The sequence below is a fragment of the Pongo abelii genome, chromosome 16, assembly GCF_028885655.2.
Source record: "Pongo abelii isolate AG06213 chromosome 16, NHGRI_mPonAbe1-v2.0_pri, whole genome shotgun sequence".
NCBI lineage: Eukaryota > Metazoa > Chordata > Mammalia > Primates > Hominidae > Pongo > Pongo abelii.
In genome coordinates, this window is record NC_072001.2 from 34,618,391 (window position 1) to 34,762,569 (window position 144,179).

At 42.7% G+C, this 144,179-nt stretch overlaps 3 protein-coding genes and 1 non-coding gene across 13 annotated transcripts; 1 reads left to right on the top strand and 3 right to left on the bottom strand.

Moving 5' to 3' along the window:
• Positions 1 to 9,973: 9,973 nt before the first annotated feature.
• LOC112129164 (U8 small nucleolar RNA) lies at positions 9,974 to 10,105 on the bottom strand. Its single transcript, XR_002911583.1, has one exon. It is a non-coding gene; the product is annotated as a U8 small nucleolar RNA (small nucleolar RNA).
• Positions 10,106 to 18,065: 7,960 nt separating this feature from the next.
• LOC129050445 (uncharacterized) lies at positions 18,066 to 23,547 on the top strand. Its single transcript, XM_054532507.1, has 4 exons — positions 18,066 to 18,873; positions 19,618 to 19,670; positions 20,032 to 20,169; positions 20,949 to 23,547. The coding sequence occupies exons 1-4, from the start codon at positions 18,143 to 18,145 to the stop codon at positions 21,047 to 21,049; spliced, it is 1,023 nt and encodes a 340-aa protein (XP_054388482.1). The 5' UTR covers positions 18,066 to 18,142; the 3' UTR covers positions 21,050 to 23,547.
• Positions 23,548 to 24,683: 1,136 nt separating this feature from the next.
• On the bottom strand, positions 24,684 to 36,236 carry LOC100449919 (golgin subfamily A member 8B). 10 transcript variants are annotated; one of them, XM_063716131.1, is made up of 17 exons: positions 36,220 to 36,236; positions 33,415 to 33,534; positions 32,462 to 32,521; positions 32,198 to 32,278; positions 31,314 to 31,352; positions 31,001 to 31,048; positions 30,832 to 30,916; positions 30,630 to 30,736; positions 29,540 to 29,626; positions 29,325 to 29,432; positions 29,032 to 29,119; positions 28,393 to 28,649; positions 27,942 to 28,163; positions 27,758 to 27,858; positions 27,575 to 27,675; positions 27,314 to 27,469; positions 24,684 to 27,227 (listed from the first exon to the last, which is right to left on the bottom strand). In XM_063716131.1, the coding sequence occupies exons 9-17, from the start codon at positions 29,600 to 29,602 to the stop codon at positions 27,025 to 27,027; spliced, it is 1,299 nt and encodes a 432-aa protein (XP_063572201.1). In that variant the 5' UTR covers positions 29,603 to 29,626; positions 30,630 to 30,736; positions 30,832 to 30,916; positions 31,001 to 31,048; positions 31,314 to 31,352; positions 32,198 to 32,278; positions 32,462 to 32,521; positions 33,415 to 33,534; positions 36,220 to 36,236; the 3' UTR covers positions 24,684 to 27,024. The 10 variants fall into 10 exon arrangements, with proteins under 10 accessions (XP_063572201.1, XP_054388467.1, XP_054388468.1 ...); XM_054532492.2 differs by lacking the exon at positions 36,220 to 36,236 and adding an exon at positions 35,232 to 35,423 and having other exon boundaries at positions 27,942 to 28,136; XM_054532493.2 differs by lacking the exon at positions 36,220 to 36,236 and adding an exon at positions 35,232 to 35,395 and having other exon boundaries at positions 27,942 to 28,133.
• A 9,995-nt stretch (positions 36,237 to 46,231) lies between these two features.
• LOC129050035 (amyloid-beta A4 precursor protein-binding family A member 2-like) lies at positions 46,232 to 90,470 on the bottom strand. The gene is made up of 6 exons (XM_054531315.2): positions 89,986 to 90,470; positions 66,882 to 67,124; positions 65,064 to 66,097; positions 50,447 to 50,585; positions 47,512 to 47,601; positions 46,232 to 46,289 (listed from the first exon to the last, which is right to left on the bottom strand). The coding sequence occupies exons 3-4, from the start codon at positions 66,009 to 66,011 to the stop codon at positions 50,451 to 50,453; spliced, it is 1,083 nt and encodes a 360-aa protein (XP_054387290.2). The 5' UTR covers positions 66,012 to 66,097; positions 66,882 to 67,124; positions 89,986 to 90,470; the 3' UTR covers positions 46,232 to 46,289; positions 47,512 to 47,601; positions 50,447 to 50,450.
• Positions 90,471 to 144,179: the final 53,709 nt, after the last annotated feature.

Sequence of the window (144,179 nt, forward strand, 5' to 3'; positions counted from 1 at the left end):
AGTTACCATTTTATCCAGCAATCTCACTACTGCAGGAGAAATAAAATTGTATATGTTCACAGAAAACCTTGTGGACAAATGTTCAGAGCGCCATTATTCATAATAGCCAAATGTGGAAACAACCCCAAATGTCCATCAAGACCACATAAGCAAAATGTGGAACAGCCATACAAAGATTATTCAGGTAGAAAAAGAATGAAGTACTCACACATTCCACAATATGGAGGAACCTTGAAAACATTATGCTAAGTGACAGAAGCTAGACACAAAAGGCCACATACTGTATGATTCCATTTATATGAAATATGAAGAATAGGCAAATCAGCCAACAGGAAGCAGATTAGTTGTTGCCAGGGGTTGGAGAAGAATGGGTACTGGGTTTCACTGGGTGAGAAAACTGTTCTGAATTTAGATAGTGGCAATGGTTGAACAACTTTCAGTATACTGACACCTACTGAACTGCACACATTAAAATGGTGAATTTTATGGTATGTGAATTATATCTCAATAAACAAGAGAAAGTGAGAAAGCAAAAGAAAATTTGAAAAAAGAGTCAAGAGACACAAACCCGCACACCCATCCTGTAGGGGTTTCAGGAACAGAAAAAGGATGAAATAAGAGAGGAAGAAATCTAAGAAGTAATATAAAAGCTAAAGGAGGAGTGAAGAGGATAGGCATTGTGGCTTACACCTATAATCTCAGCACTTTGGGAGGCCAAGGCAAGTGGATCACTTGAGGTCAGGGGTTCGAGACCAGCCTGGCCAACATGGTGAAAACCAATCTCTACTGAAAACACAAAAATTAACTGGGCATGGTGGCACACACCTGTAATCCCAGCTACTCAGGAGGCTGAGGCAGGAGAATCACTTGAACCTGGGAGGTGGAGGTTGCAGTGAGCCAAGATTACCTCACTGCACTCCAGCCTGGGTGACAGAGCAATACTCTATCTCAATATAAATGGAAAGAAAAGAAGGGAAGGAAGGGATGGGAGAGGGGAAGGAAGGCATGGGAGAAGGGAAGGAAGGGGAAGAAGGGGAGAGAGGAAGGGAGAGAGGGAGGGAGGGAGGGAGGGAGGGAGGCAGGAAGGCAGGCAGGCAGAAGCAAATTAGTAAAAAGAGATGGCAGGAAGGCAGGCTGAAGCAAATTAGTAAAAGAGATTCCTAGAGACAATCTAGTAAAATCTACAGGCCTGGAATAAAAAGAAATGCTAACTCAAACAAGACACACAAAAGCGGGGGAAAAAAAGGTAAGGTTGACCCCCAAGTCCTACAGAGCTACAGTTAGTACAGGGAAGAGAGCTCAAACACCAAAGCATGGCAAAGAGGTAAGCCACTGAGAGGTCTTCTTCAAAAGAAAGCAAAACAAAAAATCTACCAGCCGGGCATGGTGGCTCAGGCCTATAATCCCAGCACTTTGGGAGGCCGAAGCGGGTGGATCACCTGAGGTCAGGAGTTCAAGACCATCTGGTCAACACGGTGAAACCCCGTCTCTACAAAAATACAAAAATTGCCAGGCATGATGGCAGGTGCCTGTAATCCCAGCTACTCAGCAGGCAGACACAGAAGAATCGCTTGAACCTAGGAAGCAGAGATTGCCGTGAGCTGAGATTGCGCCCCTGCACTCCAGCCTTGGCGACAGAGCGAGACTCCATCTCAAACAACAAAAAAACCCTATCCAATGATAAAATATAATCAACGAAGAGGAGAACTACAGCAAAGAAACAGGAAAACTGTGTTTTTATTAAAAAATTAATGATGGATGAGCATTTACTTTACCTTATTCAAGTATAAAACTCTTATTTAAAAAATAGAAAAATTCTTCCTAAATTCATATCTCAAAAAGGCACTTGCCACAGTAAAAAGCAACCAGTGTAATGAGAGAATATATTTGCAATCACTTATCTGACACGGGGTTAATATCTAGAATATATAAAAAATACCTACAACTCAACAACATAAAACTCAATATAAAAATTGGCAAATGACTTGATTAGACCTTTCTCCAAATAGCCAACAATCAAACAAAAAGATGTTCAACATCACTAGTCACAAAATACAAATCAAAACCATGAGATACTACTTCACACCCATAGGGATAGCTGTCAGCAAAAAACAAAAACAGAAAACACTAATGTTCATAGCAGCATTGTTCACAATAGCCAAAAGATATAAACAAGCCAGTGCCCAACAACAGATGAAAAAATAAACAAACTGTGGTGTATACATACAAAGGGATATGATTCAGCCTTAAAAAGGAATGAAATGCTGACACGTTAGTTGCAACATGGATGAAACTTGTAAATGAATGCAGCCCAATTGTCCTATAGAACTGATGCTTACAGTCTTTTAAAATAAAGATAGAAATTGAGCCTCCCAGTCTTAAAACTTGAGAAAGTTACATTTGTCTTATCTGAATTCCTTTGTTGGGAAACCAACCATCAGGCCTCCCAGATAGTTATCAAGGAACTGAAACTTACCAGATCACCACATCTGGACCATAAGACACCAGACCACCTCACTCATCACAATTGCCTAACCAACTACCTGCTTCCTGTCGACCAACTTCTCTTCCCCACCCTTCCCTAACTCCTGTTTTCCCATACATGGTTACATTTCTTCCCTGCTAAATAAACCTCTGGTTTTAGTCAGTTGAGGTGACAAATTTGAGATTGATCTCCCATCTCCTTAGCTGCAGCACCCAGTTGAAGCCTTCTTCCCTAGCAACACTCATCGTCTCCGTGATTGGCTTTCTGTGCTGTGAGCAACAGGACCTAGACCAAACTCCTTGATGTTTTGGCAGCAATATGAGGTACCCACCATAAGCAAATTCACCAAGATAGAATAAGTAGAGTACAGGTCACCAGGACTGGGGAAGGGAAAGGGAAAGTTACCGTTTAATGGGTAAAGAGCTTCTGTTTAAGATGGTGAAAAAGTTCTGGAAATGAATAGTGGTGATGGTTATACAACAATGGGAATGAACTAAATGCCACTGTACACATAAAAATGGCTAAAATGGAACATTTTAAATTATGCATAATTTACAATGAACACATTTTAAAAATTACAGTATTACACTATTACTATATATGAATTATACCTCACAAAGTTGATTGGCAAGGATAGAAGGATATACAATTTGATAAATACTCAATGTTGGAAGTTCTAACAAAAGGCATTTTAAACACATTGACTGGGATTATATATTGACACAATTTATTTGAGCACTTCAGCAATTTTTCAGAAGTCACAATGATATTTACTGCCTTCTACCCATTTGTTCTAATTTGTTCTAATTCTATGAATCTTCCCTAAAGGGAAAAAGAAAAAGCGGGCAAAAAGATTTAATCTCAAAAATGTTCATCGCAATGTTGTTTCCAACATTATAATACTATCCAAAATTAGTAAGCAAAATGATCAGATATTCACAACATATAAAAAGTTTACCTTAATTATTATGTATTTTATTTTTAAATGTTAATAACATTAAAAATACATAATATGTGTGTTATGGGGGAAAACAAACATAAAATTATATCATGTGATTCTAATTTTTATAGGAAAAACAAAACTAAGAAATAAATATACCTACTTCAATAATAATTATCTCCCAGACTAAGTTAAGGACCCTTTATCATATGCTATGAAGGTACCTGAGATCAGAGAAAACCTCACTAGAAGTGGCTTTGAATGAAGGAGAATAAAAGAAGATTCCTACCAGAGAAATTGTCTACCTCAGTATCATTTTATTCAAATTAAAACAGTTTTACAATCAAACTTCATTAAAAGCAGAGGAAAAATAGTATGTGTGAATTTTGGTATCCAAGGGGATACTAGAACCAGTCTCCGGGCTGATACAGAGGGATAACTGTACTTGGAAATGATTTGGGATATCTGTTTGAAAGTGTTAGCAGGGGGCACCCCATTCAAAGATATAACACGTTTTAAATAAAAGTGTTTAAATAAATATTTCATTGATTCATTTTTAATGAGCATACCATAAGCCTTCTCAAAGTATTAAATGCTCAAAGTATTAAATCCTACTTTCTATTACCAGATTTTACTTTGGGAGAGTAACATTACAAGATGTATAATAAGAATTACCCTTATTATTAAGCATTTTCTAAACTCCTATTGTTTCACCCATATTTTACCAGCATAGAAGAATAATTATTATACTACTGCCACAATTCACAAAATCCTTTCACCTCCGATTTTTCATGTGCTTGTCCTAACAATCATGAGATAAGCAAGCTTCATGATAATAACTGCAACTTCTACAACCCCAACCCCACTGTAAATGAAATACCCACTAAGAATCAGGCACTATATAAAGTACCTCATATATTTATCTCATTCAAAGTGGAATAATTACCAAAAATCTATGAAGTAGTTATCTCATCCCCATCCCAATTTTATAGATGAGGAAACTGCGGCTCAGCAATTAAAGTAATTGGCCCAGAAAGCAGATCTTTGATCCACACCCAGGTCTGTCTGAATCCTAAACCTATGCCATTTCCTTGTTCCACCCACCCTCCCCAGGAAACAGAGAATGAGAAAAAGATAATCATTTGTCCGAGTCTTATAGGCAACCGGAACCCAGAGCCTTCTAACACTTGATCTATGGTGCTTTCTACCTGGTATGTCACTTCTATAAAAATCAAGGACACTTCCTTCCATTGGGAGTTTATAAATCATCTCATTAGATTATAAATAACATCATAGGGAAGCTATGTGCTACATGAGGGACAGATAAGCATGGCCAAGGGAAATTTTGAGGAAGTATAACTAAATTAATACACAGGGATCAGGGTTGAAGTATTTTATAACCAATACTCAAAACAGTTAACAGCCTGGCGCAGTGGCTCACACCTGTAATCCTAACACTTTGGGAGTCAGAGATGGGAGAATCACTTGAGCCCAGGAGTTCAAAACCAACTTGGGCAACATAGTGAGAGACCTTGTCTCTATGAAAATAAAAAAACAAGAACACTTAATAAAGTTTCCAGGAGTAGCTTAGATAATCCCAGCATTGTATATTAGGAGAAGGGCTATTTTTAAATATTCTAGAATTTATAATTGGAATGCCCATAAAAATTGCCTATGAGTAGAGTCGTCATTATGTCAGAAAAATTTATGATAATTATTTGGGACTCTGCTTTTGATAAGTATGTATGCTGTAACTACTTAATAAAGTCATGAAAAAAAATTTTAAAATATAAATGTTACTTACATATCGCAGTTTAGAGCTATCTGCGAATGCTGGATTAGCAATTGGAACTAGAATAAAAAATGTAAGTGTAAAAAAAGAAAAAATTAAAATATTTAAGTCACGAAACACAGAAAGTGACAGCAAAGTTAACAGCTCAGATCTTCATAAAAAGGAAATTTATACTGTACACCAAAAGTGATATTTACGAAATTACAAAGGCACTTGTATATGAATAAGATTAAAATAAAAACGAAGAACAGTACTTTTAGTTTCTCCTAACACTTTATATTCTCTAAATGACTGCCCTTACCTGATAGACACACACCAACTATAGAAAAAAGTAAACTTAATAATATCCGGGAAGCAAATGAACTTAAATTCTTTCAAGCCAATTCCCAAATGAGGGCCCACTACAGAAAACACCTCTGAACCACCATAATTCCTTTCTGAGGATGACTCCAAACACTCTGCCAACCGATGCTAAACATGAGCCAAAAGAAACAAAAAACAAAAAAAAACTCTGACAAATTCCCATGAGCTTACCAATGGACCAAGATAGTCCAAAAAGTAATATTCCCAGAGGATAGGAAAAAAATGTCTTAGAGGATTGATGTCTTCCTTCAAGGTCACAGCAGAAACCTTGCAGGTTACCAGATGACCCAGTAAAGGAACCAACACCCACAACCCATTCCACATGGGCAGTTCATTCCAGTCACTGATGAGAAGGGAAAAAGGTCTTATGATATCACGTGTTTTTTTTTTTTTTTTTTTTTTTTGTGATGGAGCTTTGCTCTTTTTGCCCAGGCTGGAGTGCAATGGCGCAATCTCAGCTCACTGCAACCTCTGGCTCCCAGGTTCAAGTGTTTCTCCTGCCTCAGCCTCCCCAGTAGCTGGGATTAGAGGAGTGCACCACCATGCCAGGCTAATTTTGTATTTTTCGTAGAGACGGGGTTTCACCATGTTGGCCAGGCTGGTTTCAAACTGCTGACCTCAGGTGATCCACCCACCTCAGCCTCCCAAAGTGCTGGGATTACAGGCATGAGCCACTGCACCTGGCCCAATTTCATATATATATATATATTTTTTTTTTTTTTTTAAGACGGAGTCTCGCTGTCGCCCAGGCTGGAGTGCAGTGGCACAATCTTGGCTCACTGCAGGCTCAGCCCCCCACCGGGGTTCACGCCATTTTCCTGCCTCAGCCTATATATTTTTTTAAAATCTTACAAGTTAACATAAAATGGAAATCTGAGTATTACAAGCAACAACAACAACAACAACAGAAAGTTCAAAATCACCATCTACTCTCATCTACTGTAAGACCTAAGGATTAAGCAGAGGATAATTTCCATAAACCTAAAATCATGATAAATCAGTTTTTTCATGGTAGTTAAATCAAATTGCTATTTTAGCACTTGTTTGAGCCTCTAAAAAACATAAATTTAAATGCATAAGTCACATCACAGAGGCCTACCAGTGGGGAAAGGAGGAGCCTGGTGGCCACCTCCTGGTGACCAGCCACCACGCACAAACAGCAAAGGAGATTAAGCTTGGCTCAGGAGGTCCTCGAGCTCTTCGCAATGGAGTCGATCTGTGAGCACACTTGTTGCAAAAAAGTCATTCCAATCTTGGTCTTTCAGAAATTATAACTTATCCACTGCCAAGGAAAGAAAATAACAGAAGTATGAATGATGAGAAAGACAACTACTGGAAACACTACATGAGAAATAAACACAGAATTATGACAGCTAAGATGAGGACAAAGAAAACACGACACTGTCAAAACCAAAAATACTCCAAAGATGACACTACTTCTATTTGTCCTTCTATATTTCCCATCTCTTTATCTATCCATGGAAACTTTTTAACCACTTCAATGGAAAACTATGCTTTCAAACCAAGCAGATGTCTAAAGCAGAATTGTCACACAACCTAGACTATAACAAAATGCAAAGTTGAATACAACTGGAGTAAAAGACAAAAGAGCCTTTGTATAAATAAATCAACCCGCAAATATTGCAAAAAGCACAAATCCCACAGTTATTAAAAAGTTCCAATAAAATTACTGTAAAAAATGATGAGGAAAACATGATAGCTAAAATCACCTGAAATGCCTACCTCCAAATCCGTATACAAAAAAAGGGCAAAATCTAGGAAATGTGATACCCCCTAAAATTAACATATTTTTGGCTGATCTCAATCTTTAGACAAAACATATTATAAATATAATTTCCCAAATAACTCAAAGAAGAAAAAGGAAATAGTATTTCCCGGTAATAATTCTCCAGGTTTGCATAAATAGACCTACTTGGCAATGAAAGCACTATTATTAATATTTGGCTTCACTTTGGTCTTTAAACGTCCTTCTCCACAGGTTTTTCTGGTTGTTTTTATCGGTAATTAAGTTGACTGATATAAACCCTTAGCTGGTTTATTGAAACCTAAATATATTTTAAATTTACTTCAAATCATAGATTCTACTCTAGCCACAATGAATAATTTTCCCCAAATTGAGTTCAACAGCTTAAAATATAATTTGTTAAACAAACAAACAAAAAAAAAGTTTAAGGTATGTAAAAATTTCTGACTTTCACCCTAAATAAGATTTTCATTAGCTCAACAGAAATGTAATAATTATCCCTTAAGTATCTCCACTCCCACACCATCTCCACAGTCATGAACCACCTAGTCCCATTCTCAAATGTTCTGGTCCCACCAATAGAATCCCAATCCTTCCTTGTTGTCCCCAACCCTGTGCACCTACACCTGCCATAAATGGTGGAAATTCAACCAGCTCTATGAAGGGAAGGGAGGAGACCCTCCCCCAACCCACTCTACAGGAAAACTTGCCCAGATCTATAGGAACCTCCCCACACACAAGAGGACAGGACAGCCCAGACTCAGCTGAGAAATGTCCACAGCTGGCACAAATGAATTACAGATTATTTACAATTCACATTAACACTGCTCCAAGAATATAACCAACTGTCAAGACAAAAAAATTTAGTTATTCACATACAAATATTCCATTTCTGAATAAATTTCACATTCGTATCTGTATACAAAGAGTCTACATGTTCGATAACTCCTTTATGATCCTACCTGAAAATGCTGGTAGATGGAATATTTTTGAATCAAATTTAACTAATGGTGGTTGTTTCATTACCTGTGGTTAAAAAAAAAAAAAACCTTTTGAGACAATTTTTAAGATGGATATCTGTCTCCTTGTATGTCCCTTATATCAGATAATAAATCAATGAGGACAAAAAAAGAATGTGTAAAATTTGTTACCAAAAAGAATAAGAACGATGCCTTTTCAGATTAAAACATACATATATAGATAATAATTTATTTTTTAAAATAATTTCCATTGATATCTGTAATAAAATACAGCCTCAAAGAAAAAATTCACCCCTATCTTGGCTTACTCTTTAGATAATTTACCTCTAATTAGAAATTCAGTCTTTCAACAAATATCTATTGGGTACCTGCCAAGGTAAGGCTCTATGTCAAGTGTTAAGGGGGATACAAAAATATAAAACACACAATCCTATTTTCAGAGAGCTGACATTCTGGTTGGGAAGATGAGACAAACATTTGATAAACAACAAAATATTTCACAATTGAAAAGAGGTAGGACATAACTACAGACAAAACCCTGGACAGAAAGAATTTTTTTGTAAATAGTAGTTTAGAGAATACAGCAAGCACTTTACTTGATATAGTTGAGACCGGGTTTACAGAAGAGGTAGGGGGTGGGTTGAGGTCTTGAAGAGTGGTTAGAACTTTATGGTTATATCAGAGAAGACACCATTCAAGGAAGCCATAATAGCATGAACTGGAAAGTGCACAATTTATTTGAGAAATGTGAAGAAACCATGTAGTTGGATCCATGAGCTTAGGATGGCCGGATACTGCATCTTGAGACTTTTAGTTAAAAATTCAACCATCATTTCTATACCTAACTCCTGCAAAATTTCTATATGTCGTATTTTTAAAACCTTTACCAATTAAGTAACCAGCATTACCGTATTTACGGTAGTATTCTTACTAAAATGCATATTCTCATTCTAATCTCATAATCCAAATTCATAATCTCATTCTAATCATGAGAAACCCTTAGATAAGCCTAAATTAAGGGACATTCTTCAAAACACTGAACCAGTTACTCTTCAAAGTGTCAAGGACTTGAGTCATACGTTTTATAACCTGTATTACAAAAACATACAAAGGCCAGGTGCGGTGGCTCACATCTGTAATCCCAGAACTTTGGGAGGCCTAGGCAGGTGAATCATGAGGTCAGGAGTTCAAGACCAGCATGGCCAACATGGTAAAATCCCATCTCTACTAAAACTACAAAACTTAGCCATGCGCAGTGGCAGGAACCTGTAATCCTAGCTACTCAGGAGGCTGAGGCAGGAGAATAGCTTGAACCCGGTCGGCAGAGGTTGCAGGGAGCTGAGATCACACCACGACACTCCAGCCTGGGTGACAGAGTGAGACTTCATCTCAAAAAAAAAAAAAAAAAAAAAAAAAGACAAACTGTCAAGGTCATGAAAGGCAAGAAAAGTCTGAGAAATTCTGACAAAACCATGAAAGACTACGACAGACTATACGAGACTAGGGAGGCATAACAACTAACTGTAATGTGGGATCCTGAACAACAACAAAAAAAGGACATCAGAGGCAACTGGTAGAATTCAAATAAATTTGGTAGTTTAGTTAACAGCACTATACTCATGTTTTATTTTTCCTTTTTCAGAAAGAATTCAAAAGGAGCAATCAGGGTATTGCATGACATCATTATACAGAGATATGAATCAAGTATCATGCAACTCCAACTACCACATTCTACTGCCCTCCAAAAGGAGGAACAGGTAAGGATTATCCTGCCTGACTAGCACTATACCAATGCTAATTCCCAGGTGTTGTTAACTATACTATAGACCTATAAGATGTGAACATTAAGAGCAGCTGGGCAAAACGTATACAGGAACTCTCAACTATTTTTTAACCTTCTCTCTAAGACTAAAAGTAGTTTAAAATTAAAAGTTAAACACAAAAATGTCCACTGACTAAGGCTTCCCATAAACTATCAAATATGGTTATAAGAGGAAAAAAAGAAACAAAGAATATCGTCTAAGGCAAGCTTGTGCAACCCACAGCCCATGGGCTTCATGCGGCCCAAGGCGGCTTTGAATGTGGCCCAACACAAATTCCTAAACTTTCTTAAAACATTGTAAGATGTTTTTTGCAATTTTGTTTGTTTGTGTTTTAGTTTATCAGCTATCGTTAGTGTATTTTATGTGTGACCCAAGACAATTCTTCTTCCAGTGCCGCCCAGGAAAGCCAAAAGACTGGACACCCCTGGGAAAGATATCACAAATTGTTCTAGAAAACCCACTTTGAAAATGCACCAATGCACATCAAACTTAGCATAATAAAGTTACTCTGCCACACATATGAACTCACAAAAAGGATTAGCTCCATTATGAAAAATAGCTAAATAATCTATATAAAATGCTGTCTGTCTAGAAAATAAACATGAATCCAAGAACCCTTTGGTATAAACCACAGTATTGTTCCCAATGAGATACGAAAAGACAGTCATGAATTAATACAGAAAAAGAGATTTAAAAAAGAAAAAGAAGGCTGGGCGTGGTGGCTTACACCTGTGATCCCAGCACTTTGGGAGGTGGAGGCGGGCGGATCACGAGGTCAGGAGATCAAGACCATCCTGGCTAACATGGTGAAACCCTGTCTCTACTAAAAATACAAAAAATTAGCTGGGTGTGGTGGTGGGTGCCTGTAGTCCCAGCTACTCTGGAGGCTGAGGCAGGAGAATGGTGTGAACCCAGGAGGCGGAGCTTGCAGTGAGCCAAAATCACACCACTGCATTCCAGCCTGGGTGACAGAGGGAGACTCTATCTCAAAAAAAAAAAGTAACAGAAGCAGGAAAATTAAAATAGAGAGTAAGTAGTGGAATGTATGTTGTGGAGTTGGAAGTCAAGACAAAACACAGGGACTTAGAAATACATCTGTTTTTTAAAGTAAATACTCATTTTCCCCTAGCAATAAAGTATTATATTCCAAAAGGCAAGAAGCAAAAAAACTCACAGTGGTTTAGAAGTACATTGTGAACCGTGACTCCTCCAGCTCCCATAGTGTCTCCTCACCATCTCCCATGCAGTCTTAACAACCTGTGAGAGGGCAGGGCTTCCGTGTGATCTGCCTGCCCAGCCCAGCCTGGTGAGCAGTGCCCTCTGACTGCTTCTGCCTTCAAAATACATCAGAGACTAGAATACTTAGAGTGATTCACATTAGTGCAGATGGAGAAACGATGGGACTGAGAGCTAAGGTCTGAGGTCAAGAGGCTGGCAACCCCTCTGTGGCATGTGGAAGAAAGCAGTAGTGAGAGGCAGAGCTGACTCATTCAAAACAGAGGGGAGAAAACTTAGAATTCCAGTGAAGTGGAAGTGAAGGCAGAGGAAAGCATTGCAGACAGAGCGGGACCTGGAAATGCAGATATGCAGCACAAATGAAACAGAAGCAGACAAGAGAAAAGGAAAGATTAGACAGTAAATAATATTCTGAATGAAAATCTCATGCAGATTTCAGATCTCAGTAAAGTCTACAACTCAGTTGTTAGAGTGCTTTCTGTACCCTTGGATTGTCATTAATGGGGGTGACAACAAGATCTGAGTCCATGTAGATAAGCTCTCTCTCATCTGGGATTCCAGGTCCTGCTGACTCAGGTGTCCACTTGTAATCTGAAATGAGAACAAAAGAACAAAAATTAGACTTTGTTTCTGTGACTAATATAGAGCTTTAAAACACTGAACTAACAAGATGCTGAGGAAGACACCACTGTAAAATGTCACCTATATCAATGTACTTCAACTGCTATTCAAGACAGTTGCAGTCTCACTTAATTTTCACAAAAATCCTAAACTGTACATACCATCATTTCCATTTTACAGATAAAAATATAAAACTCTGAGAAAGTAACTGAATTGCTCATGTTACCATTAAGCCTGGCCAGGACTAGAAAAAAGATCTTTACAATTCAATGTTCTAAACTGTGATGAGGCAAACTGGTTTTTTGATTATCAGCATGGGTTTTTTTTGTTTTGTTTTGTTTTGTTTTTTTAGGGATGGAGTCTCACTCTGTCACATAGGCTGGAAGGCAGTGGTGCAACCCTGGCTCACTGCAACCTCTGTCTCCCGGGTTCAAGTGATTCTCCTGCCTCAGCCTCCTAAGTAGTGGAATTATGGGTGCACGCCACCGTGCCCAGCTAATTTTTTTTTTTTTTGAGACAGAGTCTTGCTCTGTCACCAGGCTAGAGTGCAGTGGCACGATCTTGGCTCACCAGAACCACCGTCTCCTGGGTTCAAGTCATTCTCCTGGCTCTGCCTCTTGAGTAGCTGGGACGAGGTTTCACCACGTTGGCCAGGCTGGTCTCAAACTCCTGGCCTTAGGTGATCCGCCTGCCTCGGCCTCCCAAAGTGCTGGGATTATAGGTGTGAGCCACTGCACCCGACCCATGGCTTTATTTTTCATTCATAGAATGCTAATCAATTTATTTCTGCTTTACAGAATATTCAATGTGAAGTTGAAACTGTAACATAAAAAAATTTTCAGACTTAAATACAGAACGGTTACCTAAGTGTTAAACCTCAATTATTTATTAAGCCTCGTAAGAGTTGATACATAATAAAATGAATCACCATTCACCATCAGTTATTCCTTTGAGATGGTACTTTGTGCTCTATTTAAACATAATTTGTATTCCTAGGGCTATGCCCCAGTATTTCCCATCAGAAAAAAAAAAAAAAGAGGATTTATGCTTAAGAACCTTAAAAGATAAAGGAACAGAGTTAGCTAAGAAAATTCCTGGAAACCCAATGTGCCCCTTGCAACTCAGATGAAAGATATACGAAAACACACAAACAGGCTGGGCACGGTGGCTGAAGCCTGTAATCCCAGAACTTTGGGAGGCTGAGGCGGGCGGATCACAATGTCAGGAGTTCAAGACCAGCCTGACCAACATGGTGAAACACTATCTCTACTAAAAATACAAAAATTAGCTGAGTGTGGTGGCATGCGCCTGTATTCCCAGCTATTCAGGAGGCTGCGACAGGAGAATCACTTGAACCCAGGAGGCGGAGGTTGCAGTGAGTTGAGATTGTGCCACTGCACCAATTAAAAAAATTATATGCAAAAATTAATTTCCTGTAGGTAAATTGAATGTAGGCACAAATGCCAAGTTATAAGAAATATCCCACTCACAACAGCAAAAATATATATAACAAAATGTTCAAGAATAAACTAAATGATCAATAATTGCAATGAGATCATGATCATTAAATGAAAATAATCATTATAAAATTATACTCTCTTCTTTCAAAGTGAACACATTATGTATAAAACCAGAAGTAGTGATATCAAAATGTATGAGATGTATGAGGTTACAGTGAAGTATGATCATGCCACTGCACTCTAGCCTGAGCAACAGGCTCTTAAAAAAAAAAATGTAATCGGTGTTTACCTGAGAATTTCATCGTAAATAATTTTTCTATTGTCTTTGTCCTCTTTTATATTTTACAAGTTTTTTACAATTATATATGTTTTGTAATAGAATAAAAAGTATCATTTAAAAATTATAAAACATAAGGCCAACAGAGTGGCTCACACCTGTAATCCCAGCTCTTTGGGAGGCCAAGGCGGGCAGATCACGTGAGTCCAGGAGTCTGAGACTAGCCTGGGCAACATGGGGAAACCTCTATGAAAAATACAAAAAATTAGCCATGCATGGTGGCGCACACCTGTAGTCGCAGCTACTGAGGAGGCTGAGATGAGAGACTCACCTAAGCCCAAGAAGTTCAGGCTGCAATGAGCCATGATCATGCCACTCCACTCCACCCTGGGTGACAGGAGTGACGCTCTGTCTCAAAAATAAATAAATACTGAGATATATATGTAAAATAAACTACCTTAGGTATTCATATTATTGATTATATTTTCTCAATAGAATGATTATATATATATATTCCTCTTTATAACCATCTGCCAGAAGAGCTTCAACATCTATCGCATTTCAGAATGAAATATTTTTTTTTTTTTTTTTTTGAGATGCAGTCTAACTCTGTTGCCCAGGCTGGAGTGCAGTGGCGTGATCTCGCCTCACTGCAACCTCCGCCTCCCAGGTTCACACCATTCTCCTGCCTCAGCCTCTTGTGTAGCTGGAACTACAGGCACCCACCACCACACCCAGCTAATTTTTTGTATTTTTAGTAGAGATGGGGTTTCACTGTGTTAGCCAGGATGGTCTCGATCTCCTGACCTTGTGATCTGCCCTCCTCAGGCTCCTTCAGTGCTTGGATTACAGGTGTGAGCCACCGCGCCCGGCCCAGAATAAATTTTTAAATTTACACTGATTTTCTATTTCACATAACCAAAAAATTAACACAGTGAGATTTTATTATAACCTATTTATACTAAATTTCAAAGCAGAAATAAGCTTCACATGGTCCAAATACACTTCACATTACATCAAAACTAGTTAAAAACTAAAAGCAATTATATTTGTCAAGCAATAAGTAGCATAAAAATAACTTAGAATTAATTCAAAGTAGGTCTGCATTCAACACAACTATGATTGAAAGAAATTAAAGTAAGACCTAAATAAGTACAAATACATCCTGTGTTCACGGAGGAAAACTTAATATTGTTAAAATGGCAGTACTTCCTAAGTTCATCTACATATTCAATGCAACTCTGATTAAAATCCCAGCTGGCTCCTTTGCAGAAACTGACAAGCTGATCTTAAAATTCATATGGAAATGCAAGTGAGCCAGAACAGCCAAACTCACCTTAAAAAACTTTCTGGAGGATTCATACTTTCTGATGTTAAAGCTTACTAAACAGCTACAGTAATCAAGAGTGTGCTACTGGTATAAGGACAGATGAACAGATGAAAGAATAGAATCCAGAAATAAACTTTCACATATACAGTCAATTGATCTTCAGTAAGGGTTCCAAGACAATTCAATGGGGAAAGAATAAGCTTTTCAACAGATAGTTCTGAGATAACTGGATGTCTAGGTGCAAACAATGAAGCTATACCCCCTACTTCACGCCACATGCAAAAATTAACTCAAATGGATAAAAGAGCTCAATATAAGAGATATTGACAAAACTATAAAACTCATAGAAAAAAACATAGACAGAAACCTTTGTGACCTTGGTGTAGCAATGTTTTTTTAGATATTACACCAAAAGCACAAGGAGCAAAAAAACACAAATGAAGAAAGATAAATTGGACTATATCAAAATTTAAAATCTTTGTGCTTCAAAGGACACCATCAAGAAAGAAAAAAAGACAATCCAGAAAAAGGGAGAAAATTGTTATAACTCCTATCTAGAATATGTAAAAAATTCTTACAACTAAATAATAAAGAGATACATAACCCACTTAAAAATAGGTTAAATTTTGGAATAAATATTTCCCCAAAGAAAATAGACAAATGGCCAATAAACACATAAAAAGATACTCAACATCATTAGCCATCACGTAAATGCAAATCAAAACCACTAAGACATAGAAATTCACACCTACTAGCTGGGCACAGTGACTCACACCTGTAATCCAAATACTTTGGGAGGCGGAGACAAGTGGATCATTTGAGGTCAGGAGTTCGAGACCAGCATGGCCAACATGGTGAAACCCCGTCTCTACTAAAAATACAAAAATTAGCCAGCTGGTAGTGGTGCATGCCTATAATCCCAGCTACTCGGAAGGCTGAGGCTGAGGCAGAAGAATTGCTTGAGCCTGGGAGATGGAGGTTGCAGTGAGCCAAGATCATGCCACTGCACACCAGACTGGGCAACAGTCAGACCCTGTCTCAATCAATCAATCAATCAATGGAATTTCACACCTGCTAGATGTGAAATAGGATGGCGATCATGACAAAGACAGGCAATGCAAAACTATTCACAATAGCAAACAGGTGGCTGCAACCCAAGCATTCATCAACAGATGAAAAGATAACAAGGCGTATTAAATACATACAAGGGAATATTATTCAGCCTTAAAAACAAATGAAATTCTGGCACATGCTACAACATGGATGAACGTTAAAGACATTATGCTAAGTGAAATAAGCCAGGCACAAAAGGACAAATACTATATGAGACCACTTATGCCAGCAGTCCCCAAACTTTTTGGCATCAGGAACCAGTTTTGCAGAAGACAATTTTTCCACAGACAAGGTTGGGGGAGATGATTTTGGGATGATTCAAGGACATTGCATTTATTGTGCATTTTATTTATATTATTATTACGTTGTAACATATAAGGAAATAATTGTACAACTCACTATAATATAGAATCAGGGCTGGGCACGGTGGCTGACGCCTGTAATCCCAGCATTTTGGGAGGCCAAGGTGGGCAGATCATGAGGTCAGGAGATCGAGACCATCCTGGCTAACACGGTGAAACCCCGTCTCTACTAAAAAATACAAAAAATTGTCGGGGCGTGGTGGCTGGCCCCTGTAGTCCCAGCTACTCAGGAGGCTGAGGCAGGAGAATGCCGTGAACCTGGGAGGCGGAGCTTGCAGTGAGCCCAGATTGCGCCACTGCACTCCAGCCTGGGTGACAGAGCAAGACTCCCTCTCAAAAAAAAAAAAAAAAAAAAAAAAAAAAAAAAGACTACAAATGATAAGCAACAAAGAATAGATATTTAAGGAAAGGCTTTGAAAAGGAAAATAAGATCAAAATAAACTAAGAAAAAATTATTACAGAACAAAGAGATTCTAGGGAGAAGACAAAAGAGTATCAAAATCCCTTTGTAAAGATACTTGTGAATACATTACATGTATAAAACAAAACAGAGGCCGGGCGCGGTGGCTCACGCCTGTAATCCCAGCACTTTGGGAGGCTAAGGCGGGCGGATCATGAGGTCAGAAGATCAAGACCATTCTGACTAACATGGTGAAACCGCGTCTCTACTAAAAAATCCGTCTCTATTAAAACCACAAAAGTTAGCTAGGCGTGGTGGCGGGCGCCTGTAATCTCAGCTACTCTGGAGGCTGAGGCAGGAGAATCGCTTTAACCAGTGGACTGTCAAGAGAGGTAGGCTGTAGCAAGCCGAGATCGCGCCACTGCACTCCAGCCTGGGCGACAGAGTAAGTGAGACTCTGTCTCAACAAAAAGAAAAAAAGAAAGAAAACTTTTTTTTGAGAGAGAGAGAGAGAAGTCTCGCTCTTCTCCCCCGGGTTTGAGTGCAACGGCTCGATCTCAGCTCACTGCAACCTCCGCCTCCTGGGTTGAAACCATTCTCCTGCCTCTGCCTCCCAAATAGCTGGGATTAAGTCGCCTGCCAACACGACCGGCTAATTTTTCTATTTTTTAGTAGAGACGGGTTTCAGCATGTTGGCCAGGCTGGTCTCCAGCTCCTGACCTCAAGTGATCAGCCCGGTTGGCCTCCCAAAGTGCTGGGATTACAGGCGTGAGCCACTACGCCCCGCCAAAAAACCGAAAATCTTAAAGGTCTTTCCCCTTCCCCGCCTGGGATCCAACAACTCGGGAGTCGCCCTGCCCCGCCCTGTCGCGGTCCCCAGAGCAGGTGGGCTCACTGAGGGCGACCATGGGTCCCAAGAGGGCTCCGGCAGCCGCGGGCTCCCACCTCGAAGGGCAGCGACAGGGGCCGAGAGGGGCCAGCAGTCCCCAAGCCAGCCCCGCGCTAGGAGTTGGAGAGACGCGCCCTCCGCCTTCTCCCACCCAAGCCTGGCGCAGTGCCCGCGGGCTAGTTGCGGGAGAAAGGGGCGGGGAACCGGGGCCTCCCTGGGGCAGGTTCCCCTTTGTCCTGGGACTCTGGGCACCCCCTTTCCGCCCTCGCCCTGCCCCGCGAGGCCGCCACCCGGCGACTCACCTTGATGTTGCGGTGCAGCGTGAGCCGCGGCTGTGGCTCCTGGTTCTCGTGGAAGATAGAGGCCGGCAACTTCAGTTTGGCCTTGAACGCTGACAGGGACATCTTCCCCTCATCTCAGGCGGGAGGGGCGCGGAAAAGGAACCTGTCCCGAGCCGCTGTCATGGCCGCGACCACCCGGCGGGGCCCCCGGCCGAGCTCTCGCGGCTCCACCTCTCCCCGCCGCGGTGACCCTCGTGGGAGCGCGGCTGGAAAATGGCAAGGGACACCGAGGACTTGGCGGGAGCTGTGTGGCGGCCTGGGGGGCTGCTCCCTTTATAACCGACTCCACCGACAGGAGGCGCGGCTCCCGTCAAGCCGCAGCTTAAAAGGGCAACAGCACCAGCGCCCCCGCTACCGCCTGGGAAAGGGCTGCCCCTACCCCGCCCTGGTCCTCGTGGCCCCTCACCTCTTACCCCTCACCCTTCACCCCTCAACCCGGCGCACCCTGCGTGTGCGCGCTCCCGGCTGCCCCTCCTCTCTTGACCCAGCACCTTTCTGCCCGACCCATCTGGTCCCTTCTTCACACTCGCGACTGGGCGCCACAACCGCTAAATCTGTGTGTGTGTGTGTGTGTGTGTGTGTGTGTGTGTGTCCCTGTCCCAAGGGGGCGTGGCTCACGCCTGTAATCCCACCACTTTGGGAGGCTAAGGCAGGCGGATCAGGAGGTCAGGAGAGAAGACCATCCTGGCTAACACGGTAAAACCCCGTCTCTACCAAAAAAAATACAAAAAAATTAGCCGGGTGTGCTGACAGACGCCTGTAGTCCCAGCTACTTGGGAGGCTGAGGCAGGAGAATGGCATGAACCCGGGAGGTGGAGCTTGCAGTGAGCTGAGATCGCGCCACTGCACTCCCGCCTGGGCGACAGAGCAAGACTCCATATCCAAAAAAAAAAAAAAAAAAGAAAGAAAAAAAGAAAAATAAACCTCAAAGGATCACTAGTGGTCAGCAATTATATGCAAATAAATAGGAAAACATACTAAAAATGGATAAATTTCCAGACACATCTAACCTACCAAGATTGAACCATGATGAAACCCAAAACCTGAACAAACCAATAACAAATAATGGGATCAAAGTGGTAATAAAAAGTCTCCCAGCAAAGAAAAGCCTGGGACCTGATGATTCACTGCTGAATTCTAGCAAACATTTAAACAAGAACTAATACCAACCTTACCCAAATGATTCCAAAAATAGAGAAGGAGGGAATACTTGCAAACTCATTCTACAAGGCTAACATTACCCTGATACCAAAATCAAAGATACAAACCAAAAAAGAAAACTACAGGCCAATATCACTGATGAATACTGATGCAAAACTTCTCAATAAAATATTAGCTAACAGAATTCCACAACGCATTAAAGTTGGGCTGCAGTGTCCCAGGTTCACTCAACCCTACCCGTTTTCATCTCTGTGTGTGTCTACTTTGCCGTGTTCCCAGGTGGCAGCGACGGTGGCAGTGTTGGTGCATGGGCCTCCCAGGACAAGGGGAAAGTGAGTATGCCCTTTTCTTGCCCCTTGCCGGGTGTCTGCAGCCTGGCACAAGCTCTGGCCAGGTCTCCAGGCAAGGGACCTGGAGATGTTCTTTTCCAATTTCTGGATTTGTAACTTGAGGCAAATTCTGGGCACTAGAGTCAGAACTAAGATGAGACTGAATCAGGGGAGTCTGGGGTCCTAAGAGGCAGAGACCTGAAACCGTCTAGAGCGTGTGGGGAGCTGGGTGCATGTTCAGGCCAGTTGCTTCTCTCTGTGCCTCAATGTTCCAGGTACCCTTGGAGGGGCTGAGATCCTAGGGATTCCTGGAGCCTGGCTGCATGGCCTGGCCACTTTGATGCCCTTGTGTTCTCCATGACAGGACAACAAGGCCGAGGAGAATGGCTCCGACAGCTTCATGCACTCCATGGACCCACAGCTGGAGCGGCAAATGGAAACCACCCAGAACCTGGTGGACTCCTACATGGCCATTGTCAACAAGACCATGTGGGACCTCATGGTTGGTGTCACGCCCAAGACCATCATGCACGTCATGATCAACAACGTGCATGCACCGCCTCATAGGGGCAGGCGGCTCCTGTGGCACTGGAGATGCAGGTGGCCATGTTGGCCTGGGGGAGATGCTGACCAGCCCTATGGGACCAGGTCCAGGGAGGGATGCACGGTCCACAGCAGAGCTGTCTCATAGAAATATAACATGGGACTGGGGACAGTGGCCCATGCCTGTAATCCCAGCACTTTGGGAGGCCAAGGCAGGAGGATAGCTTGAGCCCAGGAGTTCGAGACCAGCCTTGGCAACATAGTGAGACCTGGTCTCTACACAAATATTTTTAAAATAGCTGGGCTTGGTGGTGGCATGTGCCTATAGTCCTAGCTACTTGACAGGCTGACATTGGAGGGTCACTTTGAGCCCAAGAGTTTGAGACTGCAGTGAGTGGTGATCTCACCCACTGTACTCCAGCCTAGCGACACAGTGAGATCCTATCTCCAAAAACTTTTTTTTAAAAACACTGAGTAGGCAGGTGTCCTGGTGGCATGATAGGTCCTGGGTCCCCTCCCAGATCTGTGACCTTGGACAGGTGACTTTTCCTCTGGACCTCAGTGTCCATATCTGAGTGAGAAAAGGGCGGTGGGGAGGCATATCTTGGAGTCTAAGTGGTGTAGAAGCAGCGTGTGAAAAGCCATACTCAGGGCTCCAAGTCCAGCACACTCCAGCACAGGCATCAGGGCAGCACAGGCATCAGGTCCCAACCTCCTTCCCTCTTTGCCCTCTCTCAGACCAAGGAGTTCATGTGATCAGAGTTGCTGTCCAACCTGTACCTGCATGGGAACCAGAACACGCTGATGGAGGAGTTGGCAGAGCAGGCACAGTGGCGTGATGAGATGCTGCACATGCACCACGTACTGAAGGAGGTGCTCAGCATCATCGGTGACATCAGCACAACCACCATCAGCATGCACACAGGGACCCGTGGACAACTCCTGGCTGCAGGTGCAGAGCGTCCTTGCCAGACGCAGGTAGCAGGGCTGGCCCCCATGGCCTCAAATCTCCCCAGCCCCCATGGCTGAGCCTGGGGCCTCTTGGAACAGGCTCCGTGCCCAAGCTGGCAGTTGTGGGTGCTCTCTGGAGCTGTCAGGGAGCTCGTGGTTTATGGTGTAAGGGCTGAGAGCTTGGAGGGGGTTGTGTGTGGGGCTGTACTCTGAGGTGGCCAGAGGCCCAGGAATGTCATCCTGGGCATGTCGTACCTGTTGTGCTGTCTGAGCCATGCTGCCAGGGTGGGGCATCCAGCTCCCAGCCTGGATGCCTTGGAGTGCTGAGAGCCAAATCCACTGCAGAGCAGGGGTGATAGGGTCCCACCTCCTCTATCTGTCAGCAAAACAGTGGTGATCTAGGAGAAAACCTCGAGAGCCCCATACACACGGTCAACCCAAAACACACCTCACAGGTCACGTAGGGGCACACAGCCCCCTTCCCTCCCTCCCACGTACCATCATAGCTGCTAGCATGGCACTGAAGGCAGGGTCCCTGGGCCCTGCTGAAGCACTACCACCAGCCAGCAGGCTCACGCACCTTGGCTTGTTGCGCCTAGAGGTCGGCCCTGCTCTTCAGCCAAGGGGACCACAGTGCCTGCTGGCCCAGCTGAGCTCTGCCCAGCAAGCCCACCCACCTCCCTTGCCATGGTCTCCCTCGTCTTTTCCTAGGAGGAAGGACCCAGCCTCACCTATGGGACCTGCAAGCCCCAAGAAGCTGAGGCTCCCCTCTTAGACTTATAAGTCTATAGCCAGTGGCACCCGGCTGTCTGACCACCCTGCCTCCCCCAGGGTCCCTTCAGAGGGTCCTGAGCTTTCTGACCACCCAGAGGGGGCTCCGGCGATCACTCCAACCATCCATCCCATTTAGCTTCATCATCCTTGTTCGAGCAATGTTCCTTCTGTTAGGCCTGGTGGCTGTTGCGTTGGGCTCCCCAAGGTGAGAGGTGGCCCTGGACCAGTTGGTTGGAAGACAACTTGGAAGACAAGTTGGTTGGTGGCCAGAGAAGAGGGAAGCCCAAGGGGGCTGAGCATTGGTCTGACCTGTGGGTATACTGCCTGGGTGCAATGGAAGAGTCCAGCATGTGTGGGGTGGGGAGGGCCGCCACAGTCCCCAGGCACTACCTGTGAAGCTCTGGCTCCTCCCTCCATCTTCCTCCCCTTTCCCTTCCAGCCCCTCTTTTCCAGGAACCTTGCCACACCTGCACCTGCGCCCTCCCCTCCCTGGCCCTCCCACAGCTGCTGTGGCACACCTGTGCTCTGCACTTGCCTCACCAGCTCTCTGCTCGCTTTTCTCTCCCCTGTTTTCTCTCTGCTTTCTCTCCAACTGCCAGCCGATCGGGTCAGGCAAGTCCATCCCGTCCTGAGAGCCCCAGGCCCCCCTTTGACCTCTAAACAGATCCCTCCTCTTCTCAGAGGCCTCCCTTTCCAAGCCTGCCTGGGCGGCTGTTCTGTGACTTGGCAGTGGCTCCCCCAGCCCCAAAGCCAGCCCCCTTCATCTGTGACTTAGTCTGTTGTAGTGGTGAGCTGAGACATCCAGGTGTGACCGTTGTGAAAACTTGTGCCCCCCTCTGTGGTATGCCCCTGCATTGTTCTATAAATATCTATAAATACCCATACACACACACACACACACACACACACACACACCTCTACACCTACACGTGGCCAACCGTCTCACCTCTAGTGCTGGGAATCCATCACCGTGTTGTCCTCTTGGAGTTTTGTGGCCCAACAAGAGAAAGCTGTCCCGACATTGCCCCTCCGAAGTGCACGACCTCCAGTGAGCCTCCCTGTCACGCCCGGCCTATGGAGAGTCAGCCCCCGCCATCCCTCCCATCCCCCCACCAAGCATGGGAGTGCTGTGAAGGCAGCTGTGTGTCCTGACAGTCTCTACCAGTCCTACTGTCCCTTGGCTGAGAATCAAACCCATTTCTGGATGACGGGGAAGTGTGTCCTCTGCTGGCTCTGTTCTCTGTGGAGCTCAGGGGAGGGGAAAGGCCAAGCCATTTTTAGGGTGCTGTTTGGAGGGGTGAAAAGGCCATAGCCTTTCCAAGGGACACTTCCTGGAAAGCCCCTGGAACTTAGCTGGCTCTTGTCCTGTGAAGCCGGCTCTGGCCACCAGGGGGCAGGGCCACGAACTCAGCCTGAAGGGAGCCTGCGGGGCAGCCCAGCACTCTGGAGGGACAGACAGAACAGGCCATCAGGTGCAGACAGGGGAGGGAGGCAAGGGGACGGAAGGGAAGACGCCTTGGATGGGTGGAAGTCAGTGCCCTTAGGTGCTGGTACCTGTCTTCCCGGCCACCGCTACATCAGGCTTCTGAGCCTGTTGGCTGTCAGGGCTGGACTGTGCCCCATAGGCGACATGGCAGTCCCCATGGAATTCCCCAGGCGCCACTAGGCAGCATACAGGTAACACACCTGGAAGGTCCCTAACAGCCTAGCTGGACATACTCAAGACACTCTAGGGCTCCTCGTTTGGTGGCACAAACTCCAGGACCCAGTGAGGGAAATGGGAACACACCAGGACGGGCAGTATGGCTAAATCCATATATTCCAAAATAAAAAGCAAAATAAACAGGAGTCGCATCACCAGGGAGCCACGACTCCATCCCCGCCTCCTTCCTCTGTCCTTTGCTAGCAATAAATAAGTTTCCCAGCCACAAATAATTATTAGAACCTCCTCCCCATGTGCCAGCTCCAACCTCAGCTAGGTATGATACAGGGGCGGCCCTACCCTCTGGAATATACAAAACCTTACACAGACACAATATGTACACTGGGGAAGGGGGGCCACCCCAGCAGCCGGTGCCCTCGCCTGGTCCACAGTTAGCCCCACTGTCCTGCCTCTCTGAATAAGAAGGGAGCCCCCCGAGGGAAAAGTTGCTACGGTGAGAGTAAGGGGGCCATCAGGCCTCCTCCAAACAAACCACCTCCACCAGCCTCTGGCTGTTAAATAACAATCATCACCATCCAGAAATTTAAGGACTCAGCCCTGATCAAGGTGGCAAAGGGTCTCTTTGTCTTTCCCCATTAGACAGAGGTCTTGTCTTGCTACCCTAATTGTAAAGGGGTGACTCGGAAGGGGTGGTAGGGACATGGTGGCAGTGGAGACTCCAGCCCCACTTCTCCAGGCTTTGCTGACAGTGGTCTGCTTTTTCCCATGACTTTTTTTTTTTTTTAAATCCCATAACTTCTTTTTCATAACTTTTTTTTGGTAACTTTTCAGAAAGCTTTTTTCTACTTTTTTGCCACATTTTTACAATTTTTATCCGATAACTTTTTCACCCCATAACTTTTTAAATCCCATACCTTTTTTATTTTGTGTTCTTTTAATAAACACTTGCATAGTTATACTACAATTTTGTGAAAATGAAAGAGATTATCTCATGCCAAGCATGCCCAGTATTTGCACAGTATCAATACCTTTAATACTATAGTTTTCAAGACACACAAAATAAAATTTTAAGGCAAAAACAGCACTTTGCAACAATTTAATAATTTATTACATTACAGTAGCATCACGCCAGCAGTCAATAATGCCACTTTAGGCAAAAGTTTTCAGTATTTCCGTTACACATTCTGTTAACAAGAACTCATACATTGGTAAAATTCCTTCTAAGAAAACTTGGCAAATAAAGCTTTGGACTGGAATTGGCATTTCTTTCTCTACTTTTCCTTCCCACCATTTCTTTCTTTTAAACTACAGGATTCATATTTTAAAATGTTTTAACATTTCATAGCATAATCATAGCAGTTACATTTTAAAATATTTATATTATTTTAAAATGACTCTTTAAGATACAGTTTTAAACCCACGGGCTAGAAATCATACCACTGTTAATTAGCCACATTATTTGGTCTAATATTTTTTCTTTATCATTCTGAAACTGGGTTTATCTAATACATTGATAAATTCATACAATTTGGAAGAGTCAGTTGAAGTCACAAGGACCCAATATGTGCCCTCTTTCATTGAATGCCGGCAAATCTGTTATTCCATTGGCAAAATCATATTGCTGCTCTCCTGTTCATCTCATATTTATAAAAGGATCATGAGGATGCCAAGTGCTAAAAATGGAGATGGTCTAGTGAGTAGAAAATCCCCACCCCAGCGAGCACACATACATCTCTCCCTACAACCTAATAATGTGATGTGTTTTGGAACACAGACATTAGAACTTCATGAAGTTTTAACTGTTGATTCTTTCCCAAGCACCATCAAGTTATGATTTAGGCAACGTATGACTGAAATGCGTTCATTCATCACTCATAGGCACAATCACATAAATATTGCACAAAATATGTCCCTGACTGAAACTGAGGTACAAAAACATATTTCACTCTTCGTAAAGAAGTTTGTGAGGAACTACAACTCTGCGATTGTATAAACACGTTTCCTGATAATACACTGACATTCACAAACAGTAGATTGCACCACAGTGTGTAAACATTTTAAGTTGCATAAACTTCTCCTTGATTTTCAAAGATAACATAATACTGTCTACTAAAATTCCTTTTTGTTTCAACTAAGTACTCTCACATATATTAGTTTATAATAATGTTTGTTACTAAAGTGTTTTCCACTCAAGGAAAAGAAGTAAATTCCTATGTCAGAGTAACCAAGGTGGTTGAAGAATAGGTATTAGCCAGAGACGTCTAGATGGTAAAATCAATCTTCAAGCCTCAAAGAAGCTCCATGAACAGAGAGGAACGCCAGGTGTCACACAGCTTTCCTTCACTCTAATTCATTCTTGACCAGAGCCTGTATGCCTGTTCCAGGGACATTTAAACTCTTAAAGGATTTCTTATGATCGTCACTAAATACATTAAGAAGAACGCCAACCAGCGCCCTTTTGTGAACTGGGACAGGAAGTCATGTGATTAAAACAGGGAACATGAACTCTGACTTTAAAATGTATTATAGATACAAATGCTCTAAGCTAGGAAAGGTTTTCCACATCCACAGCCAATGATGGGAGCCTTTCATTCCTCGGAAATAAGCCCTTTTTAGGTCATTGGAAAAGAGTACAACTGCTGCAGCTCACGATGCAATATCTTCACGATCCCAGAGCATATACAAATCCTAAGGGAACTGCCACAGTACAGTGCTCATTCTCGGCACCGGAACAAATGAAACACACTTTATCCTGCACATACCTGCCAGAGCAGGCCACTTTCCTCTTCTGTGAGATTTAAAAAGCTCCCCCAAAAGGTTATTACTCCCATCACCAATACACAGAAAATGAAGGAAAGGCTGTTTACAGTTCTCAGCCTTTAAACAGCTCTAAATGTCAGTACTCATAGTGGCATATTACAAAGTAATAAACAGTGCACACTTGAGGGCAAAGCACATATTGAGCTCTTGAAGAGCTCACTGTGATTAAGATGAGATCAAGCATAATAGCAGAACATAAGCAAATTTTATCTGAATTCTGTAATGAATATGCACACTGCAATAACATTAAAAAAGCACGGGAGCCTATTTCAAACCAGCGAGAAGAGTTTTGTGCGACGACTGGGTCTTTGTGTGTTTGAACTCCCACCATGTGAGGGCAAACTCGATATGCATGCTAATGCCCTACAATTATGAAATTAAAAAAGAAAAATGCTAAAGGATGCCAGAGTGAACATCCGTGAGAGCCACAGAGACCCACTCTCCTTTAATTTTCTACAAATAAACTTAAACTATAAATTAGAAACACAAATAATCATGAGTGGCTGTAACATTCAAATGAAGTAAATGAATTGTGTAGGAGATTAACCCCGTAACTTTGTTTCGTTTTTAACAATGTCTTGAGCAGCTCTTTGATGATGGTGGTATTTATCTCCTTCTTCTGGGCAGCCAAGCCCAGCAAAAGCATGGCACACAGGGGTTGCTGCCCAAGCCTGGGTGCTCTTGGTGGTCCTGCATCTCACCAAGGAGCTGCACGATTGGCTGTGCAGTAGGGTTGTCCTGGGAAGAACCCTCCCTGGCTTCTCCTTGTGCAGGCTCCACGCTGTTGGTGAGGCTCACCTCACAAAGATCTTTGGAGAGAGGGAGGCGGGGATCTGAGTGGAGTGCTAGCCCCCCATGCTCCTGCCTGCTCACCCCGCCTGGGGGCTCTACTCACCACCATGCATGTCGGCAGCCCCAAGCTCCTGGGGGGCTGGGGCTCCTGGACCGGGTTCAGCAGCAGGGTTCCGGGCAGTGGCCAGGAATTTGCCGTGCCCCTCGTTATAGTTGGCACAAGCCACAACACCATCTCCTGCAGCTCCAGCAGCTTCACCTGAAGGGAGGGGTGCTCAGCTGTCAGGCCGCTGCTGGTGCTCACCCTCATGCCCACCCCCCCGCAACCCCACCCCTACCCCCACAGGGATGTTGCACACCCTACCTTCCCCTCCTCCTTGTCCTGGGCCAGCCTGGTGATGTCCTCCTCCAGGTGCCGCGTCTTTGGCACTGCCCCCTGGCTCTGTTAGAAGGCGATGCACTTTCCTGCGGGAGGAAAGGGCTCAGACGCTGGGGCCCCTCCCACAGCCCTGCAGCTCCGCCTGCCGTGCCCTGGTCTCCCACTCACTGATGGCATCTCTCTCTCCAGTACTGGATGAATCGAACTTCCAGTTTCTCCACATGCTCCCTCAGGTCCGCCTTCTCCTCCAGGAGGTCCATAAGGCCGCTCTGGAGCCAAAATTATGGGGTCACATCTCAGCAGCGACCTGCCTCACCCCTGCCCTTCTTGGCCCATGCTAGGACTCACTCACCTCTAGCTTCTCCATGACTTCCCGCAGGGCCCGGAGGGTCTCCCCACTCACAGACTCGCCCCCAGCCCCCGAGGCTGGGGCTGCTGCCTCTGGCTCCTTCTGGGCTGAGGTGACCATCTCCGTCACCTGGCCCAGCTTCTCCTGCAGCTCCTTTACTTGCTGCTCCAACTGCAGGGCGCTCTTGTCCTCGTTCTTCTGGACAGAGAGAAGCAAGTTCTGCAGCTGGAGACCCCAGAACTTGGTGTCTGCCTCCCATGGCACCGGGAAGGGTGGAGGCAGGTTAGAAAAATACTCTCCTCTCTCCCACAGCCACCAGAGCAAAGCTCTGACTCACGGGTGCCTTTGGAAGTAATATTTCATGTGAGGGCTGCACTGCCCCATTTTACAGGTGGGGAAACAAAGGCCTGGAGGGCTAGGGAGGAGGGCAGGCTCCCCAGGTGAGGCAACCCACCAGCTCCTTGTAGTCACTCTGTGGCTCGGCCAGCTGCTGAAGCCTCTTCTCCTGTTCCCGAAGCCTCTCCTGCTGCTCCTGAAGCCTCTCCTCCTGCTCGCGAAGCCTCTCCTTTTGCCCATGGTTCAGGAGATTGATGCGCCGATTGTTTTCCACCTGAGCCTGGAGCTCTCCTGCCACTCTCTCCAGCTCCTTCCTCAGATCTTGCAGCTCCACCTCAGAGGGCACTGCTGGGGGATCCGGGGGCAGTGGTTCAGCTGAGAAAGGAAGCAGACCATAAGGGCCTCTGGATTCTCAAAACAAAAAAACAAAAAACAACAAAACACCTTCCTCTTGGCGCACAGCTCCTCTCAGGCCCCCCAAACTTGGCCTCACTGCTAATGATTCCTCGCACCCGGATGGTAGCCAATCTTCCAAACCACTTTCAGATAGAGAGCACTGTGGGTGGCTGACAATGGGCCCTCTTTGCTCATTAGGACACTGAGGCTCATGGAGATGACAAGACTTGTCTCCTGGCACAGATCTCTTTCCCTCTGCCTCAAAGCCTTGCCATCCACCCACCTTCCTGGGGCATTCTAAGCCACCCCCACAGCCCTCTGATGCCAGTCCTGCTGCCAGGTCATGCCAGTCACATCTTACCCGTCTGGTTTTTGAGTTTGGACAAACTCCTCTCCAGCTCTTCTACCCGATGTGTATCATGCTTCTTCGCCTCCTTCAATGTGCAAACCTGCCCAAAGCACAGGGGGAAAGGGCCCTGGAGAGAGGGGCTGGTGGCTGGACAGGCTGCCATCTCCCTCTCTGCCCCCACTTCCACAAAGCCCAGACCCAGGACCACCTCTGGCTGCACTATTCCCATTTTAAAGATACCCAGAAAGATCCAGTGACCTATCTAAGTTGTTGGGGGGGCGGGAGGCTGAAGGGTCAGATCTCACCTCCTGTGACATTTTCCTCATCCTCTGCTGCCACTGGGCCCTCTCTCCTTTTATTTGTAGTGCATATTGATCTCTCTCCAGCTGGACTTCTTTAAGCAACTCCTTCAACTGCAAGAATGGGCACAGAAGTTAGGAAAGGCTGTCACTGGTCCTCACCTGCTCCTGGCCACCTGGGGTCATCTTCCTTCCACATCCCTCCCTCTGCAAAACCTCACCTGTGTCACGTGTCGTTTCAGCAGTATCTGCTCCCTTATGGACTGCTCTAACTGCATCTTCATAAGTGCTTTACTGCGGCTCAAGAACTGGATGGTGAAGAGTGAGAAGTTTCGATCTGGGGAGCCTGGGCCATTCCACACAGTGCCCCTTAAAAGGGCTAGGGCTAGACCCAATATACAACTTGGCCAGTAAAGATCAAGGCATTTCCAAGCCCGTGGTCTGGTTTTGAAAAAAACTCAGTGAAGTTCGAAGGGACGAGGAGAGAGATTAGATAACATTGCTATTGTTATGACTATCACTGTTGGAACCTTTATGGAGTGCTTCAGCAGGTACCTCGCTAGCAATCCCATTGAATCCTCGCAACCACCAGAGGAGACAGTTACTATGATTACCTCTCTTGGGTAGATGAAAAAACATGGAGTATTTGAGGTTAAGTGCTTGCCTAAGATCACTTAGGCAGAGCTAGGATTTGAACACCCAGGTCTATCAGATTCTCTAAGCCCATTTTTCTTGCTGGGGGTGGGGGCAGAGTCAGGAAGGGGAAAATTAATCTTTTATTCACTTTTTGAAAGGATGATACATTCACATAGTCCAAAACTCAGAAGGTATAAAAGGGAAGTATCTCCTAGCCACCCCGTTGCTCTCTTCTGAGTTGTTTATGAACACTTGCAGACATGTTTTATGTATATTATCATAGTGTGTACACACACACACACACACACACACACGTTTCCTTTCTCTACAGAAATGGTAATATACTAAAGGTACCCTTCTGTACCTTCACAGTATAAGTACCCAATACCCCACACCCCACCTAGGACTTGGCCAAGACCACAGCCAGGTAAGGGCAGGACAGCCACTTAGCCTCCAAGCTCTGCATCCAGTGCTCGCTCCCCACCGTGCCCCCCAACTCACCCACAGCAGCTGATTCAGCCTCAGGCTGCCTCTAACAACCATACACAAAAGCAGTGAGAAATGGCCATGCTGCCTTCTGGGCAGGACACTCCATCCTGCAGAAGGGACCTTTAGGCTCACTCCTCCATCTGTGAAGCCGGGTTCCCAGGGGACAGCGCAGGTGGTTAGACTCACCCCATCCGGCTTCTTCTGCGTGGCGGCGACAGCACAGAGAGCCCGCTCTAACTCTCCTGTACGCTGTGATGAACGTTGCAGGCGGCCGGCCAGATCCCTGGACTCGTCTGTAATGACAGAGTTGAGATGGGGCTCAAAGGACTCCCCCTACAGACCTGTCAAAGTGCCAGGTTGAAGGATGACAGGGTGCCCAGATTCCCACCTTCAAAGTATCTGAGAGAACGTTTCGTGCGATACAGGTCCGTATTTAGTTTCTTGTTCTCTATGTTCAATCTCTGGATTTGAACCTTTGGGAGAAAAGCCAAGCAAGTGCTGAAATGGAAAGAAACACTCTCCGGAGGACAGGAGGAAACTTCACACCCTCCACTCACCTCTAGCTCCGTTTGGGCTTTCTGTTTCTCACTGTTTGCTTCCTTTTCCTATAAGACGAGGAAGACAGAGCTCTTACCACGGAGAGGCAGAGATGGCACAGCAAGAGACATGCCCCCAGAATGCCACCAATGCCCCAGGACAGACCCACCCATGGGACCAGGTTATCAGGGGCCCTGTGGGGATGGGGTGGAATCTGAGGAGTGAGCCTTCTTCCCCAGGCTGGGAGTAGGCGAGACGAGACTGGGGCCTCTATGTCTGAGTGCCCCCCAAACCCTGCAGTCATCTCGTGAGCAAACAAAGAAATCACGTTACTTCTTCCAGCTGATGTTCCACTTGTTTCTTCTGTTGTTTCTGTGGGGAGAATCAAATTAAGGTGATGGAGGGTGGCCCCCTCAACTCTATTCCCCAGACAGGAAGCGGTAGGCAGGGGCCAGGAATGTATTTTAAAGGCAAAGTTCTCAGACCCAATGGGAACAGGAACTGTTCCTAAGCTCCCAAGGACAGAGGATTTGGGTCTTTGTTGGTTTTCAGCCACAGCCACAGAACTCCAAGTCTGAATCAGGAATCTCTAGAGAAGACAGTAACATAAACCTCTAGAGATGGAGTTTGAGAAAGGCTCCCCCTGCTGCCAGCTTGTGATTTAGAAAAGTGCGTTCATTCAGTAAACATTTACTGAGCACATACAGGCCAGGTACGGTTCTTCACAGCAGATATAGGATGAAAAGGACAGACAGGAGCCCTTGGCCCTGAGGTTTCCATTCTAGGGGGCCTTTAAATCTCAGACTCTCAGAGCTAACAGAGACCTTTGATACTCACTACCTCCTCTGGAAACACGAGCCCAAAAAGGAGAGGTGGCTTGTTGAGAATCAAAGATCAAATTAGGGACTGAGTCGTGGCAGAAATACAGGGCCCCTGACAAGCAGTCAGGCCAGCACTTCCCCAAGAGGCAACAACGCCAGGGCGTGTGTAGTACGGACTCGAGTAGGGGCGTCTGGAGGGGAGAGAGTCGGCAAAGAGGGCAGCAAAAGAAGAGCCATGCTGCATGCCCTGGGGTCCCTCCAGGTGAGTCCTGGGTGCCCCAGCTCCCTATCTGCCCTTGATGCCAGGGGCCCCCAGCCCCCTTCTTCAGGGCCCCAAGGGGAAACCGGAGCCTAGGATTGGCAGTGTGGAAACAGGGGACCCCACTGGACTCTTACCAAAGATTTGATGGTGTTATTCAGTCGACTGATTTTTACGGACCTCGAGTCCAGGACTGCTGCTTGTTCTTGGCGTGGGCTCTGAGGCGCATGCAGAGAGGAGGAGGTGGAGGAGGAGTTGGGGGAGAGGTAGAGAGAACAATCATTAGGGCTGGGGTGTGTGTGCGCTGTCTCAGCTGGCAGAGAGGCACCCAGTCCCCGCGGTGGGAGAAGGTTGGAGGGCTGGCCTGTGGGGTCACTGCACCTCCGCCCAGAGCCTCCTACCTCCAGATCCTTCAGGGTAGCAGATGATGTAGGGCCCTCCCCGTGGATACCTGTTGCTGACTACAAGAGATGAGAATGCACATGGAGATGTTCTGTCCCCCTCAGTGTCTGAGCCCTCCGACTTCCTTTCTTCCCCATCAACTGGCAACATTTTCTTTTCTGCCTATCTTGGACCCTTTGTCCCATAACTCCTTTGTGCCACCTTCTCTCCTGGTTCTTATCTCCGCACCATCCCACCCTGGGGCCCTTTCAGTGACTCCTGATGGCAAGTGGCTGTTCTCATTGTCCTGGCTTCCCCTTGAGACTGGGGATGAGGAAAATCAAACAGCAAAGACCATATCCTGGGTGTCCTGGGTGTTGACAGCAGGCCATGTACTAGGGATTAACATAAAATCGACAATAATAAATCTCATTTAAACTGCACAAATACAAGTCAAACAATACCACCTCTATTATACATATGTGAAAAGAGAGGCCCAAAGAGCTCAAGCAACTTGCCATAAATCATATCCCTAGCAGACGGAGAGGCAGGATTCAAACCCAGAATTCTTTTCTTTTTTGAAACAGAGTATCTCTCTGTCTTCCAGGCTGGAGTGCAGTGGCGTGATCTCGGCTCACTGCAAGCTCCGCCTCCTAGGTTCACGCCATTCTCCTCCCTCAGACTCCGCAGAAGCTGGGACTACAGGCGCCCGCCACCACGCCTGGCTTATTGTTTGGTATTTTTTAGTAGAGACGGGCTTTCACCGTGTTAGTCTGGATGGTCTCGATCTCCTGACCTTGGGATCCACCTGTCTCGGTCTCCCAAAGTGTTGGGATTACAGGCGTGAGCCACCGTGCCCGGCCAAATCCAGAATCCTTAAGCACTACCCAACAGTCCATCCACAGTCTTAACAATTGCCCTCTACTGCCCCTTGGGCCCCCTGTCCCCAGGAGCCTGTCCAGGCAAGACTCACAGCCTCAGATGAGTGGCAACCACCAGAAGCGGCTGTCCCAGGGCTACTGCCATTTGCTTTCCTGTTCCTCTTCGCTGCTGCTGGAACACCAGGGCTGTTTCTCTGCCAATATTCTTTTAACTGTGGGAAAGAAGAGCAGTAATACTCATGAGAACTATCAGCCCCTACAGCCACATCCTCCTTTATAGTTTTTATAAAAGACTCTTATATACCATCTGATTTAATGACACCAACAACTCTATAAGGTGTCACAATCATTTAGGGACTGAGAGGGATTGATATCATGGCTAGAAACACAAAAAAAGAAAAAGAAAAAGGTGATACTGGAACTTGGAAACCCAGTCTTCTGACTCTAAGCTCTGGGGTTTTGCCAAGAATCAGCAGCTGCCAGGGACCAAACCCAGAGGCAGAGGTAGAAAAGGAAACATTAAGTAGGCAGGAGCTGTATGTCATGTGGTTTAGAGTCATACATCCTCACACGTCTGTTAGTGGGAAGAAGTGCACCAGTACCTCCCAAACTTTTATATCAATGTGTCCTCATGGCAGAAGGCAGCCTTTCAGTGAAATCTGGGAATTTATCAGAAAGAGGACAAACCAAGCCTCATTTCAGAGAGAAGTCTGGCATACTCTTAGACACCTATGGGACTGCCATCCCTAAGTACATTCATGTTTTTTCTCTTGATCTCAAGAGAATTAAAGGAAACTGATGCTTCACAAAGATGTCCCACATTTACCCTGTGGTACTCAAAGCACCCCAGGTTGAGACAATATGAGGAAGATTCAAACTGTCAAGTTCAGTTTCCCAAGGTCTATTCCACAGAAGATGAGGAAATCTCACTTCAGAGACCACTGACTGAAGGGCAGTCTGGTCCCAGAACCATGGAGAATGAGAATATGAGGTGGAGAACTCGGAAAAAAATGTTAAAATCTCTCTGGAAAGTAGAAGCCTGGGAGAAAACCAAACCAAACCAAACCCATTCTCCAATTGCCATCCAGAGATACTGTCAACGTTTTGAGTTCACGGGGGAAGTGTAGGCTTTTCCCACCATCAACATCTGTAAGGGAGTGAGGCAGCCTGAAACCTCTTGCTCCTGGGTCCCATAGTCTCCATTCCCCTTCCAGCTGGAAATTTCTGCTGTGACCAGAAGAACCAGAAATGGGGTGACAATGTTTAGGGGACTGGGTCATAAGACCAAGGCCAGTCTTGCAGTAATGACAGTTAGTAGGCAGACTGTGACATCACTACATTCCACTCCTCCTAGTGCGGGGGAGGGACCACATCAGCACGATGTCCGAGTCGCCGCTCCACGATGCGGGAGGGAAACACAGGGTTGTGACCCAGGTCCTTGGAGATGCCAGCGCAAAGAGCCCAGGGAGGTCGACCTTGAGGCAGCAGGAGGGGAGGGCAGAGTCTGCAGCAGGGAGCCCCAGGAGTCACCAGCCCAATGTCACCCAGGGACAACTGGTGAGGGCGGGGCCTGGGGCTGGGGGGGCCCAGGTCCTTGGAGACGCGAGCCCAAAGAGCCCAGGGAGGTCCAACTTGGGGTGGCAAGAGGTGAGGGCCCAGTAACGGAGCAGGGAGCTCCAGGAGTCACCCGCCCAAAGTCACCCTGGGGTGATTGGCGAGGGCAGGGACTGAGCTGTTTGCTGAAGGGGCAGGACTGACTGACAAGATTTTTGTAGGGGGAGCCCAGAAGTGCTGGGGTTGGGGGGCAAAGTCCAGTGTGCCTCAGGAGTAGTATGGACTCTGGCAGCGGTCTTGTCATCAGAGGGGATCTGTGGCTGAGTTGGGGAGCCATGACCTGGTACGTCCTTACCTTTTTCTTGGCTGCAGCTAATTTGCTCTGTCGAGTTTCTTCTGCCATTGTGGGGTGGGGAGGGAGGCGGGGTTGGGGCCACGTCAGCAAAATCCCAGCGAGCACCGATCAAGGCCTCCAGTCACCTAGCAGGCAGCTGCGTAACTGAGCCAGAGGAGGCGTAACCAGGGCCCCAGTAGAATGCGGAATAGGGGTGTGGCCTTAATGCTCCAAGCCCATTGGTCAATGAGAAAGATGAAAGGGAAAGGGGGCGTGGCCAGGCAGCAGTGTATCCAGAGGGACCTGTGGCTCATCAGGAAAGCTGCCCATGCAACCGCTGTCCCCACCCACTCTGAGAGAGGGGAGGGGCTGGCTTTTGCTTTAAAACCTTTAAGACTTTAAAAAACATATGTGTGTATACTTTATATATATATATGTGTGTCTCTCTGTGTGTATCTATGTGTTCCTCCAGAGCTGTCTTCATCAACCAGCTTCTATGCAAGGTCTATGATTTTGGCCTATACCTTTCATCTTCAAATAGTGTACAAAAATTACCAGTATTACCTGAACTGAGATACAGATCCTACAAAAGTGGGAAATCCATAGCATGCTTGATGATTAATGAAGCAGACTATATTATCCAACATTCCAATAACATAAAATAATCAAAATGATTCCTTTTTTGGAAAAATGTTTCTCTTATTCTCCTACATTATTATTAAGCTTTTTTTTTTTAAACAGGAAAGACGGTTAATATCCGTAAAAACACAAAGCTTTTGGGCTGGGTGCGGTGGCTCACACCTGTAATCCCAGCACTTTGGGAGCCCGAGGTGGGTGGATCACCTGAGGTCAGGCAGTAGAAGTGTGAGCCATCACACCTGGCCAGCTTCATTTTAGAACTCTTTCCCCAGCACTCCATATGTTATGAATAATTCTTTTCTTCTTTTTTGGATAGCATTTTAGTCATATCTCTATTACCCCACTTGTCACATGATAATCAGTGGCTCACCCATCCATCTCCCTTGATTGCTCATGGGCTCCTTGAGAAGAGTCTGATTTTCAGCACCTTGAACAGTGTGCGACACATACATGCTTCATATGAAGAGAAGGAAATGATTTCACTACAGCGTAATTATTCCCAGAATTCAATGTCTGTATTTCTAAATTGTTCTAGATACTCTGCCAACAATCTGAGAATGTTATGTTTTTTCCCCAAAACTTCCATCCATTACCGTGTGTCTATGGTCATAGTTAACTCGATTGTGATGTCACCTTTGGCCAAACCCATTAATAGGTTTTTTTTTTAGGTGATTTTTAATTTTAATTTTTGATTTTGATCGTTTCTTTTCTGTTTTTTAAAGGTAGCAGTGTTTGATAAACTTCAACATCTCTATATCCCTGTGTCTTTGCCCCTGCTGGTCTCTGCTTGGAATAGTGTCTCAAGGTTTTAGTCACTTGGAAAAAATTTCTACTCACCCTTAAAGAATCAGCATAAATAGGCTGGGCATGGTGGCTCATGCCTATAATCCCAGCACTTTGGGAGGCGAAAGTGGGCAGATCACCTGAGGTCAGTAGTTCCAAGACTAGCCTGCCCAACATGGTGAAACCTCGTCTCTATTAAAAATACAAAAAATAGCTGGGCATGGTGGCAGAGGCCTGTCATCTCAGCTACTCGGGAGGCTGAGGCAGGATAATTGCTTGAACCTGAGAGGCAGAGGTTGCAGTGAGCTGAGATCGTGCCATTGCACTCCATCTTGGGTGACAGACTGAGACATCATCTCAAAAATAAAAGCTTAAATAATACCTTCTCTGAGAAGCCTTTATATTTTCCTATTCTTTCAGGAAGTGTTGAAAATTCCTCAACTTTTGAAACATTTATGCCTCTATTACTATGTATCAGGCAGTGAACTGAGTGCCTAGGATAGAAAGATGAAACTGTAGATCCTGCCCTTATGGAGCTCATGGTCTAGTATGGAAAACAGCCATATGAACAAATAACCACACTACAGGTCTTCAGAGCTCAAGTCCTATCCTAAATACTGCGAAATTAATGTTCTGTGAGGTTTTGAAAGTACTAGGGCCAGAGACAATATGGCTGCTTGGATGACTTTCCATCCAAGTTAACATTCGGCCCTCATCACAAAGGGAATACATGTGTGCCTCTTCCTTGCAACCCACCAGTGCCTAACACATCATATCACCACTTTTGAAATTAGGAAACAGGCTCAGAAGTCCAAGAGCTTGACCAAAGTAACTCAGCTGGTAGGTAGCAGAGTCAGGTCAGTATGATTCTTCTTCAATATCCTGCCAGCTACATGGGCAAGTGGCCTCAAAATCAACAAAAGTAAAGGTGGACATGCATCAATGGAGAGAGGCTCAAAAGGAGGATTTTATACACAAGAATAGAACAGAAATATTCTGGAAGTATATCTGTGGATGTGAAGCAGGAGGGGGCACACCAGGTTTCACCCTGGCCAAGTGAATCTATAATTCCAACCTAGGCCTCGCCCCCCGAGCTCCAGACTTAGCTATCTGTCTTTCTTACTCTAATATAAAATCCACAGGGCAGGACCTTAATCTCTAGCTTGTTCACACAGATTAAAGCAGAGTCTTGCTTATAGTAAGTACTTAATAAATACATGAATGAATAAGTAAATGATCAAAGAAGCTAAAGAAACATTCCACACTCTTGGGGGAAGGGATTATCATGAAACACACCCTAGCAGTCACTTACAAATACAGTTGACCCTCATTATTTGTGTATCCCATATTTGCAAATTAGCTTACTTGCTAAAATGTCTTTGTACTCCCCAAATTAATACTTGTGGCACTTTCAAGGTGGCTCCTGGATAGACACACAGTAGTGAAAACTCTGTCACTCTTTGCACACGTCCCAAGCTAAGGTCAAATAAAGTGACCTTGGTCTGCTTGTTTCAACTCTCATACAAAGATGACCTGAGGACAGAGACAGTAGAGGACACTGCAGGGTAGTGCAAGAAGCTGTGGCTCTGGGGCCAGTTGGATGGGATCTGAATCATAACACTGGCACCTGTTAGTGGAGCGGCCTCAGACAAATCACTTACAATTCTGTACTTCCTTTATTCTTTTTGAAATAAAGAAAATTCAATCTACCAGTATGAGTATGAGTTGTTTTTAGGAATTAAGATGATAACCTACATGACATATGTATTTATGTACATATTTACACTGGAAACGAGGGTTTGCTATTTGGTTAATTCAGTGTTCCGGGCAACTTTATAGAATATAACTACTGCAAATAATAAGAATTGGCTGCAATTATTTATAAAGAAATAACAGAGATGTAGACAAAACAATTATTTGGATGAGCCAGAGGCAGGCTTCAAGAAGCTTCTGAAGAAACAGAACTTCCGCAGGCACTTAAGGTGTAGAAAAGGTTTGCAAGGAGATAGAACGGCACCTACAGAGAGAGGTCCAGGTAGGGTCAGGAAACGGCATTTCAGGAAGTCTAGAGCAGTAGAAGATGAGGCCAGAACATGGTGCCACAGTGCTTCTCTGCACCCTGTACACACCCTGTACTGCAGAACCTCACTCTCTGCATTTAATTCTTGGTTTCCAGTTCTCTCTTCCATTAAACTGTGAGCCCCTCAAGGTCAAGGTCTCTAAGAAGAAACCATAGCTACAGTCCTCTAAATTTGAAAACAAGTTATTAAACACAGATACACCCAAGAAGACTGTACAAAACTAATGTTGGATTTCAATTGCAGTCATAGAAATTCACAACTGGTATACATTTGCAATCTGTCCAGGATTTTTCTCTGATGACTGCTGTAACTCTGTCATAAACCCTTTTCATTGTTTTAGACACCGACACATTTGTTAGAATGTTTGGGAAAGACATTCTAAAAGAGCAAGAAAGATCTTGATCTTTTTTGTGTAACTGATTGATTGGTTGACTGACTGAGATGGGATCTCATTATGTAGCCCAGGCTGGTCTAAAACTCCTAGATTCAAGCGATCCTCCTGCCTCAGCCTCCCAAGTGGCTGAGATTACAGGTGCATGCCACCATGCTGGGCTCTAGTGTGATGTATTTATAAGGCTTAAACATATGGTTCATTATACAAGGCTGCCACCTCAGAGTAAAGATTTTTTTAAATTCACCCTAATAGACTTATTTCTCTATATGCAAGATACAATTTTACCATAGTAAAACACAAGGAAACATACTGATATACATATATGTTACAAAGAGGATAAAAAAAGCAATATAATTTTCTCCACAAAAGCTTGCAAAATCCTGGCCAAAACACAGTAAACAGGATGTTAAACTCACAGCTTACATTTCTCCACTGAGACCTATGAAAAACAATGCCAGTTTTTGTACAGTCACAAAGCTAAGCACTGTGAGAATTTACAAGATTTGGTTAACTTGTATATTCTCCCCACCCTGACAGACAAGTCCCAAAGGAGCCTAGCAGTTTTACCCCAACATTTCAATCTCCTCCAACCTCCAAAATAAAACCCTCACAGTCCAATATCTGAATTTATATTTTCAAACATCCAAAATCTTAATCAAAACAAAGAGCAGTGCATTAGCTTTGCCGCCATAGAATTCTTGGTATAATTTTACTTAGGCACATCACAGATGGTACTATTACCTAAAAACATATGGGTAGAACCAACATTACTAGAAACCAAATCGAACATATTATGCAGGTGAAAGGGAATAGGGAGTGTTGTTTTTAAACAGATTCAACGCTGTGATTCTCCACTCATAGGTTAGGTGTGATCAAATCACATAGTGCTGTCCAGCTAAGTACGTCCTATATTGTATGACAAAGTAGGGTAACCAATTATTTATTGAGGATGCGGTGGGTACACAGAGGCATGCCAGAAGCTGTAAAAGACTTCATTCTTGCCCTCAACAAACTTCCAAGTTTGTAGACAGCCTGATAGAAGGTAGTCGAAAGCAAATACTTCAAGCACTATCCATCACAATTGCCTTAGATATTTACTCTACCCTTCTACAAGCCTGAATATTTCGAGGCCCCCTTTCCTATCTCCCATGGACTCTATGGCTCAACATTCTTTACAGCCACAGGCTTTCCTGGACTTCATGTTATTATTGAATCAACATGTCTCACTATCTGCCTCCTTCGCCAACTAAAATTCCACTTTACATCCAACCACCACTTTGGCTTTGAAGCCACTGCCTGATACTGACACTTTGTCGATGTAGAATGACTTTTCTTATACGTCTCTGTCTACTGATTAGGATCCTACTTTTAGTAGAAACAGTGCCATTGACTTCCAATCAACTAGTTTCAATAATATCCGAAATACTGGATAATATTTGACAATACTCCCAAAACAAATAATGAGTGATGTTCTCTCAAATACATGTATAATCAAATGTGAAATTGAGAAGATGGGGGCACCTTAGACTCAGAGATTGTATTCAGGCCTTTGTAGATGATGCATTTATTTGACATAATTATGCATTTAAAACATAAGTTAAATTGTCATCAGCCTGAAATTTATAGAGGCTTTTGTTGGTGAGAAACCTATTTTATATATAATCGTTTACCCATAGAAATGTTTTTGATTAATGTTATCTGTTAAAGACTTCAGTTCACAGTATTTCCCCTGTTAATAGTATATATGTTTTTGGAGCTGATCTGGAGAATTCGAGGACCACGTTCTAATTGCTATCTGATGCTATTCTGGAAGGACAATTCATTGGCTTTGGGTTGCTGGGGGTTGGAACTTGAAGGCGCATCTGAGTCTAGAGATCTTGCCACTGACTTTTGGAAAGTCTGTTGATTCTACCTTTGGAAGTGCCTTTACATGCCTTATGGAAGGCCGGACATGGTGGCTCACACCTGTAATCCCAGCATCTTGGGGTTATTGATGAATAAATCAATTTGGGAAATGCTTGGTAAATTCAACGGGACCTCTCAGAACAATGAATTTATATGGCCACGATGTTTTTTTTTTTTTTTTTTTTCCCAAAGAGCATTCGGAAGACTTTCTAGTACACCAGTTTGGAAACTGTTGGTGGAGGAATCAGGGTAATTAGGATTTGGACTATTCCAGGTACAGGTTGTCACCATATTCAAGGAATTGTTCTTAGTCTTTGTATATATCCGAATTAACTATAGCAAATTAACAAGCAGAAATATAAGAATTGGGCCTTGGAGGGAGGGAGAGGGCGAGAGAGTGGTAGACAGAAGTTTCCTATTTTAACTATGGTTCAATTCTAAGCATTCTACAATTTCATTGGATTTTTTAAACTAGGAATTACAAGGGTGTTTAACTTCCAAATTCATGTAGCTTTTGGTTAATCTCTTCATTATTAACTTCTAACCTTAATTGCTTCATATTTAAATTATAAGTTTTATGGTGTGGATGGTATGAATTGTTTTTCAATCTTCTGACTTGCTTAATGGGTTAATATATAATTAATGTTTCTCCCACAGTCCACATATGCTTGAGAAGAATATAGAATATCTGATTATTGGGTACAGAGGTCTATATTTGTCCATTATATCATGTCCATTCAGGGGTTATTCAAATCTATATATGGGCATTCTGTGTAACTTACTTATGGTAAGCAGGGTATGTTGAAATCTCCAAATAAAATGGCAGACCTGTCAGTTTCTCCCTGTGGTAATATCAGTTTTTCCTCTGTATTTTGAGTCTATTTTGATAGGTACACAAAATATGAAAATTGCTACATCCTAATTAATAGTCATTTAGCATCAAGTTGTTACTAATGCTTTGTGTTCCAAAATCCTATCTTGTTTGAAACTGAAGCTCCATCACTTGTTTTTGTTTAATGTATACTGGCATATCTTTATCACTCTCTCTCCTTTATACAAACTTTCAATCTTTTCACATCCTCATATTTTCAATAAGATGGATTAAAACAGCTGGATATTGTTTTATTAGTTCCATCTGTCTAAGTGGTAACATTAGTCCATTTACATTTGTTGTGACTGATTAATGTGGACTTCCTTCTGTCACCTTTAGAACTTCCATTTCTCTCACTTTCCAATATAATTTTAATATCTCCTCCCGGGATTCCACCAAGACATATTTTAGACCTCATTCTGATCTCCCTCTCCCCGCCAACCCCACCAACTTCTGCCCTATCATTTATCCTCATGTCTGTCTGTGTAACATACAGACTTACTTTTTGGAGATAATGGTCTAACCAATTAATCCTTTCTTCTGGTGTCTAATCCACCCACTCAGTTTCTTATTTCAACAATTCCATTGTATATTTCCTTATTCCATTTTATTCTGAGACAGAGTCTCACTCTGTCATCCAGGCTGGACTACAGTGGCACGCACCTGCAGCCTTGGCCTCCTGGGCTCAAGTGATCCTCCCACCTCAGCCTCCTGAGTAGCTGGGACTATAGGCAGGTAGGTGCCCCACACACAGCTAACTTTTTTCTTTTTATTTATTTATTTTTGTTTTGGTGGTGGTGGGGTATTTTTTGGAGAAATGAGTTCTCACCATGCTGCCCAGGCTTGTCTGCTACTCCTGGGCTCATGCCATCCTCCCGCCTCAGCCTTGCAAAAAGTGCTGGGATTACAGGTGTGAGCCACCATACCCAGCTATATATTTTATTTCTGTAAGTTCTATTTCATCCATTTTCCTTTCAGGTCTTCCTCATCATTCCTGGTGGTCTTACTGCTCGCTCAATTTTATGAGTCCATCTTTTTTTATATAATAGATTTATTTCACATGTAACTATTTTTTCACAATTCTAATATTTGAAGTCTGTATTCTGTATCTGATAATTCCAAAACCTACAGTCTTTGGGAAACATATTATTCATTGTTTCTGATAATTCTGAAATATATTGGGTTAACTACTTGAATGCTATGATTTCACTGAATTCATAGTTGCCTGCCTTTAGTCTTTGGGAATCCTACAGGCTTAAGTTAGAGATGCTTTCCTACAAAAAGTAACTGTGTCTGCTTCTGATGAGAGCTGTGGAGACAACTAACATGAGACCACTTTACCACCGTACGTAATCCTGACATTCTCTTGGATTCTCTTGGAGAATGTCAGGATTACACAAGGTTCTCAAATTTGGCTCCTCAACCTTGCTCATTTATACACACAAGACTAGACTGGTTAGTATAGGTGGTGACTCACTTCCTCCTACCCTGGAAAAAACAAAACAGATCTCTCATCTGAATGTGATCACAGACTAGGGAATTCCGAAGGTGAATAACTGGAGGCTGTAGGCAGCAGGGAAAGACAGGTGTCCTTCCTGACCATAGAAATAGGTCAGAAGCTGCCCTAAAGGCTGTGTGCTCCAGGATTTCACTATTTAGCTCAACTACCAGTCCCTCCGTAAGAGTGAACGGAAGCTTCTTAGAGCACCATGTTGCCTTTAAACCACAAATTCTTGCTAAAAGTCACGGTCATGGTAAAAAACCTATGGCTTTGGAAGGCTTTCTTGGTCATGTCCTAGAATTAAGGTTAAGCCTGCGTTTCATGGTAACTGAACAGGAAACCAGCCCGACCAACATCCTTCTCCCCCGTGGCTTGCTCTCAGCTCCTCTTGGTCGGGCCTTGGGCAGCCAGACGGTCTGGTTTTAACCCTTGCTCTGCCACCTGTAACCCTGGACAAGTTACCTACCTTCAGTTACCTCATCCACAAGATGCAGATATTAGTAATACCCTCTTTTTAAGTTATTAAGAAGACTGAAAGAGTTAATAAAAAGCAAAAAATAAAAAGACTTGGTAAGCATAGGCACAGAGGGGAGAAAAAGCAATAATAAAGAAATGATACTTCTATATTTTCTATAGATCATCTGTATAACAAGAAGAAAACAAACCAAATGAAAATGAAACAAATTCTCTCAAAAAGAATTAAGTCAAGACAGGCAGAAGGCTCACAAAGTAATATAAAATATATCTTATGGTTTATGTAAAATTCTTAATAAAATACCTTCTTTGCTCCAAGCTGCACTCTGGCTTTGCCTTTGAGTCAGGTGGCATTTCTTTGTATGATGACTGGTTCTGTCGAGTAGGCACTGCTTCAGCCCTACAGAAAGAAGAAAACATCTCTAGAAAACAGCAGCATTCCTGATTCCCACTTGGGAAGGCCTAACAAAATGGCATATGCCTCAACAGCAGCACATCAGTGTTAAAAAGTCTGGAGTCAAGGGGAAAAAGTAAAATTGGACCATTTTCAGAATCTCACCAAAAACAACAAACTGACGTTCCAAGTGGCCTACATGAGCAAATTAGAACCTTAAATAAAGGTCACTCTTAATGCCTATTTTAACATAGATTCAGCACCAAGTACAATCTCATTTTACTGGTTTACCTTTTTCATTCTTGAAAGTAGGAGCTATGAAAAAAAAACACTAAAATTTCTTTAAGAGAACCTTCTACTTACAACCTAACTTACGTAATCAAAACACTCTATTGAAGGTGAAAATTGAGTATTATAAGAAAATAATCACCTGTTTCGTCAGAAGTTCAATACATAATGCTCCTCCACCCAATACATACCTTAAAAAGAAAAAAGGAAACACACAAAATTATCTCGAGAATTATTCCTGCTTAAACAATTTCTACATGCCATTACTAAGAAAGCAAGTACACAGTAAACATGAGAAGAGAACATGCAAGCGCAAGCATGAACATACTTTTTAGGGATATAGGACTATGTGAAACTTAAAACCTCTATTGGTATTACTCTCATGTAATTGCTCTGAAATTCTAGTCAATTGTTTGAAATGGCTCTTAGAACAGAATACTTTGAATTTTTATGATATCAAAAACTAAGAACTTAGCCAAGTATTCCAAAGAATAGGAATAGTAAGTATATTTAGTAAGTATTCCAAAGAATAGGGGCAGAAGAACGCATTTCCTTAAAGTACTACCTCAGAATTCAATTCAGTAATTCCGATGTTGCCTGTAACATCAGAAAACAACTTCCTTAAAAGCATAGCAAGTTGGATTTCCCAAGTTGCTGACCAGGTCGCATTCCCTCCTGCCCTCAATCCCATCTTTGTGTTATACTTTATCTCCAGTTCCATTTTGCTTAGTATTCATGGTGCTCAAGTTTTCACTGTGGACATCAGAGCCTATAAATATATATTGTTCCGGCTCATTCCTGTACATCTTTCCAAGTCATACCTGCTATTCTCCAAAGTCTGTGAATCCCAATATTAATAACTTGGAAATTCAGTTTAAGGTCCTCTTCAGAAGGTCAGTTAGCTCAAGGCAATCACATTTTTCTCAGGACTCTTAAGAAATACTCCAACCCCAGAAAAAGGCCCTTCGTTCTGGTATCAGGAGCCGTGGGCCACAAACACAAATCCGACAGAATTTCAGCCATTTACCTCCCACATCGTCCCTTCCCTAATGTTCTAGCTAAAGCAGGAAAAAATCATGAAAACACCACCTGCAGTCACGAATCCTCCAGTCGCCTGGCCAAGATTTCATATTCCCTTCAAGATACCTCTCAAAGAGGACGTGACAAGGGAGGGGCACACAGGGTGCTACAGGTACTGATAAGGTTTTATTTCTTTTATGTATATATATTTTTTGAGACGGAGTTTCTCTCATCACCAAGGCTGGAGTGCAATGGCACAATCTCGGCCCACCGCAACCCCTGCCTCCTGGGTTCAAGTGATTCTCCCACCTCAGCCTCCCATGAAGCGGGGGTTACATTACAGGCGTCTGCCACCATGCCCGGCTAATATTTTTGTATTTTTAGTAGAGACGGGGTTTCACCATGTTGGCCAGGCTGCTCTCAAACTCCTGACCTCAGGTGATCTGCCTGCCTTGGCCTCCCAAAGTGCTAGGATTACAGGCGTGAGCCACCACGCCCAGCCAAAGGTTCTATTTCTTAAGTTTGGTGTTGGGCATATGGATGTATGATTTAATGTTTTAAAAAAGAAAGATACCTTCCTAGTTTTTTTGTGTTTTTTTTGTTTTAGGCCTGCGTGCTTTATTCGTTAACCCATACGAATCCATAAAGAAGTAGCCATTAGCAAATTCAGGCAATACATACCGGATTCATACTTCAGGAAGACAACCCAGTTGACAACCACAACAGTTTCTATGATAACAAAAGTGAGTGAAAATACTGACATTCAGGTCATATCAAGAAAGTTCAATCATAAGATATATCCACAAGCAAAAACATACACACAAAAAGCTAAGTATGAAGCTTTTAGAAAACTACTACCATCCTTAGAGTAAGCACAAGAAAGTATTCTTTTATGTCTGTTTTTTTCATCAAAATACCGCATATAGCCATAGATTTTAAACCACTACATCTTATCTAGATTCCGTTAACATTTCTTGTAGATCATTAACATTTCTTCTAGATTCCATCGTTATTCTTTTGTAACCTTTATTGTTAGTATCTTAAAAATACTTTATTAAATATAACACATACATTCAGAAAGTTACATAAAATATACCTTAAGGTATACCTTAACAAGTTATTGTAAATTATTTGCCCATGTAACCACCAACCTGTTCCTGAAATATATTCCAGCCAGTATCCAAGAAGCCCCACAGATGTCCCTTTCAGGTCACACATCCCTACCTCCCACCTGGATGGACTCCTTACCCTAACCTCTATGTGATCACCTCTTTGTTCTTAATAGTTTTACTGCCCAAGTATGAATCCAGAAATAAGTGTTTCTCCGTTTTCTTTTCATTTTTGTCCCCCTAAGAAGCCTTTTTAGAAGTTTTCTTCCTAATTCTACCCCCATTCCCCATGGAATTTTAACACCACAGATATATTTATGTCGGTTTATGTTATACGGCCCTGTGGAGGGCAGCAGACCATTATAATAGGTAAGATTTTCTTTCACTCTAAGGACCAATTTTCACTCCACTGCACGTGATATTGCCTCCACTAAGAATGTATGCCCTAACCAACATTAGTTTTCCCTGTTGCTGAACTCTATATAGAGAAAATTGTACAAAATAGGTTTTGGGGGTCTGGTCTCTTTTGCTTAACACAGTGTTCAAGGTTCGCCCGTCTTTCCCACATAGCTGTAAGCCATTTTATGAATACCACAATTCTTCATTTTCTTGGAATGAACACTTCAGTTATTTTCTGTTTGGGGCTATGATAAACGATGCTGCTCTGAACATTCCGGTATCTCCTGGTGCCTATGTACTCATTTCTTGTGGAGTATATATCCACAAGATTCCTGAACCATAGTGTATGAGTATCTTCCACTTTACCAAATTGTTTTCCAAAACACTTGTACAAATATACACCCCCATTAGAAAAACAGAGAGTCCCGTAACAATTTTCTTACCTTAAAAGATAAGTTAAGCAAAATATCTCCATGTCTTCTTTTTCTTTTAAGATCTGAAGATCACTGTGCAAAGGACTATCAGGGTCAACTCTAAGAATCACAAAACAAAAAACAGTTCAAACAAAAAAATAATTTTTTTTTCAACTAACTCAAGAATGAACCAATCTGAAAGCTAAAATACAGCACCTACGGTAAGTTCAAGAAAGAGAAGATCTGAAGCTGCTCTATATCCTCAGGAAAAATAGAGGTCACTATAGCTTCCAGCTCCTTTAGAATGAATGTCCAAAAGAGATCATAATAGCCTAAGTCTAATCTAATAAGGGGGTTCAGAGTTTGCAGTCATTCTAAAGGAAAACAGTCACATGTATATATAATTTTCTCAAGAATTCAAAAGAAGTTTAATATGCTTTCCTAAACTTGTATTATTAGTCAAGTGGTTCAAGGAGAACAACTTGCCATGGACGGAACTATGAAAAGTTAAATCACTAAAAAATCGGTATTTTTCCACAATTGTCTTATATATAGATTTCTAATATGACTCCCACCCCCCACTCCCCCTTTTTTGTTTTTTGTTTAAGAGACAGGGTGTCTCGCTCTCTCACCCAGGGTGGAATATAATGGTGCAATCACAGCTCATGTGCAGCCTTGACCTCTCCAAGCTCAAAAGATCTTCCTGCCTCAGCCTCCCACCATCTATAGTAGCTCATACTACAGGTGTACTACACCAACATATTTTAAAAGTAATAACATAACTACAGCTACAATAAGTGTTAATTATATTGCTTTCAAAACTGGGGGAAAAGTCATAAAAATCAACTTGGCAATCATTCTCTGTATAATGAAATATATTACTCTTATTTACTTTCCAACCAATATTATTCAAGCTTGAACTTTTTCCTAGAAGATAAAAATCATGCAAGAGTTCACTCTATCAAGAAAATGACAAAAAAATTTCGATGGACCTATAAAAACATTTTCAACACTCAACATTTCAAGAAGTAAAAAAAAAAAAAAAAAAGTCCAATTAAATGAAGCATTATGAAGTTTCAAGAGAATATAAAACTAGACACAAGTCTGGTTCATTTCCTATTTCTTATCATCTGAAAAACTCTAGCCAACATGTTCAGACCACCATGGACTCCATGATAGCACAGAATTCAGTATGAGTCTATTCCAAACCCCAGCAATTTTTGAAAATACTAGAAGACACTCAAGGTGACACATTACTAACTAAAAGAGACTTCCATTCATAAGACTACAAGCAAGAATATTATGCAGATGGTCTAGTTCACACATTGACACACTGAGAAACACGTGTACCTACATGCAACTGGTTTCAGTTTTTCAGTGTGGGGACTTCTCTAAAGATGAAAACACATCGATATCTTATCCTAAGACTAAGTAGAAATGGAACTACTTTTTAGTCATGTGAAACTAAAGGTTTTAAAGACTGCACTATACTTTGAAAAAGAAAAAAAATCAAGTTTACGAAGATCTTACTTCCTAGATATGTAACCATGACCTCATTTCCTATCCATAAAATATGAGAACTTTCTCCTATCTCTAAAATATGAAGAGTACCTATTTCACACAGTGGCTATGAAGACTAAATGAGAGGATACATAAAGTATAAAGTACTTAGCATAGTATCGGTCATGCAAAAGTGTTCAATAATTTATACTTGTTTTGAAGATAACTCAAACTGGAATCGATCACAAGACATGGAAAGTACAGTAACATTACTTCAAATGCTACCAATTCAGTTTTTTAAATAATCAAGATATGAGAAATTGACTAAATTTCTTTCCTCTAGGAAAAATTACTAATTAAATTAATACATAACTAAGACTGAAGGAGGGAGAGTAATCTATCTGGTTTCAACACTTGGCATCTACTTGCCTAACAATTCATTCCCTGTTTTGGAGAACCTGTGCCCAAGACAAAGTAACTGGTCCTCGGCTTTCGTGGAGTTGGTAAATAGCTCTAATACAAGGCACGAAGTAGTAAGTGTTCAGACAATCATCTGACATTTCCCTCCTCTGTCTGAGCATTTCATGTATATACACACATCATTCTCATCGATTTTTCACAGCAGTCATCCAAAAGGTATGTACTGTCTATCCATATTTGAGAGTTGAGCAAAGTGAAACCAAAAAAGGTGTGTTTGCCACCAAACTCAGTGTTCCTTTCACATCCTGCCGCTTCACATAAAAGAGATGTTAAGTCAGAAGAGAAGAATTAGTTTTGATTTGGTCAGAGCAAGATGGACCAAAGTCAGCTTCATGAAGGAGAAATAATTTGAGTTGTGTTTTGTAGGAGAGAATGAATGTGAATATACAGATGCCACAGAAGGAAGGTAAGCAGAGAAAACAGCATGAACAGGCTGGAAAGGGGCATATACAGGGATCAGCAGGTGGTTCCAGGATGTGAAGAGCAGATGAACAGGGTAAAAAGTGGCTATTCATAGATGAGAAAGATAACCTTGGGCAAGAGAACATATGACCGTGGCTAGGGACGGTGGCTCATGCCTGTAATCCCAGCACTTTGGCAGGCTGAGGTAGGAGGATCGCATGAACTCAGGTGTTCAAGACCAGCATGGTCAACACAGTGAGACCCCATCTCTACTAAAAATCTAAAAAATTAGCCTGGTGTGGTGGCTCATGCCCATAGTCCAAGACACTTGGGAGGCTGAGGCAGGAGGATCGCTGCAGCCTGGGAGATCAAGGCTTCAGTGAACTATGATTGTGCCACCACACTCTAGCCCAGGCGACAGAGCAAGACCCTGTAGCAAAACCAATAAACATGTGACTGAATCTACCACTAAGGCAGGAATGGAGGAGGAGAGCAGCTGAGATTGGCATGTTCATGAATTGCCTGGTATTAACTATAATTACTTAAACAAAAATCCAGGCTCTAGCTATTTATACACACTTACACATTTAAACGGTCTTGCCTTTCAGTCTTCCTAATTTCTCTAATATTGCCAAATTTTCTTTTTCAATTCCTTCATCCTCCAACTTTTTCCCACTAATGGGCTCCGCTTTCATCTCGTAGTGATCTAAGTCTTCTATATCCTGCAAAAAGAAGAAAAATGTTAGCTTATTCAACCTATTTTTCTTCAGCAGTTTCTTATGCCAAAAGTTAAATTATTCTTGACTCAATGGGGGACAAGAAACAGAATATATCTATCCTACGGGGAGAGAGAAAAAGCCCCCACATTCCATTCAAGAGGCTCCCGCCTTTTATATCCTAGATTTTATTTAAAAGCTAGACTCTGCTTTACAAAAGCTAGACTCTGCTTTACTTTAAAAGCGTTACAAAGGTTACAAAGTCATAACTATTATGAAATAAGCCATCATTTATTTATTTACTTCTTTAATTTTTATTTCCTTTTTTAAAACAGAGTCTCACTCTGTCACCCAGGTGGGCGTATACAGGGGTGATCTCTGCTCACTACAAACCCTGCCTCCCAGGTTCAAGTGATTCTCATGCCTCAGTCTCCTGAGTAGCTGGGATTTCAGACATACATCACCATGCCCAGCTAATTTGTTTATATTTTTAGTAGAGAGAGGGTTTCACCATGTTGGCCAGGCTGGTCTCAAACTTCTGATCTCAAGTGATCCACCCACCTCGGTCTCCCGAAGTGCTGGGATTACTGGCATGAGCCACCACGCCCAGCCAAGCCATCTTTTAAATCTCCTCTTAAAGAGGAACCTTTGAGACAGTTTAGCAGCGGGTGTCAAGAACCTTAACTGTTCACAGTTTGTTCCAGAAACTTGACTTCTAGAATTGTATTCCAAGAAACTAGTCTAAGATGTAAACACAAATTTAGGCATAAGGATACCTATCTCAACCTTGCAACCAAAAAAACAAACACAAAATCTGCATGTGCAAAAATAGTAAAACAGTTAACTCAATTCCACAAAATATTAACAGGCCACTGAAATACCAACACAGCATAATTTCTCCTGTATCAAAAAACTTTGAAATGAAAAATGGAATACACAAAGGAATAGAAAGAATTTCAATTATGCTGAAATATGCATAGGAAAAGACCAGAAGTACTTATATTGAAATGTTAATTTCAATTAATTTTAGTTGTTATCTCTGGAGACATTTGGTGCTTTTCCCTAATTTCAGTTTATGGTTTTATGTAGTAAGCATCTATTGATGTTAATAACTAAAAAGTGAGTTAGAAAAAGAATTTGATTTCAGGTGCTCGGGAGGCGGAAATAGAAGGCTCGTTTGGGCCCAGGAATTTGAGGCTGCAGTAAGCTATGATCATGCCACTGCACTCCAGCCTGGGTGACAGAGACCCTATCTCAAAAAATAATAATAATTTAAAAAGAATTTGAATAATATCCCCCAGAACAACATCTTTATTCACATCATTCTGCTCCCTCCCTTCCCATACTATCTGTTCTTACACACATACAAATATAAGCAGATTTTTAAAAATCCTAACTTTTTTCAATTACCTTGTTTTTCTACTTTAAATGCCAAAATCTCTAAAGGAGTAGTTTATACTCATCTCGATTTTTTTTTTTCCAAGCCGGCTAATTCAGTGATTTCTAGACCTGGTTACTGAGTACCCTCACTCAAACTCTGCCCATGACTCCATACTTCATGGAGCTCCCTTCTCCCTGTGTGCACCTTTCAGCCCTGATATTCCATCCTACGCTTGTTTTCCTCACAATGCTTACAAATGCCTTTGGCCTGTATTTCCTCCTATATGTTCAACCTCAGTCATGTTCCCATCCACAAAACTTCTCCACCTAAGTATTAATCAGCACATCACAAACAGAATTCAACACAACTTTCTAAAGCAATATCCTGAGCACACTATTCCCTGCTTAAGGCCTTCCTATCAATAATCACACCAAATAGAAACACGCACCCGTCTTGAATTCAAGACTTCTAACCATCTGCCTTTTCTGGCCAATCTTGCTTTCCATGACTTCAACACATCAACTTTCCTTCTCAAAACAAAAGCATCCAATGCACCCCAACACACCATGTCCAAGGTTGCTCTGGGCCTGTTCCCAACTTATTTTAGGAGCCTAGAAATCTGCTTTTCACCTGTCCTAATCTGACATCTCCAAAGTCTAGTCTCTTACCTTTCTAGATTTCCCTCAACGTTGTGGTCCCTTGTTTATTATCTTAGAGGGGAAAATGTTGAATGTTTTCATGCAGTTTATTCCACCTCAGTTAAACTGCATAAAAACATTAAAACAAACTCTCATTCTAATTGGACAATTCTAAGTATTTTACTCCCAGACTCATAAAACAAGCCTACAGCCAGGCACAGTGGCACACGCCTGTAATCCCAGCACTTTGGGAGCCCGAGGTGGTGGATCACTTGAGGCCAGGGGTTCAAGACCAGCCTGGGCAACAGAGCGAGACTCAAAGTCTACAAAAAATAAAAAAAAAAAAGCATTAGCTGGACGTGGTGCAACCGCCTGTAGTCCCAGCTACTCAGGAGGATTGCTTGAACCTGGGAGTTCAAGGTTGCAGTGAGCTGTGACCATGCTACTGCACTCCAGCCTGGGTGACAGTGAGACCCTGTCTCAAACAAACAAACAAACAAAAACAAGCCTACGACACTTCTTTAGTTCTGAAGCACTCGAAAGTATATTTTAGATTAATAATTTCCAAACCAAGAAAATGAAAGCCTAAATTAATTATAAGACCCCAAACAGAAAAAATCTTTTTTTTTCCAGTCAATCATTTATTCAGCCATTATTCATTGAGCTTTGACTGCTACAAGGCACCGTGCATACTACCAGAAGGGGGTTCAAAGATGACTAAGACCAGGTCCTGTCCTCAGAAAAGAGAGCAGATGTGAGGGGAGAGAGATGACAGGAGACCCGGTGAAGGTCTCAGCTCACCCCAATGAGCACTTAATCTTCTGAGCTTCAGTTTCGTCTTTTATCAAATGAAGAGGCTGGACTGGACATGATCTCTGGACACCAGGTCAGCTGGAAAACCAGATGGGCCTAAGCCTTCCCCTTCCTCTCTCGCTCCCAGACTCCTAGAAAGCCAAGAGGCAGGGCGCCACCTTTTAAGAAGAAAACGAGTCCGCAAAGAGGGATGGTGAGGGCCATGGACCTTCCCTGAAGTTTGCATGTGGCCCCAACACACAGAGCAGCCTGGAGAAGACGAGACTAAGTTCAGAAAATTGAGTGGAAGGTTTGGCCTTCCACGATTAGGAAAGCGGAGCTCAGAATGATCGGGAATTTCCGGGAAATGGGAATGGGAAGCCCCTGGAGTGTGTGCAGAGAGGGGTGACAGACAGAAGGGTGACAGTATCCGGTGGTGCGAAGGAATCTCGCGGGGGTCGGGCTGGAGGGAAGGGGGTGAGGGATGTCACGGCCAGAGCTGAAAGGCTGAGGCCTGGGCTCAGGCTCCTCCCACGGGCCGGCCACAGGCCCCATTCCGTCAGCCCTGCCGCCGCCACAAGTTCATTTTCAGAGAGTCGCCCGAGCTTAACGTCGCTTTGCATGTTTTTTCTAAGTTCCATAAGTGGCTTTGGGGTAAATAGGCGCAGCTCACCCTCCTTCCCGCCCGCTCCCCAGCCCCGAGCTTGAGGTTAAACAGGGCCACGGAGTTGGCCAGGAAGGGATCCCAGCAGCCCGGGGTGGGGGGCGCGCGGCGAGGTCTAGCGGGGTCTGGGGGATCGCGGCGGGGAGCGGGGGTCTAAGGGGGGCGCCTATCTGCGGAGAAGCCGTCCTCGCGGTCAGAGCTGTGCCAGCTGCCGTCGCTGTCTCTCTCCGGCGAGCTGTGGCCGGGCGAGTCCCGCTCGGGCACCCGCAGGAACCTCTGGCGCCTTCACGGGGGGAGGTGCTCGCGCCTGGGGGTCTCCTCTGCTGCGAGGGGCGAGCCCGGGCGGTCCTTGGCCTCGGCCTCCGGCTGCTCCAGGTCGCGGGTACCCCGCTGCGGCCGCTGCCCCCCGGGTATCAGGTGCGTCCAGCGGTGGGGGCTGTGCGTCCGCCCTGGCCTCTCCGCCTCCTCGTGAGTCCCGAACCGGCAAGGGGCCACCAGCCAGGGGCCAAGGACGAACTTCTCGTTGAGATCCACCATCTCGAAGTCGTGGTCGCTGCCGTCGCCCCCCTCGTCCGTGCCGGGAGCCGTGTGGGGTTCCCTGAGGGGCGCGTAGTCCTCCCTGGCCCGAAAGGGCAGCTGGGGCTGCAGGAGCTGCTGGGGGACGGCGTCGGCCGAGCTCCTTCCCCCGCCCGCTTCTCCGGCCGCCCCGGGCCGACGGGCAGGTCCGCGCGGGGAGACTCAGCCTCGGGGTCGGGACGTTTGGGGTCCCTGCGGGGAGACAGCCTCGGGGTCGGGGCGCCCGGGGTCCCCGGAGTCTCCGCCGCCGCCCTCGGCCAGCGCGGCCTGCAGGAGGGAGGCTTTGAGCTGCTCCTCCGCCAGCACCTGTTGCAGCTGATCCAGGTTGAGTCTGCAGCGCTCCAGCTCCTGCTCCGCGTCCCGCACCGACTCCAGCCTCGGGACCGGCGCCCCCGCCCCGGGGAACTCGCCCGCCAGCGCCGCTCGAAGGCGCGAGGGTCCCACATGCCGCGAGCTCCGTCCGCGCCGACCCTTCCCCGCGGCCCGGAAGACACCAGAAGAAAAATCAAGTTTCCCCTTCCGCCCTGGCGCCTTTTCCCCTTCTTCTTCCTCTTCTTCTTCTACTCCTGGTGGGTTTCGCCTCCCTGACGTCAGCGGCTCCTCGCGGCGCGGGCGGGCGCCTGGGCGATGAGAACCCGCCCCAGGCATCCCACAGCCAGCTCGGGCCGCGGAGCCGCCGGGGGAGGGCGGGAGCTACCGGGCCTCGACTCAAGCCTTCCCCGCCGCGCAATGCCGCCCCGGGACCCCACCCGCCCCGCTCCCCTGTCGCCCCGCTCCCTGCACCCGACCGCAGGGGCCCTGGACACCCTCCTGCCGGGCCAGGGGAAGACGTGGGGTCTGAAGGCGGCGTGGCTGGTGTCACTGCGGACCCACGGGGTCGCCCGGCGCGGGGATTGATTGATTGATTGATTGATTGATTTTCCTTTTTTGAGGCCAGGTCTCGCTCTGTCGCCCAGGCTGGAGCACAGTGGCACGATCATGCCTTAAACTAACTTGATGAAGATCACGGAGCAGTTTAATCCAAATCTGGGGGTAACGCTTTGGGGTTTTGTTGGCCCCTGTAAGCTTCTCCCCTCTTCTCCCTGAAGCTTTTCCAGGGAAAAACACTCAAGGATGACAGCGCCAAGCGGCTCTGCTGGAGGCGCCCCGGACCTCAAAGCTGGACTCCCCGGGGACTGAGTCCAACCGTGGCTGCAGGGGCCGCCGCCTGGCGGAGGGTCCGCGTGGGTGTCTAGGAGGACCCCCCACTCCATCTCCTCTTTGCGGCCTCAGACCCTTCCCCTGGGGAGGACAAGAAACGGGAGCTGGGCCGCGCGCGGTGGCTCACGCCTGTAACCCCAGCACTTTGGGAGGCCGAGGCGGGCGGATCACCTGAGGTGAGGTCGGGAGTTGGAGATGAGCCTGACCAACAGGGAGAAACCCCGTCTCTACTAAAAATACAAAATTAGCTGGGTGTGGTGGCACATGCCTCTAATCCCAGCCACTAGGGAGGCTGAGGCAGGAGAATCGCTTGAACCTAGGAAGCGGAGGTTGCGGTGAGCCGAGATTGCGCCATTGCACTCCAGCCTGGGCAACAAGAGAGAAACTCCATTGCGCCATTGCACTCCAGCCTGGGCAACAAGAGAGAAACTCCGTCTCAAAAAAAAAAAAAAAAAAAAGAAAGAAAGAAAGAAAGAAAGAAACGGGAGCTGGAGAGGGGAGTCCCACGTGGCCCTGCCCTCAGTACCTGGCTGAGCAACGCTTTCCAGTTCTTTTCCAGGGTTGTGGATGAGGCCCCACTGCCTGCGAAGAGAGGCCCTGATAAACCATCTCGTGCTTTCTTAAAAGAGGGTACACCTTATCAATGATTCATGTTTCCTTCATTTTAAGCATGAAGAAATTGATCCAAGGGCCGGGCGCGGTGGCTCACGCCTGTATTCCCAGCACTTTGGGAGGCCAAGGCGGGTGCATCACCTGAGGTCAGGAGTTCGAGACCAGCCTGGCCAACATGGGGAAACCCTGTCTCTACAAAAATACAAAAATTAGCCAGGCATGGTGGTGGATGCCTGTAATCCCAGCTACTAGGGAGGCTGAGGCAACAGAATTGCTTGAACCTAGGAGGCAGAGGTTACAGTGAGCCAAGATCACAGCATTGCACTCCAACCTGGGCGACAAGAGTGAGACTCTGTCTCAAAAAAAAAAAAAAGAAAGAAAGAAAAAAAAAGAAATTGATCTAAGAGGCTGACTTGGCAGCTGGAAATTCTTCCTCCCCACAGCGCCTTTTGGGGACTGGAGCTAAACTCAGCCACCTTCTCCGTAGCCCCTGCCACCCACCCAGCTCTCACCTGAACCATGGGCACAGGCCGTCCTGCTCCCACTTTTCCAGCCCCTTAATTCATCCCTCAAGGCCACAAGGAAGCAAGGAAGACGTTTCTTAACCACAAATGTGCCATGTGTTTGCACCAAGCCCTGTCTGGCTCCCGTCACCTACAGGGTGGAGTCCAGACTCCGTGGCATGACACAGGAAGTCCTCCCACATCTGGTCTCTGCCCACCTCTCTGCCTTCTTCCTATAATTTACCCTTGCCAGCTCAAAGCTGGCCTCAAAGACCTCACACCCTTTTCCTTGGAACTTCTCATCTCTCCCTACATGCTTGCAAAAGTCCCCGCAGAAAAAATCTTGTAAAACAATCAAGACCATAACATTCACATACCTTCTATTTGGTCAATGCAGAGACACAGATCTTTGTTCTGAAATTTGCATTTAAATGCAAAGCTTCAGAGCCTGAAAACATCTAAAATTATACCCAGGACTGACAACTGGCCTAGGCTCAATGTCTTTGGAATCTGCTCTACTAAATTTGCTACCATTTGAATGTGCTCCCTCCAAAATTCAGGTGTTTCTAATGTGAATATGATGCAAAAAGTGAAAACTTTATACACCTTTACAGAAGCCTAGAAGTACAGATGAAGCAATCCTTTTTTTTTTTTTTTAAGAATCTACAGTTACTAAAACTAACTGAAAAAGTGGGAAATCTGGAGACCAACACATAGAAGAAGAAAAATGGCAGTCAAAGACTCACTCTCCAAATTGGACATTTATTTAAACCAGGGTTTCTCAGCCTCAGCGATGTGTATATGCTGGGCCAGACAATTTGTGGAGGGTTCTCCTGTGTGTTGTAGGATGTTTAGTAACATCCCCTCTACCCAAGAAATGCCAATAGCACCTCCCATCATGACAACCAAAAATGTCTCCAGATTATTTCCAAACATCCCATGGGAGGCAAAAATCTCCTTCAGTTGAAAATTACTGTGTAAACTACAGCTACATCCTAGATCTTAGAAAAAGATGTAAGCTTCCCAAGTCAGCCCTGCATACCATTGGTACGGAAATGAAATAAGAGCCTAGAAGGAAACAAACAAAACTGTAATCTTATTTAATATAAAAGTAAAAATGCAAAAATAAAATACTACCATATCCATTCTAACAGTGTTTATTATAGGAATACAAGGATGATTCAAAATTAGGAAAATTTCATCAGGTAATTCACAAATTATATTTCTACATAGAATTGAAGGCACAATCATGAAAAACAAAGCAGCTCTATATGCATTAAGTCCATGATCTATTCAGTGACAAACACAGGTTGCAGATGTCTTACAGAAGGAAAACAACACCGAACACGTATTTCTCCCATCTGCTCTTTGTCCTGAGGCTCCATGGGAATTACAGTGAAGCATAAACATTGTATAAACACACACAATTACAAAAAAAAAGGAATGGGGTTACCAACAGAAGAGAATTCACCTCCAATAGACAATGACAGTAAATGGGAAATGGTTAATTAATGAAGCAAAGCAAACAAAGGTGAAGGTTAGGGTGATACCGATGACAAGGAGGCTAATTTGTCCCACAGTACCCTGGAGAGGCACTAGACTCAGACACCAGGTACCCCGGAGAGTGGGACTGATAGGCAAGACTGAAAACAGATTAACCAAAAGCCTACATACAGAACTCATTTTCCAGGCCCTGAAACACATTGTTCTCCCACATCTCCTTAAGCAGAACCCCAGCAAACACGTATCTACCTCAGGCAAGAGAACATAGATTTTACCTCCAGAGGAATGGAGTAGTTCCTGCCCTCATTTATGACTGCACAAAGAGATAAGATAGAGGGGTGGCGACAGCAATTGGGAATCAGCATAAATTCCCCCTAAAAACCCTTTCCCCTAAAAGCTATCAGTTGACAAGTCTTGGCCACAAAGAACTCCCACTCTTCTTTTTTTTTTTTTTTGAGACAATGTCTCACTCTTTCGCCCAGGCTGGAATGCAGTGGCATGATCACAGCTCACTGCAGCCTCAACCTCCTGGGCTCAAGCAATCCTCCCACCTCAGCCTTCTGAGTAGCTGGGAATACAGGCGGGCACCACCACATCCGGCTAATTTTTTATTTTTTGTAGAGATGGGGGTCTCACTATGTTGCCCAGGCTAGTCTTGAGCTCCTGGGCTCAAGTGATCCTCCCACCTTGGCCTCCCTAAGCGCTGAGATTATAGATGTGAGCTACCACACCCAGCCTCCCAATCAGTCTTTTAGTCCTTCTCTCAAATATGAATGAACAAAAGGGGGAATTTTAAAAAAGATGACAAATGATGAGCAACATAGAATACATATTTGTGGAAAGGCTTTTGAAAGAAAAATAAGACCAAAATAAACTAAGAAAAAAATTATTGAAGAAAAAAGACATGCTAGGGAGAGGACAAAAGAGTATCAAAATAGCTCCTTAAAGACACTTGTGAATATATTACATCTATAAAACAAAAAATAGAATATGAATAAGGAATAATCAGAGAAGAAAAAGTTCTCAGAACTCAGGCTTCATCTTTGGAGTTGGTCCCCAATGAGCCACAACTCCTGTCATTCATGTCCTCAGAAGGGCCCATTCCACAGTGAATCTAGGTTGGCTCCGATAAAGACTTACTTTAACCTATAGAATGCGGTAGAAATGAAACTGCATCTGTTCTGGGTCTAAGCCTTAAGAACACCTGACAGCTTGCACTTTTGTGCTTCTGGAAGCCAAAAAGAAGAACTGACTATCCTCTTGGAGAAAGAGAAGCTACATGAAGAGGCCCAAGAGTATGAGATGCTATGTAGAAAGGCCACATGAAGAAACACCAAGGCAGCAGACCTGTGGGTGAAGAAGCCATCTCAGACATTCCACTGCAGCTGAGCATCCAGACAACCAGTCCCTGACACTGTCTAACCACGTGGTGAGAGCTGTCGAATGAGACCAGCAGAAAAACTGTCCACCTAGCCCATTAACCCATACAATAGTGAGAGAGAGACAAATTTGTGGTTTTATGCCATTAAGTTTTGGGATACTTGGTTAAGCAAAAATAAATAACCAAAACAAAACAAAGTTATGACTAGCCAAATAAAATTTCCCAAAAGCTTGTACACACATGGTCACAGCAGCAGAATTCACATTAATCAAAAGGTAGAAACAACTCAAATGTCCCTCAGTGGATGAATGGATAAATAAAACTTAACATAGCCCTTCAGCTGCAGTGAGCCGAGATCACGCCACTGCACTCCAGCCTGGGCGACAAGAGTGAAACTCCGTCTCAAAAAATAAAAATATAGCCATTCAGTGAAATATCATTCAGCCACAAAAATGAATGAAGTACTGACACATGCTACAACAGGGATGAACCCTGAAAACATTATGTTGGTGAAATAAGCCAGACACTAAAGGGTATATATTGTCTGATCCCGTCTTTATGGAATATCCGGAATAGGCAAATCCAAAGTGAGGGAAAAGAGATTTTTCATTGTGGGGGCTGGGGGGAGAGGGAAGAATGGGGAGTGACTGCTTAATAAGTACAGGGTCTCCTCTGGGGGCAGTGAAAACGTTCTGGAACTAAATATCAGAGGTAGCTGCACAACATTGTACTAAATGCCACTGAATTGTACACTTCAAAATGGTAAACTTTATGTTACAAGTGTATTACTACAATTTAAAAATAATGGGAGAAGCAAGAGTAAGGAGAGCCCTCTAAGGGTCTCAAACATACTGCCCTGTGAGAGCCCCTTCACCTAAGCTCTACGAAGGTCACCTGCCAGCTTGTACTGAGCCAACCCTCCAGTGACTCACACCCAGGCAAAGTGGGAGATGACCCAGGAAGGGGCTGGGTCAACCAGGCAGCAGAGGCAGCTGCCCATCAACCACTGATACGCCCTTCTCCTGGTCACCTGCCTCACATACCAGGTGCCACTCTGGGTCTATTTGTGGGGAAGGTGGGAGCTCTGCCACTTACAGCTCCCCAATGCCACAGAACTAGGAGAATTCCATTTGGTTTTGTTCAATTCTCAAATGAGAAAATCTTCACCAACCCTTTCTAATACCACTGCTTAGGGGCCAGCATGGCTGCTTCTTCATGCTTGCTGCAAACACCTGCAATTTTTCCATCTTGCTAACTTAAAAGCAAGAAGCCCTGTGTGCATAGTTTAATGACAGCAACCTACTGGGGATAAAAATCATTCACGTGGCTCTATCGGAGGCTCAAGCCTGCAGTTCTCTCAGGAGGCTTGACCTGTGACCACTCCTGTAATTCACCCAGTGGCCTCCACACTCGGCCTCCAGCCCTGCACACATTCTGAGAAAACTAGCTTGACATCTGAAACATGAATGTAACGATGGTGCCCAAGCCAAAAGGAAATTAAATGACCAGTAGTAAGTCAGCATTAGACTTCAGTTGCCAGAAGGCATTTTCTACAGTATTTAACTTCCACTCATTTACACAGGCCAGATCTCTGTTCTCCTAATATGGGGAGTCCACAGTTCCAGTCAATAAGATTAGTCCTAATAAGAAAAAAACTGAGTTTAGTCTCAACGGAACTGTCTAAGGCTACAAACATTAAAACAAAGTCCTACAACTCATAATTTGAAAAACAAGTTTCACCAGATGATCTATAAAGAAGGTACCAATGATCCAGTTAACTTCACTAAATCCACCTGTCTACTTTTAGGAATATACACAGTAGAATATCTGGGATATTTAAACTTGTGGAAAAGGTGACAGGATAGCAGAAATAGCTGTTATTTGACGGCAGATTTAACGATATATGTTTATTTTAATGACACTCACAAGGCATGACCACAATCACTTTACTATAAGCCACAGCCTGTGGGATCTATGTTCCTTCCACTCCCGCCAAGGGGGGCTCATGACCCATACAAGACCTAGGAGAGAAGGGGAGGCTCCCCACTCCCACTCAGGATGTGGTTGTATTATTTACTCATGGCTCATTTTGGTCGTGAATGTCCTCCTGACACCTCCCAGGGCTATGCCGACCCACCGCCCCACGACCACACACGCCAGGTCCACAGGCCTGAATGGGTGTAATCACAGCTCATCCCTACTGTGGCTACATCTAAATAGTTTTGATTTGGCCCAAAATGTTTTTGCTTGTTTGTGGGTGATACAGTTTGGATATTTGTCCCCACCTCAATCTCATATTGAAATGCAATCCCCAATGCTGGTGGTGGGGCCTGGTGGGAGGTAGGTGTCTGGATCATGGGACACATCTCTCATGAATGACTTGGGCCATCCTCTTGGTGATAGGTGAACTCTTGCTCTGAGTTCACAAGAGATCTGGTTGTTTAAAAGTGTGTAGCACGCCCCCTGCACAGCCCCCTGGATCAATCAATCACTCTCTCTCTCTCCCCCCCATTCTCACCACGTGAAGTGCTAGAACAGCCTAATACAGTGTGATTCTGGCTACATGGGTTCAGACTGGCTCAGCTTAGCTTTAGAGGGTCCAAATTGGCTCGAGCCCGTTCGTCATCCAAAAACCTTTTATTTCTTGTTTTTTATTGTGGTAAGTATACATAATGTAAAATTTACCATCTTAACCATTTTTAGGTGTAGAGTTCAGTGGCATTAAGTGCAGTCACACTGTTGTACCATCTTCACCACCATGCATCTCCAGAACTTTTCCATCTTCACAACTGCACCCACTAACCACCAGCTCCCCACTCCCTGCTCTCTCCAGCCCCGGCCACCCCCATTCTACTTCCCGTCTCTGTGACTCTACTGTGGGTGCCTCAGAGAAGTGGAATCACACAGGACTTGTCCTTTTGTGACTGGCTCTAGCAGGATGTCCTCAAGGTTCATCCATATTGTAGCCTGTGTCAGAACTTCCTTCCCTTTTCAGGGTGAATGAAATTCTATTGCATGTGAAATCCTTTTCTTTTGTAAGGTGTTCGCTATGCCGGCAGCTCAGAAGAGCAAGAGGAGCCCTGACCCGCCACTGCTTTGTCTGTGGAGTGGGTTTTGAGGGCTGGGGAATGGTTGGATGACCCCCCCCTCTTGAAGATGAACACAAATATTTCTAAAAGTGGCTAACATGCTACTGTTCACATACTTGGGACCCAATGAATGAATCAAGAGGGGGCAGACAGGCTCCAGAGGCAGAATCAGAGGCCACCTGCAAGCACATGAGCCGAAGGACAGAGGCTGATGAGACAAGAGGGTAAATGAGTGATGCCGCCACACACAGCAACAGCCTCCACCCTGACATCGCACCCGAGCAGCTCTTGGGGAGCAATGTCTCCCCACGTTAAGTCCAGCTCAGGCTCCCTGACCTGCACAGCTTGGCTGCACCCAGAGCAGACCCGGAGGGCCACCCTTGGGGCAGACCCAGAAGTGAGTCAGCACCCAGTGTCTCTTAAAAGGCCCAGTGTCTCTTCAAGGCTGAGTGCAGTAGCTAACACCTCTAACTCCAGCACTTTGGGAGGCTGAGGTGGGTGGATCACCTGAGGTCAGGAGTTCTAGACCAGCCTGGCCAACATGGTGAGACCCTGTCTCTAAAAAAATACAAAATTTAGCCGGGCATGATTGCGGGTGCCTGTAATCCCAGCTACTCGGGAGGTTGAGACAGGAGAACTGCTTGAGCCCGGGAGGCAGAGATTGCAGTGAGCTGAGATCACACCATTGCACTCCAGCCTGGGCAACAGAGCAAGACTCCAACTGAAAGAAAAAGGACCAGGACCAGACAGAGGCCTGGACCATAGGCAGCTGTTGACACTGCAGGAGCGGAACAGCTTCTATGAGCCTAGCCCAAACATGCGTCAGCTACAACAGTTTGGGCCTTGGCTTGGTCTCAGCTGGAGAGAGATCAACTTCTCTTCTGTGAAGGTTGACTGGGGAGTTGGGGGCAGATGTGGGTGTGGCAGGTCCTGGAGGCCTCTATCAGCCCAGGGGGCTCCATTTCATTCCACATCTCCTTTCTGCACATGTCTGAGTTGTGCATAGTTTTCCTGAGCTGCTCATAGTATTATCTGACATAGGATTAGGAGTTATTCTTGGTCAGCCCCCTATTACCATAGTCCCTTGGGGTAAAATTCCCACGCCTGCCATCACCATGGGACCTCCTATGCATCCCACAGCCCCCTGTAAACACGGAATTCCTGTGAATGACAGGAACACCCCCAAAATGAAGTCAACTGACACTTAATGTGCTTTAGAGAGGAGACATTAAAATACAAGTGCTGAAAATCCAGGAGTCAGTATGATTTCCATTCCAAACCCAAGCTCTCAGTACACACACAAACACACACACACTCAAATTCATGAATTCTTCTCAGAAAAAAATAGCAGTTAAGGCTTAAAAAATATGAAAGCAGTCCACATAATTGGCCAAATAGAAGTTCCTTCACCCAAGTCCAATAATCACATCTTCTTTACATACTCACAGTGAGGCTTTTTTTTGGAAGGCGGCTTTTCAAATGTGTTTATTAGAATGCACGCTGACTCTGCTATAATTAAAATACAGTTATGCTGACATCCACTGCCCTCATTAGCATGCGTTTCTTCCCCGAGGTTTTGTCAAACCTTCAAAAAATCCTTTTCCAAATAGGTATTCACAGCTGACTGCCCATCAGGTCAAGGCCCCCGGGCTTTCAGAGACCCGTCCATTGTGAAATGCACTCTGGCCCCGACCCCAGCCACCAGGCCATCCAACACTGGCCGCAGCAGTGTGTGAGCACCAGCACCCCCACGTCTTTGCCACTGCCCTGCTGGTCTGAGTACACCCCTGAGGACTGAGGGGCTCTCCCACACATACTGCCCCACCATGAGCAGACCCAGGGCAGTGGGCAAGAAATTGAACCCCTCCTTCTAGGGTGGGAGGAGGGGTGTCTTCTGCAAGACACGAGTTGCCACTCAGCCCTCAACTGGCTTTACTCCTGAGTCTGAGCGGTGAGCTTAAGAGTGGCCGGAACATCCACACAACATGTCTCCCAACTGGACCAATGAACAGCTCAGCCACCATTAGAACTGTGAGGCACCCAGCACCCCCTACTGCCTCGCTTCAGCATCTGCGAGGCCTGTACCCTGAGGTCCCTTGCTCTAGGGCCCCTCTGCTCCCTTCCCCCGGACAGCCAGAGTCCTACCTGCTCATGGGGCCACTTCAGCCTCTCTTCTGGGGTCCTGGTCTTGGGCTTGAAGCCTCTCTGGGGGTCTCCGGGGTGCTTGGCCTCGGGAAAGAGGTTCAGCGACTTGGGCCTCGCCTCGTGCCTGCTGGGGCTGCAGCTGGCCTTGACGGGTGGGCAGGCCTCTGCAGAGGCTGCAGGCCCTGGCTCGGGCCCATGCTCGGGGCTGGCCTCACTGGTGCTGGTGATGCTGGTCATACTCAGGCTTATCTTGATCTCTGCCACGATCTGGTCGATGTCCTCCTCCTGGTCCTCCAGGTCCCCGTCCCCGCACCTCAGGGGGTAGGCAGAAGCGCTGGTGTTCCCGTTAGCCTCCGCAGGGTAGTAGTCCTGGTAGCCCTCTTTGCTGGGACAGCAGTGACCGTCTTCTTCCTGGTCGTGGGCCTCCAGGACAGAGGGCTCATCCTCTGGGATGGGCAGTTGGCCATCAGGGTAGTCCTGGCTGCCTTTAGCCCTGTGACCATGGGAGTGCAGGCCCGCCCAGGCCGTCCACTCCACTGCATCCTGGCACCCGTCAGTGTCCACTGGGTGTGCGCCGTGAGCCAGGTACACCTCCCTGTTGCAGTCCATGCCCTCCAGGTAGCTGTCGTCCTCAGGGCAGTAGCGGATGTAGTAGGGGATGCCCTCCTCCTCCTCAGGGAGGCCCTCATCATAGTCCTCCTCCTCAGAAGTGTTGTTCACGTAGTCGGAACTGGAGTCCCCAGCGGGGCTGTGGTTGTGGCACTCCTGCTTCTTGGGCATGGGGCTCCCTGGCCGCAGGGTGACCAGCTCCAGGCCCTCGGGCACATAGCCCTCCAAGGGCAGCTCCACGTCCTCGCTCTCAGGCTCCTGATGGTGAGGGACAGGACCCGGCCTTGCCCTATGTTCCAACATGCTGCTCCCTGCGCTCTCACGCTTCTGGTGGGCCATGGTAGACGCTTCCGGTGGGCCATGGTAGACTCTTCTGGTGGGGCATGGCGGGCGCTCACGCAGCCATCATTCCCCAGAGGCAGCCACTGTGGGGAGGAACATTGGCAAGGACAGAGTCAGAACCCCACAAAGCCTGGCCATGTGTGGGGCCACTCCACCGCCACAGCACCTCCAACCACATTCTCCCACAGCAATGTGAAAAATGATAGCTGAAGATTTTCATTGCTGCAATCTTTTAAAAAACTGGAAACAACCTAAGTACCCATAAATCAGAGAATGTTTAAAAAAATGACGGCAGAGTTCACGTGCTGGAAGAGTTGACGGCGTTTTTAAAGAGGCAGGGCAACACGCACTACAGTGAGGGATCTTACAGGCCTATTTTTGAGGGAAAATGGCAAGCGAGTTACAGCGAGTGCCCGTGTGTAGATCCCAGTTACAGGTCCGTCAAGATGTCTAGAGAATACACACACGCAAAGGCACACAGAAAGGGGAAACCCCCAAAAGGCTTGTCAGCCATGTCCTCTGGGGAGGGGAGGGGGGAGAGAGGTGGGAGGGGAGAGAGAGGTGGGAGGGGAGAGAGAGGTAGGAGGGGAGAGAGAGGTAGGAGGGGAGAGAGAGGTAGGAGGGGAGAGAGAGGTGGGAGGGGAGAGAGAGGTGGGAGGGGAGAGAGAGGTAGGAGGGGAGAGAGAGGTAGGAGGGGAGAGAGAGGTAGGAGGGGAGAGAGAGGTGGGAGGGGAGAGAGAGGTGGGAGGGGAGAGAGAGGTGGGAGCAGAGGGGGCCTGGACATTTTACTTTATTAAAGATGTATGTACTGGTTGAGTGTTTCACCAAAACGCATTTAATATTCACCAGCATTATAATCAAACCCACCTGTGCACCTTTGAGGGTCTCCTCTTCTAGCTGGGAAGATGTCAGCACTGAGACAAAACCACCTGTGGGGAAAGGCAGACAGCTAGGGGAGGAAGCAGGACTTTCCGCGTGGGCTGCTGCTCTGGGCATCAGGAGAGGTGGCAAACAAGCTGGTCTCCTCCAGGAAGGCAGCCACTGGAGCAGAGGAGCCAGCCTCCCACAAGATCAGGACATGAGCACACCACAGGGCACAGCCAGAGACACCTGAAACACAGGAGGCGGTGCTGACCCAAGGGAGGGCAGGACCAGGAGATGTGCCGGCCAGGACAGCCAGGGGTGCACAGGCGGGCAGTATTAATTTGGGGAAAACTAAATCATTCAGTTTCATTCAATGAGTAGTTTGCATGCAAATGTGTGTGGCGGGGGTGTGTGGTGTGTTCATGAGATACAGTGTGTGTGGTGTGTATGTGGTAAATGTGTAGTATGGTGTGGGTGTGTGGTGTTTGTGTGTGTATGGTGGCAGGGCGTCCTGGAGGGTGTGGTGTGTGGAGTGTACTGTGTATGGTGTGTGGTATGTGGTGTGGTGTGACGTGAATGTGATACGTGCGTGTGGCGGGTGTGGAGTGTGATGTGTGGTGTCTGTGGAGTGTAATGTAGTGTGGAAGGGTTGAGTGTGTACGTGTGTTTTGTGTGCATGGTGTAGTGTTTGTGGTGTGTGGTATGTATGCAGTGTGTGTAATGTGTGTGGTTGGTGTGTGGTGTGTATGGGGTATGTGTGTGGTGTGTATGAGGTGGGCATAGTATGTGTGTGGTGCACGTATGCATGCACACACATGCACACATGTGCATGGCAGCTGACAGGCAGATCGGCAGCCTGGGACATGCAGCGGTGATCAGCTCAGCCAAGGCAGGGCTCAGGGCGGGAGTGGGCAGGCCCCTGGCAGCTCAGGACCCTAGATGAGAGTCCAGGAGGAAAGAACAAGCTGTGTCCCCATCTCCACCCAAGTTCATCACTAACATGAACCTATAATCTGTACTGAAACTGTTCCACTTCTGATTAGAATCAGAAACACTTCCAGACGGGCTCAGCACAGCCAAGTGGGGACTGTCCTACAACGACACGGTGTAGGAGTGGGCAAAGGAATCATGGCAGCAGCTACCTTTTGTTTTTTAAAATGTGAAACATTTCTGAATGGCTTAAGCAACATCTATTTAATTTAAAAGCTCTACTGAGATGAAGAAAGAAAAAGAATACATGCTCAGCTCCAGGGACACGTAAAGGGACACAGATTGGGGGACAGAAAGAAGTGTATTAATTCCTTCCACGACCCCTGAAGAGCAGCGGTGGGTCTGAGCATGCTATCTCCATGAAGCAGGCCAGCAGGCAAGCCAGCTGCCACCTCGTCCTGTGCAAAGCACAGGGACTGTCCCCAAAAGTAGGCAAATGACTATCTTATTTGTTCAGGGGAAGCAAAATGGTCCAGGGATGGTAGCCGTGTTTTCTTCCCAATAAGACCTAACTGCTGTCATCTTTCTCTGGGACCCAGACTCCCTGAATAGAGTGAAAGGCGGCCAGCAGAACCCAAACTGTTCTGCCACGGGCTCCTCCCCACAGAGCACAGCTCAGTGCAACAGAGTCCCCAAATCCAAGATGCAGAATCCACAAAGAGAAAACCTTCTGCTCTAGAAGGTACTTACAGGAAGTCAAAATTAAAAACACATCTTCTTATGGTTCTTTTTTTCTAATATAATCAATTATTTCTTACTGCAAAACCTAGAAGATGTTTACCATTTATAACCAGAAATCGTTTCTCATAAAACGACCATAAAATGTAAATTATTCAGTGACCCATCTCTCTGGAAAAGAATAACACCGTATGAAATTGAGGTACTGCCCAAAAATCAAGACGATGGGCCCTGAAACTCTAAATACTTGAATTTTTAAGTCACTTCATATCAAGCCCATTTAATAGAAACTATGTCAAGCAGGCACACTATTAGAACTGATACGAAAATAAAATTTCAAACTGACACAGCTGTATCAAAAAAAAAAATGAAAAGAGAAAAATCGCTTCATTGCCTTTTAGGATTTCCAAAGATGATGTTAAACCCAGCCATGGTTCTCATCTCCAGGAAAGCAATTGCTGTGGTACAAAAGGACAAGGGTTAAAAGAGAACAGTGGGAGCTCTCTTTCCCAACTAACTCACGCGGTGTGACGCACAGGCTTTCAGCACAGGCCAGGGTGCCCGGGACTGAAAACTCCTTCACCAACCCCCTCCACAGGTGGGAAATACTCGGATCTTCATTCCTGTGACACAAGACCTTGAAGGTTGCTGAAAAATGCTAGTCCCATCTGACTGGGGCAGCATTTTCATTTATTGCACACCATTGAGTTTTTTTCTGTTTTTGTGGATTTATTTATTTATTTATTTATTTTGAGATGGAGTCTCGCTCTGTCGGCCAGCCTGGAGTGCAGTGGCGCAATCTTTGCTCACTGCAACCTCTGCCTCCCAGGTTCAAGTAATTCTCCTGCCTCAGCCTCCTGAGTAGCTGGGATTACAAGCGCGTGCCACCACGCCCGGCTACTTTTTGTATTTTTTTAGTAGAGACAGAGTTTCACCATGTTGGCCAGGCTAGTCTTGAACTCCTGATCTCAACTGACCCACCCACCTCAGCCTCCCAAAGTGCTGGGATTACAGGCATGAGCCACTATGCCCAGCCACCATTAAGATTTTGGCAGGAATCATTGTGCTAGACACCACTATCCCACCAATCACTGAGCACTTTTCATTTCCTGCCCCTGGTGCTGTTGGATACCTTACGGCAAGCTGCCGTCTCTGCCCACCCACCTGAGGACAGAAACCTCCAACTCTGCCTTGCCAGAACTGACCCGTGTGTCTGACAGATGGTGAGTCCTTTGCTGTACATGGCCCTCAAAAAAATGAGACAATTCTTTCACTCAGACCGAAGTAAGCAAATGCTGAAAGACCTTATAATGAAACATCACATTCCCCAATCTGGACTTCCCCACTCCGCTGGCCAACCTTGTCGTTTCTGATTTTAATTCTACTGGTGATTATTTTCCACCTCTCTAAATAATTTTTGAACTCTTTTTCTGGGTATATCAACTTTGGATACTATTTATTAGCATCCCATTATGAGAGGTGAGCTTTGCAGACCACAACCTCCCAGGCTCTGATGCAAGTGAACAGAGGATCGCACCAGCTACTGCAGTCATGCAGAGGGGCTTTCCATTCTTAGCAGGAGCACTGGGATAAAAGAGATCCTTCCAAGAGCTCCCACCTAACTCTGGGAACACAGAAGCATCCTTTAAAAGCCCTGTGGTCACACAGCCTTCAGCATGGATACAGGCTCTTTTCTTAACTTTATAAAGCCCCGGATAGGCTGGTACTAACACTGCATGTTGCTGCTGCACTTCGAGGGCAGGAACTGGCTCCTGCTCCAGTTTGCATCCTCTGCGCCCAGCACCAGGCCCGTCTGCTCAATGCAGGATAAGCAGGTAGCTTCAGCCTGTCCACACAACCCTTGCAGAGGGTGGAGCTGCAGAGAGCATGAGTGGCCAAGATGAAGCCCTCATCGGATTCTTTGACCCTTTCTACTATGTGAGATATTCTCGATGTCTGAGGGATGAACGGCAAACAAAGTGCGGCCTATCCATACAATGGGGACAGTAGTTAGTCCTAAGAAGGAAGGAAGTTCTGACGCACACTACAACACAGGTAGGCCTTGAGGACGTCACGCGAAGTGAAAGAAGCCAGTTGGAAAAAAACAAATGATTGTATGATTTCACTCACATGTGGCACCTGGAGTCGTCAAATTCAGACAGAAAGTAGAATGGTGGCTGCCAGGGGCTGGGGGAGGCGGAAAGGGGAGTCAGTGGACACAGAGTTTCAGATTGCAAGATGAAGAAAGTTCTGGAGATGGATGGTGGTGATGGTACATCCATCACCACAGTGTTGATACACAACACTGTGAGTGTATTTAATGCCACAGAATCATACACTTAGAAGTATTTCAGACGGTAAATTTCATCTTATGTGTATTTACCACAATTTTTAAAAACTAAGAAAATTAAGATATCCTTGATGTCAGATGCCAGGAGAGCGGTGTCAGGCATCTCACGAGCCGATTCTCCCAGAATTTTTCCTCCATCGGGTAACCACGAGCCTGGGGTATCCCAAAGAGAAGCCTCAGTGTAACATCGACAATCTCAGTGGAGTGGCTTCATCAGGGAGTGACAGGGGCATGACTTACTACTGGAGGACAAGGCAGGAGGCAGGGAAGATGGCCTGGGGAAGATGGCAGGGAAGCCTGCTTTGAACTGTAAGGAGCACGCAGAACCTCTTATCCAGACCCGGAGCGCTGCCCTGTTGACAGCACAAGCAGCTCAGGGCCAGCGGCGCAGGAAAACCCCAGGGTCCAGCCAGGTCACGGGCACAGGCCTGCACTCACGGGGCACTGCAGTGAGGATGGAGGGGTCACTGCAAATGCATAAGAGGATATTTTCACCAATAGTAAAATTTTTAACAGATTTTAGAAATGAAAGGATTCCCCCTGCATACGTCAAGAACCTGAGTTTCTTTCTGAAACTTGGGTGGGCCCCTTTAGAGTTGCTTCAGATAGAAAACACACCATCGGTGGCCACTCCCCTGAGGAAAGGCAGACTTTATGGCTGAAAGCGTCACCCGAACGCTCTCGGTTTGCAGCATCACACGGAGTGGCTCAGGTGCCCATTCATTTTAAAAGTCAGCCTGGGGAGAGTACCCACAGATTCGGAGTCATATCTCTGATGGGACACAAGCTCTACCCTTTCCAAGCATTGATGATCCTGAGGTTGATCAATCCTGAGCATTGATGTCTGCGAAAACAAATCACTTAGGTGCAGAGACACCGCAATGACTATCCCGCCGGGGGCTCCCGCCTGATTCCTTCCTCATCCTGGTCAACATCCCTGGCCAACAGGGCAGCCCACGGACAGCTGCTCTGCCTGGCTCCTGCTGAAAGCCAACAGCACAACAACTCTGCCCTCAATACAAAAGCCACATGGGCCCTCGAGATCGGACTGGGGTGCCCCCTTTGCCCCCACTTCCTTGGGCTGTGGCTGGCCTGTCTGACATTTGCCCTGGGAGATGAGCCAGGGTCCGCCCAGGCCACCACGGGGGCAGAGACGTGAAGCAGGCTTCAGCTACTAATTTTCCATTAAACGAGAAGAAAGTCGGCTATTGTGAGAAGAGTCACATGAAGGTACCTAAAAGTTGTCACAGTCCACTCATTCGAAATAAAACCCATCCCATTAGGAACATTGTCATTGCAGCCCGTCTCCAGCACTCTGCTCTGTATAAAAGACTGACTGTGGCAAGATAAGGGTTTAAAATTGAAAATCAAAGAGCCATTCCTCAGTGATACCCAGGAAATGAGGCACACAGGCAAATATTAAACCCACCCACACCAAGAATCCTAAAAGTTACCGTACAGATTGCTCGTTTTCAAGCAATACACAATGATACAAGTAAGTCCTCAATAAGGCTGCATGGGTTGAGGCACTGGACTTCTAATAATGCCATCACTCAGCTCAGGGGTCCATGACAAAGCTAACCCCACTGAGATGAAAAGCCACTTACCCCTTTTCATCACTTGCAATACAAATTTCAGAACCCATCCCAAACTGGAAGGAAGGATACAACAGAAACTGAACTCATGCCCAGCTAACCTGGGAAGTACACCCTCCTCAGATAATGCAGACCCACCAATTCCCGGGTGTCAGACGTCACACAACCTCTTCTCCCACCAGGGCTGGGGACCCTCAGGAAAGTCAGGTGTCCCTGAGAAACACCCGGCAACATGCAGAACCACAGGGACAGGAGGCAAGGTTCCAGACAAATACACCCCGTAGACAGTTAAAGATTTCAGAGCTGGAGAGAGCTTAGGACACCCCGATCCTCAGACTGCAGACAGCAGGTGGACACCACTGAGCTGGCGACAGCCCCAAAAGAGGTCAGCTTGACTGTGACGAGGGGACGTCTTGATTAGCTGCCCAGTGCTCTGTGACATCACCCCACCCCGCCTCCTGTAGCGGTGTTCTATCTACATGAATTTAACCTCAGGTATAAAAAATATTCATGGTTCATTTGCAAACAGGCAGCTCTGAGCAGCACATTCAGAGGTTGCCAACTTCGGGAGGCAGAGGAGTTCCAGATCAGCCTGGGCAACATGGTGAAACCCCATCTCTAGGAAAAATTTATAAGTCAGCTGGATATGGAGGCACGTGCCTGTGATCCCAGCTACTCTGGAGGCTGAGGTGGGAGGATCACTTGAGCTCAAGTGTTCAAGGCTGCAGTGAGCCAAGATCACACCACCGCACTCCAGTCTGAGCAACATAGTGAGATCCTGTCTCAAAAAGAAAAGAGGTTGCCCAATTAATCCAGTACACACTTCTTTAATCCCGTAGTAAATTTTCTCTTTATAGCCAATTCCCAAAGTCAAGTATATTGACTCATAAAAATACCTTCTGGGAAGCATGTGACTGATTTCCAGCTGAGAGGCCCTGCCACTGGAAGGTTAAGTTCATAGGCCCTGGAGTCAGAAGGGGGTTGGAATCTCCCCTCTGCCACGCCTACTACTTGGCCTTCTGTACGCTCGTGCTCGTGCGCTTGTGCGCTCTCTCGCTCACGCGCTCTCTTTCTCTCTCACTCACGCGCGCTCTCTCGCTCACGCGCTCTCTCTCTCACTCACGCGCGCTCTCTCTCTCGCTCACGCGCTCTCTCTCTCGCTCACACGCTCTCTCTCTCTCTCGCTCACGCGCTCTCTCTCTCTCTCTCACTCACGCGCGCTCTCTCGCTCACGCGCTCTCTCTCACTCACGCGCGCTCTCTCTCTCGCTCACGCGCGCTCTCTCTCTCTCTCGCTCACGCGCGCTCTCTCTCTCTCGCTCACGCGCTCTCTCTCTCTCTCACGCGCGCTCTCTCGCTCACGCGCTCTCTCTCTCTCTCACTCACGCGCGCTCTCTCTCTCTCGCTCACGCGCTCTCTCGCTCACGCGCTCTCTCTGTCGCTCACGCGCTCTCGCTCACGCGCTCTCTCTCTCGCTCACGCGCTCTCTCTCTCGCTCGCTCACGCGCGCTCTCTCTCTCTCACGCGCTCTCTCTCTCTCACTCACGCGCGCTCTCTCGCTCACGCGCGCTCTCGCTCACGCGCTCTCTCGCTCGCTCTCTCTCGCTCGCTCGCTCTCGCTCACGCGCGCTCTCTCACGCGCTCTCTCGCTCACGCGCGCTCTCTCTCGCTCACGCGCGCTCTCTCTCGCTCACGCGCTCTCTCGCTCACGCGCTCTCTCTCGCTCACGCGCTCTCTCTCTCTCGCTCTCTCGCTCACGCGCTCTCTCTCTCGCTCACGCGCTCTCTCGCTCACGCGCTCTCTCGCTCTCTCGCTCTCTCGCTCACCCGCTCTCTCTCTCTCGCTCACGCGCTCTCTCTCTCTCGCTCTCTCTCGCTCACGCGCTCTCTCTCTGGCTCTCTCTCGCTCACGCACTCTCTCGCTTACGCGCTCTCTCGCTCTCTCGCTCACGCGCTCTCTCTCTCTCGCTCTCTCTCGCTCACGCGCTCTCTCTCTCTGGCTCTCTCTCGCTCACGCGCTCTCTCGCTCACGCGCTCTCTCGCTCTCTCGCTCACGCGCTCTCTCGCTCTCTCGCTCACGCGCTCTCTCTCTCTCGCTCACGCGCTCTCTCTCTCTCGCTCTCTCGCTCACGCGCTCTCTCTCTCTGGCTCTCTCTCGCTCACGCACTCTCTCGCTCACGCGCTCTCTCTCGCTCTCGCTCTCTCTCGCTCACGCGCTCTCTCTCTCTCACTCTCGCTCTCTCTCGCTCACGCGCTCTCTCTCTCTCGCTCTCTCTCGCTCACGCGCTCTCTCTCTCTCTCGCTCACGCGCTCTCTATCGCTCACGCGCTCTCTCTCGCTCACGCGCTCTCTCTCGCTCACGCGCTCTCTCTCGCTCTCTCTCGCTCACGCGCTCTCTCTCTCGCTCTCTCTCACTCTCGCTCTCTCGCTCACGCGCTCTCTCTCGCTCTCGCTCTCTCTCACTCGCTCACGCGCTCTCTCTCTCTCGCTCTCGCTCTCTCTCACTCTCGCTCGCTCTCGCTCACGCGCACTCTCGCTCACGCGCGCTCTCGCTCTCGCTCTCTCTCGCTCACGCGCTCTCTCTCGCTCTCTCTCTCACTCTCGCTCTCTCTCGCTCACGCGCTCTCGCTCACGCGCTCTCACTCTCGCTCTCTCTCGCTCACGCGCTCTCTCTCGCTCTCTCTCGCTCACGCACTCTCTCTCGCTCTCTCTCGCTCTCTCTCTCTCTCGCTCACGCGCTCTCTCTCACTCTCGCTCTCTCTCACTCTCGCTCTCTCTCACTCTCGCTCACGCGCTCTCTCTCTCTCTCGCTCTCGCTCTCTCTCACTCTCGCTCTCTCTCTCGCTCACGCGCACTCTCTCTCGCTCACGCGCGCTCTCTCTCTCGCTCTCTCTCGCTCACGCTCTCTCTCTCTCTCTCTCGCGCTCTCTCTCTCTCTCTCGCTCACGCGCACTCTCTCTCTCTCGCTCACGCGCTCTCTCTCTCACTCTCGCTCTCGCTCTCTCACGCTGATTCTGCAGGCATTCTACAGGCTTCCCATGTCCCAGGAGCCAGCTCTGTCCACAGTGCTCTTCCTGCTCCTGCTCCTGGCCAACCCTCCAACCAAGGTGTCTAGGAGCCACAGGGAAGAGCGGGTTCTCTTGCTAGTTGCTCTTCCACTAGGCTGTGACATGCTGGCCGAGCTCCACCTCCACCGGCTCTGAAGACAGCACAGACAACTGTTACACCTTTTCCACTTCCACTGAGCAGAGGAACTGTGCCTGAATGAAGCCAGAAATGGGGCATTTTGGGACCGCAACAGAGAATGGATGCCTAGCAGATGGGATGACGACAAACTAACAAACACCCAGGCCTTGAACCCACGCCTCCCGGTAGGCTCCCTCTCCTCTCCCTCTCCCCTCCATCACACTTCGGACCTTCCTGGGCCTGGACCACCTTCCTGGAAAGCTGACCACCCCCCATGCCTCTGGGCGCCACCCCCCCGCCCTACCACCACAGGGCAACATGGGGCCACATCACGCCACCCTACAGCTCCTGTTGGAAGAGGCTGAATTCCTGGCAACACCCACCCATCAGTCCCAAGTCCCCAAGCATCAGTACCTTCATGCAAAAGGCACTAGGTTGGCTGGTTTATCTCATAAGATGAGAAAATGATGCCCATCACCACAAACACATTGTTAGCTGGTATTGATAGCGGTAACTCCCTAAACAAAGACTCTAGATGAAAATGATGGAAAACAGTGTAAAAAGTCTATGATGTGCAAAATAACAGAATCTAACCTAGCAGTAGCCACTCCCTACCACTTGTCATAAGGAAGCACGAGGAACTCACAGCAACCGGCAGCTCCTGCAGGGTGGACACTCCAAGGTCAAGGCTAGAACATAAATGACAGGGAACAATTGAGGATGACCCTGAGCTTCACAGATTCCAGGGCCTCCCCTGGGGCCATGGGTCCCAGTGGAAATTTGGTGGCACGGGCAGCAACTCCTGGCACAGTTGGGGGGGGCTTCCCTCAACCAGTTTGGTCCACCTCCATGGACCCTTTGGCCACTTAGTCACACATGCTGGCCCCGCCACCTGCTTTGAGAACCAGGGCTGTACCCTACCCTCTTCTCCCTACCCCCTCATCTGCCTGTGCACCCAGGGGGCCACCACCACTGCCTGGGGGTCCTCACCAGTTTGGAGGAAGGAGCAGAGGCTACCAGTGGCTGCCATGGGTCCCAGACATTGCCACCACCACAGCCACCGATAGCACCTGAGGAGACCCTCTGAGCCTCCTGCCTGAGGCCAAGCAGCAGAGAAAGCCACATCCTCTAAGGCCCCCATGGGTGAGCACCCATGTGACAGCCCCCGCCAGACCACTGCCCTTGCCTGGAGAAACCACTCCCCAAGACCCCTCTCCTCCAGCTTGCCCAGCCACACAGGGAAAAAAACTCACTTAAACTGTCCACTGGCCTGCTTCCACTCTGTGACACAGCGGCTGCCCTGGGGACTGCTGAGCTACAGGGACCACCAGTCAAAGAGCCAACCTACTGACCATGAAGCAGAAAGGCCCTCCTGAGGAGGGTCCCAGGGATCGCAGAGTGGACTAATATCAAACACCCCCCCCCACAATGGACCCCATAACAAAAGGCATAAATAACAAAAAAGAAAGGTCGACAAAGGCAAATGATTCTCCAATAAAAAAATACAAGAGGAAGAATGACAAACCATTTACATCAACAGAGAGACTGAAGCAAGCTGGGCAGGCAGTCTACAAATTTAAAAGGCAACAACTTTTCTACAGACCAGCCATGATCAGCTAGAAAACAAGGCAAGAGGAGGGGATGATCCCAGTGACAACAGCAGCAGAAGTGAGAGACCCACAAACATGCATGAATAAAGCAATGAAGCTCCAGTGATGGAGGCAAAGGACTTTTTAAATAAATCAAAATCAGGATGAGAAGAAAATACAAAAGCTGTCTCCTCTCCCCACCCCCAACCCCCACCATAAAACCCACAGAGCAACCTTAATCAAAATCCCAATCAGAATATGGGATGAATTTAGTTTATTCTAAAGTTTATCTAGCGGCTGAGTAGGGTGGCTCATGCCTGTAATCCCAGAACTTTGGGAGGCCAAGGCAAGAGGATCATTTAAGCTCAGGAGTTCAAGACCAGCCTGGGAAACTTGGAAAAACCCCACCTCTACAAAAAAACACAAAAATTAGCCAGGCGTGGTGGATCCCACTACTTGGGAGGCTGAGGTGAGAGGATCACTTGAGACCAGGAAGTCAAGGCTGCAATGAGCCGTGTTCGCACCACTGCAATCCAGCCTGGGTGACAAAGTAAGACAGTCTCAAAAAATAAATAAATTAAATTAAATAAAGCTTATCTATTCAAAGGAATATAGGAGAAAGGTTGGCGGAAAATGAAAAAAGAAGAGGAATGAAGAGGTAATGGCCCTTTAAGATAACTAAGTCTTACCAAAAGCCACAGTAACTTACACGGTAGATAGTGGCACAAGAATAAAGCAGTAAATTAGCATGGAGAATCCAGAAACACAGGAGAAACACTCAGAACACAGCAGCAACTTAACCCATGACAAACCTGCCAAAACAGAGAGGTCAAAGTGGCTGACTAGGAAATTAGGTTGGAATCTTATTAAAAAAAAAACTACATCCCCAAATCACACCATATCTAAAATACATTTTAGATCAAAGAAGAGATGTAAATGTAAAAAAATCGAGACTATCAAGTATTAGCAGAATATGCAGGAGGGTGGTTATATACATTAGGGTACATAAATCCATTCTCTAAGTAAGATACAAAATTCAGGAGTAATTAAAGCAAGCTTGATAGTTTCAACAATGTAAAAATTCCAAATTTTTACATTGCCAGGGATGTCTTTAAACAAATTCAAAGGACAAGTGGCATCTGAGAGAAAATATCTGCAATATATATAGAAAATGAGGAATAACCCTGTGTACCAAGAACACGTATAAATCAACAAGGAAAAGCTTCACAAATCAAGAGAAAAACAGGCAAGGATGAAAAAGAGAATTAGAAAGAGAAATTCAAATTAGTATTAAGCACAGGAGAAGCAGCTTGTTGTCATTCACAATTTTTACAAATACAAAATGAAATAAGCTATCACTTTACACCCACATGACTGAATGAAACATAAAGACTGATCATATCCAGAGAGTGTCGATGTCCAGAGAGTGTCGATGTTCAGAGAGTGTCAGTGGGGACACCGCTGCCCCACACACTAGCATCATTTAAAATGGTCACCACCTGTCAAGAGAGCAACTTGGCAATATCTGTTGACACTCTGAATGCCCAAACCATTCAGCCCCGCAAGTCCACTTCTAGGAATCTATGCTATGAAAACAACCCCACGCAGATGCAAGGGTTTAATGTACGAGACTCCACATGTCAGCATTCTCCACGAGTGCGAAAAACGGAACAACCCAAAAGTTCAGTAAGTAAACAGTCACATATTATGCAAGCGTCAGAATAACGCTGCTTGCGCAAAGGACAAGGGACCATCTCTAAGACACACAGCTGGTGAGGGGATCGAACTGCAAATCTTATTTACAATAGGATCCCACTTTGTTGAAAAATACTTTCTAAATATGTATGTATTTAAAAGACAAGTAAAATATGTCCACAAACAGAAAAGAAAATGGGAGGAATTGCCACCAAACTGTGAACAATGATTATCTTTGTGGGCACTGAATGGGGCAGTGGTGAAGTTAGGGGGAAGCTTTCACTTTCTATTCTACATAATGCATTTCTGTAAAGTTCTAATCTTTATAATTAGTACATTTGAATTTCATAATCAGAAAAAAATATTTAAAGGATCTCAAGATCTATCATATGTTAGGCGCCAGCCCCGTTGATGGAGCCAGGGTCCTTCTCAACTCCAAATTCCACTGCCAGAAAAATGGCACCTTTCTTCTCCAGAGAGACAAGATAATTGCGAGAAGGCAAAATTTTTTAAAACAGAGATATCAAGCCGGGTGCAGTGACATATACCTGTAGTCCCAGCTACTCAGGAGACTGAGGCGGGAGGATTGCCTGAGCCCAGGAGTTCAAGTCCAGCCTACAGACAACATAGCAACACCTCCAGCTCAAAACGCAAAACAAAAACTACAGATGGCAGATCTATTTAATGATTAGCTCTGGTGGGGAGTGCTGCCCCTCAGACCTTGACCTACCCAGGCAGCCTCTAGTTGTTAAAGACTTCTCAGTATTGGAGAATAAGACAAAATAGACAAGCACTTTGAAATTCACCAGAAGTTAGGCCGGGCACGGTGGCTCACGCCTGTAATCGCAGCACTTTGGGAGGCTGAAGCAGGCGGATCATGAGATCATGAGATCAAGACCATCCTGGCTAACACGGTGAAACCCCGTCTCTACTAAAAATACAAAAGTTAGCCGGGAGTGGTGGTGGGCGCCTGTAGTCCCAGCTACTCGGGAGGCTGAGGAAGGAGAATGGCGTGAACCCAGGAGGTGGCGCTTACAGTAAGCCGAGATTGTGCCACTGCACTCCAGCCTGGGTGACAGAGTGAGACTCCGTCTCAAAAAAAAAAAAAAAAATTCACCAGAAGTTCCCAAGGAATTTGCTTCCACACATAGAAAATAATCGAGTCCATTTTCCTGAAAACTTGCTTTAAAGTCCAATTGTGGGGAACTGATGTAGATGGTTCCATTTTAACTTCTTCAGCCAGAGGAAATCTAAAAATTCTTCCTTCCGGCTCAACAGAGCAAATCCACCTACTGCTCTGCAAAAGGAGGACAAAGATCCTCCTGGGGCCGCAGAATTCAGCAGCTTTTCCTTGGATTCCTAGGACAACCAACAGCTACGGGACACTAGGCCAAGCTTCAAAAGGCAGCCTGCCAGCCATCGGACTCCCAGGCACCTGTGGAGTCCTAGGTGGTTGAGGAACTCGGGGAGGGCTTGGTTTCAACCTATTTGCCAAATCACCAGCAAAACGAGACATGTTCAAAAGAAACAACTGCACATAAATAAGCCAGGGCTCTACTCTCCAGCCCATCAGGTCAGCGGCCCATCCCCTCAGTGTGCTGGTGAGCAGGACAATCAGAAAAGGCCTCTCTTCCTGGAATAACTAACAGTCGCTCACCATCCCCACTCCCACTGCCTGGTATGTCATGGGAAGTCTCTGAAATTCAGGTTTGGGAAATCAGTTGACATGAACTACAGCATACTATTGGATGTCTGATTAAAATCATCAAGATGATACAAAGGTCTAATCGCAGAGGTGCTCTCCATCCCCAACCCCCACATCAAATAGAGCTTTCTCTCCTTCAAATCAGACTTTTTTTTTTTTTTTTTTGAGAGAGAGAGAAGTTCTCGCTCTGTCACCCAGGGGAGGGCAGTGGCACCCTCACAACTCACTGCAGCCTCAACCTCCTGGGCTTAAGCGATCCTCCCACCTCAGCCTCCCAAGTAGCTAGGACCACACCTGTAAGCCACAATATCTGGCTAATTTTTCTATTTTTTTTGTAGAGGTGAGGTCTCCCTGTGTTGCCCAGGCTGATCTCAAACTCCTGGGCTTAAGCAATCCTCCGTCCTCAGCCTCACAAAGTCCTGGGATTACGGCATGAACCACCGTGCCCAGCCTTCAAATCAGATTTCTAAGGAGCCTAACAAGCAGCAGGCCTTTCCAGTTACGGCACATGGAGGTAACAAAGGCAGCCTCAGCCAGCATCCAGCACAGTCCCAGCAGACAGAGATAATGAAGCGGACATGGGCCTCATGGGAGGGAATACTGTCCCCCACCTCCACACCATGCTAGTGAGAAAAACGGACTGACTGCAGCTCCAAAACATACAGCAACTTACCCATGAAACAGGGACCTCTGATGCTTCACATTATCAGGTAAGAAATGTTTCTTGCCCAGCAGCCCCCAGAGGATGAACAGCTCCCTCCACCTGAAAGGGGAGGAGGGCCCAAGCTGCAGGCGCCCTGGCCTATCGAGGCCATGGACAGGAGGCACCCGAATGTCTCCCCAGACCCCACCCTGCTGCAGAGGCCTCTGCAGCCCATCACCCTGCATCGCTGCTGTTTCCGCTCCTTCTTGGAGAACAGGGGCAATTTAATCTAGAAATCCTACAAATCCTTGTAAAAAATAAAAAAGGGTAAAATAAAACGTCCACACCAGCAAGGCTGGGACTTGGCATCAGCTGCCACCTCCTATAGAACCCAGTGGGGAGTGGGCTCCAGAGCCTCCCCATGACGCTGGCGGTGCGTCGGCCAGACACCTGCCCCCGCCACCCTCCTGCATCCTCACTGCACCCCTCCCCACCCCATGTCACATCTTCTGCTCATACCTCCCCACGCCCTCCCCTCGCCTCTGGATGCACCCCTCAACACGCCCCTGACCGCGTCTTCCTCCCATGCTCTGAACTGTCCACTAGGGAAGCCAGCTGCAGAAATCACTCTCCTAGAATTCAGTTGGTAAAATATGTGTTGTTATTGGCCCACCTACTTTGCTCCCAACCCACAGCAAGGGCTCTCCAGGGCTACCAAGCCCCTAATGGTCAGAAACTGCCCCCCAACCCCCATCTCCAGCTCTGACCTACACAAACTACATAATCCTGCTGCCAAAAACTTGGCCCTCCCTATGCCCAGGGTGCCACACTCCAGGCTGGCCCTTCTGCCTAGAGTACTCTTTTGGCCTGGGCTCTGAAGGGGCAAACCCACCCACTCTTCTAGGATGGGGTCCATGATCCACCCCAACCTACCGTGGGGCTCTGACATCTTCCAGACTGTGCCTCTCTAGGACGGCCTTGCACCCAGAGCCAGAATGGGGCTCTGATGCCATTGCACATTCTCCAGCAGCCCCCTCCATGCCCTCCCTCCTGATCCCACCCAGCTCTAAACTGGGAACAAGAAAGCTGGAATATAGTAGCTGCTCAGAAAATACCTACTGAGTACACGGGGGGATAGATGGACACAGCTCCAGGCAAAGGGACTCAGGGGTAAGAAAAGTGAAGGGTACCTGCTCCTGGTTCTACCATTGCAGAGTCCCTGAGTGTCAAAGGACTGAGAGGTGAATGACGGGCAAGGTGAGACCTACCATGTTACATCCCGCACCCCTTTGTTTCCACTATTAGATTAAGCCACCCTATGTGACGAATAAAAGGAGCAACACATACAAGGAGTTAGGCCGGGGTTGCCAAAGTCAGGGGTGGGAATGCTGCCAGTCCAGGGGTCCCCCACGGCAGCTCCCCAAACGAAGTCAAGACAAGTTGGAGGTGAGGCTGCCTCTGGGTGTATCAAATCAACTGAAGTAGCACCAGTCCTCAGTGCTGATTAAGCACACAGGCACGCCTGTGATCAAGAAGAAAACCATTACTTAATAAAATGCAATTAATTTAGAAGCTGAAAACTGCGAAAGCCCAAGAGAAAGACACAATCAGGAGTTCTTGGTCTGGAGGGGCTTCTGCTCTCAAAGCTTCCAACCCAAGACAGCACAAAGACGTCTTCCCCAACAACCGCATATCCAACCTGCAAAACGATGACATGCTCCTCTCCAGGTGCCTGAACCTTAGGACTCAAAGGGTAGAGAAAGTTCACAGGCAGAATCTTCACGATACATGCACAAAAGAAAGGCACTTCTAGTAGGAGTTGTGGGTCAGGAAAACCTCGACTTCACCCAACGCCATTCCCAAGACAATCAGCCATCAATGTGACCCACTCAGTCCTGCCTCAGGGGCTCAGAATCTAGCAGTCAGGCCAGGTGAGAAATGCAGGGACCTGTGGCCAAAATCGGCCTATTCATCACTCAGCTGACAGCTTTCACTCGTACTAGCCAGAATCAGTTAGAGGCTGGAGGTAGTGCCAGGTGTCTGAAACCCAGCAGGCAAGTTGGTAAAACACTCACACACCCTAACCCTGGTGACTGCACTGACTGAGTGCTTTACTGTAGCAGAACAGTTGCACACATCTCATCTCCTCCATCCACAGTAACTCAGTGGCTGGTGAGGAACGGGACACAGATCTCCACATGCCCTTCTTGGGATGAGTCAAGACAAACTCTGAGCAGTGATGCTATACAGCTGGCTCACGCATGGAGGCAGAGCCTGGCTTCCCAGAGCTTCCAGTTCCTAACACATGCCTGGCCCCACTGCACCACACCAGTGACAGCTGCCACCAGCTCTGGATAATCCAGACAGATGCTAGAGCACATGGCTCACTTATTACACCAAAAGACTGAGAAACAGAAACTGTGTTTTATTTGCACAATGCACACACTTGCTTCCAGAGAGATCTGAGAAATCCATCATCCCTAAATGCATGCGGTTACTCAACTAGTGGCTTTACAATTTTTGAAACAATGGATTTTTCCAAGACAGTTGATAATCAAACCAACTGCGAGAAACCATAAGCGATACTTGTTTATTAAATTAACAATGCATACAACAGTTCAGAGGAATTCATATTTAGAGCTGCCTTGCTGGAGAATCAATTCCAGGAATGCCAAACCAACCAAATGAAAAAAATTATATATCTCACACACACACACTCATGCGTCACTTAACGACAGGGATGTATTCTGAGAAATTTATCATTAGGCAATTTCATCATTGTGAGAACATCATAGAGCATACATTATACAAACCTACTACAACACACATAGGTTATAGGGTACAGCCTATTGCTCCTAGGCTGCAAACCTAGGTAGCATGTTACTGTGCTGAATGTGTGTATCTAAACATAGAAAAGGCACAAAGTAAAAATATGCTATAAAAGATAAAACATGGTGCCCCTGTCTAGGGCACTTTCCATGAATGGACCTTCCATGAATGGAAGTTGCTCGGGTGAGTCTGTCTGTACACTAGTGCAGACTTCATAAACATTGTACACTTAGGCTACATTTTTTTTTTTAAATAAAGTAACTGCACTACAACTTTACGACAATGTCACTAGGCAATAGGAATTTTTGAGCCGCATGATATTTTTATGGGATCTCTGTCATATACGCTATCATTAACCAAAACAACGTCATGTGACGCATGACAGTACATATATATCTCAACTGAAAATCCTAAATGTCAATAGTGTTCTCCGACTCACTATTTACTAATAAGAGTTTCCTCAGAACTGTCTTTGCCTGAGAGTTTCAGAACCAAGCGTCTCTCTGCACAGTTGATTCTAGGGACAAGAAGTGCTAAGAATCCATGTTGGCTTCAAGTGCAAAATGGAAAACACCTTAGTGTCCCACCAACCATGTCAGCCATCTTCCTGGAGGGCAAGCTCCCACACCCTTTCCCCATCGCTGTCAAGGGCTCACGTCATCTGTGGCATTTCCATGACTCTCCGATGCTAGCCATCAGTCTCTCAGCACGTGTTGAAAATTAGCCCCTGTACATGCCCACCAGTGGTCATAAGTCCTAGTCATGCCCACCCCGTTAAAAACAAATCTGATACAAAATGGGCCCCAGCAGGAGACAGGGAGAAAACATGAGCCTCACACTCTCTCCAGCTCAGGCTCAAAGGCCAGCACCGCCCTGTCACAGCAGAGTGCTCTTAGGCAACCCATAGCTCAGCTACCTGTCCCCAGCCTCCTCGTTGCGAAGTTAAGACAAGACCTGCCTTCTGGATTTGTCGGGAAATTATTTAAAATGACAAATAAAGAGGGATGGAACTCAACACACAGAACTGCCCAATGATGTGTGTTTCATTCCAGTGGTTTCGCCATCAAAACCATCTTTAAATGTTGGAGTGTTTCCGTTTCCAGAAAACTAGAGATGAAAATATTTTCACAGTCACTCAACGCAGGTATCTCAACCATGTATTTTTTCTCTTAATTTTGATCCTTGAAACACAAAACAACAGATGCAGCACCTTACATTAAAACAGCCCTTTAGAGTTTATGACATGCCTCCTCTGCATTCTCTCGCTAGGCCGTAGCTGTAACTCACAAACCTGATCCTTAAAACTCCCAGGACAATAAGAGAAGCCGCACCACGGAGCCCTTGCTGTCATAAAATATCTCCCATCAGTTCAATATCACATCTCGTCTGTGCCTCAAAACAACCACAGGCAAGAGGCCTCATGCGCGTATTGCAGATGCTGAGAAAGACTCTCGAGCCAGATGACTGGTCCTGGGCCCCAGGGATTAGTGGCAGGGCCAGGCTGGAACTGAGCTCTTGTTACTCCAAATCCCATCCTCTTTTCCGACCTCCCAGTCACTTTCGCACAAAACCAAAGCATCTTCTCCAACCAGGCCAGGACACAGGCAGGAGAGAGTCAGGCAGGCGGAGGCTTCTGGAAGGGGAAGCAGAGTGGCTGAGAGCCCTGGGACAGAGTCTCACATTAGGTACAAGACAAGTTTGGAAAGATCCAGATGGAGCGAGAAGGGAATCTGGGCGTGGGGGTGCCTCCTTCCAAAGTGCATCCACATCCGAGGTGACTGCAGGGAGACGCAGCGCTGACTTTGGCAACAGGGACCACCTGGATGCAGAGAACCCAAACAACTGAAAATCCAAAAAGGAATCTCAGTGCAGAATAACAAAGCTCGTTCTTTGGGCTGGTTACCTTCCCAAACACATTCTCCTCTAGCCTATGTGAAACTGACGTTGCACTGTACAACTCCGCAGCTCTTTCCTGACTGCCCACTGAGTGACGGTCTGTGCTACATTCTAGGAGGATCCAAAGGTGAACACAGCTGGTTCCAGCTCTGGGACTCGGGAAAAGGAGGCACAGGGAGCAGGACATGTGCTGCAAGGACACTAATGCTCCCGTGCTTCATTCACTCGCTCATCCAACAACAGCGCTAAGGCTCTACCGTGTGCCAGGCACTTTTCTAGCTGCTGGGGATCCAGAGGTGAACAAAGTCCTTTACATTTGAGTGGTAAGAGACTGACAATAAACAAACAAGTATATAAATAACACACCGAATGTTGAGTACTGAGGAGAAACACAAAGCAAGGTTAACAAGAGAAGGGGAAGTAACGCTAATTTATGTAGGGCTGTCAGGGAGCCGGCAATAAGTGAGGGGCCGGCCAGGTGGGCATCTGGGGGTGGCTGATGCCAAGGGGGTGGGAATAGCATGTGCAAAGGCCTGGAGGCAACAGTGGCCTGGCAAATCTGAGGACCAAGGGATAAGAGGGAAAGAGCCCACATTCAGTTGGGATCTCCGGGATGGACATGGGCCAAGATGACAGGTGGGGATGGGGTGGGGACAACCCAGGGCAGATCTGGGCAATGAGCCTGTCTGCCTGGAGCCAGGACAGCCTGGAGGGGCCATTCTTGGGAGCGAGCAGGGGAAGTTGAGAAAAATCAGGCCGAGAAATATGGATGTCAAGGGAGCAATGGAAAGCCACTGAAGGCCTGGGCAATGGTGACACACCTGGCCTGGGCCAACTTGCAGACTCAGGGGTACCCCACAGCCCAACCTGGGAAACCTCACAGCCGGCACAGAAATCATAACGCACACAGCAATGGCACCCCACCAGTACGTAGCATTCCACAGAGACAGCCTGGCTGCATGACCTTGAGGTCACCTAACTCCCGGGCCTCCCTGGTGTGTCTGGACAGGGAGAGAGGGGAGGATTGGCTTCAGGAGGGGCGAGAAAAGACAGTGCCCATGACAGCTGACTCAGCCTGTGCCAGCAGGCTGCTCTGAGACACGAGCTGGACCCAACCGAGGCGGCGGGCGGCAGGCGGGTGGGAAGGAACTCTGGGAAAGGAAGGAGCCAGAGAAACCTCCCAGTAGGCACACAGGCCAACCACCATCCAAGGGAACAATGAGCACCCCCAGCCCCTGCTGGGCACACAGGCTGCCTCCTGGTGAGCAACCATCTCAAACTTGACCTACACTGCGGAGGCCTGTCTGGTCATCCATGACTACCTTACACCCTACCTGTGCCTCCACATTCCCAGTCCTCACGGCCACCTGGCAAGGGTGAGGAACTGAGACTGCGTGGAGGGCACACAGCCTGTGAGTGGTACAGCCAGGGCCGCCGCCCAGGCCCAGAGCTCTCTCCATTTCTCTAAGGACCAGGCTGCAAGGCAGGGCATGTGTTCTCTGCCAAAGACATTCAAGCCACCCAGTGATGTGTGCAGGGTCTCGATCCCCACTGACCGCCAGTCCTCTCCTCCCCTGGACAGTAAAGGTTTCTCCAAGACTTCAGACCATGGTGTCAACTGAGGCCCACACCTGTTAAGTCACCGGGGCAGGTATGCGTGGCAGAGGACAGCGAGGAGTGCCAGAGAGGAGCTGAGGCCTGGAGGGGGGCCTCTTCAGCCAGGCTCAATCCCCACTCTCCCCACTCCAACAGCCCTCACCGCAGCCACCGCGGCCCAATCCAAACAAAGCCCAGCCTGATGCCAACCTTACCATCAACTGTTTTTCCTCTGACTTCCTCAGTTTTGTCTGGGAAAAATCAAGGTGTCTTATCCCATCTCTAAGCTTCCAGGGGTGTGATCAGTGTCTTTTACAGTTACCTTTTACTTTTATCCAGCATTTGTTAGCTCAGTTGGCAAACTGGATATTTACGCAGCTCCATTTCACAATCCATCCCCACCAATTATTCCTGTGAAACTAACATTTTAATTTTTTTTTTAAAAAGGTTAGAGCTACTTAAGAAGGTTATGTAAACAAGTTAACTAGCAGGCCACAACTTGGGTCTGGGATATCAGAGAAAACATGCAAGGTGGAAGAGAATGAGGAGCTGATGGTCACCAGCTTTACCTCCTTCCAGCACACACTCCTGCTCACACACACTCACACCCCGTGGGACTCAGCCTGCAGCTTCTCCCAGCCCAAGAGCCAGACAGTGGGGACGGGCACAGACCGCACTTCCTAACAAATGAGAGGGAAGACTTGGTGCCCCATTGCTACTGCCATCACCCAGTCCCAGCCCAGCCAGGGAGCCCACTCCAAGGGCCCCCCTGCCAGTACTGCTAGAGCCCACCGAGGGCTGCCGGCACACAGCTGCAAGCTCCAGCTTTATCTCCTCACGCCCTGGACATTGCACGGAGCCCCAGCAGGTTCCACGTGTCCTTATCACCCCAGCCCTCCTGCCCCGCAGATCCTAAGCTCAGGAGACCCTCTCCAGCCCAGGCTGCGGGGGAAGGCAGCCCCCACGGTCACCCAGGAATCAACGCAGAGGGCAGGGCATCCTGGACTCCCCGGACTGGGAAACCCAGTTCCTGTCCCCCTGCGTAGTGGCCACACCTCTGGGAGGGGAGAAACCCCTGCCTCACCTCACTGGAGGGACCCTGACCCAGAGGCCTGAGAAAAAGCCACCTGCAGGCTCCTGGCAACTGCCAACATGCACCTGAGGAAAACTTGTCCCACTTCAACCTGCAAAGCTCTCAGGTCATTATTTCTAAAACCACTCTCCTTTCTCAAAGAGGAAGAAAATAGAGAAAATACAAAAACAAAAACAGAAAGAGGCACAGGAGGTTGAAGACGCCAGAGGCAGTTTAGCCCAAAAACAAAGTGCCAGACACAAGATGCCAAGTTTGGGGCGCTTCATCCACCGCATGCCCGTTTAGGAGCTGACTGCACTCAACCACAGATTTACGTCTGGTGCCTGCCAGGTCGTATCTGAAGAGATCTGAAAAAATAAGCCTTCCTTCTGCCAGTAAATACTAAGACTAGCAGGCCCCTCTAAGGCTCTGGTCTCCACTGGGGTATGGCAGGACATGCCCCTCAGCGGGCGTTCCCCGCACCCTCCCTCCGCGTCGGCCCCAGGGAAAGGAAGTTCGCCCCTCGCCTGGGCTTACCAAGGCCCGCCGCCCGACCCATGGAGCCCTGCTTGGGGACTGAGGGCCTCGATGTTCTCCTTCACCATCTGTGGCCAAATCTCCCTCCAGCAGCCTTGCCAGGCAGTGCCTGGCGTGGAGAAGGGGCCCTGCCGAAGGGCAGGTCCGCGCCGTGCCCCCAACCCGGCGCCTGCAGCCCAGGGGCAACAAAGTGTGGGGGTTTTAATTGAGAATTTTTTTTTCCCTCTGGGCCTTATTATACAGGGAAAGGGAAGGGGCAAAGATCCGGGCTCGGGTTCTCCCGGGGAAGCGAACCCAGAGGCGACCCCAAACTCGGTAGTTGCCGCCCGGCACGGGGACTTGATGCCGGCGCCAAGCGGGGCAGCGGAACGCACCAGCGGCCCCGCCAGCCCGGCGAGATCCGAGCGGGCGGCCCCGTCAGACACCGCCACTTGCCCACGCCGTGAGTGGCCCCTCGCCGCGGTGAGCCCCTCCCGGGATGCGAAAGCATTGCCTGGTCCCCGCCGCACCCGCCCGCCCGTCGTGGGAGGAGGATGGGCCGGTCCGAGAGGCGTAGGGCCGCCGGGCTGCACCCCTAGATCCCAGCGGCGGCCTCCCCGCAGCCCCGCCGAGTCTGGGGGGCAGGGCTCGGGAGCTCTTGGCCTGCAGCTTCCGCGCCGCCCCCCACGCGTCCGGGTCCCCGCAGCGCCGCGGGCGGCCCCAGGTTGCCGCCGCCAGCGAGTCAGGCAGCCAAGGTTCCCCAGCTTACTTGGCCAGGACGCGGGGCTTCCCCGGTCCGCCGCCGTCCTCGCCGCGCCGCCGTCCTCGCCCTGCCGCCGCCGGCTCCGTCCGGGAGGCTGAGCTCCTTGAGAACCCGCACCTAGCGACACACCACGGCTGCTAATTAGCCCGGAAGCTGAATAGCGGCGGGTACGTACCGCAAACGGAGTATGGAAAGCACGCAGGGCCGCCGCTACCTGGCGCACGCGCACTGAGCTGCGGCTGCCGAGCCCGGGCCCAGGTCCCTGCCGCTTTGCCTCACCCGCTCTTGGATCACTGGGGCCTGGAAACGCTTCCCGGCGACATCGCGCGCGGGGAAGAGAGGGAAGAAAAAGATGCGTCCGTGCCGGGCGTTCGCGAGGCCCTGCGCCCCCTGGCCCCGGCACTGGGACATCGGCAGGGCGGGCGGGTGCACCCAGGAACCGGGTCCAGCCGGGAGGATCTCCGGGACCGGGGCTGAAACCCAGACGCTGGACGGCTCAGCGCCCCGAACGTCCCGGGCCCTGGGGAGCACACAGATGCCCGAGGCACGTCCCGGCCTTCTTGGCTGGGCAGTTGCAGGGGTCTGGTCTCGCGGGTAAAGCCGGTGAACGCGAGGCTCCGCACCCTGCCCCGGCCGCGGCGCTGCGCCCTGCTCCCTCGGCCCCGCGCAGCTGTAAGCGGGGACCTTAGAGCGAGGAACCCTTGGGGATCGCGGCCTCCGAAAGCCCCATCGGGCAGGGGAGGCCCCCTGCTGCCTCCCCACCGCAGCACCCCTAGGCGCATGCTGGACTCCAAGTCTTCCCTGCCGGTCCCCAGTAACCACCCTAGCACCCCATTTCTGATACTCTGCTGCTTTAGCCCCCAGCCCCAGGGCCTCACTCCAGGCCTTTCTCTCCTCGCTGTCCTGAATGGAGAGGACCCTGACCTCCGAGGGGCCCTGGGGAGCACACACTCCCAGACACTCACACACATCCCCAGGGGAGCCAGTCTTCCGCCCCCACAGCGCGAGAAATCGAAATCCCCTGGAGGCCCTCGGCGAAGGTCGTGCTGGAGACTCCGCTGTCACCTTCGGCCCTCTAGCCCTTTCATTGAGTCCCAGGCAGATGTGGTAAGCCGTGGGAGAGGCACAGGGTGCCTCGTCTGTGCAGAGCGGGACCTCAGCTGCCTCCCTCCCCCAAATCCTGGTGATTTGTCCTCGTTTTCTTTTCTCCTTGTGACTGGACTAGGCGAAGCTGTGGCATGGGAAGTTCTGAAGACGGTGGGGGGGCGGGGCTCACAGAAGGACAGTGGGCCTGGAGGGTGAGGAGAGCCCATCTTCCTGCTGCCCCGAGGGCCTGAGCTGAGACCCTGAGGAGAACGGGCTGGGGAAAACCAAATCCTGAGCTGCACTAGGGTTAGATACAGTGTAGACTTGGCCTCTGCACACCCTGAGCCTGAGTTAGGACAGCAGCTGTGAAATGAATGGGATTCAACATGGGGTCTGATAAATCACATTTATATCCTCTTCTTCCATTCAACTAATGGATCAGTGTTTTTAAAAGTCTAAGCCACATAACAAAGAGGGCAGAAGGAAGTCGTCAGCAGATGAATGATTTCATCTGGAATATGAAGAGGATTTAGAGATCTGTGGGATAGATTCGAGGGCACAAGCCCAGAAAATACGAAGAGGGTCTGGGGGGTGGGGGTGGCTGACCCGTCCGCCTGTGAGAACCTCAGGGAGCCTCCAGGCTCCAGTGCAGTGCAGGCATCACAGAGGACAAAGTGGAAATGGGACTGGAACAGGTAGAATAAATGAAGATCCAGTATGGACAATTAATGCCCCTTCCCCCAAATCATGGATGCAGCCAGTCACTTACCCCAAAGAAAAAAATCAGAGATTCTCTCCAAAGAGAGTTGTGTACACTGCCTGGTGAGAGTGGGTGCTGCTAGTGTAGTTGTCGGTCCTTTGGAGGAAGCCTCCCTACCGTGGCATTTAAAGGTCCACCAGTGTAATGACTGGCTCCCACTCCAAGCTCTCCCCACATGCACATAACTGCCATCAGCCTGTCCATAAAACTCCTTTAGATACGAAAGGAGAGGATGCCTATTTAATAAATGGTGCTGGGAAAACTAGATAGCCATATGTACAAAGCTGAAACTGGATCCCTTCCTTATACCTTGTACAAAAATTAATTCAGGATGGATTAAAGACTTAAATGTTAGACCTAAAACCATAAAAAGCCTAGAAGAAAACCTAGGCAATACCATTCAGGACATAGACATGGGCAAGGACTTCATGACTAAAACACCAAAAGCAATGGCAACAAAAGCCAAAATAGGCAAATGGGATCTAATTAAACTAAAGAGCTTCTGCACAGCAAAAGAAACTACTGTCAGAGTGAACAGGTAACCTACAGAATGGGAGAAAAATTTTGCAATCTACCCATCTGACAAAGGGCTAATATCCAGAATCTACAAATAACTTAAATAAATTTACAAGAAAAAAATCATCCCCAACAAAAAGCGGGCGAAGGATATGAACAGACACTTCTCAAAAGAAGATATTTATGCAGCCAACAGACACATGAAAAAATGCTCATCATCGCTGGTCATCAGAGAAATGCAAATCAAAACCACAACAACATACCATCTCACACCAGTTAGAATGGCGATCATTAAAAAGTCAGGAAACAACAGGTGCTGGAGAGGATGTGGAGAAACAGGAACGCTTGTACACTGTTGGTGGGACTGTAAACTAGTTCAACCCTTGTGGAAGACAGTGTGGTGATTCCTCAGGGATCTAGAACTAGAAATACCATTTGACCCAGCGATCTCATTACTGAGTATATACCCAAAGCATTATAAATCATGCTGCTATAAAGACACATGCACACGTATGTTTATTGCGGCACTATTCACAATAGCAAAGACTTGGAACCAACCCAAATGTCCATCATTGATAGACTGGATTAAGAAAATGTGGCACATATATACCATGGAATACTAGGCAGCAATAAAAAAGGATAAGTTCATGTCCTTTGTAGGGACATGGATGAAGCTGGAAACCATCATTCTGAGCAAACTATCACAAGGACGGAAAACCAAACACCGCATGTTCTCACTCATAGATAGGAATTGAACAATGAGAACGCTTGGACACAGGGTGGGGAACATCACACACCGGGGCCTGTCATGGGGTGGGGGGAGTGGGGAGGGATAACATTAGGAGATATACCTAATGTAAATGACGAGTTAATGGGTGCAGCACACCAACATGGCACATGTATACATATGTAACAACCCTGCAAGGTAATGGGTACAGCACACCAACATGGCATGTGTGTACATATGTAACAAACCTGCATGTTGTGCACACGTACCCTAGAACTTAAAGGATTAAAAAAAAAAATGTATCCTTATCCTGTTGCCATTTTGAAGCTGCATTTGCTTGTCCAACACTGGCTTTCAGTTTAAAAGAACTGTACCTAAAAAGTTAACAAAACAAATGCTATACTTATGACAGTGCATATGCTGTACTGAGAATGGTTAGGTGCTGTCGCATTTTACAGAAAAGATGTACTGATTTAGTTCAATACTGACTAACAAATCTAACCTTTTATTTATAAGATATTCTTCAGGACAGCATCAACAGATGTAATAAGTAGAAGATCATATATGGATCATTTCACTTTTGATCCAGTCAAATATAAACAAAACTTAACCATTTTTATCACAGAATAAGTAATAGCTACCATTTGCTTTGTGTCTTCTATATGCCAAGCCTAACAATGGGCACCTTTGCCTAAATTAGTTCATTTTCTCCCTTTTACCAACCCCGTGAAATAGACATATCTTCCTCATTTTATGTATGAGAAAACTGCAGCACTGACAAGTAGAAGAATCTACCTGAGTGCATTCTTTTTTTTTTTAATTTTAACTTTTTTTTTGAGATGGAATCTCGCTCTGTTGCCCAGGCTGGAGTGCAGTGGTGTGATCTCGGCCTACTGCAAGCTCCGCCTCCTGGGTTCACGCCATTCTCCTGCCTCTTGAGTAGCTGGGACTACAGGCGCCCGCCACCACGCCCGGCTAATTTTTTGTATTTTTAATAGAGACAGGGTTTCACTGTGTTAGCCAGGATGGTCTCGATCTCCTGACCGCGTGATCCACCTGCCTCGGCCTCCCAAAGTGCTGGGATTACAGGCGTGAGCCACGGCACCCGGCGTGAGTGCATTCTTAAGTTTAAAGTCTGTAGGTTAAAATTAATTCTACCTATTTCCAAAATTTGTGACTTTTAATCTCGGCAACCTCACCTCAATAATCTACTATAAACAATAAGCTTCCACTGTTCTTCACCTCTTCTTTCTTTAAGTGAAGGTTCCATCAAAGAAACACCTTGGAAGCTGAACATTTAAAAATTTATTATACCCTGAGCTAGTCCTGATGAATAAGAACGAGACCATCACTACTTTAGATATTTTTTCTCAAAATTTATTAAAATATGACTTGTTGAAGGATAATATATTTTAGTTAAACAATTGCCACTTAATTCACAGACTGTAAGTATATTTTTTTTTACCTACTGAATGCATTTCGTTTTTAGTCTGATGTGTTAGAATTTCTTTGGAAATACTGAAGCTCTGTAGGCTGTTTCTCAGGCATTCCTGGTCTTTCTGTGTCTTTGGTTGCCATCCAGTGGCAGCAGCCATATACTACAGTTGAGTAACAGAAAAGAGAAACCCTCTACTTTCCAAGCTGACTGCGTTTTCTCATTCAAAAGTGAACAATACGTGTATTAGTCCATTTTTACACTGCTATAAAGAAATACCCGAGACTGGGCCATTTATAAAGGAAAGAGGTTTAATTGACTCATAGTTCTGCATGGCTGGGGAGCCTTTAAGAAACTTACAAGCATGGCAGAAGGCAAAAGGGAAGCAAGGGCCTTCTTCGCATGGCGTCAGGAATGAGAGGGAAGAGCAGGGGAGACCGCCACTTATAAAACAATCAGATCCCATGAGAACTCACCCACTATCGCGAGAACAGTATGAGGGAACACTATCAGGAGAGCCCCCATGATCCAATCACCTCCCATCAGGTCCCTCCTGTGACATGTGGAGATTACAATTAGAGATGAGATTTGGACAGGGACACAGAGCCAAACCAAATCAGTAGGTATTAATTTTGTGTACCTAATTTATGAAACTTTTAGCCTAAAATTAGTTTAGTATTTTCCCTTTTGCCAACCCTATGAAATAAGTGTGTTTTCCTCATTTTATGTGAGAAAACTGCAGCACACATAAGTAAAAGAATCTACTCTAGTTTCTATAATTATTAAGTTTCAGGGTTATGGGTTAAAATTAATTAACAGATGCCTTTCTTAAGGAAAGCATCACACAGATAAAATAAATAAAAGGTAATATGTTTTATGTTTCTTTCATCAAGAAAAATGAAAGTTTTTTTCCTAACATTTATTCTGTTTGTGACATTGACTTTGAAAAAAATAAACTTGAATTATAAACATAATACAATTTGAAGACAAAATTTAAAGATAATATGAAATTATATGCACTTGGTGAAGTAAAACTTTTGTCCCCACTGAGTCCAATGAAGATACACATATATCTATATACTGACAAAAGACAGTTCTGCCTAAATTTTAAAAAAACAGTTTTTATTTTTATTTTATTTCCTTATTTATTCATTTTGAGATGGAGTCTCACTCTGTGGCTCAGGCCGAAGTGCAGCGGTGCGATCTCGGCTCACTGCAACTTCCTTCTCCTGGGTTCAAGTGATTCTCATGCCTCAGTCTCCTGAGTCGTAGGCACATGCCACCACACCCGGCTAATTTTTGTATTTTTTTTCTTTTAGTAGAGATGTGGTTTCAGCATATTGGCGAGATTGGTCTCGAACTCCTGACCTCAAGTGATCCACCCGCCACGGCCTCACAAAGTGCTGGGATTATAGGTGTGAGCTACCGTGCTTGACTATTTTTTGTCAGAAAGTATATAACCAACATTTTCCCCTTCAAAAAATCATTAAAGTATTTGTGTTAAAAGTTCTGCTGAAGTCAATAATTAGCACGTCTGTATATCAGTGATTAATGCCATCAAATCAAATGCTAGCTTTCCCACATTTTTCTCAAATATGATTTCTTACCAATGACGGGGTGCGGGGTTAGTATAAAGGTCCTAAAAGAGAATTTATAATCATAAATGTATTTAGATAATGTCTTCCCAGATGGACAAGTTGTAGTCTGTAGTGTGGATAAAATTTTTAGGAAGTACTTTAAAGCAGAGACATATTAGAAACTATGAGACATATTAAATCAGAAACAGATTAGAAACTCTGTGAACAGAGGTGAGAAACATGTACTGCCATAAAAGAAAATGAGGTTTATTTAAGCCACTAAAAGTAAGGATATAAAATGGACAATCCTGATAGTTAAAAAGTTTAGTGTTCATCCACCAGAGCCTGTCGTGGTGTGAGGGGATGGGGGAGGGATAGCATTAGGAGAAATAACTAATGTAAACGACGAGTTAATGGGTGCGGCTAACCAACATGGCACATGTATACATATGTAACAAACCTGCACGTTGTGCACATGTACCCTAGAACTTAAAGTATATATAAAAAATAGTTTAGTGTTCATCTATTCAAAATATAGTATAATTTTGTTTGAGATTGTCTTTTTTTAAGTTTGAAGATTAAAAAAATTGGTATCAAAAGAATTATTTGAAAAATATTCTTCATCTGAGTAAAAAGTCCTGTGTCTCTGGGTAGATATTAATTTTATTCCAGTTGATTTAACAAGTTGTAAACTGGGGAGTGGGGGGAATAAAGCAGGAAAAAGTCATCCCACTTAAAATTACCTATTTGATTAGGACGTCAGAGAGTAGTTGATTCACTATGCTACGGTTATAGCCATATATGATTTTTAGTTTAATTTTGAATTCAAAGGTTGGCAATAACCAGATCAGAAAATGTATCATATGTTGCCGAACATTCAGAAGTTGCTTTCACATCACACTGCTCTACCGAAACTTCTTTGTTTCATGTCACCAGTGACCTCTGCATTGCTAAGCCCAGTGGTGGTTACTTGAGTATCTTTTTAATTGGCCTAGCAGCAGCATTTGACACTTTTTATTTCTCCCTGTTGTTTGGTACATTTCTTCTCATGGCTGCACGGATTCCACATTCTCTTGGTTGTGATTCTTTCTCACTGGTCATCTTTCCTAACCTCCATTGTTAATTTCTCCCCTTCTGTCCGCCATCTTTAATATTGGTGCACCTGAGGGCCCAGGCTCTGATTCTGTTCTCTTCTCTTAGAAACCCTTTGAAGCAGGCTTTCTAAACCATGGCTCTGCTGACATTTTGGGTCAGACAATTCTTTATATGTGGGGCTATCCTGTGCATTGTAGGATGTTCAGCAGTATCCCTGGTCTCTAATAGCCTCTATCTATTAGATGCCACTAGTAATTCATTCCCCAGCTGTGACACCCAAAAATGTCTTCAGACATTGCTAGCTGTCCCCTGGGGAAAAACAATTGCCTTCAGCTGAAAACCACTGACGTACTCTTTGCAATCTTGGGGATATCATTCAGACTTACGCCTTTAAATACATCAATATGATATTGATTAACATATTTATTTTATGAACTCAGTCTTTCACAAATTTCAGGCTTGTATATCCAACTGCTTACTTGGCATATTCAGCTCAATGTCTATAAATATCTGAAACTTCAGATGTTCAAAACAAAACTGATCTTCTCTCCTAAACCCTGGATCTCATTCATTAACACATTTTTATGCTAATTCCAGCTTTCTGTTCCCCAGACTCAAAATCTTGTCTTCAATCTTGACTTTTCACCTTATCCACATTCCACATTAATGTGCATTCAGCCCATCTGCACAGATCTTCTAAATACATTCAAAATGCAGCCATCTTTCACCCCGGTGTGGTACACTATCATCTCCTTCTGGGATTTCTGAATTTTTTGCTGAGATTCCATCATTAATTCCAACTGCTCTCCCTACTTCCACCCTTGCTTCTCTGCTCCTCCCCCTGCCCTGCATAATCTGTTCCTAACAAAGCGGAAATCTGTTTCAGGTCCGTCACCCTCTGCTACAATGATTCAAAGTCATTTTCTTCCTTCCTTCCTTCCCTCCTTCCTTCCTTCCTTCCTTTCTTCCTTTCCTAACAAAGCGGAAATCTGTGTCAGGTCCATCACCCTCTACTACAATAATTCAAAGTCAGTTCGTTCCTTCCTTCCTTCCTTCTTTTCTTTCTTTTCTTCTTTCTTTTTTTTTTTTTTTTTTTTTTTTTTGACAGAGTTTCACTTTGTCATCCAGGCTGGAGTGCAGTGGTATGATCTCGGCCCACCACAACCTCTGCCTCCTGGGTTCAAGCGATTCTCCTGCCTCAGCCTCCTGAGTAGCTGGGATTACAGGCGCCCGCCACCATGCCTGGCTAGTTTTTGTATTTTTAGTAGAGACAGGGTTTCACCATGTTGGTCAGGCTGGTCTCGAACTCCTGACCTTGTGATGCACCCGCCTTGGCCTCCCAAAGTGCTGGGATTACAGGCATGAACCACCCCAAGCCTGGCCCCAAAGTTTTTCTATTTCTCAGAATAAACTTGAAAGCCTTAGGATGGCGTAATAAGTCCTGTGGTACTTGGTTCCCAGTGACCTCTCTGATCAGCTTCCCTCCTGCTCTCCCTTCTTTACTCACTTTGCTTTTTTGCTACCTGTACGTCTTTTTGAGAGTGCCTATTTGATTTTTTTTATGAGGTTTTTATTGATTATTGAAAGGTTTTTATGTACATTAAATATATGTTTAAAAAACAATTTCTCTAGGTTTGTGACTTGCCTTTTCACTTTGTGTATGTGTTGTGTTCTTCACATCGTGATTAAGAATTTTTACCATACCAATGGTCATAAATATTTCTCCTATATCTTTTTTTTTTTAATCTTTTTTTTGAGACTGAGTTTCTCTCTTGTTGCCCAGGCTGAAGTGCAGTGGCGCGATCTCGGCTCACCGCAATCTCCGCCTCCCGGGTTCAAGCGATTCTTCTGCCTCAGCCTTCCTGAGTAGCTGGGATTACAGGCATGTGCCACCACGCCCAGCTAATTTCATATTTTTAGTAGAGACAGGGTTTCTCCATGTTGGTTATTTCTCCTATATCTTATTCTGGAAACTTTTCTTCTTTAAACTATAATATTTATGTCAAGAATCCCTTTCAAATTATGTGTTATATACAATGTGAATTAAGGATTGAAGTTCATTTGCTTTTACATTTGATTATTTCATTGCTTGGGGGAGAATTGATCTCTTAATAATTTTGGGTCTTTTGTTTTATTTTTTCTTTTTTTTGAGACGGAGTCTCACTCTATCGCCCAGGCTGGAGGGCAGTGGCAGAGGGCAGTGGCGTGATCTCGGCTCACTGCAAACTCCGCTTCCCGGGTTCGCGCCATTCTCCTGCCTCAGCCTCCCGAGTAGCTGGGACTACAGGCACCCGCTGCCACGCCCGGCTAATTTTTTGTATTTTTAGTAGAGACAGGGTTTCACCGTGTTAGCCAGGATGGTCTCGATCTCCTGACCTCGTGATCCGCCCACCTCGGCCTCCCAAAGTGCTGGGATTACAGGCGTGAGCCACCGTGCCCGGCCAATATTGGGTCTTTCAATCTATAAATACTTCTCCATTTATTAGGGTTTTCATCATTCTTTCTTAGCAATGTTTTGAAGTTTTCAGTCCGCAGGTCTGGCACATCTTTTGTTACATTTATCCACAAGTGTTTCTCTCTTTTTTTTTTTTTTTTTTTAGGCTATTGCAAATGGTACAATTACTTTTATTTCAATTTCCAATGTTCATTACTAGTGTATAGAAATATGACTAATGTGTTATGTTGATCCTACAAAATTGCTAAAGTTTCTAATTAGTTTTAATGTCTCCTTTTTAGACTCTATAGGATTTTCTATGTAGACAATCATATTGTATATAAATACAGTTTTGCATTTGCTGTCTACTCTGAATGGCATTTATTAATTTTTCTTGTTATTTTGAACTATTTAGAACATCAACTAAATGTTGAATAGAAGTGTTTAGAGTTGACATTTTTGTCTGACTTTTGATTTTAAGGGGAAATCATTTAGTTTTTAATCTCTAGCTGCAATGTCATATATATGGTCTCATATGAGCCTTTTATGAGATTCTTAGTTTGCTTAGAGTTTTTATTATGAATAGATTTGGGATTTTTTTCAAATGCTTTCTCTGTATCTGAGGTGATCATATGTTTTAAAATTTGTTAATATGATGAATTACATTGATTGGTTTATGAATGAACCAACTTTGCATTCCTAGGATAAATGCCACTTGATTTTGATGTCAACATTTAAATAATATACTCAGCGCTAAAGAAAGTAGGAGGAGAAATAAGTTCTCCAACACTGCTGATTAGGATGTAAAGACGCAAGACATTTTTGTAAGACAGTTTTGCCTATGTATCAAATGGCTTACACATATTGGCATCATCTCATCCAGCAATTCTGTTTCAAGAAATTGTAAGGGGAAAAATCAACTGTGAATAAATATTTATAAACATGTATATTTATGTAAAATTATGAAAAACAGAGATGTAATTTTTCAATAACCGAAGAGGGCTTAAATAAGTGACAGAGAAATGTTATTAACATTCTATCATTTTGTAATGATAAATTAAATGTAAATTAAATGACAGTACTTACATTTAAAATCACATGTATAATATGATCCCCTTTATATAATAAGCATGCACATATTTATGCATAAAAGGGACACTGAAGAATTTACCAGCTAATTTTAACCATTTTTATCTCCTGAGGGTGAGAGCTTTTTTTTAAAGCTATAATTTCTAATCTGTATTTGTACGTTTCAATTCTTTCCAATAAAAATGCATGCCTTAGACTATTTGGCCTGCTATAACAAAGTATCATTGACTGGGTGACTTAAAACAACAAATGTTTATTTCTCACAGTTTTGGAAGCAGGGCAGTCCAAGAACAAGGTGCTGACATGTTTAATCTGTAGTGAGGGCCTTCTTCCTGGTTTGCAGAAGGCTGCCTTCTTGCTGTATCCTAACATGGGGACGATAGATTGATGTCTTATTTCTTCCTCTTTTTATAAGGACGTTAATCCCATCATGAGGGACCCACTCTCATGACCTAATCTAACTCTAATTATTTCCCTAAGTCCTCCTTTAAGTCCATCAGTTTGGGGATTAGGGCTTCAACAAATGAATATTGGGGAGACATAAACATTCAATCTGCAGCAATGCATTTTTTTTTTGCATTGGGAAAAAAATAAGAAACGGAAAAAATAGTTTTTCAATGTAGCTAACTTGGATCAATTCATCTCCCATTTTGGTAACTGTTTTGCTGCCTAATCCTTGATGGGGAATCCACAATTATCCTATAACTTTACTTTACATTATTTTGCTACTTGCTAAACAGTGATATACATACACTATTATTCAAAAGATATCATTTTTGAGGTCTTTCTGGATTTTTAAAATTCGTCATAACTGGGAGAGGAAAATTTCTGAGAAAATGTTATTGAAGATCAAGAAATTGTGAAGTGTGTAGGTAGAAGTGGCTGGGCCTTGTTTATTAGGTTTCAGAATATTGCACCAGTGGTAACACTTAAATATTCAAAACAATGCATTTGGGGGGAATAAAAGAAAACTTTGTGTTACATAATGTGTTGTTAACTTTTAAATATTAATAGCTTTTATTCTATGATACAGCACATATTGAAATCTTACTTTTAGGCCAGGCATGGTGGCTCAGGTCTGTAATTCCAGCACTTTGGGAGGCCGAGGCTGCTGGCTCACCTGAGGTCAGGAGTTGGTGACCAGCCCGGCCAACATGGCAAAACCCTGTCTCTACTAAAAATAGAAAAATTAGCCGGGCGTGGTGGCAGGGCCTGTAGTCCCAGCTACTCCAGAGGCTGAGGCAGGAGAATTGCTTAAACCTGGGAGGTGGAGGTTGCAGCGAGCCGAGATCGCGCCACTGCACTCCAACCTGGGTGACAGAGCTAGAGTATGTATCAAAAAGAAAAAAGAAATTAAAAAAAAGAGAAATCTTACTTTTAAGGAAATTTATGGATAATTAATTTATAAAGGTTAATAAGAAAAGTTAATATGTTTAAGAGTACTTTAATGCTTTCTAATTTATCAAATTAGAACTGTACATTTACTCAAAAAGCCCTTTGATAACATCATAAAAAATAATATTGGTCTGGCTGCTCAATAGATCTGATCTTAAATAGTATTTATAATGTATCAAGGTGAGGCAGAAAATGAAAACAATTTTTCCAGATAATTGGAACTAAAAACACACAGTTATTTAGCATTAATTTTTTCCATTGTGAGAATTTAGGAAAGGAATAAAATCTTTTTTTTCCCACTGCTAAACTTAGCTTTATTCCCTAAGAAATACAGAAAACACTAGCAAAACATTGAGGTAAAAATACATGCTGACTTTCCACTATACAAACAATGTAAAGGGCTTTAAATTTTTAATAAAAATTATGTGTACCTGTTTTAGTTCATTTGTGTTGCTATAACAGAAGACTTGAGACTGGATAATTTATAAACAAAAGAGGTGTATTTGGCCCACTATCTTATAGTGAGATCTTATAGTGAGTTCCTACTATAGGCCGGGAAGTTTAAGCTTGGGCAGCTGCATCTGGTAGCTTCTAGTAAGGGCCTCATGCTGAGTCAAACAAAACACAGCGGAGTAACAGAAGGGGAGCTAGGCACTTTCACAAAAGGGCAAAACACACAAGACGCAACCTCACTTCATAACAACCTATTTTTGGGGAACTAATCTATTCCTGCTAAATTAAGCCAGTCTCCAGAAAAAGGTATTAATTCCTCTTAAAGACTTAATCACTTCTTAAAGGCACCACCTCCCAACATTTGCCACATTGAGGGCCAAGCCTCAATGTGAGTTGTGAGGACAAACCATATTCAAACCATAGCAGTAACATTAGACAAGGTTATTCAATCAGTATATATATATATATGTGTGTATATGTGTATATGTGTATATGTGTATATATGTGTATATATATACGTGTATATATATACACACATATATATAAACACATATATACGTATATATACACATATATACGTATATATATACACATATATACGTATATATACACATATATACGTATATATACACATATATACGTATATATATACACATATATATACGTATATATATACACATATATACATATATACACATTATATACGTATATATACACACATATATACACATAAATACACATATATATACGTATATATACACACATATATACGTATATATATACACATATATACGTATATATATACACATATATACGTATATATATACACATATATATACACATATATGTGTATATCTTGTTGTTGTTGTTGCTGTTTGTTTGTTTGTTTTGAGACAGAGTCTTACCTTCTTGCCCAGGCTGGAATACAGTGGTGCAATCTCAGGTCACTGCAATCCCCACCTCCCAGGTTCAAGCGATTCTCGTGCCTCAGCCAGGCATCACCACGCCCGGCTAATTTTTATTTTTATTTTTTTAGTAGAGATGGGGTTTCGCCATGTTGGCCAGGCTGGTCTCAAACTCAGGTGATCCGCCTACCTCGGCCTCCGAAAGTGTTGGATTACAGGCATCAGCCATTGTGCCCAGCCCAAAGTCAGTATACCTCTATTGAAATAACTTTTCATATTGTGATCCTTTCCACTGACTGTGAAGGTCACCTTAGTTCCTCAAAAGCTTGAGTCATGATTTATCTTCAAGATAGCCCACAATTCTTTTATTTGGTCTTCATTGATCTCCATTTGAATATGGACATATTGATGACAACCTCAAAACTCCCCCAACTAGAAATCTTTGGTATCTAATTTTTTTTCATGAAATTTATTTTAGGATCTGTTTTTTAGTGTCAGAGTAGATAGATCCGCCTGGTTCTTGATTTCAGGACCCTAAGACTCTTAAGAGTCACCTCAAAATGAATGACTTCCAGTCACATTTATTCCTAAGGTGTCATACTCAACAATAGGACAGATGTGTCAGATATGCCAATACTTACGGTAAAAATAAAAATTATTATTAGGCCACTTGTGCTTCTAGCACTCTATGTTGTAATTCCTTTCCATAGTTCTAACAAAAAGCTCTGTGAATAAAGCAAAAGCACAGAGTTACTCTAAAGGTGTTTCCTGTGATGGACATTTAAAATGATTTATTTACTCATCTTTTTTAACTGAGAAGTAAAAATTGTATAAATTTATGGTGCACATCATGATGTTTTGATATTTAAAGATATTTAAAATATACATGACCTAAAATACTTATTTTTTTCATAGTAAGAACACTTAAAGTCTACTCTGTTAGCAATTGTCAAGCATGCAAGATATTGTGATTTTATTTTATTTTTTTTTTGTGACGGAGTTTTACTCAGTCCCCAATGATGGAGTGTGCTGGCGCGATCTGGGCTCATTGCAACCTCCGCTTCCCAGGTTAAGCGATTCTCCTGCCTCAGCTTCCCGAGTAGCTGGGACTACAGGTGCATGCCACCACACCTGGCTAATTTTTGTATTTTTAATAGAGATGGAGTTTCACCATGTTGGCCAGGCTGGTCTTGAACTTCTGACATCAAGTAATCCATCCGTCTTGACCTCCCAAAGTGCCGGGATTACAGCTGTGAGCCACCTCTGCGCCTGGCCAGATATTGTTATTAACTATAGTCATCATGATTACAATAGATGTCTTGAACTTATTCTTCTTATCTAACTGAAATTTTGTGTCCTCTGACCAAATATTTCTTCAATCCTCAACCTCTAGCTTCTGGTAACTACCAATTTACTCCTTGTTTCTATGAGGCTGTCTTTTTCATACTCCACATGGATTATGCAGTGTTTGTGTTATTGTGCCTGGCTTATTTCACTTAACATAATGTCCTCTGGGTTCATTCATGTTGTTGCAAATGACAGGATTTCCTTCTTTTTAAAGGCTAAGTAGTATTCCATTGTGTATATATACAATATTTGCCTTTATTCATGTATCCATTACTGGATATTTGTGTTGATTCCATATCTTGGCTATTATAAACAGTGCTGCAAAGAACATAAGAGTGTAGATATCTCCTTGACATACCGATTTCATATTTTTGGGATATATACCAGGAGTGAGATTGCTGGGTCATATGGTAGTTCTATATTTGATTTTTTGAGGAACTTCCATACAGTTTTACATAATGACCATACTAATTTACATTCCCACTAGCAATCCACAATGCTTTCCTTTCTCCATATCCTTTATGACAGCCAACATTCATCTTTTATATTTTTTTATAGCAGCCATTTTAACAGGTGTGGGGTGATAGTTCATTGTGGTTTAACTTTGATTTCGCAGATTATTAGTTATGTTGAAGATTTCTTTATATGCCTGTTGGCTATTTGAATGTCTTCTCTTGAGAAATGGCTATTCAGGTCATTTGCCGAAGGCATAAACTCTTAAAACTTTGTCTCAGAATAGTGTTTTAGATGTAAGTTAGTGATGCTTTTCTTGCATATTCAACTTTTTCATTCATTTACTTATCATTAGCTCTTGCATTCAGTCATGTATTCATGCAGGCATGTTTATGTTTCTACTACAGGCTACACCTTCTTCTAGTTGCTGAAGATACGGCTTTGAACAAAACAAACAATGCTCCTACCCTCATGAGCTGTATTCTAGCTTATGTTAGTGGTATAATGTTAGTAATGATTTCTATGGCGTAAATCAGGACTTTACATTTTCTATGATATGTTCAGAACATTTATTATTTCTTTGATAAGCAAATGAAAAGCATCAATACAGTCTGATAAACTGAGAACTTGTAATTACTTCTCCTCAACCTAAATATTTAATGTATATTGGAAATGTAGTAGAATAGCCTCTTTGTGGTAGCAAGCTAGTTTTTGGATTCTTGAAATACAAATATATGTTAATGTATTCTAAGTAGCTATTCATTTCTTTTTTACACATTTCCTGTGATGAATGGCTGTGCTAACAACATAATCTGAGCTAACTTTGTCTGAAATGCTGGTATCCTCCATACCCGTGTTTCTCCTCATTTTTTGGTGCTTACATGACCTCAAAAAACTTTATGTAAATGAAAGTGTCTTTGATAAATTTTAGAAAGGGGTGACACTCCTTTAGCCAGACTTTTAACAGAGACTGGATTATTGTTTTCTATCCTCACAGTGTCAAACACAAAGTACTCACTTGTTGGCTGATTTTAAAATTAAAAGCTGTGAGACCCAGAACAAAAGTGGTTCGCAGAGACGAGGATCTCTATATTCCTAATACTTTCATTTCTCGCTAACACTAGAACTGGCAGAACAAAGAGAAGAGATAGCAATGGCGGAGCCAAGGGCCCTTCTGAGGAACCTGGGCTCATATTGCGTGCTGCCAGGTGGAAATCAGGAAGGAATGCCAAGATAAAGCCAATGTTATAGGAACTGGAACCATGGAGAAGGCAGCCACTACCTAGATGCCCCCTAGAAAATGAGAAAAATAGACCTATATGCCTTTATATACATGCTGGCTTCTCACGTGCTGTAGCACTCCAAAACCCTCTCAGAGTCTCTCATTGGCTACACCTACCTAGAAGCCAGCTTGTAAGGAAGCCTAGGAAATGTTGATTGCAGGGTGGAAATGCAAGTATTAGATCTGAGATCAGGGCAGTAAAGGACTAGTGTGACCCAACCGTATTGTAACTAAGCTTCTATTCTCATATTTCTGTCCATATTTAATTGCTTTATATCAACAATTACATGTTGATGTTTAATTATATCAACAATTACATGTTGATGTTTAATTACATCAACAATTGTAAGAGGCAACTGTCAATTGTACAATTGAAAATACTCTCTTTCTTCCACTACAAAACAGGAGAGGTCCAGCACCCTATCAGTCACCACATACATCTCGAAGTTCAGCGTCTCTCTCTCTAGATGGTTTAGCAGATCTGAATGTGGTTACTCAGGATTAGTGACTTATAAACTAAATCTTAAAATAGAGTGATATAAAATAGAAGAACGTCAAAGGGAAAAATAAATAATTGGTTAAAATATGTATGTATATTCATAACTCTAATATGAGGCTTGTTTTTAATAGTGCCTTGGTTTTTATAATTGGTTAAAAGTCATATTGATAACTATCACTTTCTTCTTTCATAACCGATTTCATGCTTTCAGTGTCTCAGAGAATAAGAATTTTTGCTTGGTTGGATAACTCAACTTTTATTCTTGAAGATTTCTCAGTGTTCCTGACTTGATTGAATTGTTTTAGTCTTTCATTACCTTTTACTTTTGAACATGGATGTAATCAGAGGTGTTCCTGTGAAACTCCTGGTTACAGAAATAGTCTTTCCTGACTTCACTGTGTAGCAGCAACTCAGTTATTTCTTGATAACCAGGATCAACCAACCCATCTAGTATAGTAACACATGTTAACTATGACTATTGGTTTAGTAACATAGGAGGAAGACAAAATAGCAAAATGATAGTCTCAACTTGCAATTAATTAAAAGCTCTGTGTCTTCTGGTGGTGGCATTTCTCCCATAGGGATTAAGAACTCCTAAACCAGCAGAGCCCCTGATTATGGGATTACAATGCACAGATTCTGCTGATGGGGCACTAATTATAATAGAGTGACCACTCTGACTTTCACCCTTTTATTCCTAGACCCATGTATTTTGGCTATGAGTGAAATAGTATCATTTATTGATGGCTCATTCAAAGTATATTTCTCTTCTCTATGATCACATCTCAGCCTAGCAGGGAAGGAAAGAAGAAGAGTTAATTTTATTTACTGAAGAAACTTGACAAGATCAAAAGTCACTGTCTTTATGGATGAACCACAGATGTCTGCTAAGATTAAATTAAAATAAGAATAAATTTATAATAGTTCTGCCACTGTATGGACACTTATTTTATATATAGTGTTTTTATTATCACAAAACAATGAATACTTATTGAGTGGAAGTTTGGCTCAGACATTAACTGTTGATACATCTTGAAATTTAGGGAACAAATTTTATTTCTTTAAAAAAGTGTATATGGGTCCATAATTTTTATTTTTTATTTTTATTAATTTCATATAAGCCATGCCCTTCAAAAAATGGAATAGCATTAAAGGGCTTGTCATGGAAAGCAACAATTCCCCTGACTTACCTTATCCTAACCCAATAGTCAACAAACTGTAGCTTTCTGTTTCGGGATCATTTTGTTATATCTTCATATTATTAAATAGATGTTTTTATTGCTATTCCTTGGTATATCTATTTTAGCCATGATTTGTTGATTGCTTTTGGATGGATGCAAAGAAAAACACTTACCTTCTTAGATCCCCTTCTTACCTTTGCATGTTTGATTATCATATGTTGACTTCTTCTAGGGTATCTGAGTTGCTTCAGTTGCTTTCAATAAAATGCTTACTTACACCTTTATTTTCTGGCTTGCCTACTATGGGTCATAGCTTGCGAGTATACTTGGTGAATGAGGTGCTAACCCTGCCCTTCCCTCTCCTGCCCCTGCATCCTGCGTGTTGAACACTCACCCCTCCTTGGCTGCAACCCATTCCATGAGCATTCTGGGCTTTCTCTACCTGCTTGACTGGGCACCACTGTTCCGCATGCTGTCTTTATGAAACCTGTTACAATTTTCTCTTTGCTGTTAGTGCATTCCTTATTTCTGTATTTGTGAGTTTAAAACATAATTATTTCTTTACTTCCATAATAATAAAGTATGAGAGGAAGAGGAAGTAAATGTCTTCCTTTGACTAAATTAAACCAGAGCTTCTTTTGTTTCTTTTGGCTTTTATTCAATATTTATTGGTTTGCTTTAGGTTTTATCCTTTTTTTCTGCTTTATTTGAATGGTAGAGTTTGACTTGATATTTTGTCTTCTTCCAAGGATAAGAAGGCTTAATTTCTTTGGCAAGGGCGTATCTAGTTTTAAAATTAGTATTTTTCCTTTGTGTTTGTTACCTGCGCTTGGTAAGTTTCAATTTCATCTCATATATTATAGTATTACTCAACTTTATCTAATATGTTGAGCTATACTATTTAATAATAACCATAATTTCTTACCTTTATAAAATATTTTATGCCACAGAGTCACATAAATTATCTCACTTTTAAAAAAAGTCATTTTGATATTTGCCTAAAGAAAAACTTCATACTAATCTTTCCCTCCCCAAAGTCAGCTTAGGTATAGAAATATTACTGACCTCCAGAATCCTCATTTTTAGATTACCTCCCTTCCTGTGTACTTCCATTTTAATATTATATCATTTAGAGAGTACTAGTTTAATTATAGTGTTGTGGCAAATACTGTGTTAAAGTTTACAGACATTGTTGTTACAAAAAGTAGTGGCATTTTTGTTGATAAGAAGCTCATCCTCAAAGACCGAAAGTCAGATTTTAAGCCTTTAAAAATAAATGAATTTACTTGGATTCAAATCAAACCACAGTAAAAAATAAACTTTATTTTAGGAAATACCTTTTGAAATGTTCTAAGCATAGCCACTTAACTTTTTAAAAATAGCATTAGCAGACAGAACTTTTTTTTAGTATCCAATTAAGGTATGACTCATTGTTCACTTGGAAAAGTGCGGATTTTGAACTATTCCCTTTTAAAACCATTGTCTACATTTTTCCATCTTAACATAGAAATCATTTCAACCAGATATAAAAAGATAAACATGCAGAATATGTCTCAGACTTTCAAAACCATATTTTTTTTCTGAGAATGATATATTCTTAGTTCAGGTTTCTTTCAAATGCATACAGAAGCAACCTGTAGATTCTTGTTATGAATATCGAAAAGAAACTTTACTATTGGTTCCATTAAATAATTTAGTGATGTCATAAATACTACTGATATCACAAATTTGGAAAATGTAGACCTCGAGTATTCTCTACATTTTAGGATTGCTAAATTATTAAAAGTAACCCAGAAAATTGAAGACTGTCAGGTCAAATCTGTCTCTTTTTTTTCCTCTTTGCCACACCTACTTGTCTCATATTTTTTAGGGTCAAGTTCCTGCTAGTTTTGCTATATACTTTTAATATGCTATCCAGAAAAGGGCACTGTTTCGCCTCCAGTCACTAACATTTTTAACAGGAATAAATATGTGTGGATACACATAGTAGAGATGAGGTTTCATCATGTTGGCCAGGCTGGTCTCGAACTCCTGACCTCATCTGCCTGCTTCAGCCCCCCAAAGTGCTAGGATTACAGGCATGAGCCAGTGCCCCTGGCCTCCAAATGTTATTACTGAAAGGACTTCTTGTTGTGTTCATAAGTCAACTATATTAAGTTTCCAACAGAATTCATGGGGAATTTTTTTCTATGAATTTTTTCAACAATAACTACGAGCAAAATTAATCATGAAATATATTGGCTTTTCTGTTGAGTTTTGTATTATTGTGAATTAAATGGAGAGAGTGGGAAAAAAAAACAGAGAAAATGAGGAGGAACCCAAAGTATTTTGAGGGAGAGATTAATGTTCTGGTCTTTTTCTGTTATTAAAGAGAAGGATGAACAATAATGCTTCAATGGTTTTCTAATTTAAATTAGCATATTTGCTAACAGAATCATCCCATCTAGGTCATTCAAAAGACACAGGAAGAGCCCCACAATTCACATAATTAGAGACTGCATGAATAATTTTTGAAATTCTCTATTATGTAGCATTTTGGATAACTCATGTTCATTTATAGTAATTGTATAGCCATGTAGTCTTAATTAAAAATAAATTGATATACATTTTGGGGGACATAGAGAGAATGCTCTAATTTTTATAAATGTACCTTTAAGAAGAAAAGTTTGAAGAACTTGGAGAATTCAAATTTTCCAAATTCTGATAGGTAGTTAATGTTTATACTGCCTTAAACTTTACTGACTTTTTCTCCATATTTAAGATAGGGACTATCACCGCATTTCTTCTGTATCACAGAATTTCACATTAGAAATTCACATAATTCTGGAGAAAGAGGCATCTCAGAAGGGTGAGTTGACATTACACAGTGGATTTTTCCCTTAGGAGATTTGCTGGCTCTGGGAATAGGTTAAGAGACTGAAAAGCCAAGCGAAGGTCCTGGACAGAAAATGACTAAAAAGAATCCAAGAAGTGAGCAATGTGTGCATGTGCATGTGTGTGTGTGTGTGTGTGTGTGTGTGTTTGTTCTCACAAGGACTTTAATCACTTCATTCTTAATTCCTCAAACACTATGCCTAGGTTAGTTCAGATTTTAGTGCACCTATATAGGATTTAAATAATAATAAGACCAGGTTTCCAAATAGGGTTGTAAGTGTAGAAATATGAAATAATCAAATATCTCTTAAGAGTATATATGAAGAATGTTCTAATTCTCTAAATGATTATTTTTTCAGTGTCACCAGTGGATTACCAGACCATATTTGCTTCTACACAGCCATGGGGTCTTAAGTTATCACAAAAACTTCCTTGATTATCAGTTTATTGATGATACACTACAAATCTCAATGTTAGCAAAATGCTTTAAAACAACCATATACAAATGAAAGTTATTTTTATTTTGATTATTATTAAGACAGAACTATATAGTCTAGGTACATCTCTAAACAGATGAAGATACATATATCACATTATGCAAAGCCTTAATATTCAGCATCTTCCAATAGAAAACATAGTTATAGAACCTTTTCCTTTAAAATAGTTTAAGAAAGTTCAACCTAAATTTTCTGGAACTTCCTTAATAATTTATTTTATTTTAACGACTTTGCAATTTCTTTACTTTTCATGGTTTATTGAGTAATTACTGTGTTATTAAAGGTTTTCAATATACCCCTTATTTGAAATAGACCTTATTTTGTAAAACTGGTTAGATTAAAATCTTTTTATGCTTTTGAAAATTCAAGTCATCAGTAACAATTGGGTAATCTCTGATTTCCCATTAACCTAGGACTCTTACTTTTACCACACATATTAGCCATTTTATTATCATGTATATATTAGATCAGGTGCTCTTGCAGACCCAACCTTTGTAGTAGTGGAAAGAAAAAGAAGCCTCTCATTGCAGATTTTGTTTTCTTTGAAGTATGTGGAGAATAAACATGTAAACAAGGTATGAAATATGACAGTTAGTAATTAAAACTGTAAAATAAAAACGAGGCCAGTTGCGGTGGCTCACACCTGTAATCCCAACATTTTGGGAGGCTGAGTTGGGTGGATTACTTGAGGTCAGGAGTTCGAGACCAGCTTGAACATCATGGTGAAACTCTCATCTCTAAAAATACAAAAATTAGCCCGGCATGGTGGCGCACGCCTGTACTCCCAGCTACTTGGAGGCTAAGGCAGGAGAATCACTTGAACCCGGGAGGCAACGGTTGCAGTGAGCTGAGATGGCACTACTGCACTCCAGCCTGAGCAACAGAGTGAGACTCCATCTCAAAGAAGAAAAAAAAAAAACTGTAAGGTAAAAATGAAATAAGTGAACTTAGAAAGGAAGCGTGAGAACAACTTCTCTTTATATAAGGTTATCAATGAAGTCTTCTAAGCAGAAGATGGGAGACCATTTCTGCAATATTTATTTTATTTCTAGCTTTTTTATTTATATATAAATACAAAAGTGTTTTAAGTTTCCAACAGTGTTAACTCTGTGTTTTATTTTAAAATATTTCCCTTTGTAGTTTTTTGGTTGTAATGTAACTCTACTGTGTCCTCTAGAACACACACACACACACACACACACACACACGCACACAAAATGAGATTCAAATTAGAACTGCAATAATTTTATCAGTTAATTTACATTAACTTTTATTTTACAACATTTAATCTTTACAGTTAGAAACTCTAGATGCTTCTCCATTTATTTTCTTATTAAAAATTCTCTTAATAAGTGTTTTTCATATTTGTACAATATCATTTTATTTGAATTGATTTCATAATTTTCTGGTATAATAAATTAAATTAGTCTTTCAATTTAATTCTAATGCATTATTCTTGAAGCATAGAAATTGCATTTTTGTAGGATTGTCTTAAATATTAACATATTGCTGAATTTATTATTTTTATTACACTTCTGTTTCTGTCTCTCCCAGAATCTTCTAGGAATGCAGTGTTACCCTTTGTGTACATGTGTATGTATGTTAAGTATGTGGATGTATTTGTGTGTGTGTGTGTGTGTGTGTGTGTGTTTGCTTTATGTCTGATTGCATTTCTACAACTTCTAAAATATCAGTGGTAATAATGAGAATTTTTGTTTGGTTTTTACTCTTCCTGTTCCTATTCAGTAATGTAAGATATTCATTGAGGCAGTATACAGACTTCAGATAACAGAGGAATATATAAGCCCTCTTAACTGTGATATCCTTTTAAATGTAATAAACATGAATACTTTCTTCCTCCTGCTACTGGCTTCTAATGCTATTTTTGTGTTTATCTGTCCATGGGATCTTCAGATTTCATTTTCTATTTCCTGTCATAGTCTTGCCATTTGGCTATGGAAACAGATTGCCTTTTTACTTAGACTCCTGGCATACACTTAGTTGGAAAGGACTTTGCACTCTGATTCTATCCACTTAATTTGCCTATTAGTCATGCTGTCTAAACAAGCTTTGGCTCAGGGACTCAACTTGGAATAATTCCATGCAACCAATATTCTTATGCCATAGAAAGAATCAAAAGTTATCTATTTTTGGTGAAAGGCTACTTGGAATTTTTGTATCACTTACATAATAATCACTAAATTGGTAATTGTGATCAGTTTATAAGCAAGTTGTACTTTATTCTCATTGAGATATATTATTTGATAGGTACAAATTATAACAAATATCTTACATTTTGTTCCACACCAGGCTGGTGTGGAACTCCTGACCTCGTGATTCACTCGCCTCAGTCTCCCAAAGTGCTGGGATTACAGGCGTGAGCCACTGCACCTGGCCACTTGCTGCTTATTATTATTATTATTATTATTATTATTATTACTTGAGACGGAGTCTCGCTCTGTTGCCCAGGCTGGAGTGCAGTGGCATGATCTCAACTCACTGCAAGCTCCGCCTCCCGGGTTCAGGCCATTCTCCTGCCTCAGCCTCCCCAGTAGCTGGGACTACAGGCACCAGCCACCATGCCCTGCTAATTTTTTGTATTTTTAGTAGAGACGGAGTTTCACCGTATTAGCCAGGATGGTCTTGCTCTCCTGACCTCCTGATCTGCCCGCCTCGGCCTCCCAAAGTGCTGGGATTACAAGCCCTAGCCACGGCGCCCGGCCCACTTGTTGCATATTATTAAAAGTATTTTCCAATCCAACAAGTACATTTGCAAGATAACTTTCTTCTCCAGTAATTGTTTTTGTCTGTTACTTACATACATGATTGAAAAACTGTCCAGAAATTCAGATATCAGGATATCTGTCAAAACATAGAAAAAATAGATAAAATATTATTTTTTCTATTTGAATATTCTGCTTCATTTTAAAATTGTGCTATGATCTGAATATCTGTGCCCCAACAATATTTATATGTTGAAATCCTAAACCTAAGTTGATGGTGTTAGGAGGTAGGGTCTTTGTGGAGATGATTAGGTCATAAGGGCAAAGCCATCAGGAATAGGAGCAGTGCACTTACAAAATAGGCTCAAGAATGCTCATTCTCCTGTTCACCATGTGACAACAAGCAAGAAGACGCATCTATGAGAATGCAAACCCTCGTCAGACATAGGATCCTCTGCTGCCTTGATTATAGACTTTCCAGTCACCATAACTGTGAGAAATAAAATTCTGCTGCTTATGAGCCACCCAGTTGACAATACTTTGTTATAACAACCTGCAAAAACTAAGACAAATTGATTTGGTAGCCTAGATTCACCAAGTTAAAAACAATCATTAAATGTAAACTACTTTATGAAATTGCTTTTTATAAATTAAGTTCAGTTTTATTCTAAATAATGAATGCATGACTGTACAACATAGAGTAATAAATACAATAAAATAAATATTTTTACTTTTCATGTGAATATATTAAAAACCAAAATATATAAATTGCACATAAAGATGAAGAAACATTATGCCTGATTATAAATATTCAATGATTTCTGATATGAGTATTATTAACTCTTTTATTTCCTGGAGTTTATTCATTGGCCAGAATTTTGAAATGTGAACGTCTTTTCTGCTATCAATTTACAGGATAATAATAGCTCATTTCTTCAATAACTACAAAATTTCATATATTGTTAGAATATAATTTTAATAAAACATGTGATTCAAGAAAAGCGATTCATACTCTCAAATGTCCTTTGAATACAATTTTTGGTGTCTTTGTTCTGATACTCCTATCATGAATTATTTATTTAAAAAATCATATTACCAAATAGATGTCACAGCTGTGAGTATAAAAATCAGAACTATGCATGTAGTTTTAGGAACAAGTTCAACTAAAATTGTCATTCAAATTTATTATTAATTTTTTTGACAGGAAAAAAATGTTCTGAATAAAAGGTCCTGAATTAAAGGCTGATTTGGGGAAATTTACCAGGTTATTATGCATACTTTTTTAGTAAAAGAACTCCGTATGTCTTGACTGGATGGCAATTTCAGGTGACAGTTTTCAGCTTTAGTGGGCAGACACCTTTGCTAGTGTTCCAATAGTTTTACTGCGCAAAATCATACAAAAATGATATAAATTATCAAAATCATTTTAGGCTTCAAACCATTGGACAGAGTTAGGGTAAAAATCAAGAAAAGTCAAATATAGCCTAGCAGATAAAAAATTAGCAAAAAAGATTTGAGAGTTACTTAATAAAATAGGCTTGTTCAGTGTTGTTTTTCCTTATTTTTTACAAAGGAAATTGCAATGAAAAGCTCTAAATAATAGTCTTTCTTATGAGACCAGTTTTATATTAACTGTATTTGTCTAAGTGCTTCTTATTCTATATTTCACTTTCCATTTAACAATATAACAATCCATGATTATATATAAACAAGGAAGTTATTACATGTCTTTTTAAATGTGTGATCTAATTTTAGATCTTACTACTTTTTATAATTACTACTCATAATTTAACTGGAAATTCAGAGGAAATCAACAAAAAAGTTCTACATTTATGGAAAATAAGCTGTACCTGTAACAGCTGAAAATAACAGAACTATTACGCTTATAACACAAAGGTAGAAATATTGATAAAAGGTTGCAGCTAACAATGTTAAAGACAATAATTGTAAACTGAAAAATTCTTAAAACTTAACAAAATGTTTCTGATGCAAAAGAGATAAATTAGCGTTTTATCATTTTAATTTGATGAAATTGACTGAAAATAATTGATTAAATTGTGGTATGTAGCCTAAATTAATATTTAATTTTGTGCATTTATTTAGGCAGCATTTCCTACCAACAAAGATTTTGTTTGTCTCTCAAAGATCATATTAACAGAGACAGCCTCCATGAAGCCTTCTGAAAGTGAATGGTTTTTGAAGTTCTATGATAATCTTTTTCATTGCATGAGGAAAATGTAATTATAAATTTTAAGAATAACAAAAGTCTGTTATATGTATGTATATGTTCTGTGTGTCTGGTACTATTATTATGTATGTGCCAGATACTCTCATTTTAAATTTTAAGAATAACAAAATCATGTTTTCTTCATTCTCATATATATAATCATTTATTATGTGCCAGATATATATATTCTTACTATGTGCCAGATACTCTTCTATGGCACATAATACTTACATTATAAAGCCCTATTACTGGTAGCACAAGGTAGGTATCTAATTAAAACCTGATTGAATGAATGAATAAATGCATGCGATTTAGATTATTAGATGACGATGGTCAAGTTTTGTTTTTTTTTCCCTAAATGTGCGAACATGAATAATTGACTTACATCTTTTCCCCTTCATTTTCTAATCAGCAAAATGGGTTCACACAGTGTGCTATATAATTCTCAAACTTTCTATGGCACATATTTTGAGAAGCTTTAAAATTTTAAGATAGCAAAAGATTTTTCATTTAATTATTTCTTAATAATTTAATTCACTTCAAGGCACAATCACTTTAGGATTAACACAGCCTTTGTATGAATGAAGTAGAAATAACTAATGTCCAAGGCATCTGTTAGCTCATCCCAATTATCCCTTAGTGGGAAGAAAAAAAAAAACAGTCTGACAATTTTCACCTTCTGCTATACAATTAGGGGAAAATATCTAATACCAATCTCCTTAATTTTTTTTCTAACGATGGAATGATTAAAGCACTCCCTAAATTAATAAAAGTTTTGCATATGCAAATTTAATAATTATTACTATCATCATCAAAAGCATCACTATTTGTCTTAGGTGGTTTATTTTACAGTGTTATATGTGAAAAGATATTGGTCTAGACATTTATAAATCTTTTCTTATGCTGATATGTGTAATTCCAAGTTCCTGACTTTACTTTTTAATAGTTCATCAGAAAATTTAATACAGCTAAGACACTTGTGCTAGAGAAAAGGAGAGGGGAAGGAAGTAGGTGATAGTGAAAATAACATTTAAATTATATGTATATTTATGGAAAGAAGCAAACATACGCAGAAAGACAAGTAAACAAGTGGAGTATTTAACATTAGACACTGCAGTCTATTATGTCCTGATATGGTTTGGTTCTGTGTTCCCACCCAACTCTCATCTCAAACTGTAATTCCCACATGTGGAAGGAGGGACATGATGGGAGCTATTTGGATCGTGGAGGCGGTTTCCCTCATGCTGTTCTGGTGATAGTGAGGGAGTTCTCAAGAGATCTAATGGTTTAAAAGTGGCAGTTTCCCCTGTAATCTCTCTCTTTCCTGCCGCCATCTAAGACTTGCCTTGCTTTCCCTTCACCTTTCGCCATGATTGTGAGTTTCCTGAGGCCTCCCCAGCCATGCAGAACTGTGAGTCAAACTCTTTGCTTTATAAATTACCTAGTCTCAGGCAGTTCTTCATAGCACTGTGAAAAAAGACTGATACATGTCCTATATACACTATTTTTGGAAAATACTTTTTGAGATATATTTTTGAGAAGAAGAAAGTTTTAAAAGAATGATTCTATAGCAATAGTTCCATGTGGTTAAATACACTTTTAAAAAATTTAGGTAATTTATGTAAAAAAAAGACAGTTAAGGAGTCTAGGCACTCTGCACATGTAATTTTTATGAGGATTAGTGATAGCTAAGCATGACAGAGGATACTTTGTGCACTCTTGAAAATGCTACAATTCTTTTAAAAGCATTTTATTTACTTATTTTTTAAGTCAAAACTGGGAAAAGTCTCAGTATTTTTTTAAAATAATGTTAAATACTTGCGTTTTTATATCTGTGCCTTTCAAGTTGATTGTTTAATGTTGTCTATATCTTCAAATTATATATTTATAATTACACATGCAAAGCATTTAGGAGCTAAACTAGGCAGTTTATTTCACATCATTATTTTCTTCTAGCAATATATAAACAATGATTTGTTTAGAAGACTCACAAATTTAATTAGTAGATACTTAAGTATGTAGATTTAAAAGAACATATTTCTTGATGTGTAATTATATGATTCCTTTTGGTTTAACATTTCCAGATTGTATATCTAAAATTATTTCAGAAATATAAAATGTTAATATATTAAAGTAATGGAAATGTAATGTGATTCAACATGCAATATTAGTGGTATCAATTTTAAAGTAAGATAATAATAGTCAACTTTCAGTAAAGGTAGCGTTTATTATTATTTTTTCCTTGCAGGTGTTCTATAAGTATTAAACAATTAAAATAATGAAAATGTATAAGGGATAGTTTCATAGTAATTTACAAAATATAGTTTCTATGAAAACAATAGTTTCATAGAAGAAATAGAAAATAAAAAAGTAAAACTAAAAACACATTAAGTGTAGATGCTTGCTACATGTCATAAATTGAAAAAGGTAGAATGTGGCAGTCATACTATCATGTGTATTTATTCATACTATGTTCAAATATTGTTTCTTCTCTTTGCATAACGAGACCTCTAGTAGTTTATGTATGCTGAAAAATAGAATGCATTCAATACAAAGACCAAAATGACTCTTAAGCAAATCTTGGGAAACAAATTCAACTAAATTGTGGCCCTGAATAACTGATGCTTAAATGGATGTAATAAAAGCGATGGTAATGTAACTGTAAGGTCTCTTGTCCTAGTGATGGCCAAGATTGATTAAGTTGATATGATTCATTATTGATTTTCACAGTTCTTGGCCCCACAAAAGTCTTTCCTACATTTTTCTCATTTATCATGAGCTTCTCCTGTATAACCATCATGGAAGCCTGAATTAATTTTGGTTTAAATTTACCATATTTTTATTTCACACAATACTGGCTCACAAGCCAACTACTTAACTTTACCTAAGGAAGCAAGTTGGAGGACATGCAGTCTGTATAAAGGCATTGAAAATTGGTCTTATGGGTTCTGTATCATTTGCTCCTACGGGATTTGTATGAATTATGTGTTATCTTTAGAATCTATCATCTCCTCTAACCTTAATCCTGTCCAGTGCATGTATACTCTTGTACATGTCTAAAAATATTAAGCAAAATTTTCCAAGCTCATACAGCTAATGTACATCTACAGATCCTACATTTAACTCAACTCTGTTTGATTCTCAATCCAGTTCCTTGTGTAATCATATTCAATTGCCTTATATGTATGCTTAATTTGCTTTCAATATGTCAATTTATAGTCATTATAAAACATATTTATTCTTTTTTTTCCTATGACAAATTATACTCATTGCAACAATGACTAAGTATAGATTTCCTTTTTTTTTTCAACTAACATTTTAGATACAGGGGGTACATGTGCAGGTTTGTTACATCCACATATTACACCCAGGTAGTGAGCACACTACCCAACAGGTAGTTTTTGACACACACCCTCCTCCCTACCTCATCACTGTAGTAGCCCGCATTGTCTATTGTTCCCATGTTTATGTGCACATGTGCTCAGTATTTGGATCCCACTTATAAGCAAGAGCATGCAGTAAATGTTTTTCTGTTCCTTCGTTCACTTCAGATTATGTCGTTCAGCTCCATCCATGTTGCTGCCAAAGACATGATTTTATTCTTTTTTATGGCTATGTAGTATTCCATAGTGTACATGCACTATATCCAGTATACTACTGATGAGAACCTAGGCTGATTCCATATCTTTGCTATTGTGAATAGTGCAGTGATGAACATACAAGTGCATGTGTCTTTTTGGTACAATGATCTATTTCCCTTTGGATATATACCTAATAATAGGATTACTGGGTGGAATGGTAGCTATGTTTTAGTTTTTTAAGAAATCTCCAAAGTGCTTTCCACAATGGTTGAACTAATTTACATTTTCATGAACAGTTTGCATGTTTTTCCTTTTTTTCTGCAGCATCACCAACATCTGTTGTTTTTTGACATTTTATAATAGCCATTCTGAATGGTGTGAGGTGGTATCTCATTGCAGTTTTGATTTGCCTTTCTCTGATGATTAGTGATAATGAGAATTTTTTTTAAATGTTATTTGAACACTTGTATGTTTTCTTTTAAGAAGTGTCTGTTGAACCAGGAAGAGACTGAAACCCTGAATAGACTGATATCAAGTTCTGAAATTGAATGAGTAATAAAAAAACAAAATTCCTACTAACTGAAAAAAGCCTTGGACCAGATGAATTCGCAGCTGAATTATACCACATGTACAAAGAAGAACTGGTACAAATCCTACTGAAAATATTCCAGAAGATCAAGGAGGAGGGGATTCTTCCTAATTCATTCTACAAAACTAGCATTAGCCTAATACCAAAATCTGGCAGAGACAAGCAACAAAAGTATACTTCAGGCCAATATCCCTGATGAACATAAACACAAATATCTTGAATAAAATACTAGTAAACAAAATCCAGCAGCACATCAACAGTTCATATATCACAATTGCACAGGCTTTATTCTTGGGATGCAAAACTGGTTTGACATACACAAATCAATAAATGTGATTCACCATGTATTTGTCCATTCTCATGCTGCTATAAATAACTGCCTGAGACTGGGTAATTTATAAAGGAAAGAGGTTTAATCGGCTCATAGTTCTGCAGGGCTGGAGAGGCCTCAGAAAACTTACAATCACAGTGGAAGGGGAAGCAAGCACCTTCTTCTTCACATGGTAGCAGGAGAGAGAAATGAATGTCCAGCAAAGGGGGATGCCCCTTAAAAAACCATTAGATCTCATGAGAACTAACTCACTATCATGAGAACAGGATAAGGGAAACTGCTCCCGTGATTTAATTATCTCCACCTGGTTTCTCCCACGACAGGTGGGGATTATGGGAACCACAATTCAATATAAGATTTGGGTGGGGACACTGCCAAATCATATCATTTCCCCCCAAGCCCCTTCCACATCTCATGTCCTCACATTTCAAAACATAAGCCTCTTTGTAATTTTATTAGCATAGTATTTTGTTAGTATACGTAAACATCACATCTATGTAGACACAGCCTTATAAATGGCCACTTGTCACTATACATGAAGCCATATAGCACACATTGGGCTTCAAAGCATATACGTATATGGATGTCTTAGCAGCTAAAGTGAATAAATGGGAGATGAGGAATGGGAAAATCACATACATAAACTTCTTAAAGAAGATGGATTGTCTGAGCGCAGTGGCTGACACCTGTAATCCCAGTACTTTGGAAGGCCAAGGCCAACTCCTGACTTAAGGTCAGGAGTTCGAGACCAGCCTGGCCAACATGGTGAAACCCCATCTCTACTAAAAATACAAAAAATAGCCGGGCATGGTCGCGGGTGCCTATAATCTCAGCTACTGGGGAGTCTGAGGCAGGAGAATCGCTTGAACCTGGGAGGCAGAGGTTTCAGTGAACCAAGATCGTGCCACTTCACTCCAGCCTGGGCAACAAGAGCGAAACTCCGTCTTGGTAAAAAAAAAAAAAAAAAAAAAAAAAGAAGAAGAAAAAGATGGATTATTTAAAAAATAAAAAAATTACATACACATAATTGTTAAAGAAGATTTTCTTCCATCTTTTCAATTCATATTTGACAAGCAAGAAGACAGTCTACTTGTATCATTTCAATATTGAAGCACAAAAGACATGTTGTGTCCTTCAAACAAAAGCACTCAGTGTTTCTCTTCTTTGTCTTCCAATCTGCCCTTTCAACCTAATTCTAGGGTGGAAAGCTTAGCATCCAGACCACTTACCGCTCACATTCTGGAGTCCAGAGTGTAGAACATCATGGTCTAGGGCAGCTTGTTTTGTGTTAAGCCCATCCATATGTCTGTGTACGTTAGTAGGGGAAAAATCATACATTTTGCACATATACACAAAAGTAGGACATTTATACACACAAGGCACAAAATAATTTTTTTTGGCTCTTATTTCCAGTGGAAAGATTGGCAGCTTATATATAATATTTAGTTATTTAGTTCTGGGTCGAGAAGTAGTCTAATACAGTAAAGAATATTTCCTATTTATTTTACATTGTGTGGTATCACAATACACATACACACAGACACATTCACACAAATACATATTGGTATATCTCTGTAGAACCTATGAGTACTATAATAAGACTAAAGGCTTGTTTTTAAACTATCGAGGTATACTGATACGATGCTAGACAACAGTATAACTGAACTGTAACAGTTTCACCAAATGTGATAAGCTATTTGTTTTTCTCTTCTTCAGGACTTTCTATATATTAAAGCAACTTTTCTACATTGGTATGCTTTGTTCGATTGAAAATTCTTTGATATACCTGTTCACCATTACTCATCTGTGCACTTTAGCATCATGCAGAATAATATTTCTGATATCTACAATTTTACTTGCACGCTATTCCTCAATATTTGAAGTGGTTTGCTGTGATCTATGTGAATATAATTTTAATAACACAAAATAAATTTTAATATATAATTTTATTATCTCTAATTTCCTCAAATGCTAGTAACAAAATTTTTATTTTGAATTCCCTTAAATGCATAATACTTTTTATATTTTATATGACACTCTGTAGTTGTCAATACTTATCTTAATAAAAAACACAATTAAACTTTGCATTTGGAAATATAACAATTATACCCACACACAAATGTGTATGCAATAGCTTTGCACCTGACTTAAAGTTGAACAGGTATTACTTACAGTGATTATAGCAACAGAAAATGTGAATAGAGATTTCAGTACAGTTGACATGGTCTACATATATACCACTATTTAAATTGTTCCAAAATTTAGAGGATTGAAGCAACCATTTTATTATACATAATGTGCTTATGGATAGACTTCAAACTGCAGTCAGTTGTGATATTCTGTTGCTCCATGTGGCATTGACTACAGGTATACATTGGTGATCAGCTGGTTAGCATCACACTGGTCTGGTAGGTCCAAAATTATTTCCCCTATCTCTCTGGCACCTTAGCAGGGGTGGAAGGAAAACCGTATGCAGATAGTACTCTCTTTCAGAGAACTGACTTATCAAGTTGCCAGCATGGTAACATCAGAGTTTTCAGAAGTCTTACATGGTTGCTCAGGACTCCCAGAGATAGTCTTTCAAGAATGATTATTGGTCTCTTAAATCCTAAGTTTATAAATTGGTACAGAATTACTTCTTTCCCGGAATGGTCCAAGTTTAGTGACTGAGGCAGGTAAGGGTGTGAATTCCCAGATTGTTGGCCCTACCCTGACACCTTCTATGGTTGTACTCACATCATAGCTTGCCATCAGGTTAGCTCAGGCTTTACCAAGCCTACGTCATATTTTACTTCCCCTGCCCATTTTTCTTTCTCCAGTTTCCCCCTTCTTTCTTTCACAGATGCTCATACTGAAAAATCGTCTTGCTTCTCACCAGTAAGGGTCTACTTCCACGGAACTTAACCTGCAAAAAATATTAACTTACAAGTTGGAGCTTCTCTCTAGCAACAGTAACAAATGGGAATAGAATATTTAAACTATTTGCAAATGGCATTAAAATCTAGAAAATATCCATTGTCTACCACTGAATACCTAGATTCTTTGTGAGAAATTTCTCAAATCCTACTTATTGGTGTAAAATAAGTCATAAGTAAGTTGAGAGATTTGTTCTGTCTCTGAGTTGACCAAGGTCATATCATAAAGATGTCAACTAATATTTAGAATATGTTAAGACAATTCCAAGGTAGACAAGAATGCATTGAAGATGCCATTTTCATGCACAATTCAAGGGAAATATAAGGTAATATGGTTTGGCTGTGTCCTCACCCAAATCTCATCTTGAATTGTTACTCCCATAATTCTCACGTGTCATGGGAGGGGCCCCATGGGAGGTAATTGAATCATGGGGGCAGATCTTTCTCATGCTGTTCTCGTGATAGTGAATACGTCTCATGAAATCTGATGGTTTTATAAAGAGGAGTTTCCCTGAACAAGCTCTTTCCTCCCTGCTGCCATGTAAGACATGATTTTGCTCCTGCTTGCCTTCCTGCATGATTGTGAGGTCTCCCCAGCCAAGTGGAACTGTGTCTTCCTTTTATAATTACCCAGTCTTGAGTATGTTTTTATTAGCAGTGTGAGAACTAACTAATACATAAGATGTGATTGAAATTCTGGTAAACTATCTGGTGGTACATTGTGAAAACACTTGTTTCTTTAGTACTCTTTAAAATCATTTCTAGGTTTTAAACTAGACAATCTCAAACAATTTCTGTAAGTAGATGCATTCAAAGATTTTTCTCACATTATGTTTACAAAGAAAGGGGGCTAGTGGCAATCTGTATGCCATCACTAGGGCACTGGATAAGATGAACGAGGCCATTCCATATATTGAAATTACTTGTGGGAGTCAGAATTGACAAAGTCGATGTATGTATAGCAACTTAGATGTGTCTTAAAAATTTATTATATCTAATGTGAAAGAAACAGAATGACAGCCTACAAAAGTATTTATGTAAATAAAAATATTAATATATAAAGAATATAATACCATATATTCTTTAAAATTTCTACATGGTGAGGACTTAACATTAAAATACACAAATGTGAACATCCATCTGAAAGAAAATTGCAAGTGAATGAGAATATTAGAGGCTTTGTCCAGACTGATGATACCTTTCCAACAAACAGAAGAGTGTAAGTAATTAAAACTCCTAAAAGCACAAAGCTAGCCAACTCACCAACCAATAAAACGATGCAAAACAATATAAAAATATTAATCTTAAGACAACTATAATATTGAAAAAATAATAGGAAAGAAAATGGTCATTTGGATTTAGTCCACTTGGATATGTAGAATTCTATTCACTGAATACTATTCAACGAAAATTATTTTTTGGCAAAAGGATCAGTTCATATCATCAAGAAGCTGATTAAGAGACAGACATTTGCTTTACATGGAATCTTTTCCTTTGAGTCACTGTTTTTTTTTTTTTTAAACATTAGAGCCATTTTTAAAACCTACCTTAGTTTAATAAGTTAGTTTTAAGATGAACATTCATGCATGAAATTGAATCATGTTTTCCTCAGGGATTCAATCTCTGTATCTCTAACAGTGCTCCTGTCAACACTGTTAAATTGGTTACGGCAAAGAAAGGTGATAGTAGGAAATCTTGGAAATTTAAAACCCATGAAGAAAAGTAATATAATTGTAAAAACCACATTATTAAGCAAAATTTTGCAAGTATAAGTTTTTTTTCTGGAAAAAGCATTTTAAATCAATGAGTATATATATATGTATTTAAAAATCTGCACTACTTTAAGAAATGTCATAATATATTATGATATAATACAAAGTTGTCTTTAATTAATAAATAGATCTATAAATTTTTGAAAAAGTTGCTTACATTTATTCATGATATATGATAGAAAGGAAAATTGTGTATGTGTGTGTATACTCCATTTACTTGCACATTTATAATTACATCGGCAACACAATTGACACTAAATTATGGCACTAAAATGAGTCTCATTTTCATAATCTTTAAAACAATAATCTAGTACCAGAAAATATGTTGTAATGATTAAATAAATAAATGTATATAATTCGATTGTTATAATGCTAGTAAATAGCATACATTTATTTATTTATTTATTTATTTATTTATTTTTTGAGTCAGAGTTTCACTCTTCTTGCCCAGGCTGGAGTGAAATGGCAAAATCTCGGCTCACCACAACCTCCGCCTCCCAGGTTCAAGTGATTTTCCTGCCTCAGCCTCCGGAGTAGTTGGAATTACAGGCATGCACCACCACGCCCAACTAACTTTTTTTTGTATTTTTAGTAGAGACAGTGTTTCTCCCTGTTGGTCAGGCTGGTCTCGAACTCCCGACCTCAGGTGATCCTCCCGCCTCGGCCTCCCAAAGTCCTGGGATTACAGGCGTGAGCCACCGAGACTGGCAATAGCATACATTTAATAATAAAATAAAATTAATATAAAATACTAACAATAACACTAATATATTAAGTAGAAATTAAAATTACTAAAATAATGATGTGAGAAAATCAATACTCATGTTATTGATGAAGGATTTTTTCAAAACATAGTTCTGGCATTCAAGAATAGAGTACACTTGTGTTATTTCAGTTAGTTTTCCATGTGGGTTCACATTCAGGTGAAACAATAAAGTCCACTTTGTTCATTTAAACAAAAGTATATTAGTGTTTTCCTCCTGCTGCATTTGTTATTTCCCTCCTATATCAAATTTTGTTTATTGTGTTTACATATGTCAAAAAATTACTAACTTTAATTCACAGGTAGATGAACTCTAGATAAACTGTGTATACACATGCTAGCTTTTGTAAAAACTCAAATTTCGGTTGTAAGGAAGAGAAAGAGTCAGAAATCAATTGAGACAGTGCTGGAAAACCTTGCTTTCTATAATGCTGTATTTCATCAGAAATAATCTTCCCTAAAAGTTGTTTCTGACATTCTTACTGCCTTCTAACACATTAATAAATGTATTTTGATATAGTGATGTGGATTTTGAAAAGCTATCTTAGGCTTTCTTTTCTTCATTTCTGTTTTTAAGGGGGGAATGAGAGATTATGTAGTAAGTCTGTGTTCAGATATAATGAGGTGAGTTCACTGTATCAGAATTTTCAAGGCTAAATCCCATACTTAAACTGTTTCACTTTAATCCATTTGAAATGTTGAATCAAAATGTATAATTAAATCTGCTGGCCATGAGGGCTAAACGATGTATGTTTTGGATGCCACTTCTTGAGAACAGTTCTTCACTTTTGGCAGCCATGACTCAATTTGATGACATCTATGTTACCTTCTTTTACACTGTGATTAAAAACTAGCATGAATGAACACAACATAGCTTGACTTTGTAAATTATGACAGAAAGTTTCCCTAAAATTTTGGCATAATATTGTTTAGTTGACATATATAAACGTCAAGAAAATTTGATGTATGCACAAAAATAACCAATAAGCCCAAGAAAAGCATTATTCATTAATATCATTAATTCCAACAATCAAAAGTAAACTATGTACCAATCATGTTATTGGATAAAATGCATATTTTAATGACTGTTTTTTAACATTTTCTGACTAAGATTAGAGAGAAAATGTACAAAGTTCATTTGTATGTTTAGGAGTCATGAATTTCAGAAAACTATTCATACTATTAACGTGAATGGAATTAGAATAAAGTAACTGTTTGTTATCCATGCTTATTTTATAATCATTTGTACATACCTTCCTATGATGTTAATTTTTAACAACCTCAGATTGGAGACACTTGTAATATATCAGATTACATCTGGGAGACATTTTTTAATCCAGTAGATTTGTGCTAAATGTAACAAACAAGTTTATAACTTTCAAGGTCAAAATTAAAACATCCTACTCAAATATATAATACATTATTTTTATATCAGTCAAAATGTACTACTTCCTCTCTAGCTCATTTATGCATGAAAATTAATGGAGTCATATTTATGCACTAATAATTGTATAACTAAGTTTGACTTTTAGGCTAAATTTGCTGATATCATTTACAATTTTATTGTATATTCGGATTATTTTATTATAATAAACTAAAAACAGAATACCTGTCTTGTGCTATTCTAGTAATTGGTAATGGAAAACCACAGTGAAGAGTCTATATTTCTGTTTAATTTTCCCTCTAAATCTACTGTCAATGCTTTTATAATCTGCTATATTCCCAGGGAGTCTAACCTGCATGTGTGTTGCCTCAAATGGTTTCCATCTGCTGCTTGGAGATTAAGGCATGAGGAAAGAAAAAGTCTGAAGAAGGAGTTCCACTAGCTGGCTGCCTTCTGTGCTTCTCTAGCTGAGTTGTCTCCCTCTATCAAAAGACATAGCTCTTGTCAGGAATGGTGGCTTTCAGATAAAATTATTCTCGTTGGTGTTCCAGTAAATGTTTCTTCTCCCTGCCCTTTTCTGTGACTAGCGCAGGGTGCTTCGATAGTTCTCTTAACCATCCCTACCAAGCTTAAATAAGTCTTTTTATTAAATTCTCTTCATGTGATTATGTCACCTGTGCCAAAAATTACAGTAATTGATACTGTAGCTCCAGAAACAGATCCTGGCAATGGGATTCTGGGATAAAGTTATTCATATACTTAAGGCAAAGCTGACGATTGGGTAATACATTTCTAATATATATTTCTGCAGACAAGGAATGAAGTGCAGGTCAAAAGCAAGACACTTGTAGATCACTTACTTGTAGATTTTAACAAAAATGATGATAAAGTTTATGGGGATGCTAGACCGCTTCTCATAGATTTAGAGTACTGGCATATTGAAAGAATAATTTGGAAGGTTTAAATGCCCAGCAGAGAGCCCAACTGGAAAATCAGAAACCTTCTGGCAACTTCAGAACAAGTCTCCCAACTCTTAAGTCTTTAAAGAAGGTATGTTAAGAACTGAGCCCAAAACATGACAATGCAGAATTTCAGTGGCACGTAAAGGCATTGATGGAGAAGAAAAGAAACTCAGAATAATATCTGAGGAATTTTGCACAAACATGGATGAGTCTTAGAACTTCAAACCTACAAACGCCTCTCTGCCAGAAAAGGCAGCCACTTACCTCTCAACGGAAGGAACGCATCTTCTCTGTTATAAGGTCTTTCTAATAACTGCACAAAAGAGTTGCTTTGCTAAGGGATAATGAATGTCTTCAAAACCCATAAAAGATCACGCCTCGTAACCTTCATATACATAATAGTAACTACATTCCAGCATAGCTCTGATGGAGAAGCTGAAAGTATTATCCAGGACGAAATAGCTTCACCACACTAAGCATATCACAAGGTGTCATTGATTTGTATGAACAAGGTTCTATAAAGCACACGTGCAAATGAAGTCTGATAATGTTAGATCAAGCAGGATGAAATACAGGACTTGATTAGCATAAATATATTGATAAGGGTGAAACTACACAGATATATGTTGGCTGGGAGAAATATTAATTGTCTGCTGGGTTGGTTAATAGGATTTAGTGAAGATTCAGTGAATACAAAATGCTGGAATTTCTCTGGCCTACCATATAACAAGGAATCTTAAAGCTCAGGGAGATAAGAATGTTGGAATAAGTGTAGTTCATTTGTGTGCAACCCATTCAGTTAATCCTTTTTAATTTTTGTCAATATATAATATGTACATATTTATGGGTTACACGTGATATTTGAGTATATGCATACAATGTGTAATGATCAAATCAGGGTATTTTGAATATCTGTAACCTCAAACATTTATTATTTCTTCGTATTAGGTAAACTGCAAATCTTTTCTAGCTATTTTGAAATACATAATCTATCATTGTTAACTATAGTCATCCTGATGCACTACTGAACACTAGAACTTATTCCTTTTGGCAAACTGTATGTTTGTGCCAAGTAATCTATTTCTCTTCATCCTTCCCACTTTCCCAGCCACTGGCAACTACCGTTCTACTTTCTATATCCATATGTTAAACTTTTTTACCATCCATATGTGAGTGAGAACATGTGATACTTGTTTTTCTGTGCCTGGCTTATTTCATTTAACATAATGACCTCCAATTCTATCTGTGTTGCTGCAAATGACAGGATTTTATTTTTTTTATGGCAGATTGGTATTCCACTGTGTATATTTGCCATTCTTTTAAAATCCCTTCATCCATTGATGGACACTTGTGTAGATTCCATGTCATGGCTGTTTTTCTCCATTAGAGTCTAAGTATATTAATTCTAGTTGTTTTAAATTTCTCATCTAAAAATTCCCCAATCTCTGTCATATCTGAGTTTCATTCCAATGCTTGTTCTTTCCCTTTATATTGTGTTTAAAATTTTTTTTTTCAAGTTGGGAAAGGATGTCTTTTAGTATGCTTTGTAATATTTTGTTGAAAGCTGGACGTGTCATAATTAGTAAAAAAAGACTTGATGTAAACAGGCCTTGAGACCAGAATTTTATATTTATCTGGCTAACAGTTAGGCTATATTTCCTGTTAACTACAGCTGTAGGTCTCAGAGACTCAAACTTTTTTTTGGTGTTTTTCGTTTTAATCTACTCTGTTGACCTTAGTTTCATATGGAAACAATTTCTTTGATAAGGTCTGGGATATGTGTTTCTTTTTGCTGTTATCCACTCTTATTATACAGGAGCTCTACTGATATGGAGATAAGATATGGGATGGAGGAGAAACATTCTATAGTTTTACTCATTTTCAGTCTTGTTTTGACTTCCCCAGGTTACATAGGCTCTGGTAAAATAGTTTATGTTGGGGAAAGGCCTTGTTAAGGAGAACAGAATGCTTTGGACCTGTTTCAGAAAGACTCACTTTCCCCATCCCCCTTCCAGAAGCATTAGGAGATTTTTCCTGGGCGTTCACTGTAAGAACTTGGTAGGATTCCTGGAGGTAAAACTCTTGAGATTATGAGAACTTCACCTAATACTCAGTTCTCTAGAACTTTTCAATCTTTCAAACTTGTCTACACTGAGCCTCTAGCAATTTGTCTGTCATATTTTGAACTATTTAACCCTGGTACTTAGAAGTCCCTCCTCCTGAGCTTCTGCTCTGGTAGGCTGTGTTTCTCTGTATCTGTCTATTTTTCTCTCCAATGTTATGGGAAACAATTTTCCTGTGACTGCAATTCAGTCATTTCAGGGATCTAAGAAGAGTTGTTGATTTTTAGAGTATTTAGTGTTTTTTTTTTTGAGGGTTTGAAGGTGGGAGTAATGACATCTTATCTCCTTCCATGCGGAACCAGAACTAAAAGCCTTAAGTATGTTTCCAATTTCAGTTTCACAACTAAATTGCACATTCTAACAAAGTAATTTTAAATAAAAATATTTATTTAACTGTACCTTAGATGTCTGAATTTTAAAATCTTTCTATTCCTCTTCATTCCTTATTCAAATGACTCTCAAACATCTTTAACTAAAAAGTTTTTAGCAAAATAAGAATGATAATCAGTAAAACATATAAATCTCATTTTTATCAAAGAATGCATTCACATATAGTTTTTATCTCAATATAGATTATAAAGTGATCAAAGAAATATTTATCAGGTAAACATAAAAAATAAGCAACTAAAAAGCAGATGTGAGTGATTTTTAGTATTCATAATTTGAGCTAATTTTTAGTTGGCAAGAAGAAAATGAGTAGAATAATCAATGTGAGTCACTATCTTTAGATTTCAGGGACCATGGATTCACATATATTAGAAACTTTCATAGATGTGCTTTTGTAGTTTTGTAGAAAAGGATAAAACACTTACCCCAGTTTTCTGAGGCTTTTCATAGTTATAGCTGAATGAGTATCAAATCTTCAATATTTCCCCCCCAAAATGGCCAATTAGCTACATAGACCAAATCAATAACTAACAAAGTTAAATGATAAATTACAGTGGCTTGTTGCTTTGGAACTATAGGACACTTAATCAACTTAGGGTATAAGTTTAACAAAATAAGCCTTTTAAAATGTTCAATAACTGGCAACAAACTGCAAGCAATTTACTCTCACTTTGATAACACTTAAGGAAGGCATTTACTCTACAATTTTAGGCTGCAATATGTACATGTTTCAATTATGTTTGACTACAAGGAATGTAATAAATACACATATATGCATGTCTGTTTGTGTAATATATCTGTTTATATCTTTCCTTATCAAAAATATCTTAATATAACCATATTGCTCTATAATAAAAGTTTTTAATGTATAATTTATTTCATTACCACCACTGTTTGTGTTAACCCATCCTAATTTAATGTGTGATAGCACTGAAGTACATTGAAATCAGAATGTAGTAAATGACTATCATTAATTTATATCCAATTGATGTTTAGGACCTTTATGACTTAAGTACCAGGCTAAATAATGGGGAAAGAAAGGCAAATATACTCTCAAATTGGTAACAGTCTAAGAAGTAATCAATTTTTATTCAGTGTAAAAGCTGGTTTGTTTGAGCTTGTTGAAAGGTTTATAGAAGAAAGATAATGGAGACAATTGTCGAATGACGATTGGAAAGGATTTCTAGAAAAATTAATGTCAAGAGTGGAGAGCTTAGCTAAGAAATGTATGGGATCAAACATCTTAGAGGCAGTTATTACTTGCCTAGAATACAGATAAATAATAGGCAGGGAACTAAAAATAGTTCAAGATCTTACAGTGTGACATGGTTAAGGGATGATGTTAAATAAATACGGACCTCATAATGAACAATAATATAAAAGTTTTATTTTCACTTTGTGTACACAGGAATTAAACAAATTTAAGCCGAAATTTAATAAAGCGTGATTTACATTTTGAATGATAACAGTTGTGAAAATGGTTCACTAGACAGAAAATGAAATTGAGTATGTGCAAGATGAACAGCAGAAGAGTTTAGTGGGGCCCGGAGAAATCCAAAAAATAAAAAGAAAAGAAAGAACACTGATGACAGTTTGGTTCTAAGTGCGGTTCATTTATGATACAATAATAAGGTGAAAACAATCCACTTTTCTTTTAATAACACTTCTCTATGTTGTATTTGAACATCTCTTTTAATCTTTACCTGATTTGGATATATGGAATTTCCACAGCTATATGTCCATATCTTCTTTGTAAAAATTCATTATCTCTTATTTCAAGAGACTGTTTCTTATTGGCTGATAACCTAGGTTATATAATCAAAATTATAATATTTTCTGCTCAATAGTGTAGCATATATTGATGATATCATTCTATTTCAATTTCTCAAAACTTTTATCATATCACAGTTAATTTCAAAACTTGATTAAAGATGTTTCTCAAAAGAAGACCTGCAAATGCCTAACAGCTATATGAAAAAGTATTCAACATCACTACTCATGAGAGAAATGCAAATAAAAACTGCAATTAGATATCATCTCATTCCAGTTAGAATGACTTTTATCAAACAGACAGGAAATAACAGGTGCTGGTGAGCATGTAGAGAAAGGGGAACTGTCATACACTGTTGGTGGAAATGTAAATTAGTACAGCCACTATGGAACACAGTATAGACATTCCTGAAAAATAGTAAAAATAAAGCAACCATGTAACCTTGCAATTCAACTAGTGGGTATATATCCAAAAGAAAGGAAATCAATACATTAAAGTGATATCTACACTCCCATGTTTATTGCAGCATGATTCACAATAGCCATGTAGGGAATCAGCCTAATTAGCTCTCAATAGATGAATGGATAAAGAAAATGTGGTATGTACACATAACGGAATATTGATAAAAAAAGAATCAAAATTTGTCATTTGCATCAACATGGATTGAACTGGAGATGATTATATTAAGTAAACAAGCTGATATGTTTTAGATTTGTGTCCCTGCCCAAAGCTTAAGTCAAATTGTAAGCCCCAGGTGGGGCCTGGTGGGAGGTGATTGGATGATGGGGCAGATTTTCCCCTTGCTGTTCTGGTGATAGTGAGTGAGTTCTCATGACACCTGGTAGTTTAAAAGTGTGTAGCACCTCTCCCTGCTCTCTCTTCCTCCTACTCCAGCACTGTAAGACATGCTTCCTTCCTCTTTGCCTTCCATCATGATTTTAAGTTTCTTGAGACCTTGCCAGCCATGCTGCCTGTACAGCCTGCAGAACTGTGAGTCAATTAAAACCAATTTTTTAAAATAAATTACCCAATTTCAGGTAGCTCTTTATAGCAATCTGAGAACATACTAATACATAAGCCAAGCACAGAAATGCAAATATTTCACGTTCTCACTTACATGTGAGAGCTAAAAATATGGTGTATCCATGAAGACAGAGAGTAGATTTGTAGTTACAAGAAGACAGGAAGAAATAGTGGGGAGGAAGGAATGCAGACAGGTTCACTAATTGGCACAAATATACAGTTAAATAAAAGAAATAAGACCTAGTGTCCAATAGATCAGGAGGGGGACTATAGTTAACATTAATTGTACATTTCAAAACAGCTAGGAGAGAATAATTTGATGTTTTTAGTGTGAAGAAAAGTATTTAAAGTGATGAATATCCCAATACTCTGATTTGAGTATACGAATGTATGAAATTATCACACGTACCCCCAAAATGTTTATCCATTATATAGCAATTTAAAAATTTTAAAAGTAAAAAACTGATTAAAATCTGAACCCCCAAGTTAAAAAATATTTTTAAAATTTTTATGGCACAAAGAATATGTAATGATCTCATCTAATACATATTTCTAATCCATTGAGTTTTATAAATAACTATGTAGATCTTTTGCAAGTACAGAAAATAATTAAACAATCTATTAATGTAAAGTAAATAAATGTTTTAGTTATCTTGACCATTTTCCTTTTTTAAAAAAATAAATTAACTGTGTAATTATTAAATTACATTAATTAAATTAAATTAACTATGTAACTATGTAAAATTTTATGTGGATGGAAAGAAAATATATTCTGTCCATATATTCCAGCATGTATGTGTTTTCCTTTAAAAGTAGTCTCATTATTATTCAAAATATCTATTAGAAATAAAACAGCATTATAGATTCAATAATCTACATAAACTTACAGTGAATTGTCCTCATTTTTCCAAAAAAAACTTCTTTGTTATTATCTTCTAGAAGAGAGCAAACACTTCAATTTATATTTTTATTGTTTGTGTAGTTTCTTAGCATCAGCACATGGGCTCCAGCTCAAATTAAAACTGAACTGAATGAACTATTTTATTGAAAGTTCATTGTAATTTAATGTAGCAACATGAATTGAGGAAGTAGGCAATTAAGATGATGAATGGTTTGGGTGTTTTGTTTTTAACTGGAAGAAACATTGAAATTTAAATTTAGTCATTTTTCTCATTTTCTATTTCTGTAAACTGGGGAATAAAATTATTCTATTGCTCAACTAAGCTCATACAGGCAGTTTTTGTAATATTTCTGATTATGATCAACGTTTTCTGACATTATTCAATGCTTTGTTTCATTACAGTTTTTAGGAAGCATTGTTCACATTTTACCAGGGAGAACACATTCTTCAAATGAAATCCAGAAAGCAAACATCCATTATCAGTATCAAACTGCTGGTATGTGGCCAAACAGGGACTTATTTTTAAAGGAGAAATGGAATAAAATTAAGCTCTGACAGTTTTCTAGAGTTTGCTTCTATTCTTTGAATGCAGGAACAAAACTGAATATTGACCTATTTCTATCATGTCCAAAATTCCCCTTATATCTGATTGTCAATCATTATTCCCATTGCCAGAAATGTGCCAAAGATTTCAGCCATTCATGTATCACTGCGCCAGAAGACATATCTTTTAAGTCATGCATTAAATTTGATATCTCAGACCTCTAATCTTAAATCTCTTTTGTACTTTGCTGTCTGCGAGTGGCAGGGCTAATTGGCTCACTCTCTTATATAAGACTACTTTTCTGTAGTCAAATGATGGATTTCTGAAATTATCAAGCTGAGAAGTTAGCTCTCATTATTATTATTTTTAACCTTCCCATAGGTCTGGAAGGTATTCCTTAAAATCCATGAAAAGGTGCATAAGCCTCTTTGTAAGAACATCAGTATGGTGGGTGCCTCTAAGAATCTAAAGTTATAACCTACTTGAGGTATCTTGACTTAGAATATATCAAAATAATCTAAAATTTTGACTATGTATATGGGGTGCTAAAATAATCATCTGAACACTCGAAATATATCAGTATTACTGTTATTTAACCCTCTTCATATATGTACAAACCAGATTCTATTTTATTATGCACATCATGTTTACTAAATTCAGTCTATATGAAGAGACACATATATTAAATACTGTTCCTCCCACAATTTTTAAATTTGTGTAGCCATTTCACTGAAAATTGGAAAAAGCATGAACATCTTTGGTGAGCAATGATTAAAAAAGCGTCTAAGGATTGAAAAAACAAACTAAATGAAATCCAGAAAGCAAACATCCCAAACCTTCAAATCCTTATCTTTTCCTTAAGATGGTATAAAAATAATCTTAGCACTTTACTGAGATTGTCCTCAACATTTATATACATTGTTTAGCAAAGTGACTTAGGGGAATTTGGTCATGTGCATTTCTTCATATTGTGAATTTTTAACTACGATATCTTACTTTATAATATGATACGTTCCTATCCAATATCGATAAAGTAATAATGATAATTTAAATTCACTGGGCAATATCTATCTGTCTGATATTACTCAATGGTTTAGAATATCATCAGGCATGTATATATATGCCTATATATATATCACACACACACACACACACACACACACACACACACACACACACAGAATCATTGACTCTTCACAACAACCCTAAGGGGAAGCTACTTTTGTTGTTCCAGTTTGCAATGGCTAAACTTGCAAACAAAATAAATATAGGAATTGTGATTTTAGATGACATGTTATGAAAAGCTGTGGTTAATGCAAAGTCAAACAAGTGGTTTACATTAACATTGCTAATAATTGACTTCAACTAATAAAATAGTTTCTCTGAAGCAAATCATTTTAATTAGCAGAAATATTATAAAATGTTTTAAGTGCTATTTTAATTATCAAAATAATTTTAATAAACATTGTTAATTATTTTGCAAACTTAAGTACAATGATACAGTAAATTGTGTCAGTGAGATTCTGTAAATATTTATAAAATGTTATAGAATTATTACTTATAAACAGCTAAATGTTACATACATAGTCTTTTTTAATGAGATGGAAGGGTTACCTGGATTAGGTCACTTACATCAATTAATTGTAGATGGAATCATTCAATAGCTGGAATTGAGTATTGTCTTGTTGTTGTTGTTTTATATTTTGAGGCAGGGTCTTACTCTGTTGCCCAGGCTGGAGTGCTATGGTACAATCACGGCTCAATGCAGCCTCAGCCTCCCAGGCTCAAGAGATCTTCCTACCTCAGCCTCCGGAGTACCTGGGACTACTGGTGTGCACCACCATGTCTAGCTAATTTTTTTTTTTTTGTAGAGACAAGGTCTCACTATGTTTCTCAGGCTGCTCTCCAATTCCTGGGCTCAAGCCATCCTCCTACCTAATCCACCCAAAATGCTGGGATTATAGGCATGAGCCACCATGCCTAGCCTGAGTATGTTAACATTATTTAGCAGCAACACTGCAAAGCTTTGGGAAAAACATTTATCATTTTGGGATGGTAGTTCCCTTATTTATAAAATTAGGTGATTGATATAAATTACATTAAATGATTTTCACCTCTAAATGTCCTTGTATTTTTATTTATTTTTTATTTTTTTATCTTTTTTTTTCTTTTATTATTATTATTATTATTATTATTATTATTATTATTATACTTTAGGTTTTATGGTACATGTGCCCAATGTGCAGGTAAGTTACATATGTATACATGTGCCATGCTGGTGCGCTGCACCCACCAACTCGTCATCTAGCATTAGGTATATCTCCCAATGCTATCCCTCCCCCCTCCCCCCAACCCACAACAGTCCCCGAAGTGTGATGTTCCCCTTCCTGTGTCCATGTGTTCTCATTGTTCAATTCCCACCTATGAGTGAGAATATGCGGTGTTTGGTTTTTTGTTCTTGCGATAGTTTACTGAGAATGATGATTTCCAATTTCATCCATGTCCCTACAAAGGACATGAACTCATCATTTTTTATGGCTGCATAGTATTCCATGGTGTATATGTGCCACATTTTCTTAATCCAGTCTATCATTGTTGGACATTTGGGTTGGTTCCAAGTCTTTGCTATTGTGAATAATGCGGCAATAAACATACGTGTGCATGTGTCTTTATAGCAGCATGATTTATAGTCCTTTGGGTATATACCCAGTAATGGGATGGCTGGGTCGAATGGAATTTCTAGTTCTAGATCCCTGAGGAATCGCCACACTGACTTCCACAAGGGTTGAACTAGTTTACAGTCCCACCAACAGTGTAAAAGTGTTCCTATTTCTCCACATCCTCTCCAGCACCTGTTGTTTCCTGACTTTTTAATGATTGCCATTCTAACTGGTGTGAGATGGTATCTCATTGTGGTTTTGATTTGCATTTCTCTGATGGCCAGTGATGGTGAGCATTTTTTCATGTGTTTTTTGGCTGCATAAATGTCTTCTTTTGAGAAGTGTCTGTTCATGTCCTTCGCCCACTTTTTGATGGGGTTGTTTGTTTTTTTCTTGTAAATTTGTTGGAGTTCGTTGTAGATTCTGGATATTAGCCCTTTGTCAGATGAGTAGGTTGCAAAAATTTTCTCCCATTTTGTAGGTTGCCTGTTCACTCTGATGGTAGTTTCCTTTGCTGTGCAGAAGCTCTTTAGTTTAATTAGATCCCATTTGTCAATTTTGGCTTTTGTTGCCATTGCTTTTGGTGTTTTAGACATGAAGTCCTTGCCCATGCCTATGTCCTGAATGGTATTGCCTAGGTTTTCTTCTAGGGTTTTTATGGTTTTAGGTCTAACATTTAAGTCTTTAATCCATCTTGAATTGATTTTTGTATAAGGTGTAAGGAAGGGATCCAGTTTCAGCTTTCTACACACGGCTAGCCAGTTTTCCCAGCATCATTTATTAAATAGGGAATCCTTTCCTCATTTCTTGTTTTTCTCAGGTTTGTCAAAGATCAGATGGTTGTAGATATGTGGCATTATTTCTGACGGCTCTGTTCTGTTCCATTGATCTATATCTCTGTTTTGGTACCAGTACCATGCTGTTTTGGTTACTGTAGCCTTGTAGTATAGTTTGAAGTCAGGTAGCGTGATGCCTCCAGCTTTGTTCTTTTGGCTTAGGATTGACTTGGCGATGCGGGCTCTTTTTTGGTTCCATATGAACTTTAAAGTAGTTTTTTCCAATTCTGTGAAGAAAGTCATTGGTAGCTTGATGGGGATGGCATTGAATCTGTAAATTACCTTGGGAAGGATGGCCATTTTCATGATATTGATTCTTCCTACCCATGAGCATGGAATGTTCTTCCATTTGTTTGTATCCTCTTTTAGTTCCTTGAGCAGTGGTTTGTAGTTCTCCTTGAAGAGGTCTTTCACATCCCTTGTAAGTTGGATTCCTAGGTATTTTATTCTCTTTGAAGCAATTGTGAATGGGAGTTCACTCATGATTTGGCTCTCTGTTTGTCTGTTATTGATGTATAAGAATGCTTGTGATTTTTGCACATTGATTTTGTATCCTGAGACTTTGCTGAAGTTGCTTATCAGCTTAAGGAGATTTTGGGCTGAGACAATGGGGTTTTCTAGATATACTATCACGTCATCTGCAAACAGGGACAATTTGACTTCCTCTTTTCCTAATTGAATACCCTTGATTTCCTTCTCCTGCCTAATTGCCCTGGCCAGAACTTCCAACACTATGTTGAATAGAAGTGGCGAGAGAGGGCATCCCTGTCTTGTGCCAGTTTTCAAAGGGAATGCTTCCAGTTTTTGCCCATTCAGTATGATATTGGCTGTGGGTTTGTCATAAATAGCTCTTATTATTTTGAGATACGTCCCATCAATTCCTAATTTATTGAGAGTTTTTATCATGAAGGGTTGTTGAATTTTGTCAAAGGCCTTTTCTGCATCTATTGAGATAATCATGTGGTTTTTGTCTTTGGTTCTGTTTATATGCTGGATTACATTTATTGATTTGCGTATATTGAACCAGCCTTGCATCCCAGGGATGAAGCCCACTTGATCATGGTGGATAAGCTTTTTGATGTGCTGCTGGATTCTGTTTGCCAGTATTTTATTGAGGATTTTTGCATCAATGTTCATCAAGGATATTGGTCTAAAATTCTCTTTTTTTGTTGTGTCTCTGCCAGGCTTTGGTATCAGGATGATGCTGGCCTCATAAAATGAGTTAGGGAGGATTCCCTCTTTTTCTATTGATTGGAATAGTTTCAGAAGGAATGGTACCAGCTCCTCCTTGTACCTCTGGTAGAATTCGGCTGTGAACCCATCTGGTCCTGGACTTTTTTTGGTTGGTAAGCTATTGATTATTGCCACAATTTCAGCTCCTGTTATTGGTCTATTCAGAGATTCAACTTCTTCTTGGTTTAGTCTTGGGAGGGTGTATGTGTTGAGGAATTTATCCATTTCTTCTAGATTTTCTAGTTTATTTGCATAGAGGTGTTTGTAATATTCTCTGATGGTAGTTTGTATTTCTGTGGGATCGGTGGTGATATCCCCTTTATCATTTTTTATTGCATCTATTTGATTCTTCTCTCTTTTTTTCTTTATTAATCTTGCTAGCGGTCTATCAATTTTGTTGATCCTTTCAAAAAACCAGCTCCTGGATTCATTGATTTTTTGAAGGGTTTTTTGTGTCTCTATTTCCTTCAGTTCTGCTCTGATTTTAGTTATTTCTTGCCTTCTGCTAGCTTTTGAATGTGTTTGCTCTTGCTTTTCTAGTTCTTTTAATTGTGATGTTAGGGTGTCAATTTTGGATCTTTCCTGCTTTCTCTTGTGGGCATTTAGTGCTATAAATTTCCCTCTACACACTGCTTTGAATGCATCCCAGAGATTCTGGTATGTTGTGTCTTGGTTCTCGTTGGTTTCAAAGAACATCTTTATTTCTGCCTTCATTTCGTTATGTACCCAGTAGTCATTCAGGAGCAGGTTGTTCAGTTTCCACGTAGTTGAGTGGTTTTGAGTGAGATTCTTAATCCTGAGTTCTAGCTTGATTGCACTGTGATCTGAGAGACAGTTTGTTACAATTTCTGTTCTTTTACATTTATTGAGGAGAGCTTTACTTCCAAGTATATGGTCAATTTTGGAATAGGTGTGGTGTGGTGCTGAAAAAAATGTATATTCTGTTGATTTGGGGTGGAGAGTTCTGTAGATGTCTATTAGGTCCGCTTGGTGCAGAGCTGAGTTCAATTCCTGGGTATCCTTGTTGACTTTCTGTCTCGTTGATCTGTCTAATGTTGACAGTGGGGTGTTAAAGTCTCCCATTATTAATGTGTGGGAGTCTAAGTCTCTTTGTAGGTCACTCAGGACTTGCTTTATGAATCTGGGTGCTCCTGTATTGGGTGCATATATATTTAGGACAGTTAGCTCTTCTTGTTGAATTAATCCCTTTACCATTATGTAATGGCCTTCTTTGTCTCTTTTGATCTTTGTTGGTTTAAAGTCTGTTTTATCAGAGACTAGGATTGCAACCCCTGCCTTTTTTCGTTTTCCATTTGCTTGGTAGATCTTCCTCCATCCTTTTATTTTGAGCCTATGTGTGTCTCTGCATGTGAGATGGGTTTCCTGAATACAGCACACTGATGGGTCTTGAGTCTTTATCCAATTTGCCAGTCTGTGTCTTTTAATTGGAGCATTTAGTCCATTTACATTTAAAGTTAATATTGTTATGTGTGAATTTGATCCTGTCATTATGATGTTAGCTGGATATTTTGCTCGTTAGTTGATGCAGTCTCTTCCTAGTCTCAATGGTCTTTACATTTCGGTATGATTTTGCAGTGGCTGGTACCGGTTGTGCCTTTCCATGTTTAGCACTTCCTTCAAGAGCTCTTTTAGGGCAGGCCTGGTGGTGACAAAATCTCTCAGCACTTGCTTGTCTGTAAAGTATTTTATTTCTCCTTCACTTATGAAGCTTAGTTTGGCAGGATATGAAATTCTGGGTTGAAAATTCTTTTCTTTAAAAATGTTGAATATTGGCCCCCACTCTCTTCTGGCTTGTAGGGTTTCTGCCGAGAGATCCGCTGTTAGTCTGATGGGCTTCCCTTTGATGGTAACCCGTCCTTTCTCTCTGGCTGCCCTTAACATTTTTTCCTTCATTTCAACTTTGGTGAATCTGACAATTATGTGTCTTGGAGTTGCTCTTCTCGAGGAGTATCTTTGTGGCATTCTCTGTATTTCCTGAATCTGAATGTTGGCCTGCCTTGCTAGATTGGGGAAGTTCTCCTGGATAATATCCTGCAGAGTGTTTTCCAACTTGTTTCCATTCTCCCCATCACTTTCAGGTACACCAATCAGACGTAGATTTGGTCTTTTCACATAGTCCCACATTTCTTGGAGGCTTTGCTCGTTTCTTTTTATTCTTTTTTCTCTAAACTTCCCTTCTCGCTTCATTTCATTCATTTCATCTTCCAGGGCTGGTACCCTTTCTTCCATTTGATCGCATTGGCTCCTGAGGCTTCTGCATTCTTCACGTAGTTCTCGAGCCTTGGTTTTCAGCTCCATCAGCTCCTTTAAGCACTTCTCTGTATTGGTTATTCTAGTTATACATTCTTCTAAATTTTTTCAAAGTTTTCAACTTCTTTGCCTTTGGTTTGAATATCCTCCCGTAGCTCGGAGTAATTTGATCGTCTGAAGCCTTCTTCTCTCAGCTCATCAAAGTCATTCTCCGTCCAGCTTTGTTCCGTTGCTGGTGAGGAACTGCGTTCCTTTGGAGGAGGAGAGGTACTCTGGTTTTTAGAGTTTCCAGTTTTTCTGCTCTGTTTTTTCCCCATCTTTGTGGTTTTATCTACTTTTGGTCTTTGATGATGGTGATGTACAGATGGGTTTTTGGTGTGGATGTCCTTTCTGTTAGTTTTCCTTCTAACAGACAGGACCCTCAGCTGCAGGTCTGTTGGAGTACCTGGCCGGCCGTGTGAGGTATCAGTCTGCCCCTGCTGGGGGGTGCCTCCCAGTTAGGCTGCACGGGGGTCAGGGGTCAGGGACCCACTTGAGGAGGCAGTCAGCCCGTTCTCAGATCTCCAGCTGCGTGCTGGGAGAACCACTGCTCTCCTCAAAGCTGTCAGACAGGGACATTTAAGTCTGCAGAGGTTACTGCTGTCTTTTTGTTTGTCTGTGCCCTGCCCCCAGAGGTGGAGCCTACAGAGGCAGGCAGGCCTCCTTGAGCTGTGGTGGGCTCCACCTAGTTCAAGCTTCCAGGCTGCTTTGTTTACCTAAGCGAGCCTGGGCAATGGCGGGCGCCCCTCCCCCAGCCTCGCTGCCGACTTGCTGTTTGATCTCAGACTGCTGTGCTAGCAATCAGCGAGACTCCGTGGGCGTAGGACCCTCTGAGCCAGGTGCGGGCTATACTCTCCTGGGGCACCGTTTCCTAAGCCCGTCGGAAAAGCACAGTATTCGGGTGGGAGTGGCCCGATTTTCCAGGTGCCGTCTGTCACCCCTGGAAAGGGAACTCCCTGACCCCTTGCGCTTCCCGAGTGAGGCAATGCCTCGCCCCTGCTTCGGCTGGCTCACGGTGAACTCACCCACTGACCTGCGCCCACTGTCTGCCACTCCCTAGTGAGATGAACACGGTACCTCAGATGGAAATGCAGAAATCACCCATCTTCTGCGTCGCTCGCGCTGGGAGCTGTAGACCAGAGCTGTTCCTATTCGGCCATCTTGGCTCCCACACCAGGTGTTATTCAATATTGGGGGTGTGGCCAAAAGAAATCCAAAGTCTTCTGTAAATGTGTGCCTTTTTAAAAAATCTCTTTTAGTAAGATACATAAACAAGGCAAAGAGTGATAAAAATGGAAGTAAATCATTATTTTCTAACATAAAATGTTTTGAAACGTAATGAGTTAAATTTTTTATTTAGCCTTATACCTGATAAGAAAAATAAGCAAGAAGTAACAGAAATAACAGTACTGAAAACCATTTACTTATAAATAATAGTAATGTGCTAGTAGAGAATAAACATTAATACTGCCTTGTAATCATGTCTTGTAGGTATTGGTTTACGGAGATCTACTTTAATAATTGTTCTGGCTAATTTCCATTACAGAAACTAATTTCCTC

Excerpts from the sequence above, each read along its gene's own strand:
- LOC129050445 (XM_054532507.1), top strand. The coding sequence starts at position 18,143 with ATGTTGCGGTGCAGCGTGAGCCGCGGCTGTGGCTCCTGGTTCTCGTGG. Across the intron at positions 18,874-19,617 it reads AGACCATCCTGGCTAACACG|GTGGCAGCGACGGTGGCAGT; the intron begins GTAAAACCCCGT and ends CCGTGTTCCCAG. Across the intron at positions 19,671-20,031 it reads CCTCCCAGGACAAGGGGAAA|GACAACAAGGCCGAGGAGAA; the intron begins GTGAGTATGCCC and ends TCTCCATGACAG.
- LOC100449919 (XM_063716129.1), bottom strand. The coding sequence starts at position 35,279 with ATGGCAGAAGAAACTCGACAGAGCAAATTAGCTGCAGCCAAGAAAAAG. Across the intron at positions 27,859-27,941 it reads AAGTCATGGAGAAGCTAGAG|AGCGGCCTTATGGACCTCCT; the intron begins GTGAGTGAGTCC and ends TTTTGGCTCCAG. Across the intron at positions 27,676-27,757 it reads TGGAGAGAGAGATGCCATCA|GAAAGTGCATCGCCTTCTAA; the intron begins GTGAGTGGGAGA and ends TTCCTCCCGCAG.
- LOC129050035 (XM_054531315.2), bottom strand. The coding sequence starts at position 66,011 with ATGGCCCACCAGAAGCGTGAGAGCGCAGGGAGCAGCATGTTGGAACAT. Across the intron at positions 50,586-65,063 it reads TGAAGTGGCCCCATGAGCAG|GATATAGAAGACTTAGATCA; the intron begins GTAGGACTCTGG and ends TTCTTTTTGCAG.